The sequence below is a fragment of the Antechinus flavipes genome, chromosome 6, assembly GCF_016432865.1.
Source record: "Antechinus flavipes isolate AdamAnt ecotype Samford, QLD, Australia chromosome 6, AdamAnt_v2, whole genome shotgun sequence".
Taxonomy (NCBI): Eukaryota; Metazoa; Chordata; class Mammalia; order Dasyuromorphia; family Dasyuridae; genus Antechinus; species Antechinus flavipes.
The window spans coordinates 184,839,382-184,966,590 of record NC_067403.1 but is presented as its reverse complement, the minus strand read 5'-3'; the positions used below and the strand labels follow the sequence as shown (position 1 = coordinate 184,966,590).

Genomic DNA, 127,209 nt, shown 5'->3' with positions numbered 1-127,209 from the left:
GTTATTTTTACCTTCTGAATCCAATTCTCCCTGTGCAACAAGAGAACTGTTCGGTTCTGCAAACATATATTGTATCTAGGATATACTGCAACATATCTAACATATATAGGACTGCTTGCCATCTAGGGGAGGGGGTGGAGGGAGGGAGGGGAAAAATTCGAACAGAAGCGAGTGCAAGAGATAATGTAAAAAAATTACCCTGGCATGGGTTCTGTCAATAAAAAGTTATTATAAAATAAAATAAAATAAAATTATATATATATATATATATATATATATATATATAAAACTCATGATCTTTTCCCTAAAACCCTCCTTTCTTCTAAGCTTCACTGATTCTGTCAAGGGTTCCATTGGGCATCCAGCTTTCCAGGTACCTGCCCTCAATGTCACCCTCAATTTTGTAGTCTCCCTTACCCCACAAGTCCAATCAGTTTCCATATCTTGTCCTTTATCCCTCTACAAACTCTCCCAACCATCCTTCTTTCCCCACTGAGAGAGACTCACTTTAGTTCAGGCCCTTTCACCTGGACTATTCTAGGGCTCCCAAACCTCTTCTCACACGTCTTTGCACCCCAATCTACCTTCTAGTTGCCAAAGTAATCTTCCTTAAAGCAAATCTGACCACGTTGCTCCCATATACAATAAATTATAATGGCTCTCCATGTCCACTAGGAGCAAATGCAAACCTCTCTGTTTGGCTTTTAGAGCTCCTGACAACCTTGCCTCAAACCCATCTTTCCTGCTTCATCATATATTACTCTCTTTACAATGTCTAGTGTCTATCACATAGTAGGTACTTAATAAAAACTTGATTGAATAATTAATATATAACAATAACAACAACAATAATAATTTTACAATGTCTACTATGTGCTAGACACTATGCTAAAACTCTTTGCAAGCTTTTTGTAGTGGCAAGGAATTGAAAATTAGATGGATACCTATTAATTGGAGAATGGCTGAATAATTTATAGTATATGAATGTAATGGAATTTTATTGTTCTATAAGAAATGATGAGCAAGCTGATTTCAGAAAAGCCTGGGAAGACTTACCTGCACTGATATTGAGTGAAGTGAGCAGAGCTAAGAGAACATTGTTTTCAATAATAGCAAGATTATATAATGATCAACTGTGATAGACTTGGCTCTTCTCAGCAAGGAAGTAATTCAAAGACAATTTCAAAAGACTCAGATTGGAAAATGTCATCTGCATCCAAAGGGCCAACTATAGAGCCTGAATTTCGATGGAAGCACACTATTCTCAACTTTTTTTTGTGTTGGCTTTTTCCTTCTTGTGTTTTTCTCTTTTTGTTCTGATTTCGTTTCACAACATGACAAATATGGAAATGTGTTTAAAATGATTGTACATGTATAAACTGTATCAGATTGTTTGATGTTTTGGGGAGGGGCAAAAGCTGGAGGGAGGGAGAAAAAATTTAGAACTCAAATTTTAACAAAAATGAAAACTATATATATAATTGGAAAAATAAGATGCTTTACAAATATCATCTCAGATTACATTAGGTCTTTCATTTTAACAAGATGAGGTAGCTTGCCATTATACATTTGCATGTGTGACAGTTTCTAGATGATACTTTTTTTTAAATTGTATTTTATAATAACTTTTTATTGACAGAACCCATGCCAGGGTAATTTTTTTTACATTATCCCTTGCACTCGTTTCTGTTTCGATTTTTCCCCTCCCTCCCTCCACCCCCTCCCCCAGATGGCAAGCAGTCCTATATATGTTAAATATGTTGCAGTATTAGATGATACTTTCTTAGATCCTTCTGAGGAGAAAAGTTCTCTTGTGTGGACACCTCTGGGCATCTAATGGGCTTGGACTCTATAAGACTTTTTCTTATAAAGTCATATCAATCTGTCATAAATAGACCAAAATGTCATTCTTTGGATGATCTCAAGGCTGGCATTATGAATGCAACCCTTTTCGTTTTCTGAGTAACACTCAACGAACACTTTTATAAAGTTCTAAATGGACTAGAGCAATGGAGAGCATTTACATTTTTGAAGTTATTAAAACTTCATAAAACTGAACTAAGGCTTTAGGATACTCTGGAAATGCATTCACTTTATATTTATGCTGCATAAATATTCTTATACATAAGAATTGCTGTCTCCCCCCTTAGGATATTAGCTTCATATCCCCAGGGCCTATCATATATGAGGAATTTAATAAATAGTTGTTGATTGATGGATTCTCCCAATCGTCCAAGTTTGCTGCATTGGAGTCAGCCTTGATTCTCTCTAACCCTCTTTACTTTCAGGTCACCCTTTGTAGGGTGATGATTCTCAAATCTATCAATCTGTCTCCAACCTCTCTGCTAGTCTCTGATCCCACATCTCCAATCGGATGTCTGTCTTAAGCTAAACATGATCAAAACAGAATTATCTTTAACCACCTTTTCCTTTAAATACTCCTCCTGCTACTTCCTGGACAAATTACTTTCACTTCTGTCTGCCTCAGTTTCTTCAGCTATAAAATGGGGATCACATTAGCATCTACCTCATAGGCTTATAAGGATCAATGGAGAAAATATTTGCAACAGTACCTGGCATATAGGGAATACTTAATAAATGTTGATTCCCTTTTCTCACCTTCCACCTTCACTCCCACAAGTACTCTCCAATCCAGTGGTTCCAGCATCCTGACTGTTCCCCCACAAGACCCTCCAAATCTCATATCTTGTCATTTTCTCTGGCCGTCCTCCATGCTTGAAACACTTTCCCTCCTTGTCTTCTTCTGGCTCCCCTCAAATCCCAACTAAAAATCCCACCTTCTCTCTTCTCTCTCCAAATCCCTCCCATTCCTCATACAGGCAGGCATTCATTTCCACCAATGAAGAGAGTCTCATACCAATGCGCTGAGGTTACAGAATTAAGATACAAACAAATTTTTGTCCAAGAGCTGAATTTCCTAAGTGGTCTCTTGTCTTTTTTCTTTTTGGCTGAATCATTCCAATGTTATTTGAAAAAATAAATTAATATGAAGGAATGTTGATATTCAAGTGTGACAAAGATTCCCAGAGATGTCCTTTTTTGAAAGCTCACCTCTGGAACATTTAGAGGTAGTGCAGAGTGGGGAAGCAGAGAAAAAAGGAAGGAAAAAATGAAGGGAGGAGAGGGAAGAGGAAGGAAAAGAAAGAGGAAAATAAGGACAGAAAAAAGGAGGGTAGGAAAGATGAGAAAAGGAAAGAAAAAAAGAAGGGGAAGGATGATGAGGAGAGGGAAGGAGTCATTCTCAAATACTAATATTATGAGGCCCTTTTGCATATCAAGGATAATAGTAAGGATATAAAGAAGTAAAAGATACACTCCTCTGCTTTCATAGAATTTCTAGCCTAGTTGCGGAAATACAGAAGAGTAGGAAAGGAACTCAGTGGTCATTTAGTCCATCCCATTGACAAAGAAATCCTGTATAACATATGCAACAGACGATCTTTTTTAAAGCTTTTTCTTTTATTTTTTATTTTAATTTTAATTTTTTTATTTTTTATTAAAGCTTTTTATTTTTTAAAACACATGCATGGATAATTTTTCAACATTAGCCCTTGCAAAACCCTGTGTTCCAATCCCCCCTCCCCTTCCCCCATATCCTCCCCTAGATGGCAAGAAGTCCAAAATATGTTAAACATGGTAGAAAAATGTTAAATCCAATATATGCATACATATTTATACAATTATTGTGCAGCACAAGAAAAAGAAGAGAAGCAAAATAAAATGCAAGCAAACAAAAAGAGTGAGAATGTTATGTTGTGAACCACATTGAGTTCCCACAGCCCTCTCTCTGGATGCAGATGGCTCTCTCCATCCCAGGTTTATTGGAGCTGGCCTGAATCATGTCATTGTTGACGAGAGCCATGTCCATCAGAACTGAAAGCTTTTTATTTTCAAAACATAGGCATAGTTTTCAGCATTCACCCTTGCAAAACCCTATGACTCAAATTTTTTTCTGCCTCCCTTCCCCCAATTTTCTCCCCTAAAGGGCAAGCAAATATGTTAAACGTGCAATTCTTCCATACATATTTCCATAATTATCATGCTGCACAAGAAAAATCAGATCAAAAAGGGAAAAAAAAGTAAACAAAATGTAAGCAAACAACAAAAAAGTGAAAATGCTACGCTGTAATCTTCATTCAGTCCCATAGTCCTTTCTCCCTGGATACAGATGGCTCTCTCCTTGTCAAGTCTATTGGAATTGGCCTGAATCACCCCACTGTTGAAAAGAGCTACGTCCATCAGAATTGACCATCAAATAATCTTGTTGTTGCTGTGTACAATGTTCTCTTGGTTCTACTCACTTCACTTAGCATCAGTTCAAGTAAGTTTCTCCAGGTCTTCTGATGTGCAGTAACTTATAGAACAATGATATTCCAGTTTTCCCATATCCTTTCCAACATTCATCATCTTTTCCTGTCATCTTAGCCAATCTGAAAGGTATGTAGTGGTACCTCAGAGTTGTCTTAATTTGCATTTCTCTGGTAAAGTGATTTTGAGCATTTTTTCATATGGCTAGAAATGGTTTTAATTTCGCCCGAAATTGTATCCTTTGACCATTTATCAATTGGAAAATGGTTTGTATTCTTATAAATTAGAGTCAATTCTCTATATATTTTAGAAATGAGGCCTTTATCTAAATCCTTGGATGTACATTTTTTTCCCGGCATACTTTTTCCCTTCTACATGGGTTTTGTTTGTACAAAAACTTTTTAGCTTAATATAATCAAAATTATCCATTTTGCATTCAATAATGTACTCAAATTCTTTGGCCACAAATTCCTTCCTTCTTCACAGATCTGAGAGGTAAATGATCCTTTGTTCTTCTAATTTGCTTATAGTATCACTGCCTAAGTCATGAACCTGTGTTGACATTATCTTGATATAGGGTGTTGTGTGGGTCAATGCCTTGTTTCTGCCATACTAATTTCCAATTTTCCCAGCAATCTTTGTCAAATCATGAGTTCTTATCCCAGAAGCTAGGGTCTTTGAGTTTATTAAATACTAGATTACTATAGTCATTGATTATTGCAACAATCTCTGCTTGAACACCTGTAAAGGGCTGAAATTCTTGAGTTCATGCACTGAGGTCAGATAAAAGAGCACTTAAGGCTAACTACCGATTGGACAATACTCTATTAGCATATGCTTGGAAAATGGCCCCTCCCACTACTCTGTGCTGCCTCCATAATTGGCGTATCCAGAAAATTGTAGGAAGGACTAGGGGGTGGACTAAGACTAGCCAGAGTCACTTCTGGGCGGGAGAGGAAGAAGGAGGGTCGTGGAGATTCTGCGTCCATCCAATTCACTCCTACCTCTAAAGACCAAGGAATTTTGCTTATCCTGACTCCAGCTGATTCTAAAGTACCCAGGGTGTTAATGCGGCATCACAAACACCTCCAAGGAGAGTGAAATCTATCCCCTTCCCTAGACAACCCATCCCACTTTGAGAAAGTTCTCATGGTTAAGAACTATCTGAAGCCTCAATCTACCTCTTTGTCCCTTCCGGACTCTGAGTCCTGCCCTCTGGGGTTTAACAAAACAAATCTAGTCCCTCTACCACATGACAGCTTGTCCCTCTTTCCTCCTGTTCTTTTTCTTCACATTAAACATCTTCCACTTCTCCATCTGACCTCCACCTGTCATGGGCTCCCCACTTTCCATCTTGTGCTCTACTTGGACACTCCCCAGCTGATCAATGCCTTCTTAAACTCTGTCACCCAGTACTCCAGATGAAGTCTGATGAGGATAGAGTACAGTAGAAGAGTCACCTCCCTCTGCGGTAAGCTACGACCTTCTTAATACAGTCCAAGGCAATCGGCTTCTTGCTTTGCTGATAGGCCTCTGATTCTTTCTGCCTCCTGCAGCTCTCCATTTAAGATCTTATGCGTCCTTCTCTAAGCCATTCACCCAGAAGTTATGTACTATGAGTCTCTGGGGATGTTGGACTTTGGAGCCAAGAGCAGACAGAGAAGGAAGCTCATTTTAATAATGTCCTCCTTCCCAGCAGGAAGCTCCAAGATATCACTGTGGTGAGGAGGTGATTTCAGGACAGGTCAGAGAAGCCTGAGCCTGGGGCAGATCTTCTCAGGCTGGCAAGCCTTCAAGCTTGGGCATGATGACAGATTGAGTATCTCCTGTACAAAGACCAACAAGGATAGAAGCCGAGCTGCTTCTCACCAGAGGGGTGGCCATCAGGAGAGGGATTCTATTGGCCAGTGACAAAATGCTTATCTATGCAGGAGGGTGGGATTTCTCTCAGGAAGACTGGGAATTAGACTAAGAGAAATATTGAGAGGCACAGAAAGCCTAGCAAAGGTCCACAAGGAATACAATCCCAGGGGCAGGAGAGCACCTGACCAGCAGGTGTGGGCTTGTGTGGAGAGATGGAAGGAATAGCCAACTGGGTTTAGAGGGCTGAGGGAAGGAGAGGATTAAGCTTTGGAAGTTTCCAAACTTCCATTTATGCCACTAAAAAAGAAGGCCCCCAAAGGAAAAGCTGGAGGTCAGTGGCTAGACAGCAGTCAAATCTAGGTTTTCTTTGTCAAAATGCAATGCTGCTGTCACTCTTCCAAGCTCTGTCTTGTATGTCTTAAGAACAGCTGGGGAATGAATTAGAAAGGGATGAACTAAATTTAGGGTTAGTTGCCTGTTGAGGGAAGCAGGAAAGAGAACTGAAGCCTATGGAAGCCTGGAGGTAAAGACAATAAACTAGGCCTGGGATGCTGATAAGGGCCTGCAACTAGATGTGGGACAGAAAAAGGACTTAAGCATTTCTTTTTATAATTTTTCTTTTCACTTTATAGAATATTCTTTCCAATTACTATAGAATAGTTTTCAATATTCACTTTTGTAAGACTATGAATTCCAATTTTTTTCTTCCCTTCCTAAAATAACAAGTAATCTGACACAGATTATATATGTTCAATCATTTTAGATCCACTTCCATATTAGTTGACATAAGTATTTCATAAAATATTTACTGTTAAAATTTTTTTTTAAAGAACTTAACCCCAATTGCCTCAAAAAAAATATCTACTGTGTACAAGCACAATACAGAGTGCTTTATAAATATGATCTATGATCCTCACAACAGCCCTGTAGTAGGTGATGGTATCTCCATTCTGCAGGTGAGGCAAATAAGAGTTAAATGACTCGCCCAGAATCACTGTCAGTAAGTGCCTGAGATCCGATTTGAATTCAGGAACACTATAGACCCCATACTCTTATCCATTGAATCACACAGCTGCCCCTTTGCTGATTTGCCTTTCCCAGTAGATTAGACAGAGTATATCCAAATACTGTCTGACAGTCACCCATGCACCCAGTGGAATGTTGGTGAACTTGCTTTTGGTATGTTTTGTCAGTGGGACCTTTTCTTCCCTTCAGAGAAGATCCAAGCAGGGATGTGCTAGAGGCAACACCGATGAAAGCTCATTGTTCCATTTTTAGGGGGGCACATATACACCTTGGAATGGACAAATGCTACAAACAAGACTTGGTTTATCCTTTGTTGACTGATCCACTATTGATTTTTTAAAAATGATAAAATATTAACCATTCAAATTAAACTTTAAAATGTGTTTTCAATGTTAAACATTGAACAGCACACCCCTGGCTACAAGTATTCTATTTATTGAGAACACACTATGTAGTGATGAAAAAATTGGCTACCTATAGAGGTTTGAGTGAGTGTTCTTTAATTCTCTGCTTCCTGCAGTTTTTGAGTGAGGTAGAAGTCCTGGTACCTTTTGAGTCAAACATTGGCCCTGTCTCCTCTGAGGATTCTGAAAAACATGACTTTGCTGATTTGATTTTCTCCTGGTTTAACGTGAACATGTACTACTGAATTATAACCTCGAGAGCACTGAAAGGCTCAATTGACTGGAGTTGATACCAGAAACTGCCAGTAGCCACAGAAGCCAAATCCAGTGAGGGGCCAACCCAGAGGGCTTCGGCTTTGAGCCCGTTCTCCAGAGGGACTCTGTGTATGTGCAAGAAGGAAATGCTATTGTGGGGCACTCTGGTGAGGGTTGTAACGGTACTAGAAAAACTGACCCAAATACCCCTAAAAACTCTGACGGGGAGAAGCAGGCCGCAGCTCTTTGGTGACCCTCATGTGTCTGGGGAGGTTGGGAGAAGCCACCCAGCCTAGAGAATAACCGATGATGAGAAAGGCCATGGGACGGAAAGAACTGGGGACAACCAAGCATAACAAAAGCCACAGCATTTAAAGCATCTTAGGATGCCGGATTGCACTTAAAATGCAGGATTCAAAGTAAGAAAGGGCTTCAGAGATTTAGTGGATAAAGGGCTGTTTCACCGAAGAGGCCATCTGAGCTTCCTCAAGCGGAGAAGACCCCGGCACTTGGAGCCGCAGGCCCCCCTGGCTCCAGGTGTCTGGAGTCTCGGCGCAGCAAGGAGGACCTGGCTTGGGGGGGAAACGCACTTTCCGAGAGGGCAGAAGCTGCAGGCGGCCAATGCGGAGGAACAGAGCGTCCCTGAGGCTCTGGCCGCAAGGTGGAGGAGAGCCAGCAGCAGAAGCCCGCAGAGGGGCTGGGGGCACCCAGCAGCACTGGGATGGGATGAGAGGTAGGCGACGCCCGTCCAGGCTGCGCCCCGGGCTCGGGGAACCACCCAACCCCTCTTTTTCTGTAGCTCGGGGCGAGGGGGGTAGGGCGGGGAAGCCTTCTGTTTCTCTCGGTGGCCGAGAAGTCTGTGGATCTTCGCAGATTCCTTTTGTCTAACTTTGCTTTCCTCTATTAAAAACCAAGGGGAGCTGCTGAAGTGTGTGTGTGTGTGTGTGTGTGTGTGTGTGTGTGTGTGTGTGTGTGTGTGTGTGTGTGTGTGTGTGTGTGTGTGTGTGTGTGCAAAGGGAGCTGGCTAGTAATAACTTGGAAGTCAGGAGAGCTAAAGCCTAGGGCTTTCTTTTCCATCCATTCCCACTTCGTGCTGCCGGGGTGAGGCTTCCCACAGCGGGGCTCGAGGCAAAGCTTGAATGCATTTCCGCTGGCGTTTCCCCCTCTGGGCACCGAAGCAATCGCGGGGCACTGCGGCAAGCTACGCACTGGCCAGGAGTCAGGCACCGGCACCCGTACCCCCGGGCAGGGCGGGCTGTTAAGAGAAAAGATCGCACTTCAGTGATGGGAAGAGGAGAGGAAGAAATGGGGGCGGACGGGGTAGGGGAAAGGGGAGAGGGAGGCAGAGGGAATAAGAGGGGAAAAGAGTGAGGGGCAGCTCGACTCCGTTCTCTTACCCCCCCACCCCCCGTCCCCTGCAATGAGTCAGCACTCTCGATTTAGCCCGGGCTAAGTGCCCGCAGCTGCCCCGGGGAAAGGGGTAGGGAGGCAGGGACTCAGGATGGATTTCTCCTAGCTGTGGGGAGAACAGCCTCCTCTTACAAGCCCCGAGTGAAAGGGAAAGAGGCGCGAGGACTGGGGGGGGGGGGGAGGCCGGAGCGCGCCGGGCCCAAAGGCGTGCCCCCCTACTGTGAAGTGGGAGGGAGCGGAGGCGAAGGGTTGGGGTGCAGTGATCCCAAGTATCCTCCGCATCCAGGCGGGTGTAGAGGAGGCTGGGGTCGGAGATCGGAGGCGACCGACGAACGAGGTGAGGGGATTGGGGTGGGAGGTGGGGTGCCGTGCAAAATTTCTAGGGCTCAAGCACCCACAACTGCCAAGACCAAATTCCGGAGCCTTCACGCCGGAACAGAGATTTAGCTCGGTGACGTCAACGTCAACTCCGCACGGTCCCTCCTTTTGTATCCCTAAGAGGGAACCTTAAGGTTTGAAGCGTGTCAGCAATCGGCCTCTAATAAGCGGCGCACGCACGATTGGTGCTCTGGGACGTGTAGTTCTTTCCCATTTGGCGGACTCGACAATTCGTCTTGCGTCACGTTACGTCACATCATACGCTCTCTCCCCTGCGCCGGCGACGGCGCGTGCGTGCGTAGTGCGTGGGTTGCCGAGGCGACGGCGCAGACCCGGGCGCGCGCCCCCTCCCCTCCCCTCGCTTCCCCCCTTTCCCACCACAATGAGCTCTTAAGATGGCGGTTGGGCCGCAGGCGCCGAGGTAGAGAAGGAGGCCGAGGACTCCGGGTGGGAGGGGGCGCCAAGGCGAGGTGGAGGTGCGGGGGGGGGGACTTGGTTGGGGTGCGAGGGGGGGAACGGCCCGCGCGCTTGGGAGGGGACCCCGCGAGACCCTCACCCACCTCTCACAGAGGGGGTGGGGGGCGGTCACTGCTGATTGAGGGAGCGAGACACAGCAGGGCCTCAGTTTACCCCGCCACCGTCCGTCTGTCTGTCAGTCTTTGGGTGGGTGGGGTGGCGTCTGGGGGGCTGGGTCTGGACTTCGTTAAGGACAAGTCATGAATATGTAAATGATCTCTACGCCTGGAGGGGGCGTGGGTGTGGTGTGACCACCCCACCCCCACCTGGGGGGAGGGAAAGTGGAAGAGGAGGAGGAGAAGGAGGAAAGCTGCGGGGGCGTCCCGCTCTCCCGCCTCGACTCCCACCCCCATCGCTCCCGCTCCCGCCGCTGCTGCCGCCGCCGCCGCCTCTTTCCTGTACTAACCGCCTGCCTTCCTCCTCCTCCTCCTCCTCGGAGTGACATCCCCCCCCCCCCGGCCCGCCCTTTGTTACTTCCCGGGGACCCTCCCTCCCGGCGCTGCTTGTGCGTCTGGAGCGCCGGGTCCTGCTGACCACTCGGAGCTCTCCGGCCCCAGCGTCCGGGCCAGTGTGGGGTGGCCGGGCGCCGGAGAAAGGGGCGGCTCCGGGAGCCCTCCTAGCGGTGGAGACTGAGAGCAGCCGCCGCTACACTAAACGGCTACCTTTGTCGGTCCCCGCAGGGAAACGGAGGCGAGGTGCGCGCAGCCCGGGGCCTTTGGGCACGTGGGTCCGGTCAGCCGCCCTTCCGGGGGCAGGCTCGGCCCGCCGGGGGCTCCGGACTTCTCGGGACTCCTTTCTCCCGCTGGTGGAGACTGGAGCCGTCTTGTATCTGGTAGAGACTCGGTGGGCGGGGGGGAGGGGAGGAGGAGAGGAGGGCTTTTAAAGCTCCCCTTTCATTTGATCCAAGTTTGTTTGGGGGAGTTTCAGAGCTCCTGATCCAAGTTTTGTTTGGGAAGCTTTCAAAGCTCTACTTAGTCCAAGTTTGTCTGGAGGGGCTTTCAAAAGTCTACTTGATTCAGATTTGGGGGAGAGGGGAGCTGCATCTGAAGGGATGGGGCTTGCAGAAGCGTGACAGTTGAGGCAGGCAGGGTGGAGACGCCCACTCCTCTTGGATGGGGAGGAGGAGCACTGCTGGAATGGGCTCAGCAAGGCCTAGCTTCTCCAAATGGCTCCTCTGCCTACCTCATCAGGTTGGTTTTGTGTGACCGGGGTCTGAAACCCACCCGGTGGCCAGCTTTTGTCGCACAGCCCAGGAAAGCCTTGCTAGCCCAGGGTAGCCAGCCAGGAGGTCACGAAGGCAAATGGCATGAGGAGGGTCTGGTGTCCAGACTGGAAGCTCCTCCTCTCCCCCCACTTTTGTTAATACTTGTCTTTGTACCTTTGAATGTGCAAAGTTAATTTTTTAAAAATTTTAATTAGCAGCCTGGGTATGTAGGGAGAGATCGAGTTCCTGAAGAGATAGTAAGGAGAACCAAAATTTGGATTACCGGGAATAAGGAAATGAGAAGAGTAGAATACGAGGAGTTTATCTTAGAGCGTTTTGGAGAGATGTTTGGGTCTGGTAGATGGCCAAAGTGGAGGAGAAATGGTCTTTAATTGGTGAAATCATGAGGCCAGGAGTTAGAAAGTTCCTCAGCGCAGATGTGTGAATCACCGTGACCAGCTACCCCTGCCACAAGAGGAAAGCACATATCCTGAAAATCAGAGCAGAGGATTTCCAACAGGGCAGTGGGTTAGGTTCAGGGGGACAGAGGGAAAGAAGTAGGGAGTTAGCCCAATCTTCCTGGGAAGGGAGAACAGGAGCAACCTTCCTTTAGTGGCTGGTGAAGTGAAAGTAGGCAGAAGACTCCTTGAAAAGGAAGAATGTAGGTGAACTTGCTCCTAGTGGGTCCCCAGAGTCCAGGGGAGATGGCTGGGGAGGTAGAAACAGTCAAGTGACAAGGTTTTATTAAGCATCTGAAATAAATACACAATCATTTTAAGGAAGAAATACTAGAAGCAAGGGGTAGGGGAGATTAGGAAAAGCCTAATTTTAGAGGTGGCATTTAAGCTGAGCTTTGAAGGAAAGAGTCTTAAGAGACAAAGGTAAAAAAAAAGATTGCTTTCTAGATGAGAGGGAATAGGCATAGGAAGGGCCAGAAATGGGAGATAGATTGGTTGACCTGTGAAGGGCAGGAGCTGGTTCTCAGATCCTGGAAAAGGGGTAAAGGGTTCTGTAGGGCTCTGAATGCCAAATAGGAATTTTTGTTGGCTCCCACAGATAGCAGGGAACCTCTGCAAGTTTATTGAATGAGGTGATCAGAGCTGTGCTTTATGACTATCAGTCTGGCAGCTGTATGGAGGATGGAGATGGGAGAGACTTAGCATAGGGAGTTCAGTTATGAGGCTATGAAAATATTCTAGGCAGAAGTGAAGAGTTTGATCTATAGTGATGGCCAATTGAGAATATATAGGTATCATTGACATCCATGAGGAAGAGGGAATGATCAAGACTGTGGTGTCAAGGTGATGTACAAATGTGGGTACCTTAGAACAATGGAGCTTCCCATGATGAAAATAGGGAAGTTTGAAGGAAATATAATGAATTCTATTTCAGTGTTGATTTGAGATGCCTGAGGAGCATCCATTTAGTTTAAAAGCATTGATAGAGTTAGAAGACCTGGGTTCAAATCCTAGCTCAGATGTTTACTGTTAGTTGACCGTGGGTACCACTTCATTGACCTCTCTTGTCCTTTGTTTCCTCACTTGCAAAACGAAGGGGTTGGAGGTGCCCTGTAAAATACCTTCCAGCTTTAACTCTGATCTCCTGTCCCACACTATATATCTAGCTAGGATTATCTACCTGGAGCTGACAATTAAACTCATGATAGAAAATATAGCCCCCTTTTAGGGAGTCCCAAACCCTTTTCAGACTCATGTGTGTAAATGGTTCAAATATAAAGCATAGTAGAAAGGAAGTGTCATCAATTGTGCAGAAGAACAGTTGTCAGCACATTTTCCCAGAGCCTGGGTTAAGGACCCATAGTATAGAAGGATGGAGAAAAGAATAGTGCTTCTGTGGTCAGAAAAATTTAGTTCTTAACAAAACTTGTGATGGTAAAATGCTTCAGTTCAAGACTTTTCACCCCTGAGTTTGAGTTCCCCATTTGTAAAACAAAGTTGTGACATGGGGCTGGTAGGGTAGGTACCATAACCTGACTTCTAAGGGAGCTGGCAGTGAAGAAAGTGCTTATAAAGAATACATAATTATTGTCTTATTCTTAACCTCTTCTAAGCCACAGGAAAGTTGTCAAGGCTAGAAAGTATCAGCAAAGAAAATTTCTTCATCCAAAACATTGAGAAATCCTCTAGAATTCATCCTGATATGTTTAGAGGGGTTTAACTAGCCATTGATGCCTAGAGGGAAACTAGGGACAGTTCTTTGAGAGAAGCTGTAGCTGGTTCCTGTGTATTTTGCCTCCCAGGAAGGCTTGAACATTGGTTTTCTGTTTCCCAGTTCCCATTAGTAGCAGCCTCACCCTGTATGTTTGGTTACCAAACTGTCCTCAGTAAATACTGGATTGTTGTTAAGGACAGGAGTTACACAAACAGATAGTTTAATCTTTTGAGAATTCTCCCAGATAGGAAGACTGTTTGTCTCTAGGCAGATTAAGGTTTTATGTGCCACAAAATAAATACGTAGGAAAAAAGAGTTTGGTTTGTTTCCGATTGTTCCTTTATGTTTGGTTGAATGATTGTTCCTTTGAAAGCTGAACTTGCAGGATGCAGTTGGAGGCAAAAGACTTCAGAGGTAGCCAAGAGGAAAGAGTTGGAGTGGTCAGAGAAGTAGAAGGGTATCCAGCACCTGGGAGAGTTGCATTTAAAGTAGAAGGATAATCTCTGGCGTCTGCTGCTTCCACACATACTCTGGTCTAGTGGGATCTTGTGCTGAAGAGAACTGTGGGGAAAGATAACAGAATATTGTGGCAGCTTTGGATGGAGTCAGAGTGCAGTGTGTGCATGATTTAAGCTGCTGTCCTAGGTTGTGCAGGGCTGGGTAGATAGTTGGGCGCTGATGAGTTCCTCCTAGACCCTCCTGTAGAATCACAATTCAAGAACACATAATAATTATATATAATAACCATAATAATTGTTATCATATAATAATAATAACTCCAACCATAATAATTTGTGAATTTTTTAGAATTTGTTGTGCTGTTCTATCATCCTCTGTTTCTTGTCTATAAAATGAAGGTGCTGGATTCAATGACCTCTAATGTCCCTACTAGATGGTTACTGTTAATATGTAATCAATAGCTTTGACTAGTACATTGACATTGAATAGTGAAAAGCAATAAAAGACTGGGAATTTATTTTTAAAAAACTTATTTTAGATTGTTTTTCTATTTTTCTTTATCTCAGATGTTGATATCTGAGAACAGGCAGGTTTTTAATTAAAGAGCAGTTAGTAAACTCCAAATGGGAATCCCACATTGATGTGGGTTTCAACTTGTAGACTTCTGTTGGCTCGTGTGGAGTGAGAATGGAGTGGTACGGTGATCAGAGAAAAGGAGAAGGATTTGTATATTTGGGGGAGAAGGAAATGATATAAAGTAGAATTGATTGACAGGCGGGACAGCCTGCACTCTCTCTTCTTCTCTTCCTTTCTCCTCATGACCAAGAGCAGAAAAAGGAGATGATAAGGGAGTACTCTTAAGGTATTTAACTTACACCATCACCTGACTGGCTTTGATAGATGTAAGCTGTTAGCAAATCAAGTATCAGTAATGAGGAGGAGGTTTTGATAGGTTGAGAGAGGTTTGAAGTTAAATTACTTTGTGGCTGATCTAAGCTGAGAAAATAGCATTGTCTGCACTCCACCATTTAGCACTCTTGTTACTGATTGTTTTATTTGTTAGACTTAACCTTGTTTCCAGTTCAAACTGGATTTCTAAGCCCAGGACCTGGTTCTCTTCTCTAGTTACATCCCACAAATATTTCTTGAGTTCTTATTGTGGGCAGAGAACATAGCTCCCTCCTAGGGGAGACAAAGACAAAGAAAGCAGTCCCTGCCTCCTATTGAGGCATTGAGAATGTAGTACAGATTGCAAGATGAATGTGTGAGGGGAGTATATGGAGCCTGCCAGGGGGCAGTCTAAGGCAGGATGGTTAAGACAGCTTTCATAAAGAAAATGGCATCTGAGCTGGCTCTTGAACTGTGGGTATGATTCAGCCAGGAGAAGAAGAGGAGAGGGAGATGTGGGGAACAGAGTAGGCCCACAGAAGTGGAAAAAGGCAGAATGGAGAGTAGTAGTAGACGAAGGGAGGCTATAATTGTCAACTGGACAATATATATCACCAGGGTACGGTAATGATAAGATTAGGATTTACTAAATGCCATAGCAGATATAACTTTGGAGAGTCTAATTCTGTTGTAGCAGGATGGAAAGAAGAAGAAAAAAATTGTTGCTAATGATTAGCCTGGCCTGGGATGGAATGAGAGGGGTAGTACCAGGCAGTTACAGAGGCTTACTTTAAAAGGTGCATTTGTTTTGGGTCTTGAATCCAGGAATAGGACAAAAGACCCAGATACTTTGTATTGTACATGCAAAGCCTACTGAGTAGCTGGATTCAAGGTAGAGAGTGTCAGTGGGGAGAGGCATGAGGAAAGTCAGTTGTGACATTGTAGTAGGCCTTGAATGCCAGGCTAAGGAGTTTTTTGGTGCTTTTTATTCAGGTGCCAGTAAGAAATCATTAAAGGATTTTGAGCAGAGATGTGACACGATTAGATTCGTATATAAGAAAGATTAATTTGGCACTATTGTGAAAGAGGAGTTAAAAATTGGGAGACCAGTTAGGAAGCGATTGCTTTAGACCATTAGGGCTTGAATTAGGATGGTGTCAGTGGGAATAGAAAGAGGGGATGAATTAAAGTTGTGGCTCTAGAATAATGAAGACTTGGTGATTGTTGGTTTGGAGAGGGGGTCACACAGGAAAAGGCAAGTTTAAAAGAATCCCATCTTACTGAAACATGATTCCCAGTCAGTGGCTCTGACTATCGTGTGTGTGTGTGTGTGTGTGTGTGTGTGTGTGTGTGTGTGTGTGTGTGTGTGGTGTGGTTTGTGGCATAACATCCTTTTTGTTGAGCCTTCTTTTGATGGGAGGGAGTTGTTAAATGAGAAGAAAACTCTTTTCTTTTTTGTGTAGTAAAAAAGTATCTTATGGCTGGGTCTGTTTTTAGCTTCTCTTTGTTTTGCAGATAATTCTTGATTAATGGGACAATATGGCCACCGGAGGAGGTCCTTTTGAAGAAGGCAGGAATGGTCAAGATTTGCCAAGCTGGAGTAATGAGAGTGTGGATGACCGGCTGAACAATATGGTATGATTTTCCTAATAATCATAGTCATATCAGGGACAGTGTTTACTTATAGTCACTGTTCCCCAAAGGATCAGCCCAGCTTAGCCTGTGAAAACTTTGTTTTACAAATATGTTTTATTCTTTCAGGAAAGCAATATTAAGGGAGCTTAGTAATTGTTGAAATATAGAAATTCGGGTGGGAAGGGACTTAAGAGAATTTACAGATGAAGTGAACAAGAACTGAAGTCACCCAAGCAGAAAGGAAATGAACCAGAATTGAAACCAAGGTCTTAGATTCTTAATCAGAAGCATATTCCATAGGCAGGTATAGGTGTGCTCTAGGCTGGCTTAAATGAGTGAAAATCAGTAATTAGCTCAATTCGCTAATGAAAGGATCTTTTCCTGTTGGCTCATTGTCAGGTTCATTCATTGTACTAGGATGCCACTGATCTAAATTTTCTCAGGATTTATCATGGAATAATGAAAGGTCCTATGATTTCAACAGGTTTTCTTCCTATGCATGAAACATCTCTAGGATGCTGTATTTCACTTGAGGCATGGACAAAGGATTCAGTTGAAAAGCATTTAAGTGCTGTACACTTGCTGGAGATAAAAAGACAATGCTTAGCATATGCCTGGTGAAGGTTGTAAACTTTCAGAGAAAGACCCACTTCCAGAAGCATAGGGTATACAGTTTAGGATAAGCAGTTTCTCTCCTTCCTCCCTTCCTCCCTCCCTCCATTTTTTCCTTCTTTCTTTTTCTTTCTGTTTCTCTCTTTTTTATTAAAGCTTTTTATTTACAAAACACATGCATGGGTAATTTTTCAACATTGATCCATGCAAAATTTTCTGTTCCAAATTTTCCCTTTCTTCGCTCCTACTCCTTCTCCAGATGGCAGGTAATCCAATACATGTTAAATATGTTACAATATATGTTAAATCCAATATATGTATACATAGTTATATAGTAAATCAGATCATGAAGAAAAAAAAACTGAGAAAGAAAACAAAATCATCAACAGAAAAGGTGAAAATGCTATGTTGTGTTTCACACTCAGTTCCCATAGTCTGCTCTCTGGGTGTAGATGGCTCTCTTCATCACTGAACAAGTGGAACTGGTTTGAAACATCTCATTGTTGAAGAGAGCCACGCCCCTCAGAATTGATCATCAATATAGTCTTCTTATTGCCTTGTATGATGATCTGGTTTTGCTCACTTCACTTAGCATCAGTTCTTGTAAGTCTCTCCAGGCCTCTATGAAACCATCCTGCTGGTGGTTTCTTACAGAACAATAATGTTCTATAACCTTCATATACCATAACTTATTCAGTCATTCCCCCACCTGATGGGCATCCACTCAGTTTCCAGTTTCTTGCCACTACAAAAAGGGCTGCCACAAATATTTTTTGCACATTTGGGGTCTCTTTTCCTCCTTTAATATCTCTTTGGGATATAAGCCCACTGGAAACACTGCTGGGTCAAAGGGTATGTACAGTTTGATAACTTTTTGAGCATAGTTCCAAATTGGGATGAGCAGTTTCTAAAATTGGGCCAGTGAAAATTGTGTCATTCTATGAAACTATTTAATTGCCTGAAAACTGATATTATCTATTAGTGTTTTAAAGCTAAGCAAATTTTGTTTCTTAAATAGAATCTTATCTTTACTAAAGGACTAATTAACTCAATTGCTTTTTTTCCTTCTCCTTTTTAAGGATTGGAGTGGCCAACAAAAGAAAGCAAATAGATCAGCAGAGAAAAACAAGAAGAAATTTGGTGTAGAGAGTGAAAAAAGGGTAACAAATGACATTTCCCCCGAGTCGTCTCCGGGAGTTGGACGGAGAAGGACAAGGACTCCTCACACCTTTCCTCACAGTAGATATATGACACAGATGTCTGTTCCTGAGCAAGCAGAATTAGAGAAGCTGAAGCAGCGGATAAATTTCAGTGACTTAGATCAGGTTTGTGAATTGGTGGGGAGGAGATAACCTTACTAACATCTTGGGGGATGGGAGGAGTGAAGGATCTTTTCCCCCATTTTGGTGAATACTGAAGACTAGTGCTAACTGTGCGATGACTTGACAGCTGCTCCCCAGGCAGGTGCTTATCGCTGGCTCAAACAGTTAGATTTCAGAGGTCACAAAAATGCTGAATGTTGTACTCAGCTCCATGCTTTGTAATTGAGCACACACATAACATTTGTTTACAAGGGTGAATCCAAGATTTGTTTTTAGATGTCTATTCTATTTGTCAGTAGTCTTGGTTCAGAAGTGCTGGATTTGCTGACTCTACTAGAAATAGTTGAGTTTTAAAAAATTTTCCCAGCACACTTCTCAGCATCAGACCTCTCTTATACAAGGAGCATTACATACTGCATAAGATTGGCATTCTGGTAGATTTGAGCCCAGGGTGATGGAATCATTTAGCAGTTTGAACTGGCTTTTATAAACCAACTTCTTAGGTTGATGTGCCAGTAGACTTTGCTCCTGAGGCTTTAGCCTCCCAGAAATCCTGTGGGCAAGTTAAGTGTTGTGGCTGTAGTTCAGAGACATCAAACTGTCTCTGACCCAGGGTAGAGCCAGTTGGGAGCCATGTCTGAGTGATTTCGAGAATATTGTGAAGTAAATGAGAAGGCTGTGTAAGAGCTGCCTGGTCAGTACTTGAAAGGAAACATAATTTGGAACAACGTAAAATGACTTTGGATGTGTTTGAGCTTTTTCATGTTGGCGAGATTGGGTTTCTTTTCACTCTATAGAGGAGCATTGGAAGCGATTCTCAAGGCAGAGCAACAGCTGCTAACAACAAACGCCAGCTCGCAGAAAACAGAAAGCCATACAACTTTTTGTCAATGCAGATTAATACAAACAAAAGCAAGGATGTTGGCACAGGTCCTCAAACAAGGGAGACAAGTGGGTCATCTCAATGTAAAGAGTTATTTGCATCTGCTTTGAGTAAAGATCTTTTACAAAACTGTCAAGTCTCTGAAGAAGATGGTAGAGGAGAACCTGCAATGGATAGCAGCCAGGTAATGCTCTTATCACCTACATGTTCGTTCTGTGTTTACCCACATCATATCCCCTCCCCTCTCCCCCCCCAGTTGAGAGAGCCTTTAAAAAGAAATCTAACTTGAGTGGGAGTTAAATATATATGGTTAGTTCCACTGTAGTTTCTGGTTAGTTAATTTGGTTGTTTTCCCCCACTAGAGAAAAAAAAAAATTCTTATTATTCTTCCTAATGTATTAAAACAATATTAAGGTTTGCTAAGAACACTCCTGAAATTTAGAAATAATTGATATTCAAAAATTAGAGTAACAAAAGACACCAAAATGTCTAGAAAGTTTCTAGTCTTAAGTTCATTGTTCTTCCCTTCAGAAGTGCTCTGAGGACCTTGCAGTCACATTGGGAACACTGGCATTTGTAGTTGATAATAGAATGTTGGACCCAGTCCCACTTCCCTGATGGTTATAAGCAATCCCAGATTTTCCCCAAGCCTCAACTCCATCATCTGAAAAAAAGGGCTGCAGTCATACTTATTACACTTATTTTATAGGCTGTTGGAGAGGCTTAGATGAAAACATTTGGATAGATTTTTAAAAACATCACAGCTGCTCTACTGACCTTTGGGTTATCGTTGTGACCATTGATTACTGTTGGACATGTGTTAGATGCCATCCCCAGATACCCTTGCCATACCCATTGCCTGGCACATAACTGGTGGACAGACGAACGGAAGGACAGACAAGATGTAGAGGACTGAGGTGCATCATGATGGATACCTGCCAGAAGTTGCTTTTTGGACTCAGTCTCCCATATCAATCTTTTAGTTTTATAGTCATTTGGATTCTTTTTTGGACTTTAGTGTCTAATTGGAAGCAACTGCTTTTCCCCTCACAGTATCCTTGGGCTAATTTTAAAAAACAAATTTATGAGCTTAACTACTTTAAAAATTGTTCCTTCAAATGAATGATATTGCCACCATGAACACTGTGGTATGGGTACTTCTGATCCTGCTCCGTCTGTCATGTGAGTATGAGGCCTACAGTGGGGTGAAAGCTTCCAGGGTCAGTGACTTGTTAGTGTTCAGATCTTATACAAGTCTCCCTGTGATGCGAGCCTTAACTGATGGAATGTCCTCTCTGCAGATTGTGAGCAGGCTGGTTCAAATTCGGGACTATATTGCCAAGGCTAGTTCCATGCGGGATGATCTGGTAGAGAAAAATGAGAGATCTGCTAATGTTGAGCGCCTCACACACCTTATAGATCATCTTAAAGAACAAGAAAAGTCCTACCTGAAATTTCTGCAAAAGATGCTTGTGAGTTTTAGATCTTTTGAACATTGATCCAATTTCATTCCTGTGCAAGCAGGAATCATTACCTGATGTATATTCTAATGGTATCATGGGAGCGGTGTGTTATTTTCAAGACAAAAGTGCCATCCATTTTCATTTGCTGTTATCCCTTTTTAATAGTTGTATGATTTATACTACTACAATATTTCAGGCTAGAGAAAATGAGGAGGAGGATGTTCGGACTATAGATTCCGCTGTGGGATCTGGTTCTGTAGCTGAGAGCACATCGCTAAACATAGATGTGCAGTCTGGGGCTTCAGACACCACGGTAAGCTGCTTTTTAGTCGTTATGGTGCTGGGAATGAAGATGACAATTCTTGTTGCTCTCTTGTTTGATAGTATTTAAAAAGAAGTGTGACTTGGGTCAGAGCATGTCAACATGCCCAGATTTCAAGAGCTGTGTCATAGACCTTTTACAGTATGTATTACTCAAAATCTTTCTTTACAGAAAAAAAGTTGATTTTCATGGTTTGAGTGTTTTTGAGAGTGATTGGGCTTTACTTTAATTAGCAAAACTTAAGAGTTGCTGTTACAATATAGTTTCCTCATTGAGGAGTGTTTAACCACTTCTGAAAATAAGATGTGGAAAGAGATCACTGTAATCTCTTGCTGTTGTGAGAGATGTCAGTGTCTCTGGAGGCTTTCAGCTGGAGAGCTCCAGGTCAAAGTTGCTGAGACCCAAAGTCACATACCTTTTGAACCTCTCGTCTCTTCAGGGTTAACTCAAGCACTCACAGCCCAGTGATCTTAACCATGTAAGAAGACAAAGTTTTCTGTTCAAGCTGCTTTACCCTGCATTGAGGGAACTTGCTTGGGCACTGATAGATCAGAGGAGGAGATTTAACTAAAATCTTCTAGAAAAATCAGGAGCTACCAAACTTGACTATTCTATGGAAAGAGAAGGGATTTCCTGAAACTTTGGGCAGCGATTTGTAGAGTAGACTAATTAATTAGACTCATAAAAAGTGAGAATACCAGCCCTGGCCTTAATAATGGTCCTTCTATCTCATGGTGGCTGTGAGGACTTAGTGAGGTGATAGCTATACAATTTTCAGCAATGGACCTGGCCCACTGTATGTACTATAGATATGTCTGCTGATATTCTTACCCAGGAGCTCCTGTTTCTCTTTGCTTTTTAGTCAGACAGCTGTAGGTTTAAATAATTCAACTTCATTGGTGAAATGTCCCTAGTGAAAGAAGGGAGCTAATAGGCAGAATAGTTGTCTAAGGTTTCTGGGCAGTACAAAACTGGGGTTAGGGGTGGGGGAGTATTGAGGATGATGCAAAAGAATTATTGGCATTAGAAAATTGATATAATTTCCTTTAGGCATTCTTATTTGTCCCTCCCCCAGTTTCTTCCCTTGAGGAAACTAAAATGTTTTAATATTCATTTTGTTGTTATTTCTATAGCAGTTGCTATAGAACTGGCTGCTTTTGAGCAGATTGGGTGGAAGTGGGCTTCAGCAGAAAGGAATTTTATTCTTCCAGCTAGCAAAATTTGCCCCAAATCAACTTTACCCCCTTTTTTATTTTGCCAGTTGTGATCAGGGGTTGAAGGTGGAGTTATGTTCATAAAGATGATGGTACCTTTGACTTAGGTGGTGGAAAAGCAGTTGTGGAGAGGTGTTCTCAGTCAAAGGGTGAAGGAGAAAAAGTGTGAGGATGGCGAGGGGGATAGGCAGTCAGACATCACCTTGGCAGTAACACTTGGCTGCTGCTCAGAGCTCAGTCACAATTTCATTGACTGCCCCTGTTAATAAGCAGGTCCTCAGTGACTTGTCCTGGGAAGAGTAAGGTCGGGCTGGGTATGGGCAGGGCAGGGGAGGGCTGGTGAGTGGGTGGGCCTTATTTTTGAGGCTGCCTTTAAATATGTGTTAAAACAGGAGTGTGTATTAAGAGAATTAATGCGCTACACTATTTAATAAAGGAGGCATCTTGTAGTCTGAGAATTCGGCCGTGCATTGAGGACAAACTAGGGGATTCAGCTTCCCAAGAACAGGTTTCAGACATTGACGTCCCTACAAGTCCAAAAGGGAAAGGTGACAGACCTGCTCAGAATGACAGGGAAATATGGCCTAATAGGAAGTATAGCCAAGGACGTGGATTATCTGCAAAGGTACAGATGCTGCACCTCTCATGGCGGGGGGGCCTCTCCTGGAGAGCTTGGGGATTGGGGGGTGGGTTTTGGGAGTGTGGGGGTGGGTGGTGGGGCGGCCTCTCTTGTGTACCTGCTTTCTTGACTTTCTGTGATGATCGCTGTTTAAAACAGTCACTATTATTAACTTCCTGGATTTTTAAGAGTTGTTCACATTGCATGAATCTAAAGATTAACCACTTAAGCCATCCCCTATCTCTGTATGAAGGGTCAATATTTTCTAAGCCTTTCGTAGCTTAAAAAGAGTTGCTACTTGGATTTGTCTGATAATCTTAGTTTCCAAATTATGAACACATTGGGAGTTTCAGTTGTGAGGACTTTGCTAGCTTATCAGTTGATTCCTAGAGCTAACAGCATTTAAAATCCAGCAGATCCATTTTTTTTTTTTTTGTCTTGTCTTTTGCTGAAAGGAAATATTTTTAGTGTTTGCTTTTGCTTATTTATATGTTAGCGAAAAATTCTTTAAACTCATTACTCTGTAGACAGGTTACGTATTGGAATCATTTCCTCCAACATTTCTCACAAATGTTTTGTTTTAATGTGCCCTAAGTTGTCCTTAGAGCACATGTAGCTCTAAGTAAATAGTGTAAAGTAAATACTCATCTAAGTTAGCCCCATTGAAAATAATTTTATTTCTAAGATAGTACGTGTTTAAACTTGACAAGAAATGTTATTTTATAAGACTGACTTTCTTGAGGTAAAACTTTTTTTTTTTGCTGATATTTCCTTTTTATTTGTATGGGATAGGAATTGGATGTATGGTTTCATTATTATTGAAAATTCCAAAGTAAGGAAATGTCAAAGCAAGTCAGCATCTTTGCGACAGCTCACTTAAAGTCTAAGGCAGTTGCCTAGAACTCTGAGATAAGTTATTTGCTCAAGTTTCAGGACTTGACTTCAGATCTAGGCCAACTCTCTATACATAAAACCGGGTTGACCGCCTTTTATTCATATGGTTACTTTAAAATAGAGAAGAAACAATGCAACTTAGCCAGTGTTGTATTGGTGGCTTGACTGGACTCCTAGGGGAATTTGGAGTTGTTGGTGAAAGGACAGTTAGGGACTCTTTGTTCCATAGCCAAATAGAAAAGGGAGGACTGCAGGGTCTAGTGAAGCACTGATGTGAACGAAGGTACAGTGGTTGAGAGAACAGGTTCTTAGTTTGTGGGCCATACATGGATAGCTTTCAGAAGGCCTTTGAACTCAAATGGGAAAAAAATTGAATTTGACTTTTCACTACATTCTATGCACATACATACAACACTTATTACTCACTGACGCTCTTAAAAGCTGGTTAAGAATGCACTTGCCACTGCAACCACAAATTGTAGTTTATGAGCATTATTTGAAAATATGTCTGTAGGGCAGTGTGTTTAATTTAATGTTTTTATTTGATGCCTCACCAGATGCTGTTTGGTTAAAATATAAGCTAAATTTGTATTTGGGTCAAGTGATTTGATTGTTTTCTGTTTGCGGTTCTGTTATATAATTTTTCGAAATGATCTCCTGAGATGTAATGTGGTAGAACAGCTATAGTGAGCTAGCCTTGTTGGTAGGAAGATCTAGATTCAAAGTCTGCCCCAAAACAGCTCCCTGGGCAATAACTTAGCTTCTCTAGGTTCCCAAGCAACTTTTAAAGATCTGTTTAAATTCTTAGCTGTGTTCTGGTCTGCATGAGACAATGATGATGGCCTTTGGTACCCTGTACCAATGAAATCCCAGATAAACTATCTATTCTTAGATTTGCTTCAGTTTCACTCCAGTTTTCCAGTCTTAGCATTCCTAATGAATAATGCCTACTCGTTATTATACCACTGTCACATTAGTCAAAATGGCTTGTAATCCTTAGAAAAAATGACATCCTTAATGTTGAACTGAGCCTCATATCCATTTCTTTGCTCTGTAAAATGTCACTCATGTCTTTCCTCCTAGTGTCCCCTTCTCAAATGTTGTCGTGTTCTGGCATTAAAGAGAAGATACAAAAATCAAGATTCTATCAGAGAGCTAGAATTCTGTTTATCTTAATCAGTCATCAGGTTTAATTTATTGCACATAATGTAACATTCATTACATATAGAATGTTGTACCTGGAACACCTGGGTTCAAGTCTCACTTTGATACTACTTGGCCATGTGGTCCTGAGCAAGCCCCTTCTCTTCTCAACACTCTCTTAAGTATAGAATTGACAGAGAAGATGCTGACAAACAGGCTATTTTTCCTTATTATAACTTATAGGATTTAAATGGGGCTGAAATTGGGTGAGTTAACAAGGTGTTGGAGAATATTTATTCTCCTATCTCTTGGATCAGTTTCTTAACCTTTTTCAATGTGTATGACATGGTACATACAGTCCTGTAGCAGTAGGCCATCTCCTTTGGGGAAGTTTTGTATTCTAGAATTTTGTAGCTTTTCAGTTTGTCAATATCAGAATTCAGAGATCTTCATCTCCTCAATTTACCAATCAGTTCTCTCAAAGTCTTCTAGGCTCCCTGGAGATGGAAAGGGAAAAAAAACCATACATTTCTTGGAAGTGGATGCCTTAAACATCCTTTAAGGCATCTCTGATGAAATTGCCCAGACCTTAGAGTTCATTTTCAGCTCTTGTAATGACAGATTTGGTATAGGTTGGTTAGAGAAGTAAAGCTTCAGCTTAAGGATTACCTTTTTCCAATGTCTAGAATACCAGCCTTTATATTACCTTGGCCATAACAATTATTTTTTCTGTATAGAAAAGATTAACAACTGGTCTGTTTTTTTTTTTTTTAATTGGTCTTTGCATTGTTCTTCCAACTTGAAGAAAGAAGCCTTATAGCACTATTTTATTTTTTTATTATAACTTTTTATTGACAGTACATATGTGTGGGTAATTTTTTACAGTATTATCCCTTGCAATCACTTCTGTTCTGATTTTTCCCTTCCCTCTCTCCCCTAAATGGCAGGCAGTCTTATACATGTTAAATAAGTTATAGTATATCTTAGATAAAATTTTTGTGTGCAGAACCGAATAGTTCTCTTATTGCATACCTTATTGCATTATTGAATGAGCAGATACTCGCTACCTGAGAGGGCCCTTTGAGGGTTTTAGCTTCTTTTCAGACACTTTTATATATATTTGTCAGTTCTTGGTATGGCCTTTTAATTTCTAACCATATTTTCTTTTGTACTTGGGTATGACTTGATAACTGGTTAATTATGGACTTGAACAATTCTTAAAATGCTTGGCTTAATCTCTTAACAGTTATTGAAGTGTGCTCTTTGTGAGCTATACATTTTACATTTCCATGGAGTTGTATTCACTCTTAAAAAACACAGAAATAAAAACTCAAAATGAGATAATGATGAATCCATATATGTATGGCATGAAGTGTCTGACACTCCACAAACTAACCAAAGGGTTAACCAGTTCCATTTGGTTTCATTTGGGCATAATCAGCCATTGCTGCCACCTCGTGAAATCATGTCAATATTATTATTCACATATTACTCTCCATAGAAAATAATTAACTAATGATGTTCTGAATCTAAGGCTCTTTTTAAAGACATATTTCACTCCCACCTCATGAGTACTGTGCTTCTGATTAGTGACATTAAGAAAACTCATTCCCTTAAGTCTCATCTTCTTGAAACTTTACCTAACTACTTCAGTCCCCACTCATTTTTCCTTCTGAATTCCTGAAGCACTTGTAATTTGTGCTACCCAGTCTTGCTCTGAATTATATACTGTTTATTTATTCCTTCATTGTTTCTGTTAAGTGACTTTGAGCTCTCCAACTAGATTCTGCGTTCCTGGGGAGGGCTGACTTCTCTCCACTGGGACCGCTTTGACAACTAGCCAATGCTTTGCATACTGGAGGTGTACAATACGTATTTGGTCACATAGTACATGATTATTATCTATTGGGCTGAATGGGCTATCAGCCTGGAGGGTAGACCCAAGGCTTTTGATTTTGGGGATGCCATCTCTCTCTCTCTCTCTCCTTCATTCCCACCTATGTAAAAAGGATTTTTTATTCCCCTGCTGTGGTTTTGGGGAAGAGTCATTAGCCTCTCTAGTTTCTCTTAGCCTCTCAAGGGGAAGTTTATTCCTCTCTAAAATAAAATAAATTCTGAATTTTTCAGATTGCAAGATTGGAAGATCCCAACACGGGAGGGGTACATGTAGAGACTCAGCTTTCTATAGCTAAAGATTTCTCTTAGTTTTATTTTCATCTTGTGGCATGTAACCCTATGTCTGTTTGTACTGAACTTCTTATTAGAACTCTGAGGGTCCCGTTGATCTAGTCTGGGGGTCATTTTGTATACTTTGGCTCAAGGACAGGCTATGTCTAGTGAGAAGTACCCTTAGGGTTTTAGCAGATTGGGAATTCCTCTGAGATCAGTGTTCTCTCTCTGCAACATTGGAGAATACTGGTACTAAGAGGATGGGCTTTAGTTTGCAGTCAGCATGGGATGATCCTGAAGGTCATCCAGTATCTGTCTGCCATCCTCTAGAGGCTCAAGCCAGACTCTTAAATGGCTGCAGAGCTCTCCCAGGAGGCTCTGTCTTGCTCAGTGGCATTGGATGCCATTAGGGGCATGTGGAGGACCTCCCCATCTGGAGGGGAAGCACTCTTTGCCACAACCTCTGGGTCGGTTCTCCTTCACAGCCACCGGGGTGACAGCTTTGGTGAGTGTCCCTGCCTTTTGGAGGCCTTGCCTGGGCTTGTGAGCAGAGGGATGGTAATGTTTTAGCTTTCGTGATATCTTGGACACTGAGAATGGATGAAGAAAATGGCCCCATGTCGGATGAAAACCTGGAGGATGGTGCTTTTCTTTACCAAATCAGTTGTCATCACCATCGTCTTTTTTAAAATAATCAAAAAATAAGCACAGGGGGCCTTGTGTTTTCTGCATCTTCCATTCTGCTGTCACTTCCCCTCTGTTTGCCTCAGTTTCCTTCATGTACAATGGGGAGCATAATAGCACCTTCCTGGCAGGGTTGTTTTGAGAATCCATGAGATCATCTTTGTAAAAGTGCTCATCCTGGAGCTTGGTGCTGCTGGGGGTAGATTCTCTGTGAATGTTTATTACCTTCTCCCTTCTGCCTTCCTCTGTGGGTGATGGTAGATGTGTAGCTTAGTGTGGAGTCTGCTCCTGAACAGCCTACAAATACTTCATTAGGATGCCTTTGATACATAGGTGAGTAGATGTTTACTGCTAGAAATTAGGCACAGAGGTTGTTATAACTCTTTTTTTCCCTTATGTTAAACAAGGCCTGAGATTTGTTTCCCACCCCTTTGTATGTCCCTCTCTTTCTCCTAGCTTGTGGATCACTCCCTCAATGCCTTCACAGTTGTGGCCAACTTGATCTGGCCTGGCTGCTTTTCCTAGAGTGGTGGTCTCATGTGCCCCTTCTGCCTTCTCTCTATGTGAGAATCATAGGCTCACAAACTTGGACAATAGTTTGTTTTATGGATGGGCGGCTCAAGCACCAAAAGCAGAGTCACCAAAATAGGAGGTGATAGAACTAGGGTTCAAGCCCAGGATCTTTCACTCCCGAAACCCCGGAGCTCTTTTCTCTTGTACCACACAACCTCCACTTCCAAGACAATTGGACCTACTGACCTGATAGTGGTGAAAAGAGTTTGTTTTTATAACCTCTGCTAATCCCTTTTTTATTCTGTGGATTCCTTCTGTTTTCATCCTTATGTGGTATTATCATCATCATCAAGCACTTATTAAGCGCTTCCTTTATTATTATTGCTTCCAGGCAATGTGCTACGAGCTGGGGATTCAAAGAAAGGCACAGACAGGGTCCGTGCCCTCAAGGAGCTCTCCTGTCTCATGGGGGAGCCGGTGTGTGAATCATGATGTGAACTCAAGTTCATGCAGAGTAAGTGAGAGGCAATCCTCAAGGGAGGGAAGGCTCTGGCGGGAGCTTTGCTTCTTTCAGTCTCTCACCAGACTTTCTTTAAGCTAACTTCTCCTCTTCCTCTTCATCCTTTGTAATAGTAGACATTAGTGTGTCTGTTGCATTTCTTTCCTGGTGAACTTTTTGCAAGTACTTGGAATCATGGTGGTACAAGGTAATCCCATAGCTCATGAAAAGTTGTTTCTTGAAAAATCTTGGCATTCCATCTCTCTATTTCACTGCAACTTCCTTCTTAGTTTTTAGTGGTAGTCAGGCCACCCAGACTGAGATAGTTCCATTTCCTCCAGTAATACGTCCATCTACCTTTGTGTGGACCCCTACACAAGGACCTCACATTTAGTGTGCCAAGGGCCAAGTTTTTAGGCTGTATGAATAACTGATTTTATTTTAGGGAGAGTTCATCTCCCTGTCCTGAAGCAGGCTTCTGCTACAGGTGAGCCTCTCCCCAGCTTTGAAAGCAAGCTCCTTCTGATTCTCAGGTTTTCCAGGATAGTAGAACCTTTCTAGCTTATGCTCTATTGGCCTTTCATTCAGGAGCCCAGCATGATCCCCAAACCATGAGTGATCAGACAAAGATGAAACCTGAATGACACTTTTGCCAGTGATCTTGAAGAAGGAGTTTACAGCAGGAACACTGCAGGCTTCCAAGTGAGCCCAAGGTGGAGAAGAGTGACTTGACAGCTGATAGCCATAGACTTCGGAAAGCTTTTGTGAGCCAGACTCTGAATGAGTAGATGCTTCTTTGCTCCCCGAGTCACAGTGAGGGGAAATCTGAGGTGTACATCATTATCTAGTTATGCTTCTGGGGTACTGAACTCTTAATAGTTGATTACTCCCTAAGAAGAGGATCTAATGGTCGTTTTTAAAGGATTTCCTTGAGGCATACTATAGTCACCAAAAAAGGCTGATACAATATAATAATATACACATCTCTATAGGATCATGACTTCCACCAGTGTTGTTTTTTTTTTTTTTTTTTTTTTTTTTTTTTTTTTACTTTTTGTCTTCTGTTGAATCTCTCCTTTCTCCCTTACTCACTTCTGCTTTTTGTGTTCTTAATAAAAACTGAATGCTAGCCAGAAGTATAAGAAGGGAGTGGAAAAGCTCTTCCTTGGATCTTCAGTATAGAGGATGTGTCCAGCTGATACAGAGTTTCTCTCTCCATGTGAAGACAAGGTGGGACACTCCAGGCACTGAATACAAATGGGGTGACTGAATAGCCGGTGAGAAGGGACAAGATTTTCAGTGTAAAGCTCCAGTCAGTTTGTGAAGTCGAGTTATCGCTTCTCCAAGCAAGTTAGTCTATGGAGGCCTCACTAATTGACTTGGGGCTTCAGTTGCCTTTTCTTACTTTTTTTGACTCAGCTTTGATAGCATTACTATATAACATTCCTGCCCCAAATTCTTTTGACAAGGCAAGAATGTTCAGAGCTGACACATTTATCACTAACTGCTTCCAGGTCCCCTTTGTGTATACACAATACAATATAACAAGAAAATAAAATGGGTGGGTTTTTAAAAAATATATATTTCTTAACACTGCTTTTCTTAGAATGTCATTGTGGGACTCAAATAATTGTTGATTGCTTTTCACTGAGAGTCCTAGTAGAGAAGGAAAAAATCTCAGAGGCATGGGGGACTTCAGAGATCTCTTACTGGCCAAAAATTAATGAGGGGTTTACATTTTAAAAGACTGTAAATTATAGTTACTCTCACTCAGGATTTTATTTCTTCAGCTTCTGACAAGTATGTAAATAATTGTAAATGGGAATTGGTAGGGACAGTCACACAAAAGTGACTTTTCTTTTCTCCTTGATTTTTCCAGAGAATCAAAAAAATGTCTGTAAACTAGTTTAATGACGTTCTACTTCACAAAGAAAAGGTATATTAAATGAAAAACTTAGATTCTCTGTTGTAAACTTTAGGGAATCAATTTTAGAAAATCTTAACTCTATAAGGCTTTTTGGGGGGAGTAGAAATTTAAAGTTGACTAAATGTAAATTCAAATTTAGGGGAAAGTAATAAAAATGTTACGTATGAGGCATGTTATGTTCTATTTAAGATAGATACCTCATTGAAAGATATATCAAAAAGTCATTGATTTAAAATTTATGCCACCATTTTCTGACTTGCATATTAAGCTATTATATCTTTTGAGGGACCTTGTGCTTCAGTATGTGACTTTAACAAGAATTGTTTTTCCTATGGTAGGTTTGTCTTTTTTTTTTTAAAGTAAGAGTTTTTGGAATGAAGTTTATAATGTGCTCATTAGATTGAAGTAGTATGGGACGGTTGCATAGAAAGTTCTACCTTTGGGCAGGACTACATCTAGGTTAATCTTGTTGACACTGGTGAGAAACTAGATTCTCTCATTGTAGGGCATCAGAGTCAGTGATGTGATCCTCATTTGAGAAAAAAAACTTAAAATGAGATATTGCATATTTTAAAGCTATTTCTATAATCTGAGTATATCTACTATATATAAATTAATACTGAAATTGTATAATTTGAGTTTAAAAGTTAAGATCTAAAAGTATCAAACCTTTGTCTCTTTGGTTAGGTGTACCAGGAATGTTTCTAAAGAATTCGGGGAGGTTTTATTTTTGGTACTAGCTGTAGAGGAAGTATCCTAATCTGGCTTGTCTAAAAGATATAGTATTGGGGGCATTGCCCAAGTCTTTGCTTTTGTTGCCCTCTGCTGCATTTGTATCTCTCTTAATCATATTTGCCCTTTCTCTCATTCTCTGTCCCCCTAAATGTATCTGTTCTCTCTTCCTTGTCTCTTCCCTGTGTTTACTGCCTATGTGCTTCACCCTTCATAATGAGTATTCTGTTTCTGTAGCCCTTCAGATCTTATGCTCTTATTCCAGACATTAAATACTCCTTCTGGGGGGGGGGGTTATCTTTTTAATACTATTTGGAGATTTGGATATCTGGGGGTGCAAGTTGAACAATTTGACAACCAAGGATTAAGCCTAGTTTGATTTATTCCCCAGGCCAGAGAACCTCAGCAGGAGCCAAGGGAAGAGCTGGAAAACTTAAAGAAACAACATGATTTGTTAAAAAGAATGTTACAGCAACAGGAGCAATTGAGAGCTTTACAAGGACGGCAAGCTGCTCTCCTGGCCCTGCAGCATAAAGCTGAGCAAGCCATCGCTGTGATGGATGATTCCGGTAAGCTGGGGAGAACCAGTATTGGAGGCTGGCTGCTGTTGTCAGGCACTCGGCTTCTAATCTCAGGGCTGAGCCATAGACCTATGGCCCAGCTCATTGTGTCTTCTGTTTTTTTATGCCTAACCAGGAAAGGTGTCCCTAGCAGCATGGGACAGTCTGTGCTTGAAATAGTATGCCCTGATTTAAGGTAGGATCCTGAGTGCATGGGTGCTCATTTCTTGTCCTCAACTGAGGCAGAGAAAAAAAATTCCTTGGGACTGAATAAAGTAGCTATGGTCTGATGCCATAGATTTATTCTCAGGTGTTACATCATAATATCAAGCATTTCAATAAAAAAAAATTGAATTCTTCTCATTTTCTTAGGAACTCCCAAGTTAAGTGTTAATTTAAGTATGGTTAAATTAAATATGGTTAAGTATTCTGATTTCCCTTTCTTTGACAAAGAGCTTGCACTTGGGTGGTGATGGTTTCAGAGAAGAGGGTATGTTCTACAAAGAGGTAGAAATGAAAGGCTTTGGCAACCAGTCTGATTTAGGAGATGAGAGAATGAGGAATCATGGATAATGCCCAAGTTGTAAACCTGAGGGACTAGAAGTATGGGATAGTCTTCTACAATAGAACTTCTTAAACTTTTCCCACTAACTTCCCCTTTTTTACATGACTCTGGGTATATAGGGATATAAAATAGGTATACAAATCAAATATTTACTGATAATCATAATTTTGCAATCTCCTATGGGGTAATGACTCACAATTTAAGAAACTTTGTTTTACAGCAATAGGGAAGGGATTTGTTTAGGGGAGATGGGTTTAGGGAGAAAGATAGTAAATTCTGTTTTGAATGTGTTGAGTTTAAGGTGTCTACTGGACACCCAGTTTGAGTTACCTAATGGATGGTTGGACATAAGAAACCAAAGATCATCAGGGAGGTTAGGACTATATGAGTGCATTTGAGAAAGAGTATAAACATGATAATTGAATCCATGGGAGCTAATAAGATCACCAAGTGAAGCGGTATAGAGGGAAAAAAGAAGAGGGCCCAGGATGGATCCTTGGGAGACACCTATGGTGAGAAGCCTGATGTGGGGAAGCATCAACATAGGAGACAGAGAAAGAATGGTCAGAGAGGTGGGAGGAGAACCAGGAAAGATGATGTCCGGAAAGTCTGATGAGAAGATCATCACAAGGGTCAGAGGCTGCAGAGAGGTCAGGGGGAATGGGGACTGAGAAAAGACTTTGGTAACTAAGAGACGAAGAGTAACTTTAGTGAGAAGTGGAGTTAGTGGAATGAGGTGGAAGCCAAGCAAGAGGCACCCATTATTCTTCTTGCAGAGGTTAGCCATAAAAGGAGCAGAGAGAGTGGAAGGCTCAAGGGAGGATTTCTGAGAGTTAAGGAGACATGACATGTTCGGGGGGTGGGGGGGGGTGTTGGCTGGGAAATGAGTGAGAAGATAAGAAAGCCTGAATCTTGGTCAAATAATTGAATCTCTATTTAGTTCAGTTTCTTCTTCATGAAAAGTGAGATGAAGGGATTGAGTGATCTCTGGAGTCCTTTTCATGATTAACAAAACATTTAAAGAAGCTTGTCTCTGATTTTAAAAGTTAAGTAAAATTATGAAATGTACATTGTGTAATATGTATTTTTTATTATCATAAAAAGTTGTGGTAAATTTGAAAGCAAATTCTCCATGTGTCTTAGAAATAATCTTGGAGGCAATTTGTGAATAAAAACGATACATTATGTGTTACTATTGCTCATAAGGATAAAAATAATAAAATTTAGAAAACTTTCCTCCCATCCTCCAATCTTTTCAATGTCAGCATTCCCTTCCTTACTGCAAATCACAACGTTGTCTGTGTCCTCTCAACCCAGGTGGATACTCTCCCTTCCTTTTGGCACGGTTTCCCTGTGCCACTGCCCCTAAGGTGGCTCCTAAGCTGTTCCCTGCTCTGACTCCAGGACAGGCTCAGCTCCTTTGCTGACCAGACATTTCCTCAGGAGTAACTTTTAGTCCTTAGATCATCATTGGAACAAGACTGCATTCTATGGAACCTATTGCACACGCTCCTTCTTTTCTTTTACTTTTTTTTTTTTTTTGGTGGGGGGGGTATGACTTTGGGTCGTAGGGATTCCTCAGAGATTAAGGTTATGAATGACAAAGCAGCACTTCCATGCATCATCAGAAACACTATGTTGACATGAGAAGGGGGGTGGTGCTCCTGAGAGTAGTGTATCTTGGAATCTTCCAGTGCAGCCTAGCCTGGTGGGTTTTTTTTGTCCCACTATGGGCTACACTCCTCCATTCACTGGTCACAGTGCATGATCTTGATGTCCTCATTCTGTGGTCTAGTCATTCATCTGGATGCATGTTTTTCTGGGTAGGAGACATTTTCCATGCATTTTGTTCTTCCTTGATGGATTCATAGGCTGATGTATTTTGAGTCTCGGAGTTCTCATTGAGGAGGTCCTGCAGCATTTTAGTGTTTAATACAGTCAGCACACTTTCAGCCACAAAAAAAGGAATGTTTGACTGGGTCTTCAACACCCAAATGCCCTTTTCCATTTGGACTTTGCCCAAAACACCTCCAAAAATAGCGGTGTCAAACTCAAATAGAAATGGGTGCCTGTAGGCCTTCAAACACATATTTATGTTCTGTTGTGTTTTTTAATCTCTGAATTAATTTTTAATCTCTGGCAGCACTCAAGAATTTTTTAATCTGAAGCCTTAATTTATACACTCTGCTAGAGCAATGAATGGGAAAACATTGAGCAGTGCCGGATTTCCATGTTTAATGCTTCATTTACCATCAGTACCCAAAGGATTGTTGAACAAAGTTTTTTGATCATCTGGTTATATCAAGGAATCTCATATAGTCATAACAATACATAAGATTCCTTGCTGAGGGGAACCTCCTTGACCCAGTGAGAGGCCACTTTTGTCACTAGGAAACAATTAACACAATGCTCTGCCCTTTTTGGCCAGTCTTTTGACTGGCCACCGAGAGGGGGAAAAAAAATGAACTCTGCCTCGTGGAACTTTTGTGCTACTTGGGGGTAAAGACTATAGAGGAATAAATACAAAACTGCTTTAGGGAGGGTGAGTACATTAACAAGGAGCCTGATCAGGAAAAATTTTCACTTTGGCCACGCCTTCAAGGAAAAAGGTAGAGGAGTAGGATGTGAATTGTAGGCACTGGTATCGAGAGAGATGGGAGGTGTTTGGAGAAAATGACTAGACATCAGTTGGACAGACTAGGGTGTTGAGAGGGTGAGTTGCATAAAGTCTACAGAGGAAAGCAGAAATTAGGACATTGACTTGTCCAGGAGAAGCATTAATAATTCTTCCTAGAGGTACTAGGGGCCGTCAGAATGACTTGGGGAGATTTTGTCAAGGTTATTTTTGTGGATGTGGGAGAAGAAGCAGGGGGGCCATTCAGGTTGTTGCATGAAAGTCCTGCTGGAGGTGAGGAGGATGTGAACTAAGATGGGATCCATGTAAGATTATGGTGGGTATGAAAGGAACAAGACTTGTCACTGGATTGAACCTTGGGGTAAGGGAGAGGGAAGACTTGGTTGGGAATGACTCCAGAATTGGAAACCTGGGTAATTGGAAGGATGGCTGTATCACTAAAAAGCAGAGAATTTTAGAGTAGGGGTAGGTTTAAAAGAAGTCACAGAACTTTATTTTGGACATAGTCAATTTTGGAAATGCAATGGGATATCTGGGAAGAAATTCTAGCAGGTACTTGATCACTGTCTCCTGCTCTAGATTTCCTTCTCTCCCTCCTCTCCCCATCCATCTTCCACCCATCTTCCATCCAGCGTCTGTGGTGATTTTCTTTAAGTACTTAATCATGTCACTTCTCTATTTAGTAAACACCAGTGGCTTCCTATTAGCTATATAGTCTTGGGTAGCCTGGTGTCCTCCCAGGAGACTTAGTCTCCAGTCCAGCTATCCTGGCCTTCTTGGTTCTTCATGCATGCAGTGCCCTGTATCTGGGCCATGTCACAGGCCAACTTGTGGTTCAGAAACCCTGATTGAGTCGCTTTTGAAGGGGAACAAGGAAGAAAAGGCTACATGCAATCATCCTTGTAAAAACTCAAGCTTGCAGAGTGCAAAGGCTGCTGGGAGAAAGGTTGGGATCAGCTGCCCAAACAGGGGGAGCCAAAAAGATGGCTTTGCCACAGTGAGGCCCCAGTTGTGTCTGGACTACCTCAGTTTGTAATGGACTGCTCCACTGGTTTCAGTTTTGTCGGTAAGCATTTACTTAGGGCTGACTATGTGCCCGGCACAGTACCATGTGCAGGGGTTTCAAAGATGAAAAAGAAAAGGGTCCTTGTCTCCTCGGTTACAGGCCAATGGGGGAAAACATCATACAAAAGGAAGCTGGCCGTGGGGACACAACAGGAGGAGAGGAATGTGTTCCGATGGGTCCAAGCCTGCTCCTTGAGGGGCACTTTGTATTCAGGAAGGCAGAGGGAGTCTCGTGGAATGGTGGGCATCCTTGACCCCTCAGCTGCTCTTAGACAGTCATTGAGCCTTTTGGACCTTTGAGTACCCCAGACTAAGTTTTGAGAGCAAGGCCTCTCGCACACCTTAGCCTTGTACCTCAGCCCCAGAAAAAGGCTTAATGGTGTTTGAATGTTGACGTAATGTCTTAAGGAGAGCACTCTGACTTAAATGCCATCATGCCATGCAACAGAAGGAATGTCTCCGAAGGTAGGCATGATCCATAGGCATTCGTTAAGCTCCTGCCTTGTACCTGACACTGTGCTGGGGGCTGATGGCCGTCTCTGCTCTGCCCCAGCCTGAGAGTCACTAACACTTCATCATCCCTTTGCTCATCTGTAAACGGGAATTGTGACCGTTATCCTGTCTTCTGGTTGTAGGTCAAGTGAGATCACAAAGTTAGTGCACTCACACACTAGTCACAGCCGAGGGTGTTGGTGTTCTTCCCATTGTGAAGCTTCTCTTGGGTCTGCCCAAGGACCCAAGGACAGGAAAGAAGGGAGGCCCTCTTAGGTAATGCTCTTTTTCACATATCTATAGCAATGAAATGAGCTTCATTGTTTGCTTTCTAGTTGTAACGGAAACCACAGGCAGCATATCTGGCATAAGTATAACATCGGAGCTCAATGAAGAACTGAATGACTTAATCCAGCGTTTTCATAATCAGCTGCATGATTCTCAGGTACCCTTCCATTTTAAACAGTACATGATATAGAAATCTAGCTTTATTAGAATAGTATTCCTTTGATCTTTAAGGGTAAAATAATTTTCTTTTGTGCACATACATGTATTTGGTGTTGTTTTTAAATAATGGTGATTTTTTTTCATCAATATCCTTATGTTGCCATTTGGGGAGAATTTTTGTTATCATTTGTTTCTTTTTAGTTTTGTACATCGATCTTTTATAAAGATCTTTAGGGGATATATAACCTTATATATATTGAGCCTTTTGTATATAACCTTAGCCTATTTAGGAGAAAGTGGTGAAGTGAGGCACAGATGAAGTTGTGGCTGGGTGATTATCGGCAGGTAGGAAAAGATGGGGGGGGGGGGGCCGCAGTCCAGGGATGGAGGGAAATGAGAAGAAGAGAAGGAGAGGCGTATGAGATTATTCTCTGGAGCTCTTTAGAAGGGGATATAGAATTACCAGTCCCTGCTCTAGGTTCCCAAGTTTTCTGGGTGGCCAGGACTGGTACTTCTAACATAACACAAGAAGGTTTTAATGTGTCTAGTTCCTGGATAATAGTAGTGTGTCATTCAACTTAGTAGTAGCCTTTGGCTCCTTGGTAAGATGGACAGCACATGATTTATTTTATAGGGGTAACTAATCCTTTAGTTCAATTTACAGAGCTAACTAGTCCCCTCTAGAGCCTGTGATCTGCATGCTTATAATGTAAGAAAACAAGCAAGCCAGAAAATAAACCTTATTTTTCTCAAAATAATTTATGCTCATTTTAACATGTAAACATATATCTGGATAAATATTCTTTTTTTTTTTTCCTTTTTAAGGCCCCACCTGTTCCAGATAATAGGAGACAAGCAGAAAGTCTTTCATTAACCAGAGAAGTTTCCCAAAGCAGGAATTCATCTGTCTCAGAACAATTGGCTGATGAGAAAGTTCAACTTTTTAGCAAAATGCGAGTGTTACAAGAAAAGAAACAGAAAATGGACAAATTGCTTGGAGAACTTCACACATTGCGTGATCAGCACCTAAATAACTCTGCTTGTAAGTACATCTAGGTTAGCCCCACGACTTCTATAGGATCATAAGACTTGGTCTCGGCTGTCTTTAGGGGCTAACAAGGTAGTAGGGAGGGATAAGACATATTCCTAGATCAAGGAACATCTGTGTAGAAGAATCTATTGGACCTGGGTCTATTCAGTCAGCAAGCATGCATTTATTTGCTTATTTTGGGATTCTGTTTGTTTTGAGAGAAAACAAATCTACTTCATTCTTGTCCTCTGAGTTTATCATTTTTCTTTCTGGAGGTGAATAGTAGTATTTTTCATCATGGATCCTTTGGAATTGTCTTAGATAATTGTTTTGACCAGAATGACCAAGTCATTTGCAGTTGTACAATATTGTTACTGTGTACAATGGTTTCCTGGTTCTGTTCATTTCACTTTGCATTAATTCATATAAGTCTTCCAAGACTTTTCTAAAGCTATCCCCTTATCATTTCTTATAGGACAACAATATTCTGTCACAATCATATACCACAATTTGTTCAGCCATTCCTCAGTTAACGGGCATCCCTGCAGTATCCAATTCTTTGCCACTACAAAAAGAGCTGCGATATTTTTGTACAAATAGGTCCTTTCTTTTTTTTTTTTTTATTTCTATGTAATATTGACCTAGCAGTAGTATTGTTAGATCAAAGGATGTGCACAGTTTTATAGCCCTTTGAGCATAGTTCCGTATCGTTGTCCAGAATGCTTGGATCATTTCACAACTCAACACAGTGCAGTAGGCATTAATTAAACTCCTACTCTGAACCAGGTCTCATGTTCTCCTCCTGATTTTTTCATTGTCAAATGGACCTTCAGAAAGTTCTTTTGTCTCTCAGGACCTCTGCATTTTGATAAATAAAATGGCCTTGGAATAAGGTGGGAATGTGCATCACACATTCCTTTTGTCCTCCTGATGATGGGAACGGCAGTGACTTACAACTTGGAGCCAAGGCCAGGATTTGCAGGATCTTAGACCTGGAGTTGCACAGCCAACTAGTTCATCCCATCATTTTGTAGTTGGAACCTGGGGTTCAAGGAGTTAGGGGCTCACCTGGATCACAACTGTAGAATCTTAACAGAGCTGGGATATGAGTTTGGCGCTCATTGTTTCTTTTACACAAGAGACACAGAAAGGAAAATAAAATGGGCAAGGGGAAATAAGAAATTAGGGTACATATCAAAGTTTGGAATTTGGAAAAACCAGGTAAGAGAAAGGTTATTGATGCTTAAACTGTTTACTTTGTTTTAACTGAAAAAGCAGGAAAATGATGCAGTAGATAGGGAATTGAACTTGGAGTCAGGAATTCCTGAGTTCAAATCCTTTTTTGGGTATTTAGTGTCAGCCTCTCCCCGTCTATAAAATAAAGGCATAGGATGCCATGGCCCCTAAGGTCCCTTCTAGCTCTGATCTATGGCTCTTAGGCTATGATTCTGTGACACCGGATACATTTCTGAGAGAGTTGGAGAAGAGATCTGCTCGTCTTCGCCCCCTACCTCCTTCCCTGGGCTTACCTTGGATACCTTGGCTACACTGTTGCTGAGGAGATGTAGGCCACTTTCTTCCATATCTTGTAGCAACTCCAGCTCAAATCATCCCTTTGGGATTGTCCACCATTGCCGAGTTGCTTTGGGAAAATTGAGGCAACTAGGAGTGTGCAAAGGAGCCTTAGAATGAGATTTGAACCCATTGAGTCTTTGGGAAGAGGCCAGAGCCAGCTGAGAATTCTGGCGTGTTTCAGTGGGGGTGGGAGAGAGGACTGGCTGGGGTGGATGACTTGCATCCCTGAGTGCAGTCACACTTGGGTTCCAACTGATGTGGTTTTTCCCAGTTGCAGTTGTGCCCTCACCTTCCCCTCAGAGGAGTGTGGATCAAAGGAGCACGGGCTCTGCAGCTTCTGCCCAGGTGGGCCTGGTCCCAGCTGCCAATGGAGAGTCTTCCAGTCACGCCCCCTCGGCTGCTTATGCTCCTGACATGATGGCTTCTCATAATGAGAGTGAGAATGAAGAGCATCTAAATCCAACAGAAAAGCTCCAGTAAGGACATGATGGCCCCTGTGGGGAGACCCTGTGCAAGGGAGGAGGGCAGTTAGAGAGGCTGGTTTGTTTTTACCACCAACAAAAAAGCCACCTGGGAACTAGGTTGTGCAACTGTTAAAGGTTCCTGAATGTTCCTGTAGAGAGAGGAAAACTGTTTATGGTTCAAGTCCTGCCAGAGAAATGCAAGTCATGAAATGGAAGGTAGTATTGTCTTCAGTAGACTTGCTGCTTCTCTTCACCTAATTATTATATTCAGGGCAGGATTCTCCTCTTGTTCCCTTTGAATCAGGATTCTATATGGAGTTATTTTTGGTTGTGCTGGCTCTGATTGGGGAATTTTTATAGATTGTAAGCTGAAGGAGCAACTCCTCTAAATAAATGGTTGAGAAAAGCCTAAATACTGCTCATCACAGTTATCACTTAAACCTTTTTATGTTGTCTAAGGATGAGACTGATTCTTCTTGCCATGTGGAGACACTGGTTTAATTATGTTCCCAGTTCCATCTCTACTCATTTAATTGAAGTATGGCTGGGACTGACCCACTGTGACTTTGGGGCTGTATTGTGGGCACGTACTCAGTTTAGGTTATAGTAAATTTTGACCCGTTCTCTGCCAGTGGATCATTGGGAAAAAAGCATCTGTTTTCTGTGGGAATTTTGCTAAAATAAAACAACTAGACATGAGGCAGCTAAGTGCAGCGGTGGAAAGAGCACTAGGGTCCAGAAGACCTGAGTTCAGATCTAGCCATATACACTTCACAGCAAGTAGCCATTTAACCTCTGTCTGCCTCAATTTCTTTATCTGTAAGATTTGTTATAGTACTTACCTCAAGGTAAGAATTATTCAGATGACTTAATATATGTAAATCACTTGGTGAATCTTTAAAGTATTCTCTCAATGCTAGCTGTTACTATGTGTTATATGGAGCATAATAATCTCTGTCCTGTAGAAAATTGAATGAAGTTCGGAAGAGATTGAATGAATTAAGGGAATTAGTTCATTATTATGAACAGACATCAGATATGATGACTGATGCTGTGAATGAGAACACCAAAGATGAAGAAGAGACAGAAGATTCAGAATATGACTCTGACCATGAGAACCCTGGACCTGTTACCAACATCCGGTGAGAAGCGGGTTTCTGGCTCCTTTCTCCCTCTCCTGGGCTGGGGTTCTGTGCCCCTCTCTGATGTTTGTGCTGTCTCTGTAAGTCAGGCTTGCTAAAGCAGAGGGCTTCAGGAAGCTTTATCTCATGGCCATGTGTTCATAAACATGAACAGATAAGAAAAAATGGCTTCAGGGGTGATGAAGCTCAGAATCAGAGGACCCAGTGAATGAATATCTCTGTCCCCCAAACTTGGGGAAGAAAGACCTCGCCCTCTCTAGCTCTGGCCTTCAGGTGATCCATGCAGGGCAGAGGAGTCTTAGCACCTATGAGTCAATGAGTAGAGGCATTTATGTGCTCCTGTGTGCCAAGCACCAGGCTCAGCACTGAGGAGTGCAGCACTGAGAAAGGAAGTAGGGTCTGCCCTCCAAGGGAGGGCATCCAGAGGGGGGTGGGGCAGCTCTGGGATCTGCAGCTGAAGCCTGCCGTGTGAGACTTGGCTTTCCTCATTTCTCTGTGTAATTCCTTCTCACTGACACTGCACTTCCAAAGGAACACGAGACAAAGGGATTTATGGGCAGTGAGAGTAGGTGGTTCCGTGGTGGGATGAATGGGCCAACACAAATTCAGTCAGGAGTTCATTGAAAAACAGGAAGCAAATGGGAGCCTTATGAAGAAACTCAGTGACTCTGGTCCCCTTTAGAAACCCCCAAGGTGCTGCGGCTTGGGCTGAAGTGAACAGTAATACGAATGCACAGTGCATCACCAACAATAGGGATGGGAGAACCCTCAATACAAACTGTGAGATAAACAACAGATCTGCTGCAAACTTGCGCACCTTGAACATGGCCTCTCTCGGTAAGCTGGCATTGGGGCACCTTCTTCTGGGGTAGGCCTATTCAAAGCCTGTTTTGTTTTGTTTTGTTTTGTTTTGTTTTACCAGTCCCCTCTGGCTCTGAATGTAAGTTCTCTCTGTTTTCCAGAGTTGTCTCTCTCTGTCTCGGCTGTCTGTCTCTCTCTTTCTCTGACACACACACACACACACACACACACACACACACACACACACACACACACACACACACACACACACACACACACACACACCCCACCCTCTACTCAGTAAATTCCACTGACTATCTGTCATCTCCAGGATCAAATACAAAATTCTCTAAAGTCATTCAGCACTCTACACTCTCCTACTTGTCCAGTCTTTTTTACATCTCACTTGCTCAGAAATATTCTTCAATCTAGTGACAGTAGCCTTCTGGCTTCTTCTAAGTTCCAACTAGAATCCTATATATTTTTTAAAAAATTTTAATTGTTATGTTATTTTTCCAACTACAAGGAAAAGTGGTTTTCAACATGCATTTTTATAAGATTTTGAGTTCCAATTTATTTCTCCCTCCCTTCTTTAACCCCCCCCAAGACAGAAAGCAATCTGATATTGGTTATATTACACAATTTTTAATATATTTCCATATGACTCATGTTGGGAAAGAAAAATCAGAACACAAGAGAAAAACCATGAGAAAACAAGAATGCAACAGAGATGATAATATTATATGCTTTGTTCCACATTCAGTCTCCATAGTTCTTTCTCTGGATGCAGATGGCATTTTCCCTTCCAAGTCCATTGGATTTGCCTTGGATCTCTATTCACTGAGAAGAGCCAAGTCCATTGTAGTTGATCATCACACAGTCTTGCTCTCACCATGTACAGTGTTTTCCCGGTTCTGCTCACTTCACTCAGCATCATCTCTAGGCCTTTTGAAATCAGCTTGATGATTGTTTCTCATAGAACAATAGAATTTCATTGCATTCATATACCATAACTTATTCAGTTATTCCTTAGTTATTCTCTCTCAATTTCCAGTTCCTTGCCACTACATATAGAGCTGCTTCAAACATTTTTGCACATGTGAGTTCTTTTCTCTCTTTTATGATTTCCTTTGGATACAGGTCCAGTAGTAACACTGCTAAATCAAAGAGTATGCACAGATTGCTAGCCCTTTGGGCATAGTTCCAAGTTGCTCTCTAGAATGGCTGGATCACGTCACAATTCTACCAACAATGCATTAGTGTTCCAGTTTTCTCATGTTCCTCCCAGAATTTATCATCTTTTCCTGTTACCTTAGCCAATCTAAGAGGTAGGAAGTGCTACCTCAAGAGTTGTAACATCCTATCTTCTACAGATAGCCTTCCCCAACATCTCTTCAATCCAGTGCCTTCTCTGTTTTAATTATTTCCTATTTATCTTCTATCTTGTTTGTACATATTTGTGTGCTTGTTGTTCTCTCCTTTAGATTGTGAGTTCCTTGAGGGAAGGTATATTTTTTGTCTCTTTGTATTCCCCATGCCTAAAATATAGCAGGTACCTCAATGCTTTTCCACTGATTAATTGATTTTCTATGTAGAATGTCGGTATAATAGAGAAGGAGAACAAGATATTGATGGAGGACAAGGTGAAGATGAGGAAGAAGAGGAAGAAGCAGAAGAGGATGGAGGCAGTGAAGCATCGTTATCCAGTCACAGAAGCAGTTTGGGGGACAATGCACCTGAGGATGCTGAATTTGAACAAAAGATCAGCAGATTGATGGCTGCCAAGCAGAAACTGAGACAGTTACAGGATCTGGTTGCTATGGTGCAGGTGAGGCTAAAGGGTTAAATGTACTTTTTCATATAATCATAACTTGTCTTTTCCTACAGGAGGTGACCCTAGTGTGAAGGATAAAATGTCATCCACTTGAAAAATAAATTCAAATGTGGCAATTGACAGGGCCAAGCACAGCTTCTGAACTTATGGCATTTGATGATTTATCCATATATTACTCTTCTTGCTCCCGTTCTTTATAGACTTAAAAAATCACTGAAATCTGTTCTTTTGCTCTTACTGAAGTCCATGAGGATTCTACCTATCTGATTTATAACAAAACTTTATTTTAAAATGTAAAAACCATTCTTAGCTTGGGGGCCATACAGAAACCCTCAGTGGATCAAATTTTTGGCTGACCCCTGCATACTAGGTAAGAGCAGCTTAAATCCTCAATAATTCAAGAATTTCTCTCTTCACTGGGGTCTTGTTTTCCACTTCAGAAATATTGGATTAAGTATCTATTCTCAAATCATTGTCACCTTAATGATTTCAAAATTCTATTCTGACATAGCTCTGTTGGTGTTACAAGAATTATACAAAAAGACTGTTGAGTTGTTGGTATGATTGACACACTGAGTGAAAAATCCTTTCTGGATTTCAAGATCCCATTGATGGAGCTGGTTGCTTTTGGGATGGTTCTGTTATAGGATGATGATGGCGAGCCTGGAGCAATCTCAGCCAGCACGGCTAACCTGGGGGCCTTCTTCCCAGTGGAGGAACCAGAAACCAAGCAGCACTCTAATAACACGAGAGCCAACACCAATAAAATACAGAAGGAGGCTGGGCTCAATGAGAAGGCAAGGTATGATCCGTCAACCCCTGGCTCTGACATGGCCATCTTGGATGCCTCGTCAGGGAACAAATATGTCACCTCCCTCTTATTACAGAGAGAAATTCTATGAAGCTAAATTGCAACAGCAGCAGAGAGAGCTCAAACAGCTGCAAGAAGAAAGAAAGAAGCTGATTGAGATTCAGGAAAAAATCCAAGCCCTACAGAAGGCGTGTCCTGACCTTCAGGTAGCTCTGGCACAGGGATCACCTTAGCCTTGACCTGGCAACATGCCCCTCCTAGGCCAGCCTCAGGCAGGTGTCCTATATGAGGTTTTTTCAGGTTGGTGATGGGGGGAGAAGGGGGAAGAGATACGGGATTTCAAAGAGACTTAACCTCGGTATCCTCATCTGTCCAGTTAAAAGGGCCTTTTAGACCATTTGTGATCTTGATGTTCAGGACTTGTGTGATTGCTTGTACCTTGGCTCCCTTTGGGGGGATGGGGTATGATAACTGCAGACTGCCATAAGTCACAATACCCCTGTAAAATATGGAATGACATTCACTGACGGAAGGCAAACAGTCTAACTCCCTTTTTAGCTTTCTGCTGCAAATGTGAGTAACAGCTCCTCTAAGAAGTATGCACAGGTAATGACCTCAACGCCAACTATGAATGAGAATGAGAACACCCCCACAAACAAAGCAGGATTTGTGACAGAAGAACCCACCGGGGCAGTGGCAGCAGATAATGAAGTAGGTGGGGAGGGGGAGTGTGTGCTGTGTCCTTCTCTTGGCTCATTCCATTTCTGTTTTGGAAAGGGTTAGTCTGGAGAGAGTCAAGGCTTTGCATCTGCTCAAAGCAGCCTGGCGGGTGGTGCACTCTACCTATAAGCAAGATGCAAATTTAGATTTAAAACAAAGAGAACTCTTGGAAATCTAAGAGATACTATTTCAGGCCCAACCTGAGCTTTAAAAAGTTATAAACTTGTGTCTGAGACAAGTTAGGTCCATTTCATAATGATTTCAAGATATTTTTGGTCTTCTTCATAAGATTATACATTTCAAGTGAGAAACTTTTTAATAGAGAATTGTTTATATGAATTTGTTTTATAAAGAGGATACGGTCTTTTAGAAAAAAGTGTGTGGGAAATACTTGTCTGTTATTTGTTTTTAATGAATGTCCAAAACATTTAGTATTGAAATGTCATCTTGACCTTCATTGTATATCTTTTGTTTGTTTAAGCAAAATAGTAAACTCTTGTCTGCATATCTGTGACACTTATTGTCCACTATGTGCCTGCCAGGTACTATGCTAAGTAAACATGGTTAACAAAACTACCAAATAAATTAACATAAAGGAAATTTTATTTGAAGTTGTTATTTTCATCCACTATTTTCAGCTCTTGTGAAACTGCTGTTTTTAAAAGGTAGATCAAGAAAGAAGTAGTGACACCATATATTTGTTCCAAGTGTTTTGTTGGAGGTGACTCTAATTTCCTTTTTTAAACAGTTGTGGTCAGAAATGCGAAGGCATGAGATTTTAAGAGAAGAATTGCGACAAAGAAGGAAGCAGCTTGAAGCACTCATGGCTGAGCACCAGCGGAGGCGGGATTTAACAGAGACAGCATCCACAGCCGCTGTGTCAGTCAGAAGTGACGGCTCTGAGAATCCCTGCACTCCACAGCAGAGCAGAACAGAGAAGTAAGATCCTCCCCCCACCCCCCTGCCTACGCTGCTTGTTCTGGAACCATCCTTCTCTCTGGACAGCCTATCCCACTTTCCCTGGCCCTTTCTAACCTTGGTGCCCAGCTCTAGAATAGTCAGGCACGCGCTCTTGCTGTCCCTGTCTCTGTTTCTCCCTCTCTTCCCCTTCCTTCCCTGTGCCCTGCTGGGTCTCTCTACCTCAGCTCCCAGAGCCCTGGGATTGATGGGAGCGGCCCTGTGAGGTCCCAAAGATGCAGGACCGAGTGCTTCACTTGTTAGCTTTTGCCCCTTGATTGCCTTCACCGCTGACGTGCAGAGGGCAGCCCTAACTGCCTGCTCCAGAGGAGAGCCCTCGCTGGCCCTTTGCGCGCATTGTGAAAGGGGAGCCTGTCGCCTGGGTCTCTCAGTCGTTGCTGTCTTACGCCTTTCCTCCCAGGGAGATCGGGACCCCTGAGGGCCATCGGGTCCTTTAGTTTTTGTTCTTTAATTTCTTCCATTGTTAGAAGGCTCTGGTGTTCTTAACAGTCACTGTTGTATTTAAACCTTGTGATGTATATAGCAGCCGTTATGTCTCTAGTGTTGGAATGCTCCTGGCACTATTCTTTCAAGTCCTGGCCCCATGTTTCTCTTTATCCTGAGGATCCTTAGGCAACTAGTGGAGCCATGGTACTCAGAGCACTAGGCCTGGAGCTGGGTTCAAATCCAGCCTCAGACCCTTCCCAGTTGTCTGAAGTGGGGCAAGTCACTTCATCCTGACTGCCTCAGATGTAAAACAGGGAGAGTAGCACCTTGCTCCTGGGGAGGTGAGGATCCAGTGAGGTCATTGTTACAAAGTTTTTAGCACAATGCTTGCTGTAGAGTAGGTGCTATGTTGATATAGCTCCTAAAAGAGCTTGCTCTCTTTGGGCTGAGAGAATAGCCATGATTGGCTTTCTCCCACCAGCGTCAGCGTTGACATCGCTGTGCTGCACTTCCATTTCACGTGATGCTCTGGCAGGCTCACAGTCACCTCCCCGAACTCCATTTCCTCCATCCTCCTGGCCTGTGTGCTATACAGTGAGGCCCCTCCTGCCCTTCTGGAACAGGCCTTCTTCCCTTTCTCCTCCTCAAGCTCAACTCACTGTGGCATCTTGCAAGGCTTCAGGTGCTTAGCGCACTGACATGAATCCTGCTCATCCCATCTCCAGATCCCAGGTGTGTCTGCCACTACCACCCCCCATCCTGGAGGCTTTCCCCCCATCTCTACAACCTCACAGAGTAGGGAAAAGGATCAGGGGAGATAATGGCTAAGGGTGCTCTTGACAATTTTCATTAATGCTGCATTTATGTAAAGAGAGATTTCAGGGCACATCTTTTGGTGACTTTTGTCTTCATTAACATAAGGTTTGCAAAGCACAGTTTAGAGAGTGCTGGACCTACTTCACAAGGTTGTTGTGAGACATCTGTAAAATGCACATGGTAGAAGCTCATAAATGCTTCCCTCCACAACAGTCTTGGAATGTGTAAGTGCCATAATTATCTCCAGTTTTCACTTGAGGAAACTGAGGCATCAGAACTGAAGGGACTCATCCAGTGTTACATATTTAGTGTCTAAGATTGGATTTAATAATAATAATAGTTGACTTGGATAGTTGATTTTCTAGAGCACTTACACTGAGTGTTTTACAATCATCAACCCTGAGAGCAGGTGCTATTGTGAGACCCCCATTTTACAGATAAGGAAACTGAAGCAGGCAGAGATGATATGATTTGCCCAGATTGGACAGCTAATGAATGAATGAGGCTGGATTTGAACTCAACTCTAATCAAGTCCAGAACCAGCACTTTGTGCACTGTGGGTGGTCCCATACTGTTTTCAATGACTTTCTAGCCTCCTCTATTACTTTATTTTTTCTCCTTGGTGATCTTAATTGGTGGATTTACATCCATTTTCATTTAACGTCCTGCTGATTAGAATTCTGAGTCTCTGGAGAAATATATTTTCACCAGCCTTTTTTAGAGGCATTCCTTCCCTGGCCAGGAGCCCATCTTGACTGTTTATTCACTCCCCAAGATGCAACTTCTTCTCCTGATGTGCTAGCCAGTAATGGTAGCGTCACCTGAGCTCTTGTGGCCTTCAGTTTCTTTTCCATGAAGCACCTAACAGCCCAGGACCGGTGAGGAGAGAATAACTGTTCTAGACCCAGAATTTGAGAGTTCCGGGTAGCAGCCTGGGCACCATTCTGTTTGCTCGTTTGCCTTTGGCAGCAGCTGAAGGAAATTGATAGCTAGCTACAGGGAATGGAGCAACGCTACAAAAACTAGTCTGGGGGAACAGGGACAGCATCTCTCCAGCTGTGGCATTAGCCATCTCATTTTTGTAACAGGAATTATTACTGAAGATATTTGGCATGTGTGCAAAATTGATTGTATTTTATGTCATAATCATTAGAACAATGGCAACATGGGGAGGTTCTACCCAGTGTGCCCTGGATGAAGAAGAAGGCGATGAAGACGGGTACCTTTCTGATGGAGTTGTTCGAGCAGAAGAGGAGGAGGAAGAGGAAGAACAGGATGCCAGCTCAAATGATCACTTTCCCATGTATCCTCCTAACAGCATGCCTCATAATCCCTATGGTGTAAAGGAAAACAAGGATAGGTTAGTTTGGGGTCTTTTCTCTGGAGGGACAGGGTAGAGAGGAAAGACTGCTGAACAGGGAGTCAGGAAGTCTGGGTTCCCTTTCTGGGCCTCACCAGTGCCCTTATTTGCAAAAAAGTCTGGAAAGAAGGAATTTGAACTGCACTGCATGGACTGTAAGGTCCTGTTCACAAGATCTAGGAGGCTTAAAAATGTCAAAAAAACAACCTAGAAGATGGGAGTACTTACAGGGAGTCCGACTCACTGAGCTTGTCTCCATCCTGGCAATTTCCTTTCTTGACATGAGCTGAATTGGAGAGTCCAAAAGAAACAGGCTGAGAAATGTTTGTGATGGGATAAATGGTTCACTTTGGGTTGTTTTTGTTTTGTTTTTTCTTTTTCTTGTGATCCTTGTTTTAAGGAGTAATACTTAGTTTCGTAGTCTTTCCTAAGTCCTGAGCTTGTTTTAGCATGTGTTAGAATTTAATTAAGTTACTGTGAAATCGTGACATTTAGGAATGTTATTATGGCCTCTTTATAAGCGGGAAAGTGTTCTGCAGTCATTTATTTGAAAACAAAAAATCTTGACTTCCTTACTTTTTTTTTTCAACTTTCAGTCAATGATTCTGTACCTTAATTTTCCCTAAAATGTAAAATGTTGCCAAGTTATTTATAGCAGTGAGGAGTCTTCGGCAACATTCCCATTTTGAAATACTTGTCATCAGCCAAAGGGTCTAATTTATACAAATGATTATCCTTTAGGATGGAGCTACTGTGAATTTCAGTCAACAGGATTGTGCCTGCTTATTATCTGTTGTTCCTTTGGACCCAAATAAGAGCAGCATGCCCTTTCCCATCCATGGCTGGAGTGTACTTTAGCTTGTCATTGTCATTGTTCATAGTCTTTTTTGAGGAGGCTATAGTAGCTTCTTCAATGCCTCTTTTGGAAAAGCTTCTTATCTGCAACTAAAACTGCTATTATAATTGCCTGAGGATTCCAAAATCTCTGGTTCCATACTTCTGTTCCCGAGGTGTGTGTCCTTTTTCCTGAATCAGTTGTATAAAAGACTGAATGCATTTTCCCATAGAATAGGAAGGTGAAGTGGACCTGTGATTTCATTGGCATCATGAAATCCTGGTGAGGAAACTCTCTCCATACTGGTGCAGCTCAGTCCCTTTTCTGGCATCTGGGAGCATTGCCTAGAGCAGTGGTGTCCAGCTTAGAGAGACAGAGGACACAGCCATATGGGAGGATTCCCCATATTAATCTAGAACATTGTCAATGTGGTGTTGTATTTTCATTTGTTAAACATTTCCTAATTACATTTTCATATATAATATGTGTATATATATGTATGTGTATATATATATTTATTTATTTATTATTGGCCTGCCATATTTGACCCTGTGGCCCAGAGCATTGAATGTTTTAAAGCCACGTCTTCCTGGCTTCCAATCTAGTTTTCTATGCCATGCTGCTTCCCTTCTTAGAGAAAGAATGATATAAATGAGTTTTCTCATCCATCTTCTTTCCAGAATACTTGTCTGGTTCTCAGTTAAAAAAAAAAAATGTTGCCCCCGGCAAAAGCAACTAATTAAAAAAGGAATGGAATGTCTCAGGAAATCTTTCCTCTCTGGAATTATCAAGTTGGGTTTTTAGCATTTTGGTGTTCAGGTGAAAGAGAGAGGTCCAAGTGGGGAGATTTCCCTAATCCAATTCTTTAATCTTTGGGAGGAAAGAGAATAGATACCACATTCCCCCCAGGGTTCTGCACGGAGAGAGAAACAACCAGGCTTTTCCTTTAATTAAGAGATCCCTCTGGTTCTTTTTTGGCCCTCCCAGTGAAAGTTGACATATTAAAAGGATTCTCCAGATTCTCATTCACATGAAAATCCTGGCTCTCTGACTTGTGGTTATGTCTCTCAGAGTACCAAGTACTCCTTTACGTTTTGGGTGATCAGGGTTCACTTTCCCTTTGGGACCCAAAGAGCAGGTGGGTAGTAGCCTACACTTCAGAAAGAACGAGCTGCCTCGTGAGCTCCGGCACATATCTCAATAAAGTGAGCTACCATATTATTGACCCCAAATAGATCCTGTGGGACTGTCTGAAGAGAGTGTGTCTGATTCCTCAGTGCATTCTTTGAACCCAGGCTAAGACCAGGGGTTGATACCTCTACTGTGACTTTGGCCTGGCTTCCAGCTCTCATCTCTGTGACCTGGAACCGGCCCTGAAGGGCCGGGATCCCCCTGAGTTTGAGTCTGTCAAGGATAGGCTTTGTTCAGTTTCACACAGCCAGGGTCCTGGGAGAGTGCTGGCCTTCTGGCCTTCCCGGGCCCCACCCTTTGAGGTGGCACTTAGGGGTATGTATCACCAATTACCCCACAGGTGGAAGGCCGGCCGCCCTCTCTCTGCAGATGGAAATTACCGGCCTCTCGCCAAGACGAGGCAGCAGAATATCAGTATGCGGCGGCAAGAGAACCTTCGCTGGGTGTCGGAGCTGTCTTATGTGGAAGAGAAAGAACAGTGGCAAGAGCAGATCAACCAGCTCAAGAAGCAGCTGGACTTCAGTGTCAGCATTTGCCAAACTCTGATGCAAGATCAGCAGGTGGATTGGCTGGCCTGGGCCCACAGGTGGAGGGCTAGGAACCCAGGGGAGCAAGATGGCAGTGGGGAGGGGGAGTTCTATCATGTTAGTAATGGGGTGTTTCTGTTCCTGCCCATTTTTTCTCTCCAGACCCTCTCGTGTTTGCTGCAGACTCTGCTCACGGGGCCGTACAGTGTCATGCCTAGTAATGTAGCATCCCCCCAAGTCCATCTGATCATGCACCAATTAAACCAGTGCTACACTCAGTTAACGTGGCAGCAGAATAACGTTCAGAGGTAGGAACCAGCTCTTCTTTCTTGTTGAGATGGAGTCATCAATGCAGTAGGACTGGGCTCTCCTGTCCCTTGGCTCTGTGAGCCTGGTCAAGGGCTGCTGATTTTATCAGTACCACAGAGCAAATGCTCCTCCCCTCTGTTGCTAGTGGGGTACTAATAAAGTGTCAGATCCAGAGGGGAAAAGCTGTGAGGCTATCTAACTTTGGGCTCTCTAGTGTTTTTGGACTTTTTAACCCTGAGAGATATGGGACTCATGACAACTAATTTTAATTTCTGCCCTAACAAGTGGTATGACCGAGCCAGTAATTTTATGTGGTCTGTGTGGTATAGGTATCCTGATAAAAGGGACCATAAAACATCCTGGTGAGGTATCCTAGGTATTGTATCAAATGGCTGGTCACATTTTGGAGCTGAGGCTGCCCATTTCCCCAGTTTCAGTTTTGAAATTGCTATTCAAGAAGCTAAACTGGGTTCTTCCATCACTCTAATGGAGCTATTGAAGAGAGAGAGGCTTGGATGCAGTGTCTGGTTCAGGGCTACTACTGCTGTGCAGCCCTCTGAGATGGACACACACCCAGCAGCTCTGGGACTGTGCCCACATCCCCTGGAGCACTTCCCATCATTTCTTAGTGCCCATCTTTCTGGAGTAGTTCCAGAAACAGACTCAGATAAGGTCATTTAAAAAACACTCACGGTTGTTTCTTTCTAGGCTGAGACAGATGTTGAGTGAACTGATGCGTCAGCATGAGCACCGACCTGAGAAGGCAGGAAGGAAGGAGCGAGGCAGCAGCGCGCCACCACCACCTTCTCCAACTTTGTTCTGTCCCTTCAGCTTCCCTGCCCAGCCCATGAGTCTGTTTAATCTCCCAGGATTTTCCCATTTTTCTTCATTTGCACCAGGTACATTTTGAGAGCATAAAGGGAATACAAATAAATGGCACACTGTTGAGAATATTGTGTCTTTACCAACTGTGAATTTTTTTAAAGGCCGTTGTTCAATGGGATTATGTGTTTTCAAAGACTTATAGTAGTATTTTCATTCTATACAAAGTGAATATTCCAAATTGTTCTTCTTGTCTCCTAGGCTTATTTGAGAACTTGATTTAATTGGGAAATATATTTTGTTGGAACTGCTTTTTCTCCTTTGAGGGTCCCTGAACTGTTTGTTTTCATGAAATGGCATCTTTAACCTGTTTCTCAAATTGAGAACAGGTTTCTTCTTGTACGCTTTACCCAGGAATTTGTCTCTTCTCCACAGCAGGCTTTTTGAAGCCCATCCCTGGTGTCTCCTTGTAGCAGGGAAACAACCTGGAGTTCTCACTCAAAGACTTTGTTGGCAAAGTGTTTTTTTCTCCTGCAAGGGCCCACTTGGTACTGTGGGGAACAAAACTCAACAGTTCCAACTTGGAATCTGAATTTTGCCTTCAACCGCACCTCTGCCCTGTATTAGCATCTGGGTGAAAGTGGGAAGTTGGCTTAAACCCTCTTGGGCTGCTGCTTCTGTCTGATGGCAACATATCATTGAAAACAGCCTGTCTTTGACACTAGCTGTTCCAAAACTGAAGGCTCAGGATAAGGTCCTAAAAGTCCTCATTTCACAAAGAGCAGATTGAATCACAAGTCTTGACAAATTCTTTTTCAGCAGCATTCTTCTTACCCTCTCCTAAGAGATACATTGAGAAAGGCTATGGTGCTTACTTCTGGAAAGGGGAGGGGGAGATATCCAGACTGTCAGTGAGCACTGTCTACTCCTGTAGGCCAGCCAAGTAGAGAAGAACAGGGCCATGATTTGAATCTAGGCCCTCACTCCTTTCATTGTCTAGTCTAGGAGCTCCTGAGAAGCAGGGACTGCCTTTTGTCTTGCTTTGTATCCCCAGCACTTAGCACTATAACTGGCAAATAGGAGGGGCAAATACTGTGCTGACTGACTGCACAAGGTGACTGATATCTTCTCATAGCATCACATTTTCTGGAGGATCCCAAGCTGTGGGAGGCCTCGAGTCCAATCCTGACAGTAGCACATGTTTGTTCTCAGAACCTTGCAGTTCCACTTCGGGGGCTATAAAGGCTGGAGTGCCTTAATTTGCCCTAATGACTCCAGAGAAAAACATAAAAGAGTTGTTTCGTATTAAACATGACCACCTTCAACTTCTACAGGGCTTGGGGTCAGAGGATGTTAACAAGTACAACTTGTAGGCCTTCCAGAACTCATTTTTAACATGGAATTCTATTGGTGAGAACCTTACTGAGGGCCAGTATTGATAGACCACCGACCCACATGTTAAAAGAATAGAAGCAAGTGTAAACTGGAGAGGCCATCAAGGAACATTTATTTCATCAGTCATGTTCATTACTGTTTCCCATGCAAATTTAATGGATGTAAAGAATTTCTAGGAGGAAAGTACTCTCAGAGCCTAGGAATTACAGCTGGACAACAGTTGACTTCCTTGCCAAGCAAAGGAGGAAGAAACAACCGTGGAGAAAGTTGAGTAATCTTTAGAACACAAATTCTTCTATCTAAAAAGTTCCATAGAAGGAGATAGCTGAAGATTGTGAGTGGTTTCACCTGACAGATCTACAAAAAGTAGTGGAGGGTAACAAGCAAACTTAGAGTGAGACCCAGATAACCAGATCCATTCCAAGGGAATTTATAGTTGACATTGGAGGTAGAGCACCTGCTTCAAATACTTCCTTGGATCTTTAAGATGTCATTGATGCTGGTGTTTAATGAAGCAGAAGGCATCAAAGGTGAGTGAGTTCCCATCTATTTCTTGTTGCTTGACCAATTCCTTTGGCAGGGATAGGAAATATTTTGTTGATATTTTCTTAGGTTCTTTTTTTTTTCCTCCTATATTAAGTGCCAAGAATCTTCTTGTACTTTTGGAAGATTTGGTGAATTGTACCCTCATTACTTCTAGTACAGGTCATCTCTGTGAGTACTGATGGATTCATCTGTCCATAGGGGACTGTGATGTCAAGAGTCCAAGGATGGAGGCTCTGCTGCTCTGGATAGCAAAAAGTCCTTTTTCATCTTTTCCTATTTTTTTTTTTGTTAATGTTTTCCACTTAACATTTTCTCATAGAATGCCTTGGGATGACTTGACTGTTCTCAGGCTTTCAAATTTATTGGTGTTTCCCTTTCTTCCTCCTCTTTATTTTTTTGATTCAGTGTCCCATGGTCTTCCATCATCATTCTCCTCAAGGTTGCCCAAGCCTGTTTATATTCTAAATTGGGGTTTCTCTTGGGGACCTTTTCTCTCTGGCAAATAGGTTAAGGGTTTGCTGACCAAGCTTTTTTAGTCTATTGGAGCAACTGATTTGCCTCTGTTAAACTGCTATATAAAAATTATATAATCTGTATGTGTCTTGCTTTTTTATCCAGAGGAACTGGTACAAATATCTCAAGAAGGAGTTATCTTTAATTCTTGTTGTAACTTCTTCCCTCCCCCATTTTCATTTTAATTTTGTGCAGATTTTTATCTGAACAAGCTAATGGTTTTGGTTACATACAGATGTTTGATTTAGGAATTACTTTTACATCACAAATAAGTTTCTTCCTATCTGTTTTAAATATAAACACTTTGAGTTTTTCTGATTTTATTTAGTGCTTTACATGTTTGGTGCTTTCAAGTTCTTTTCTTTAAAAAAATGATTTTTGATGTATAGGTGAGAGGCTTCTGTTTAGTCTACAAATGTCATTTCTTATTCTTGATCCAATTTCTCACCTCTTCCTACCTATGTATTGAAGACATCAGAGATCAATACACACGGATTTCATTTGAGCAAGTACTTTGTAGAAGAACAATTCATTCTCCACAACAGGTGTTGGAGCTTAAGTTGCAAGTTATATGATGGTGGTTTTTATGCAGCAGGATCCCTGTTATACAAGTTGACCAAGTATCCTGTATATCATCTTTCCTCTTGCCTTGGGATATAAAATGAGACCAGATCCATCCATCAATTTCTTTATGCATTTTCCCAAAGAGAATCTTTGATCCTTCTTTCTGTTTGGCTGTACCCCCTCCTGTTTTCTGGCGTTTATGGCTAGAATGACTCTTAAGATTGATAGGAATCATATACCTTTGCTTCTTAGCCATTGTGGGCGTTGGTCTACATTTAGGTTGCCAGTTTTAAAGTTAGGCTCTATTGACTATCTTAATGCTATAGGAGTCTTAGCTCTCTGTACTCCCTTTCTGTCAATCTGCCCCATTCTTACACAATCAGAAGGGAGCTGAGGGAGGGGAGTAAAGGAAGAGCATTGTGTGTTTTTGTCAACAAGGTTCAAGGCCCCTAAGGTCCCCTAGTCCAGGTGCCTGGCTTTGAGACCCCTGGGTAGCAATCATTTAATAAGTGCTTTGGGTGTAGCACTTGCTGCATTTGCATAATAGTCAAATAAAGAGTTATCCCTTTTGTCAGGAAGCTTCTCTTCTCATGGGCAGAGTAGGGAATGGGTCTCATGGATTACCTCAGCCGTAGTAATCAGTCAGCTTCCTGGTCTCCAGGGAGTCTTCTCCTTAGGTTGGCTATTCCTCAGGTGATGTAGCTTTGGAGAAAAAGCATTTCTTTTATGGCAGAGTTTGATGATCATAGCTGGGCATTCTAGCTTTACAGTCTTAAAAGTCACTTTTAATTTTCCTAGCAAATGCAGGTCCATGTTCTAGGATCTACCCCCACAGATGATGAGAGAGTCCTTTAAAAATGCTGCCAGAGAATTGACTTCCCTCCCATAAAAGAAATTTTTTTACTAGAGCCAATAATTTTGAGAGCATCAAAAGTTCAGTTTTCAGTATATCAATCTGAAAGAGCATGATATTTGAGTGGGGGAAAAAATAACATGCTAGTAGTGAAAGAAGGTGGTGCAGACAGCCTCAGGAATTGCCAATTCACGTGCTAGGTTTGTGGGTTTTTTTTGTTTTGTTTTGTTTTTTTTTTTTTTTTTTAGTTCTGTGCAGTTTTTGAGAATGAACCTCACACTTAACCAGGAAAATCAGTAACTAAATTGGATTCGATCACATGCTATGTCTTAGTACAGAGCTAGTCCGGTTCTACATTCACTCAGTGATCCCATTGTGTCTACTTTGGGCAGAGTACAAATAAGAGCAAAGTTCCCTGTCATTCACGAGGTCCCTCTGCACTATACTGCTTTTGCTGGCAAAGACTCAGATCTCTCTAAAGGCTATACATCTCCACAAGATCCATGATCCCTGAAAAGTGATCAGCCTTGCCACAAACACAGTAGCAACCAAAACTAAAAGTACCTTTTCCACAACTGTTCACTTGCATGCAATGTCATAGATAGGGCAGCTCATGGATTTTGAGGTATCCATGGAAGGTCAGCCAATGTAGATTGGCTTCCAGGCTGAGATTAGTGAGGGGTAGTGATGGTAAGGGAGGATTTCCTCCTTTCCTAGGACCATGTGGGCAAGAAGAATGACCACAGTGCACACTGGTGAGATCCTGGGCTACAAAGAATATTTCATGAAGTGGACTTGAATGTGATGTCATTCAGCTTTTGAATGACATGAAGCATTTAAAAGATTTGTCATAAGCTTAGAATAACCTTATTTTTAAAAATTGCATTCATTGGTAAAACGCTTCCTAATGTGTTGTTACATCTGTGACTTTACTTTGACAGGTATGAATTTTAACCCATTATTTACATCTAATTTTGGAGATTTTGCACAAAATATCCCCACACCCAGTGATCAACAGCAACCAGCAGATCAAAGTATTCCAGGAAAAACTGAGTATGTGGCATTTCCAAAACCCTTCGAAAGCAATTCCTCTATTGGAGCTGAAAAGCAAAGGTATTAATTTGTAAAGAGCATTTGTTATGTGTGCATGCATGTATATATTTGTATGTGCAGGTACTTTTTGAAAGTATAATTGTGAAGGACATTCACACGTTAGCAGAGGAGGGAAGTTGTGACCTTGAAATAAGGGTGACTCAGGCCATGGACCTACTGGTAGCCTCAGGGACTGCTTTGAGATCCTTTGATAAAGTGGTTGAAATGGACCTTGGCATGCTTGGGTCTAGGGAGATCATGCTATAAAGTGGCTTCCTGTCCTAGGAACCTCCTTGGGACACTGCTGTCCTTTGCCCATTTGTGGGCATCCATGCACACACACATCCACAGGGTCTGAGACCGCTGAGTGAAAGAGATATACCCTGGGGTGGCATCACAGCAGGAGGGAATCCAAACAGATTTTTTGAAGAGACTACTCCCGAGACTTGATCTATGGGAGTATTCCTGGATCCGTGCTTCAGGGCAGCTTGGATAGTACTGGCCTCAGAGCCATTCGGGAAGGGTAATCTAGGGCAGGGACAAATGCCCCCAAATCCTCTTCGTACAGTTCTGTTTGGTTTCCCCTTCCTGAATTCCCAGATAAAACAATTCCATTGAATATTATAGCTAGATGCTTTGAAATTCAGGTTTGGGAGGCATTGTAAAACAAAAATAAAAAGGGCAAGGTGTGTATCAGGCAGGAGGAATAAAATGGCCTGTTGGACAGAGCAAGTCTGTGCCATAGAACCAGAAAACAGACAAGAAATAAACCCAAACAGTTGTGTGTTGCTGTTTTTTCCTGGACTATAATGATAAATCTTCCACACAGACCTCATCTTTTGTGCACATGTATAGAGAAGTAGCCTAGCTCTTGCTTCATTTATATTCCTTTCTGGTGGGGTTTTTTCCTCCTCAGCTCCTAGAATCAGCCAGCTAAGTTTTGTGAATAGTTCTCAGGCTTTGGTCATTTGTTTTGCAGACAAATATTAGGATCTCCTTTCAACCCTCCCTGTCTCTGAAGCTGTACTGGGAGTACATAAGACTCTTCTTGAAACTGAATGTCCTGTTTGATTTGGCATCTATGGGCAGTGTTAGGGTCCTGATTTCCTTGGGCAGGATCTAGGACCATCTAAATTTAAACAGATTCAACATGATACTGAGCTGTCCCAAACTTTTTCCCACCTTGTGGGTTTGTACCTTCAAGGCTCAGCACAGGCCTAGAACAGCCATCTGGATGGCGTGGGGCTCTAGATGAGCAGAGGAGTTTATGGGCCTTCACAAACTTTGGTCCTATTTGTACTAGCTTGCCCTCAGTGACCATCCTTCTTCTCTACCTCTAAGTCCATTTTCCTTCTGGGAATATCTGTTGTATTGTCTGCTCTTTGCTCACAGAGAAAGGTCTTGTGCTTCACAGAGCTACCACAGCCTGGTTTATAGCTTCACTTAGGTAACATTCACCTAGATTACAGTGCAGAATTTTTTGTCTGGCCTTCAGGTAATCCTATATCCGATTTCCTCTCCCAAGTCTAATTATTGGTGTAAGATATAAGAAATTGCCTCTGGATAATGGGGAGAATGGAGAAATATGTCAAAGTAAAAAAAAAATTTTTTTTTTCTGGTAAGAAATCAAAAGCAACCTGAAGAGGAGGTGGAAAACAGTAGACCAGCATGGCTGTTTGAGCAAGAAGGTGGTCTTGAGAAACCATTTGTCAAGACTGGATTTGCAGTGTCCGTCCAGAAAACTGCCAGTAATCACCGCCCAAATCAGCTCGATGGCAGTCGGAGAAGACGGCAGTTTGATGAGGAGTCCCTCGAGAGTTTCAGCAGCATGCCTGACCCTGTAGACCCAACTACGGTAACAAAAACATTCAAAACCCGGAAAGCATCTGCACAGGCCAGCCTAGCCTCCAAAGACAAGACTCCCAAGTCAAAGACCAAGAAGAAGACTTCTACACAGCTGAAAGTGAGGGCTAAAAGCACCGGTAAGCACTAGAAAGCAGGACCTTGCTGTTTTATCAGCCATAGACAGAGTGGGGAACAGCTGCCAGCCCAGCCCATGATAGCCTGGTCATCCTGTGAGGTGTCTGAAGTGTTCATGAGGTGCAGGCCCTGCAACTTTTAAGTTTATAAATGAGGGAACTGAGGCTTCAGGAGATTAATAACCAGGAATGAGTGAGTGTCCAGGAGGAATTTCAAACCCAGGTCTCCACTTTGCTCTTGCTAATTCTAAATTATTTGACATAGACATAATTTAAAAAAATAAATTCAATAAGCTAAATTTAAGAAGATGAAGAAATTTAATTTATTTATTATTATTTTAATTTAATACCACTTTTATGTACTCCGTGACAAATCAATTATGTAAATTTTCTAACTGTTCCATTTTTCCGGTGGGACATGCAAAAGTACTCTACTCCTCAGTGTGCTGCTGTCCTAGTCCCACCATTTTAAGGTCAAGCCACATAACCGTTCTGCCTTCTACAAAATGTTTGTATTCTGATTACTCCTCCCTCTCCCTGCGCCACTCCAGCCTGATTAACAATTCTCCTGCTCTCTTGCAATGGGCCCTCCAATCTTTTATGAATACTTATACCCTGCTATCTCCAGAATAGCCCTTCTCTCTCATCTCTTCCCTCTGAGCCACCCCCCTTTAAGATCCATGACACACAGTCATGCTATTCCCTCACCACTCATTGTGTCACCTCTGGACCCACAGAAGTCACTGTTGCGGCTTTTTGGTTATGGTACCAAGCTCAGTCTTACTCTCCATCTGATTCTCTCTCCTCTGGACCAGAAGTAAATGGTGCTTACCATCAATTCCCCATTCCTTTTCATCTCAAACAGCCTCTTATACTTCCCATGAGCCTTACACTTGAGTGGTCATTCTGTGTCTTTCAGGAAGTACCTTCAGGTGTCTGTGCCCATCATTCTTTCTTCCCTATTCTGTGTCTTTCAGAAAGAATCTTCAGTTTCTGTGCCCATCACTCTTCTTTCTTCCCTTTCCTTATTAACTTGATGCTCTTCAATTCCATTATTTGGTGTGCTACTACTATTCACAATCTCTTGCTTTTCTGCACCAACAACCTTGGGGTATCCCTGGTGACTGTCACTGAAGAAATCTAGGGAGGCTCACAGGCTTCATCCTTTAGAAAGTCATGGCACCAGGAGTCTCAGCAGGGCCCTGAGGAGATACTTTTCTCTTACTTATTGCTTGTGGAGTTCCTCACAACACTTCTGCCAAAGGGGCTCTGGCACCCAACTCACACACCTTCTTGATAACCCTTGTCTCCCCTTTCTTCCTTTACCATAGAGTATTTTATTTTCTATCTTTCTGGTGCACTTAGCGTATAATGTTCTGTATTAATACTATATGTGTTTGGGTCTTATTCCCCTGTGAGCCCTGTCAGGTGAGAGAATGTTTTATAGAAATTATTCCATTTGCAAATGAGCAATAATTATTTATTATTTATAGCAATGATAAATTAATGCTGTTCATATTCCATAGTGCACAATGCAGTTCTTTGCACATACAGAAAGCTGAATGACTAAGGTGACTTTATTGGTTTTTTAAAGAAGAATAACAAGCTTTAATTTTATCTTATTAAGCACCTATTATGCCAAAATGTTAAATGATACATCTGCCTAAAAAGAGATTATATAGTCAAATGGAGACTTTGTCATGTAAACAAATAAGGCAGAATGTAAGAGAGTCCTCTATGGGTCAGAAAAGGCTTTCTGGGGCCATTATAGCACAGAGGTGGGCACTGAAAGAAGAGAAGAGGCAAGGCAAAGAGGAGGAAATGGTACTTTTTCAGACAAGGGCTATGGTTCCCATGATCTCAGTCTAGGGGGAAGAGATAGCTCATCTCCTGTTTTGGTTAAGAGCTGGTAATTTCACTTGACTGCACTGTGGCATCCATGAATATCAGCACCATGGACTATCATTAGAAAGGGAGATTGGAGGGTGCTTTCAGAGAAAACAAAGCTTTTGAGTAGAGGAGTAACATGCTCAGGGAGATTTTTTAGGAAGATTATTTTGGCATTTATGGGAAAAATTGAGTAGCAAAGGAAAGAGACTGGAAGGGTTGAATTTAGGTAGAAGACAATTAGAATAATCTAGTTGAGAGGCAAAAGGAGTCCAAAAATGGAAATACCATGTATCTATTCTAGAGTAGGAGGAAGATTGTGGAGATCAGATAAACAAAACTTCAGAACATGATAATCAGGACATCAGTAATCCAAATTTAAAGTCACAAAGGCTGTGAGATGAACACTTAAGAACAACTCTTATTTTGATGGTTTTTCTTTAACTGTACACATTAGTTTTCACTCATTTGATTTGCATTTTATTATCGACAGGATTAAGATCATAGACTAAACTTTCCTACTGAATCTAAGTCAAGAATACAGCTAAAGTTATACGCTATGATAGTTTCCAAGAATCCTAATTAAATCTCTTCCATCATAATGCCTCACCTGCAGTCTTCTTACTAAACAGACACCTGAAAGATTCCTTGGGTGTGAGTGCTAATTTATCACCCTCCACATTTCTTTTGATCTCATCTGCTTAACCCTTGGGGCCCCAATCCTTCGTTTTAAGATGGCACTGACTGTCAAAATGACTATAAGCATGATTTCGATTTCAATGAGCCAGTCATACCTGATGACAACACTTGTCCCTTTTTTCACTTAAGGGTATGAAAGTGCCAGTATGTCTAGTACGTGTGAGCCTTGCAAGAGTAGGAACAGGCATGCAGCCCAGACCGAGGAGCCTGTTCCAGCAAAAGTATTCAGCAGAAAGAATCATGAGCAGCTGGAAAAAATTATAAAATATAGCCGATCAACAGAGATGTCCTCAGGTAAGGGGGTGGGAAGAAGCCCCTGCTATGTTTGGCTGGCACAGGTGGGTCCAGTTGAGGTTCACAACTGCCTTTGTGTTTTCAGAAGCATCCTTTACTTTCTCTTCACTTTGTACCGGTCCGGGGGAAAAAAAGGCTCAGAAAGTCCTGCTTACCTAGTAGGCAAGAAATCTTTAGTAGAATAATTAGAAATAAAGCATGTGCTCTGCAAGCCAAACTCTGCCCCTGATTCTTTGTATTCACTGACCATTAGTATCTCCACATCAAGTCCCAAAGGACGTTCTTGACCAAATCTCAGCCTTCCGCCTCATGCCTTCAGCTGATCTCTTCCCCCCTTCCCCAAAAGTGCTAACAAGTGAGACTGGAAGAGGTATACTTAGAGATGGTGCTGTTTTACAGCAGGAATCTGTGTCATCTCAGACCTCACGAGTCATCTAGTTCAGACTGATTTTGCAGATGAGGAAATTGAGGCAATCCAAACCTCCAGCTGCAGATTCAGCAGTCGTAGAATTGAAAAGTCTCCTGAGCAGCAATCCTGTCCAAAAAGGATGTTATACCCAATAAATCGTCCTCCCTTGTTGCTCTTCAGAGAGAACCAGGACATCAGGAAGGTGCTGCCATGATGTACAAGTAAATTGGAATGAAGTGAGGGAGGACTGGGCAAAGTCACCTGCCTTACTGTGTGTCCTCCAGAGCCCTTTGGGTCCAGTGGTCAGATATAGATTTGGACGACTGGATATAGTGGGAGACCTTGGCCTTTTTAAGCTTTTAATAGGTCTTTTAACATGTTTCCGTTCGACTGAGGCAACACCCATTTGGTGATTTAAGGCTGGATAAGAAATGAAGCCAAAAAATGGCCTCTGTTATTTAGCAAAATCAGTCTGGAAGGGGAAGACTCTGGGTTTCTGGCCACAACAGAAACAATTGCTGTTTACACTTACTTTGAATCTTTCATAGCCCAAACAATGATTGAGTGAGACTTGGGCTGGGACTTGTTGTTGACCAATCAGTGAGAGCCAGAGTGATGTGTTTGAGGCATGGTCCTTAAAAAAGAAATCTACATTGTAATCTTCAAGATACTTTGTGAGGTCTCAAGGATCATGTATGTTCTTTTGGGCAAATCATTGGCAGGTAAGGGTATCATTCCCTCTGTGGACAGTTGTCATCCATCACCCTCTTGGAACCTTTCAGTGACAAGGAACTCCTTTTGGAGCAGCCTGTGCTTCTTTTGGATGATTCTTATTGTTGAGAAATTGAAATTTGCACCAGCACAAGTATCTTGCACGTGACAACCCTTCGTATATTTGAAAAGTTATCCTTAAAGGATATAATAATATCCTTTATTATCCTTACCCAGACTCCCAATCTTCTCTTCTCCAGGCTGGCATCTCTATTTCCATTGCCTTATCCTCATAGGGCATAGCCCTGGGGCCCTTTACTCTCCTGACTGCAAGTTTGTAGAGACCCTCTTTAGTTTAATGAAGTCTTGTCCAAACTGCGGTGCTCGGAACTAGACACAGTCCTCCTACTGGGTTCTGGCTGAGAGACGTTCATTTCCTTATTCCTAAGCAGTCTGAGAGCCCCTTCACTTTTTTGCTGTTGACACCTATTGAACTTTTAATACTACTCTTTTAAGTCCCAAGTCCTGAGCTCCATGTCAAGCCAGTGCACACCACTACATCTTCCACTTGTGAAAGCCACTTTGGAACTCCCCTTCTCCTACACTTCATCTCTATTAAACATAATCTTAAAAGATGTAACTCAGGACTCTGGCCTACTGAGATCCCCTTGGTTCCTCACTTGTTTTCAGTATGTTGGCTGTCCTGATCCTGGCAATCTTCTCAGCTTTGTGCAACCACACCTTGATTGGCTGACCTGTTACTTTTGCCCTGAACCAAGTCATGAGGGGAAACTTAGACTACACTAACCTGGCTCTTTTCTTTCAAGCCTGTACTTCCAACCTATCTTAACTGTGTTATCACCCAACCCCCATCTAGCTGTCTGCAATACTTTCTTGATTACTTTGCTAGTCTTAAGTCTTATCTTAAGTAAGATTTCCCCTATCAAATGGTTTAGTGACCTATCCAGAAAGAAAAAGATATATGGGCTGGCACAACCTATTGCTGACATTGTCTAACAACCACTGCTTCCTTTTCTGAACTGTAACCAAACCCTCAAATGATTAAAGTATTCTCAAAACTCAAAATATAGCACATTAACCAAGTTTTCTAGTAAATCTCATGCTCAGAGATGTACAGTGGTTTGTAAAGTCAGAGGCTGCTAAATGTACAGTATTCTGAACTTGGAGTCAGGAAGACCTGAGTTCAAATTTGACAGTCAATGCCTACTGACTCTGTGACCTGGGGCAAATCAGTTTAGCTTTCTCAGCCTTGGTCTTCTTGACTATAAAGTGGGAATCGTAGTAGCACCTTCTCACCAGAGTTGTTCTGAAAATCAAATGAGATCCTGTTTGCAAAGCACTTTGCGAATCTTGGTGAACTTTAGCAATGCTAGTTATTTTTATTAGTTGTCATTGAAGTAGTTAAAAAGAAGAAATACAGAGTCAAGTGTTGGATGGGATCTCAGAGACCAGCTAGCTCAGCCTGCACTTGAGCACACCTCCTACTTAACAGGTCTTGATTTTCAGGACAGGGTGTTCACCCCATGTAGCCCATCTACTTCGGGGCAGCTCAGATCAAGAAGAAGGAAGAAAAACTCAAGTTTCACCTGGCTTTTTGGTTTTTACATCCCCTCTTAACTGTTTCAGCTGTTTATCTCCTGGATACCCTCCAACAAGGCAATAACCTTATAAAATGTGCCACTGAGGAGATCACACAATTGCTCGCTTCCCCAGATCAAGACACTTCTCATGTTTTCAGCCTAAAATCAGATTGATTGGTTAACTGCTGGGTCACACTGACTCTGCCACACCATGGTTTCATGTTGAACCCCCAGATCATTTTCATATTAATTGCTTCCTTTTGCTATGCCTTCAGCATCTTGTATATCTGACATTGATGTTTTTAACGAAAGTGTCAGAATTTACATTTATCCAGATTAGATTTAAACTGCCTCTCTCTCCTCTCCACTAGAATGTTAACTCCTTGTGGGCAGTTATTCTTTGATTTTTGTCTTTGTGTCTCTTTCCTGGCACAAAGTAGGATGAATGAAAGGGAGGTTGGTATAAGTTGGGGCTCTAAATCTTTTTTCTGCCGGATTGCTTTTTAATTTTTTTAAAGTGTTTATCAGACTCAGAATCTTCACAGTATTTTTTATTTTTTTAGACTTATTGAACACTGGGCTAACATGCTCTATTCTTTTTAGGTGTTGATAATTTAATCCTTTCCCCTTATACTCTTTTTTAAAAAAATTTAGATCAACTTGTTTTGATACATATTACATCATATAATTTAGTTTTAGATCTGGTAATGTTAGGCCTCCTTAATGCCAGGCTTCCTTTATTTCTGCCTTTTTTCCCCTTCCATTTTTCTCCAAAGATTTTGAATTATTTTGTTTCTCTGAATGAAATTTTATATTTAGTTGCTTAGTTCTATAAAATAACATTTGGTTGATTGATATATCTCTAAATTAGTGTGGGTAGAAATGAATGAATGAATCATTTATTAAGTACTTGTTTTATGCAAAGAATCATGTATCATCATTTTATTTATTTGCTGAGGCTATTGGGGTGGTTAAGTAATTTGTCCAGAATCACATAGCTAGAAAGTGTTAAGTATTTGAGACCAGATTTGAACTCAGGTCCTCCTGACTTCAGGGCTGGTGCTCTATCTATTGCACCAACTAGCTGTTTTTTGTCATCATTTTCATTATATTGGCATGGCTCAAATCTGATTAATGGGCTTCTTTTAATTCTGTAGACATGTTTTATAGTTAAGTCCTGAGTCTGTCTTGATAGAATAATCCCAAAATATTTTATGGATTTTGTAATTACTTTAAACATAGTATCATTAATTCTCTGGGGTTTTCTGAGTAAACTATCATATTATCTGCAAACAGATAATTTTGCCTTTTCTTTGCTATACCTTTAACTTTTCTATAATTTCATTTCTATAATCAGCATTTCTAGTATTCTTGTCAAATAAGTGGGGAGAATATGCACCTCTGCATTTTTTGGCAAAAGCATTCAAGCCATCCCCTTAGCAAGCATTTACTAAGTGCCTACTGTGTGCTGAGCATGAGTTAAGCAGAAAAGCTTAGCAGGTCCTTTCTCAAAGAGTTCACAATCTTAAGAGAAGAGACTATTATAAAGAATGCTAGTTCCTACTTTGGGATAAATACCTCTGATCACACTAAAGGAGTCTGGACTTTGTGATTTCTCATATTTTCTGTTTCTCTTATCTGCAGCTGTACTTTATCTGGTCCCAGGAACTTGAACTCATCAAGGGCAGCTAACAGCTCTTTTTTCTTCTCCTGATTTCTGGTATCAGCCCTGTGTGGGCTCCTTTTGTCATATCCTTTCCAGTTAGAGAAAAAAAGAAGCAAAATGAATAGAGGAGCTCTTGAATCTGTAATCCCCAGTATCAGTCTTCTTCCTTTTTGGATTCTTCTTTTTTCCCTCCACAATGTGAGGGATTTCTTTAATATAGGGAATATTCGGGGAGAAAAATTCTCTTTACCTGTGTAGGTTAGCAACTTTTCTGTACCTTACAACCTTAGAGATTTGCTTTGGGTTCCCAATATGTTATGTATTACTTGCTCTAAGTCACATAGCCAGCATGGAGCAGAGGCAAGATCCTCCTATCTTTTCCCTGAATTATTTTAAATCTGCTTTCCTACATTTAGGAAATTTTAAGTCTCTGTGTGTGAGCCTATGTCTAGCTTTCCAGTGCTGGGATATGGAGCAATCACTTTCCTCCCAAGATTTCTACCACTTTGGTCTCAGCAGCCAGTTCCTTCTTGTTGGTAAGAATCAGGTCAAGAAAGGGATTTCCTTATTTCTTTGGAAGGTTGAAGAAAGTCATGACATGATTTGCTCTTCTACTTTATTCAACAAAGAGCTCTGGCAGATGTCCAGCTAAAGGAGTCCTCCCATCACTAAGAGAGTGCTTTTTCTAAGCCAGGATGATAATAGTGTTTCTCAGACTCCTTATGTATTTCATGTTTTTTGTTTAAGCAGTCCATAATATAGTCCTCTTGCCACCAGCTTTCAATGTTCCATTAAATTGTTTTAAATAAATTTTTATTGATTTTTTTTTGTTTCTTATATCACCATAGTGTCCCATAATCCCTTCCCTTCTCCTCCCAGAGAGCCCACCCATATGTCACCTAGTGTTTTTAGAGATCATTAAAAAAAAAAAAGTCAGTGCCACAGATCAGTTCATCGAAAAAATTTGAAAATGTACAAAATAGAGCACATGTAGGCCTTCCCTCTCCACAAAATGGGGTAGCTGCCTCAGTTAAAATTCATTTATTATGATAGGTTATTGCTCTTTTCTGCAAGAGTTATAAAGTTGTAAAAATGGTCCATGTTTTATATACGAAGCATAGAATTGACAAGAAATACAAGGTAGGAAAAAAGTGGCTAGAACAAGCATACATCTGGAAAAACACCTGGGGACATGAGTGTACTGTGAGCTGTGTAGATATCTTTACGGGGATGTGTCCATCAGGAAAACTGATGCAGGCCTAGCTGCATGGGGTGAGGCACGGAGCCCAGGACAAAGGAGGTGGTGGTCCTGTCCCCTGTAGAGCTGTCAGACCCTTAGATGGAGGGTCATGTTCTGTCCCGGGGACCACATAAAGGTGGATATTGGTGAAAAAACCCCAAGATCACTCCTTGGAGTGTGGCCAAATCAGAGATGCTCATTGGGAAGAAGAGGAAAAAAAATTGTGGGGACATAAAAGCTATCTTCAAGTATTTAAAGAGCTTTCCCGCATTAATGGGATTAGATTGTTCTTCTTGATCCCAGAGAACAGAACTAAGAGTAAAGGGGGTGATTTGTAAAAAGTTCAGAGTTAGGGAACACTTCCAAACCCTTAGAACTGTCTAGAAGGGGCAGTGAGCTCCCCAAAGGAAGGAGGGAGTGGCTTCTTTCTTCTGAAAAACCTTCAAGCAGAGACGGAGTAATTAATTCCTATGTAGCTGGGGCTTAAACTAGAGATCCTTCCAAGTCTTGTCCAGCTCTAAGATTCCATGCTATTCCTCCCCTTGAATGGATCTGGTCCTTCCATTCTGTGTTTGATTGCCAAAAAAAAAAAAAAAAAAAATGCATCAAGAGGCTAGCAAGACTTGGTAGCTAGGGACTTCCAGAGGCAATTGGGCAAGTCTTACCTCTTGAAGGCCAACCAAAGCAGAAGGTTTGGGGTGAACAGAGGGAAGGTTTCCTCTTCCTTTGGCCTAGGAAAAGGATACCTCGCGCCTCCCCCTGAAAAAGAAAAAGGTAGAGTCACACTCGTGGTGCTTGTTTTAGATAAGGCCTCATTTTCTTTGATGGATCTTTTAGGGCTTTATGATGGGATGATTGCCTTTATCTGGTGAAAGAATTTTAAATAAGTGAAATTATTTTAAAAACAACAACCACAACTTCTCCTTTGGTCCCCAAAACAACTTTAAAGTGTTTTGTTTTGTTTTTTTAATTTCAGTGATTCATAGATAAACCCTGTGTTTACTGCTCATACACATTTTGTGTTCATCATTGTATCTGTCCCTTCCCCCTTTCCCTACAGCACATGCTAGGAGAATACTTCAGCAGTCTAACAGAAATGCATGCAATGCAGCACCAGGTAATTCATCAACTGCTTAGTTTCAATTTCTGAAGAAAAAAAATCTCTGTTCTAAATTCTCATCTCAAACTCATTGCTATAATTTCACTTTCTGTTTTAGGTGCAATTTATTGTCTCTGTGGACTAGTATTTAGCTAAAAATAGATATTTTTTTTAAACAAACAGACAAAAAAAACCAAAACAAAGCACTCTTTCAGGAATCTGATAATTTCTAATATCAGTTACTATTCATGTTTCCATTTTTACTTGGTAGATAGTGTGAGTGTGTGTTTACATATATGGGAGTGCATTATGGGTGTCTGTATGTGTACGTATACAAGTATGTAACTTTCAGCATTTTAAGCAGGTAGTGTTTGACTTTCTGAATTATTTAGCTTATATTTACAAAATATTTAAAGCACTGTTTTCCAGAAATTAGAATTTTGAGTTTTCCCTGATCCCCTATTATTTACATTGGAGTGTACTGTTCTTTGGAGGTACAAAAATCCTAGATATTGCTATGTTTTTAATCAGTAATATCTCCCATGGAAGTCAACACCAAACTGGTTATACAGACTTTCAGATCATACAAACTTTCAGAAAGCTTTCTGAAGTGGCATTCTTGTACTTAAACTGGAGTTTTACTGTCTTTTAATATTTTGTAGTTCTATGGCAATATTCAGTGAGGAAGAAACAGGAGGGTTGTTTAACATTTAAGAATCAAGAGAAGCTAGGGATTGAACATATTGGGGATACTTTCAAGAAAAGAGCATCTACAGCTATGAGAAATTGGTCTTTAGGAAGCAGCAGACTGCATTTCTTACCCATCTTGACTCCCAAAATTCCGAGTCTAAGCTATACAAGCTCTAACACACACACACACTCTCATCCCCATTGAACATGAACATTAGTATAAGAAGTAATTATTTTTTGAAATGAAAAAGTAAAGATAATTGTCATTAATGGAAAAGATATGAGCCATTTATTTTGTGTTGTGTGCATGTGCATGTGTGTAGAGAGACAGAAAAAGTGCAATAAAGAAATCTTGACTTTTTGTTCAACTAAATTTTCTAGTGTGTATTTCAGAAGAGCTCATTATGGGACTTTGGTCAAGTCACTTAGTTCCCACTAATATAAAAGGGAGGTGGTCTAACTCAAAAATTCCATGACTCCGGGGATGATTTTGATGTGTATGTAATTCCATCATCATCACAAAAAGAAATTATTTCTGTTGGGATGATCTCTCTGGACAGACCTGTAGAAAACTTGTATATTTCATCTCATTGATATACTGATTAAGTTTCCCTTAAATTTTGTTAGAAAATAGATAAAAATTTGTGGGAAAGTGAGGGGTAGACCCATTTTCTGTATATTGTAAATAGTTTGTGAGGCTGTATTGCAGGTTTGCAACACCATGGTGAACACTAAGACACTCTTTTGTCATTTCAGTTCTCTCTTATCCTGCAAACTTCCCATACTCAGTACACTCGCTATGCTTTGAAGAACAAGTACCACCTGAAAGCTGCTGTTAAAAGCTAATTCTGTCACTGTCACTAGTAGGAAGCATCAAACAGTTCATCCATTTTGATTGTCTGATCTTTTCTGTCTTCCAGAAACTGGAAGTGATTTTTCTATGTTTGAAGCTTTGAGAGATACTATTTATTCTGAAGTAGCAACGTTGATTTCTCAAAATGAATCCCGTCCTCATTTTCTCATTGAACTTTTCCATGAACTCCAACTGCTTAACACAGACTATTTGAGACAGAGGGCACTGTATGCACTGCAGGTAAAGAAGGGCCTCCAACTCTAATTGGCCTGGGCCCTTATTTCTCTCTGTGTCTGCATGGGGAGCCTGTTTCTACACTGAGACATACCTGTGGAACAATATTCTTCTTTTTCTTTTCCTCTGTACTTTGTGGCCACTTTATTACTTCTGTACTGCTTTTTGTCTATTTTGAGTAATGTGCTATAGCTGAACATCTTGACCCTTAGTCTAAATTCTTTTCTGAAAAGATAACTTTATATCTTATATTACCTCAGTTGTCTCCTTTTTTAAAAGGACTAGTACATTTAAATGTGATGTACTAAAAACATTATTTATTTTTAAATTGTTTATTAATAATAGATTATCATTATTATCTAAGTAACTAACTGCATTATTTCTTTGTCTAGGACATAGTCAACAGGCATATTTCTGAGACTAATGAAAAAGAAGGTGAAAATGTCAAATCAGTGAATTCTGCTACTTGGATAGCCTCGAACTCAGAACTTACTCCCAGTGAAAGCCTTGCCACTACTGATGATGTAAGCTATTAATGTTTAGTGTATAGGTGTAATTTTCATTCTATAGCAAATTGGTAGCAACCGGCTTTACTTCTTTTTGTGAACACATTCAAATTATGTTTTTTTTCTGTTAAGTGTAATTAGACTCTGGAAAGTACATTTCCCCTTTTAGCTTAAATTTGGAGTCTCTTATTGATTTGCAGTCATTCGCTTGTCAGAAAGGGACTTTTCAACAATTAACAAATTGAAATTATTTCTGGAGATTATGTCTATTGATCCAGTAGAATTGGTGGGGTAGACATACTAGATGTAAGCCAGTGGCATCTCCAAACCAGACAAACTCATGTGGAATTTTTCAGTGATGGAGACTGTTGTCAAGGACACTGGTTCAAACCCCTCAGATAAAGAACTGAGTAGGGATGGATCGTCTGTGAGCCTGGATGCCAGCCAGATCAGTTATCTTTACCCAGTATCACAAGTACACAGTGTATAAATTAGACAAAGTAAACCAGAAGCATAGGGAAAAACCCAGAAAGCCAGTCTCACACTGATATTTTTCAGTGGTAATTCTCAAGGGTGGATCATGTGGATTATTTAAAAGCAGGTCATCAGCAAGCATGATAAAACATATTGGCCTTTTGGGGTCCAAAGGCAAATATAAATATCCCTGCCCTCAGATCCTATCTCTTCTGATAGGGAGACTAAACATACATCTATAGGTTTACACAAAAAGAACCCAAGATGAATTTCAGGAAGGAGGACCTCTGTGGCAGGGAGACATGTAGAAGATTATGCTTGAGAGGCAGAAGTGAGGAGGAAAAGCATTGTACACATGAGGAATAGCTAGTGCAAAGCCACAGAGACAAGAGGTTATTTTGGAGGAACAACAAGAAGGCCAGTGGAACAGGTTTCCTTTTTCTATCAATCAGTATTTCAGCTAAAAGTTTTGATAGAACATTGTTCTTCATACAGTATATGTAAGACTTTAAAGTATTTCTATCTAATCTTTTTTACCTTCTCCTCTTTCTTCTTCTGTGCAATCTGATTCATCCCATTGGTAGACTTAATTTGCTTACACATAGTTTGCTTACGCCTCGTATATATGATGACCCATCCCTGCTTAGGAATCTTCCCTCCCTCTCTTGTCCACTGAATTAAAATTGTACTTCTTCATTGATATTTAGGATCTGTTAACCAGTTGCCTTTTCTCTCCTCTAAGGTTTCTTCATTACAGCCAATTTGGGTGGCTCTCTGTCCCAGAACAGTTATATTCTTGTGCCCCAACTTTTCATTTCTGCTTTTTCATATCCTAATTAAGTTCTTAGTCTGTTATTTGTAGTCAAAGTGGCATGTCCTCCAGGAAGCCTGCCCTTTTCCCCCTCCCCATGAAGGAAAAAAAATTAGAATGCTCTTCTCCTCCCGCTTCCTCTATATTTCTACTCAACAAATTCAACCCAAGCTCATCATGGAGACAATTTGCATAAGCCTCCAGAAGCCTGGATTTTGTTAGGGCACCTTTACATAAAATCTGCCCTCTGTACTTATAACTGTCTTAAATAGCCTCTTCCCCATGACACAAGGAAAGAATCCCATCTCCGGGCATCTAGTCTGACCACATAAACAGCACCAGGGAGCCACTTCTGTGTTTGCTCTTCTTTTTCATAGAATTGAGATGCCTTACTTCACGGTTCTGGCTCCTACAACTCAAAAGCTTGGCCCAGGTTCTTGGTTTATTCCAGAAATTCCTTGTAGGTCAGGAACGCTGCCATTGCTTTTTGGCTGCCAGGTTAGCATTTCTCGATTTCCAAGCATGGACTCAGAAATGCTGAACTAGCTCTGTCTCCCTCTTTGGGGTAATGAGATTCCCTGAAAAGGACTTCTTGGTAACATCTCTCTTAAGCTAACAAGTCTGTGTCTGTCTGTCCTCTCTTAAAAACCAAGCCCAAAGGCATTGCTTAGAGCTAGGAATGTCATCATCACCATGGCAGCATCATTGGGGGAGCAGTATCTGAGTGAGGAGGAGTTCATATCTTCTCCAAGATTTTGCTTTGTCTAGGAAATTTCATATCTTTTTTCAGAAGACAGTAGGAGGAAAGAGAATGGTTGGTCCTGGGGCACCCCATCTAGATTTCTGTTTGTGTCATTTCTCACTACTCTACTATTTACCCTATGGAAGCAGGAACCACGTCTTCTGTATCTCCCTCAATGTTTAACACAACATTCTATGCACAGCCTTATAATAAATATGAATTGAGTGTCTAGTAGTTGATATTTTCAACAAATTTATTTACTTTTCATTATATCATGCCATATGATAATATGGCATAAATGGTAAAGAGGCACATAATTAGTAGACTTGAATTAGGGAGACAAGAGGGGAAAACTAGTCCAGTAATCCAGGTAAGAATAGTGAAGGGCCTGGACCAAGGTAATGGCTGTGAACAGAGCTTAGGAGAAAGATGGAAGAGAGCTGAAATTGAAAGAATCCATTAGCCCTCCCAGTTAATTGGCTATGGTAGGTGTGCGGAGAGTGATTCTAAGGTTGCAAGTATTGATTCTTAGGACAGAAGTAGTGAGGTAGAAGAGGAGAAATAGAATGTTTCACTAATGCTGATGAGTTCTGGTATGAAGATGAGTACCTGTGGAAGAGCCACTTAGCAATAACCGATAGGCCATTGGTCTCATGAGAGTAAACTTCAGGAGAGGGACTAGGATCATTTGGAGGAACCTGGAAATCATCTGCAAAAGAGGGTGTGTACCTAATAGAAATGAGGAGAAAGACTGGAATCTGGAAAAAAGAATGTTCGAGAGGGAAGGAGTGTCAGCATCCTTTGTGTTAGAGAGGTCAGGAAAGGGGATTATGGAAAAGATCCCGAGACTTGGCAAATAAAAGGTAATTGATTGTATGGAGAGGCTAGTCCCAGCTGAGTGATGGTCCTATAAATCAGCTCACTTCCAGGAGTTGAGGAGTGAGTCAGAAATCAGAAAGTGAGGACAAGTATAAATGGCACTCTTTCCCCTCTGGGAGTTTGGCTGTGAAAGGAAGGAGAGTTAAAAGATGCTGTCTTGGCGAGATAAAATGAAGGTCTTTTTTTTTTTTTCAAGGGGATAGCATCTTAATGTTCTGTGACAATATCTGTTTAAGAAAATGAAGAGCTTGCGAAATTTATGAAAACTGGCCAGATCTTCCAAACAAAGGCACCACAGACGTTTGGAACTTGATGCCTTCCATCAAAGGAGAGAAGTAGAGAACATACAGTTCAAAGCCTGTCTATACAGTCCCCTGATGACAAAAAGATGGGCATTTTCACCATGATTGCCATTCTCTGTTTAACATTTAATAGATGTAAAGCTGTCAACAGAAAGGAACCTCAGACTAATTAATACTTGATCTCCTCATCCAGCAGAGAAACATGGAAAGACTCATTTCTATTCTAATCTCATTTGTAAACCATTTTGGAGAGAAGTATGACAGATGACAAGCACAGTAATGTCACCTCAGAAAGCACCAAAAAGTGGTGGAAGTAAAATCAGGATTGCTGAAAGGTTGACCAAAGACCTATGTGAGCTACAGCCTTCACGCCACGAGAAAAGTCCTCCTCTGGCAGCACAGCATGGGCACAGGCTGGGGCAAAACACTCTGTGCTTCTAAACAGTTTGTTTTCTTCATCAGTGATGGCACACCCTAAAACCTTAGTCTGAAATGGCCAGTTAGGCAGAGATCTACAGGAATCTCCATGGCTAACCTTTCTATTATGATTCCACAATTGTTTGAAAGGTTCTATTCAATTTATAGTTTGTGGATTCCCAAAAAAAATTTGATTCAGTCATGCAGTCTTACAGGCCTTCTCTTGCTGCCAGAAGATAGCAGATTCCAATATAGTGGTGGTGTCCATAGGACTCAGTAGCTAAAGTATATGTATTTTGGGGGGTTGTTTTTTGAACCCCCTTTGCCAATTTAGCTAATTTAACTCTGCTGAAATGCATACACTCCTTTTCAAAGACAGAGTAGCTAGCCATAAAGATTTGCCTTTAACAAGTCATCTCACATAACCATATGAGGTTCTTTGGTAACAGTTGCCTGTAGAATTCTCTTTAGTGATCTTAATCATCAACCTCAAGTAAGGTCTCACCAAATGCACTTGTACTCCTGATCAGTGTTGAGGTCCTCTAGACATTCCCAGCTATGAATACCATTATATTGAGCTTTTTTAAATCCCTTAGATCATCAGTGAAGAAGTGTTTATTAAGTGCCTACTTATTTTGTGGCAAGTACCAGGCTAGGCATATCTGGGATATCTGTATAGAGATAGGAGCAGCCTGTACTTGTACACAGTATCCATTCTAAGGTAGGGAGACAGCAAGGAAATGTCTGCATCAGTAGGAACAAGCACAGATGTTATATCATAATTTATTACAGGGTAGTTTGGAAGGAAAAGTATGAGCATTTAGGGAAGAATAGGAATAGATTGCAGAAAATGTTACTTAAACTACATCTTCAAGGAAGAGCATAATCCTATGAGATAAAAAATGGACGCAATCTAGGTCGGTCTAGGGGTCAGCTAGTGCAAAATCAGAGAGGAGATAGATCATCAGGGCTGGTGCAGGAGAAACAAAGAGACCAGTTTGGCTTGATCTTTCAATGCAGGAAGGGCAATGACCATCAGGTGGTCTAAAATGTCCAAAAAATATGCCATTGATTAGGTAGTTCTGAAGCCCATAGGCAAGGCTCAGGCTAAGGAGAACCATCTGTAGTTCATTCTAGAGACTATAATGGAATCCATGGGAGCTGATAAAGTGACCGAGAGATTGTAGAGAAATCTATAATACCTTTTTAAAAAATCACCATAACCATCCATCAAGAAAAACCTAAATACCTAGAATTCAGCCTCAGATACAGTTATAGGCCCATCCACTAAGAGTGTGCATTTGTCTCTGGAATAGGCCCTGAGGATTAGTGAATTTCAGAGCCAAAGTAAAGGAGAATGTGCTAGATGATATCATTTGAGAAGTGCTTTCAATAGGCCCACAGAGTTCTCCAGCAGAAAAATCCATCATCTTAATATGAATATTTCCCAGGTTAGCCCCTGTAGAAATGGAGAAGAAGCAATAAGTTGTCAAGAATTTCTGATGATGATGTCCTATGTTACAAGAAGTATCTACTTCATTGAAATCGCAGACAAATATTGTTTCTTTTTTTGGCCCATGCCCATGAATTCATCAGCTTAAGTAACTTCAGGCAGGATATTTTGAGATTTGATGAGATAGCATGGAATAAGGCCATTAAACCCAAGGAGTCATATAGCTACAGATAATGTCAGAGGCAGATTTTAAACCTCGTTGTTGTTGACTTCAAGCCTGACTGCATCTAAAACAACAAAAGGGCTCTCAAAATACTAGTTAGTATTATTATTCCTAAAACCATCATTCTGTCTTCAAAGGCAGCTGCCCTGTGTCTTTGATTATAGGTTACATGCTCTTTAATCTTGTTGATCCCACTTCTTCTCAACCCTTTGTGGTCTGGTTTCCACCTCACTGCTCATCCTACATTATTATGTACAAGATCACCAATGGTTTCTTTTTTTAAAGTAGATTTTGTTGATAGATTTTGTTTTCGCTTTTCTGAGATTTCCCCCTGTATCTGAATAATCTCTTAATCACTAAATCTGATCTTTTTTTCTTCTTCTTAACCTCTGCTACATTTTACATTCTCCATTAATTCCCTGCATATTCTTCCTTTTCGCAGTTGTCATTACATTGTTTTCTCTAAGTTCTTCTACCTGCCTGACCTTTCCTCCGTCTCTTGCTGGCTCATTCATACTGTACTCTGCACCTGCAGATGTTTCTCAGGGTTCTATCCCAAAGTGCTCCCTTTATACACTCTATAAGTTTCCATTCAGAAGATTCAGTCCCATTACAGACAGTTCCACTGCTTATCTTGAACTCCTTGCTCTTTGTTCTCTCAGATGTTCAGTCATTTACCAAATACTGCCCATTTATACCTTCAGTGTCTCTCACATCTGGCCCCTTCTCTCTACCTCCCACGGCTGCCTGACCCTAATCAACTCTCACTCAGATAGTTGTAGCAGCCTTCTCATTGACCTTTCTGACTCAGGCCATTTCTTTTATCCTTCACACTTCTGCCAAAGGAATTAAATATGTATGGTTTTTTTAAAAAAAATTATACTTGCATTTCAGTACACTTGTTTCCCTTGTATTCCTGTGTGTTGTATACATTTAAAAACATGACTTTGAGAATGGGTATTTCTCCAGACTGTTAGAGGGACCCACATCACAAAAAGATAAGTCATGCTCTAGGAACAAATTCAAGCTCCTGTGTTTAGCTTGTAGAGCCCCACACAGCCATCCCCAATCTACTTCTTCAGCTTTCAGTCTAGCCAAATAGGCTTTTTCTGAGTTTCCCATACACAGGCTTTGGTCGCCCATCTCTCGGCACTAGAATGCCATTCCTCCTTGTTGCCACTTCAGAGGGCAGTGCCCAGGTGGTCTGTCCTGCCCTGTTTCTGTCAATCCTACTCACTCATCTTTCATCTTTCCCTGTTTACTTCTGCCTACAAACATGTCCACAGCTCCTCCATTGTCCAAAACCTTGCGTGACCCCGTCCATCCTTTTTAGTTCATGGGTCCTTCCTTCTGTGACTGGATTCCCTGAGAAGATCAGTACAGTCAGTGCCTCTGCTTCCTCTTCTTCTGCTCTCTTCTTACTCCAAGCTTCTTCTCCCCAGAGTTACAGCATTCTCTTAGCTGTCAAACCCAGTGCTTTTTCCTCAGTCCTCATGGAGAGCCTCTCCTCTATCCAGAACCTCCTGGCTCTCCTTGGCTCTGACTTCTCTTCCTCAGGCCACTCCTGCTAACCATAGCTGTACCACGGAGTTCAAGCTCTCCTCTCTCCACACTGCTTTACCATCTGTCCAGGCCTCTCATCTCCAGCTGTCATCAGTCGCTAAGTGTCCTCCTCAATATGGGAACAGTCTTGCACTTTTCCCCATAAGATACTCCACAGGCCTCTCCCATTCCTGCAGTGCCCTCTCACTTCTACTTTCTGGCTTCCTTCAACTCTCAGCTCAATTCTGACTTTCCATAGAAAATCTTCCCAGTCCCCATCCATTCTCCAATTTGTCCTGTTTTCCCCCATTAAACTGGGAGTTTGTTGGGAGCAGGGACCCTGTTTTTGCCTCACTTTGCATCTCCTCTGTTAGCACTCTGCCCTGACGCACAGTAGGTGTTCAACATAGTGCCTGGTATGTAGTAGGTGCTTAATAAGTGCTTGTTGCTTTGATTTATTTATTCTAGTGCTATCCCTCTTCAGGTACTTTAAAGCTATTACGGCATGTTTTCTTTTGAGGCCTTCCTTAGAGAGTGTATGATTTCTGGAGCAAGGCAGAAATAGCTTATTGTAGCCTTGAAGTCCTTTTTGTAGGAAATAGTCTTTCTGTCCCACACTCATGAAATGCTTAAAAGTTTCATGTATCCCAGCAGAATTTAAAGGCAGCAGTGGAGAAGTAAAAACCATTGAGTTACTGGATTATCAAGAAGTTAAAGCTTAAGGACTTGTTCTAGAAATGCTAAGTTCTGCCTGGATACTTAACATTAACTGTTATGTTCCTCTGGAAATCAGAATATTGCAATTTTCTTTGATTTTTATTGTAGGAAACTTTTGAGAAGAATTTTGAAAGAGAAACCTGTAAAATCAGTGAGCCAAATGATGCTGATAATGCCAGTACCTTGTCTACATCTTCTAATTTTGAGCCCTTTGCAACTGATGATCTTGGTAAGTAACCCCATTAATATTTCCTGTACTTGGGCCGTCTTGTGTCTCCCCTCATTTTTCAAGCAAGGCAGATGAAGCCTGGGGAGGCTTTTTAATTGCAGGGATGTCAGCCAGGTTACAGTTGCAAATGGGAACAGACGAAGACCCTGTGCTCCCCGAGCCCTCAGTTGCTCTTTGCACTATCATGTGCCATTGCTAAAAGAACCTGAAGTCCAGAGTTTGAGGCACTGGGACAAGATCCTGTGGTCAGGAAGTTGCTGGGTCACTCCTAGACTTCCTTTCTGTGGAGAGGAAGGCCATAGTTCTTAGAGAGGAATGAGCCCCTCAGGGATAATCCACCTTTATTTCCAGAATACAAATCAGGGAAAGCTAGTAGGGTTTTTACAGTTGCCTCAAATCTGACCACTTCCCAGAACTGAATGTTTTGGCTTTCCTAGAGAGAATTTGAAAAAAAAGAGACTTTTTGCATCCATAGGGTTTTGGTGTCCAACCTCAGGTCCAGAACCAAACTGGCTTCTTCTATTGTAGTTTCAGAGTTCTTATTAGAGAACAAGAAATCAGCAAACGCTAATCAGTTAGTCAATCATCCTGCATTGATGCTTGTCAAGCACTGACTGACTCTGTGCCTGTGATTTGGGCAAGGTGCTTGGGATATAGACACAAACAAAACACTCTCTGCCCATGAACTTCCATTCCATCAAAGGAAGCAAGTAAATGAGGAAATAGATATAAAATATATGAGGTAATTGGAGAGGGGGAAGGACAGGGATCATTAGCTACCTTCTCTGCCCTGTTCCCTTCCCCCCACCCCCTTTTGAACTGAGCTTTGCAAGAAGCAAGGAATCCTAAGAGGCAGAGGTGAGGAAAGGGGCAGGTAGCCTGTACCAAGGTAAGAACAGGCCACAGGTAGTGTGGTTGGACTGAAACTTAGAAGGTATAAAGGAGACAGATCTGATGCAGGAAAGGCTCAAGGGCCCAGCCCAGGAGTGTGTGTCTTAAAGGCCAGACCTTCCCTGAAGGACAATCCCTGTGGCCACTTCAGGACAAACTTAAGAGATGGAGAGACTAGGGGCAGGGAGACCGCGGTGCTGCAGGCTCTTGTTTAGGACTCGGGCCGGGACATCCCAGTTGTGATGCTAGAGGCAGCTGGCCAGTGTGGACGTCCAGGGCTCTGCATTCTGCAGATTTGTCATGAAGCTTCACTTTATAGTTTGCTGCTTTTGTTCATCTGAGGGGGAGTGGGAGGCAGAGGAAATTAATGCATGTAAACGGTGCAGATTTGGAACTGAAGAGCTGCTGAGAAGCTGAACCCCTGAGGGTGGGGGAAGGCAACGGCTGCAGGAACCGTGTGGAGGCAGAACTGAACAGCCTGGCGAATACTTCATAAATGCGGGGAGATGGGGAGGGGGGGTAGTGCCCAGACCCCTAGTGCATCACTGGTTTTGAAGGGGACTGGTACCAAAAAACCGTGCTGAATTGGGCCTAGGATCTGAAAGGCCGTGGTTGGCTCCTGTGCTTGCTTCAGAAATGCAGAGACTCATCCTTCCATTGGGCTTCTCTTATCGAGGTAGGTGGTAGCAGGCCCCTTGTAAATGGGGCCAGGAAGAGCAACCGTAGACACTTAACTGTCTGGCTGGCCCTGGACAAATCATTTAAACCTTTTCCCCTCAATTTCCTTGTCTATGAGTCAGAGATCATAATAGTACTCAGTGGATTCTCAGGGTTGTTAGAGGATCAAATGAGGTGCTATTTGTAACTGCATTGCAGCCCAATGGCTGGCACATGATAGATGCCGTGTAAATGCCAGCCGATGGTGATGGTAGTGATGAGGACGCCTAGACCTGCTAAGAGATACTTGTGTGCTTAGAAATAGGATTTGCTGGGTGACGAATCTTTGGGAAAGTGAGGCCAAGATCCAGGGGGTGATAAGGGGCTTGTGGGCAGGAAGCCTAGATGTCATAGAGATAGCAGGGAGACAGTGTGACCAAGGAGGAAACCCAGAGCCCAGTGATTCAGTCACTAGTTCACAAAAATGAAACAAGGACATTTTTCTTTTTCTCAAGCCTCCCTCCCTCCAGCAATTTGACCTTGCACTCACTACCAAGGTGTTCATCCTTTGCCAGCAATGGTACCAACCAGGCACTGAGCACTCTCCATCAGCAAACCCTACTTTCTGCTGAGTTCCCCTCCCATTTCCCACATAAGCGTTGGGTCTTACTGTTCATCTGCTTTACATTGCCCCATAGTTATTCTTTAGGGTCCTTGTGGTCACTGTGAGTGCACACTGAGGCCAGGTCCCATTTCCAGAAGCAATATGGCAAGGGCACTAGAGGCCTGGACTGGGACTCAGGAAGACCTGGGTTGAATTCTGTCTGTGTGACCCTGGTCAAATCACTTCCCCATTCTGATCTATAAAGTGGGGATGCTAAAAGTGCCTGCTGCATAAGCTGCTTGTCCTGCAGGTCCAGGGTCATCAGGCATAGGTGGGGGCCACTGTGGTCATGATCTCTTTCCATGTTACCTTTACCATAAAGGAACCCATTATTTCACTGGTGTTGGGAACTTCCTGAGAGTGCATCCTCCACCAGGGAGCTTAATAATTACCAGGTGGAAGGAGTGAGCTGCCTGTCATACAGAGAGGCTCCGGACTGCTCCTTTGCCATCTTTTAATTCATTGTTCTCCTTTCATTCATAACTTTGTTTCCTTTGAGGAATATCACTTTATTTCAATAAACTCAGGCAACATTTTTATCCATGCATTTTTAAAAGTGGTATAGAAAAAAAAAAAAAAAAAAAGCAGCCTTTTTAAACGTGTGTCTGTTCCCAATGCAGGCAACACCGTGATCCACTTGGACCAAGCATTGGCTAGGATGAGAGAGTATGAGCGAATGAAAATTGAGGCTGAAAGCAACCTGAGTGCAGAGGGCGCTGGGGCCGCCGCCGCCGCCACCACCTCTGCCACCACTGCTTCCACCTTAGAAGGTCAGGTCTTGGGTGGGCAGGGGCACAATGCCTTCCCGTCATTAAAAGCACAAAAGGGACAATAGATGAGCCTCAGAAAGAGGCATCAGGACAAGTCTGAGAAAGAAAGCAAGGGAAAGTGCTAGCAGAGGAGAGGGGAGAGTCCTGCTTTGCATAGGCCATGGTGGTGTATTTACACTGATGCTGGGTCATAGAAGCAGTCATGCATTCAGCTTGGAAATTCCTGGCTCTCTGATTGCATCCTGTTTGCTGGACCAACCTGTTGAATGACTTTATTAGCAAGACTATTGAACTATTGAGTTAAACCTCATATACAGCTAATAGAAACTGATAGAACCAGGAACCCAGCCACAGTCGTAGTCATGAAAAAAACTGACCCTAAAATGCAGGAAATCTATAAAAAGATGTATTAAGTGATTTTGATAGAAATAAAGCTGTAAGTAAGTCAAGACTATGAAACAATCCATAATTTGAAAATGACTATAAATTCATTGCAATACATTTGTTGCATCTGTAATCTCAACAATGTGTAACTCCTTCCAACAATACAGATTGCATCCCATCCATCCCACTCACCCCATCCTTTCACCTTCCTCATCCTTAAAAGGTACTCACTTCACCAACCATCCTTTCAAGTTACTGTCCTATATCTCTCCTTCCTTTTATAGCCATATAGCTACTCTTAGAGAAAACTGCATACATTCTAGGGCCTCCATTTCTTCTCACTCATTTCACCCCTTGGAAAAATGACTTCCAACCTCATCACTCAAAGCTATACTCTCCAAAGTTACCACACAGGAGGAAACCGATGGGCAAACTTTGTCTATTGTACAGTCTGTGATAGCTGAATAAATTATAAATCTAGAACAGTCAATTGAGATAGAAAACGAACCACACTAGACAAGAGGAGAATGAATGAATGAATGACAAATGTACTTATTGTGCTAACTGCTGGAGAGCCAAATACAAGCGAGGAAGTTCCTATCCTAAAGGTGCTTACATTCTCAAGGGGGAAGATAATACATAAAAGGCAACTGGAAAGAAAGTGGGAGTGTGGGGAGGGAATTGAAGAGCCTTTGAGATCTGTTCCTAGAAAGGTAACCAGGAGCTCCAGAGCCAGCTTCCAGGTTTTGGTGCCAGAGTGCAGTCATCCTTTGGGAAATAGGAACTCATTTTAAGTCTGTGGACCTTGTTAAAAAGGAAAGAAAAAGACCTCCTGATATAAGAATATTCATAGCTTGTAGTGTAAAAAACATACCTGTAATTAGTATGTAGCTCCAGTTAGTCAATTCAGCCACATGTATTAAGCAGGTGTTGTTTACAAGGCAGTGTGTGCTCATGTACTAGAGAATAGGAAGAGAGAAATTCTCCACAGGAGAGAATACTGACAAACGAGAGGATTAGGAAAGACTAGCACAGGAGGCAGCAACTGAGTTGAGCCTTGAAGGTAGAATAAGGTTTTCAGAGAAAGAAATAAGGGAATGCCATGGGCACCAGTCTCTGCCTAGTCCTAAAGACAGACCTAGAAAGTCGAGTGAGGGGAGAAGCCAGCAGCCCAGCGTGAGGAGCAGAAGAGTGGGAGCTGGTGTCCAGGAAAGGCCAGGCCCAGCCTGCTCAGGCGCAACCGACTACGGCCAGAGACTGGTCAGAGAACTCTGAGGGTGGCCATGGGCTAAGGCTTAGGCGGGAGGCTGGCATTGCAAGGGTGAAATCAGAGCGCTGGTCCACAAAGAGCCCCACCATCTTATTGAGAGCAATTTCTGTTTTGTTTTGTTTTTCAAATAGAATCTGCAAAGAATGAGAATCGCAGCGCACAGCCAACCCTGGGGGAAGTTGCTACTGTTCCCTGTCCTCGGATTGACACGCAGCAGCTTGACCGGCAAATAAAAGCAATTATGAAAGAGGTCATTCCTTTCTTGAAGGTGAGGAGACCAGCGACACTGGTCGTATTTAACAATGTAACACAATTTCCTCCATTTATCATTTGGAGCCTATGCTTTAAAATCTTTGCTTTGAGAGAAAGACGGAAGAAAATGGGTGGTTGGGTGAGAGACATGAGTATTTACATGAGCGACATCACTGTTCATTCACCTTTGAACCATGGGTGATTTTGTATTCCATTCTGCTCTTTTCTAGGAGCACATGGATGAGGTGTGCTCTTCACAGCTTCTAACCTCAGTGAGACGCATGGTTCTGACCCTTACACAACAAAATGATGAGAGCAAAGAATTTGTGCATTTCTTTCACAAGCAGCTGGGAAGCATACTGCAGGTAAGAGATCTGGCAGCATCACACTGCTTAGTGTCTCATCTCCCTTCCTTCCTCCCACTCAGTGAGGAAGATGAGGATGGACAGGCTTCTGCTGCATTGTGTTTTATCATGGGGGCAGACACCATGGGCCTGAGACTGGCCATCATTGGTTTAGTAAAATGCTGTGGAGTACCGGAGTTCCACACTCCTTCACCATAACCCTCATCAAATGCAGTGGCAAGAAATGGGGGCCCTTCCTTGTTTTGTCATCATTGGTTTTTAATAAATTGTATTATAACCCTGTAAAACCAGTTAAACTTGCTATGCAACTATTTACCTTGGAGTAAACGTTCATAACAGATAGCCATTTCCCCTGCCACAATCTCCATGACTTTTCCTTGTTTAATCGTTTGTTACCATTCTGTTCTTTTATGTGTTTATAATTAGAGATAGGGCCTGGACTGTTGTTTTCATTAATATAAGGAAGTCACCAGTCAGGACATATCTACTGCAGTGCAGATTATTAGTACTTTGTCTACAACCAAAGAATCTTATCCAGGTACTTGAGCTTTCATAGGTCCAGTGGTTTGTATTAGGGCTATCCAGAGATGAGACTTAAACCCAGACTCTTTGTCCTCTTCCTCTCATGGCCCTGTGAACTAGCTGCTGAATTCTCTAGGCTCTTCTCCCATCCTTAGTGATTATTCATCTCAACTACAGCATCACAAGCCATGGAATTAGAACTTGAAAGAGCCACATGCCACAATAATTTAGCCACTTTCTTGGTTTTAGACAGTCATCTGGTTTTCTACATTTTGCAACTTGAAATATTTTGATTCTTTGGACCTGTGGTTTCCTCAATTTGGTTTCTCCCTTCTCCAGCTCCTGCCCTCATACGAGGGGACTTCAACATACATATTGATGTTCTTTCAAATATCCTAAACCTCCACCCCACCTAAGCCATAAAAATAAAATTATAAAATATTTAAATAATTAAAACATTAAAATGATCATACCATATCTTGTATCTTGCCATCACCCACAAATTCATCTCCATATTCAGGAATTCTGAAATTTCCTCATCTGGTCACAATCTATTGACATTCTACCTCTCCCTTTTCCTTGCATCCCAGGTTTTGTTCTTGGTTCACCTCAACCTATGGGATCCCTCTATCCTTTAATTCTCTCCCAGGCCATTACCCTTGTACTAGCTAGATATACCTTCCTCCCTTTCTCATCATGACCTCTTAGGGAGCCAAGTGAGCTCTACAGTAACTTTTCATTAGTTCCTTGTCCTGTTTATCCTTCTGAAGATCTTGCCCTGCCAATGCTTTAACTTTTGATCATTCCCAGCATCCACTGCCTTTGATCTTATTCATGTGCTGCTGAATGAAACTGGAGAAAACACTGAAACATGATGATAGTGACCTCTACAAATTTGTTATAAAATTTCTATTGGGCCCTCACTGCTGCCCGGCAATCCTACTCTACCCTCCCCTTATCAGCTCACTCTCTCACTCTGCCTGCATCTCTTCCAAATCTTTTATTCAGTATATTCAACAAATTCAATATATCCAAAAATGAACTCATTGCTTTGCCCCCGAGCCTCTTCCACTTCCCGATCCTCCTTTTTGGGGCTGGTTACCACAATCCTTACAGTCACTCCAGCTTGCAGCTAGGTTGTCATCCTCAGCTTTTTATTCTCAGCCACCTCCTGTATCCAGTCAGTTGCCAAATCTTGTCATTTCTACCTTGGTGACATTTCCTAAGTATGTTTCCCTCTCTCTTCAACCAGTGTACTTCCATCCTGGCCCATACCCTTATCATCTCAAACTCGGACCTTGCCAACAGTGCCCAGTAGGTCAGCCTGCTTCAAGTCTCTCTATTGCAGTCCATCCTGCATTCAGCCATCAAAGTGGTTTTCCTAAAGCACAAATCTAATCGTGTCACAAATATAGTCAACTCCAATAGTTCCCTATTATCTCCAGGATCACATACAAAACATTTTTTTGTGTGTGGGTGTTTTTTTTTTTTTGTTTGTTTGTTTTGTTTTGTTTTGTTTTGCCTTCAAAACCCTTCGTCATCTGTCCCCTCCTACCGTCCCAATTTTTTCACTTTCTTATTCCCCGACATGTATTCTCCAGCCCGATGACACCAGCCTTCTGGGCCATTTCGCCAGCAAGATCCTTGGTCTCTCAGTTCTGGGCATTTTCTCTGACCGTCCCCAAGCCTGAAAGGCTTTCCTCCCTCCGCTCCAACTGCCGTCTTCTCTGGTTATCCTTTCAGTTCCAACTAAAATCCCACTTTCTAAAGGAAGCCTTCCCCAACTCCTGTAATTCCAGTGTCTTCCCTTTGTTAATATTTCATGTTTATCCTCGCCATAGCTTTATGTGTGTTTGCTTGTTTTTTGTCTCCTGTTGGACTGTAAGATCCTTAAGGGCAGAGACTTTCTTTTGCCTTTTTTTTTTAATCCCACTGAGCACAATGCCTGGCTTCTTGACTGGACCAAAAGAGGGCAGTTTGGTCAGGATGCAGTTTATTTGAAAAAGGTGTAAGGCTTTTGCTGAGCTGCGGACTCCGTGTGATTCGGCAGTGTGTTGTGGCAGCTGAAGAAGCTTGGCCACATGGAGAGGCCAAACTTCGTAGAAATAGGGGATACATCCCCTGATAGATTTTGTTCTGATCATGTTTTCTCTGGTATACTGGATTCAGTTCTTGAATCTGAGTCCCAAATGGAGAGAGGGAGAGGGATGCTCAGACTGAGCAGGTTTATGATGGCCTGCCTGCAGAAGAGGGATTACTCATTCTGGACTCGGAAAGTTTAATGAGAATCCAGAGGTAGATATTGTAAAGAGGTGCATTTGGATAGGCTGGATGCAAGGAATAACCTTGATTCTAATTTCAGCTGTCCTTTAAACATGGGCTGCCTTAGAAGGCCAAAACTGCTTCTCTTTCTCTTCTTCCTAACTTTACATTTCTTCTTCCTTTGACAAGAGATGGGCCAGTTATTGTTATTGTGCATATCCTTTTCTTTACCTTTGCTTTGTTTTTGCCAGATCAATGGTAGAAAGTTGTTCCTTGGGGAAAGGATGTGGGATTTGGAGTTAGATGATCTCTAGTCAGGATAAAGTGTGTGATCCTGCTGGACAACTTTCCCAACTACTATTAATCACAAATTTATTTGATTTTTATTTAAAAAAATTTTTTTATCTAAATATAGATCAGACTAGCCCCAGTCTTTTGAATGTGTTTGGGTCAGTGTCAGAGATTTCTCTTCCATTAACTCTCCAATTTTTTTGCTTCATACAATTTTGGATGTCATACTTTAGATCCATTTACTCTGTGGCTTAGTGAATAGAAGGCTAGAATAGTGCCAAGACCTGGATTTAGGTCCTATCTCTGGCACATACTGACTGGGTTGCCCCCAGGGTAATTATTTACCTCTCAGTGCACCACCAAACTCTAGAAGACTAAGAGTTACGAGACAAGCTAATCTTAACTGGTGAAAGAAGTTTACACACTGAGAATTCTAGGCACCCCTAATGTCATCTATCTAGACCTCTCTCCCCACTAAAAAAAAAAGTGTATGCTTTCAAGTGTAGAAGAGTGCATATGTTCACATTTATACAGAAGACAAACTTTTAATATATATTTCAGGGGAGATTTTTATAATTTTGTAAAGAAAATCAGTGCTATTTAGATTGGTATTGCATGTAGTGTCTGTAAATTAACTTTGATTAACATAATGATTTTTATTCTATTCAATTGCCTTCTCCATGAACAATTATTAAGCTTTCTTTCATTTTTGCCATTAGTTTTAGAGATACCTTGACATTTTCATGGAATCATAAGTGATAAGATCTTCCCCCAACAGTTAATGGGTTTTTTTTTGTTGTTGCGCTCCATGGAATTTTTAAGGTGATACTCGTGCTTTTCATTGTTATAAATGGGATATTTTAAAAAGATGTTTTTGTTAATACATAAAAATTTGTGTTGTTGAGATAACTAGATGGGGCAGTGAATAGAGTACTGGCTCTGAAGGGAGGAGGATCTGAGTTTAAATCCAGCTTCAGATAAACACTTATTAGCTGTGTGATCTTGGACAAATCATTTAACCCCAGTTGCTTCACCCCCCCAAAAAAATTTTTTTTTGTACTGTTTTTAATAGCTTAATCTTGTATCTGGCAACCTTGTAGAATTTCTTATCTCTTTAAGTTTTAGGTTTAAATGATTGGGTCATTTAGATCTTCCGTTGTGAGCCGTGTAAATAGTAATGACAGTTTGAATCCTCCTCTTCTCTTTTTCCTGACTTCATGTAGTTGTTCCTGTTCAAAGCAGTGTCCATTAGGAATCCTCGTTTCACCCCCATTTCTTAGAGAATTGCACCTTGGTGTCAGGCGGACACTTCATTGTGTTGAGAAGCACTGCCTCTGTTAAAAGTGAATGTTGTGCTGTGCATACCCTTTGATCCATCAGTGCTACTACTGGGCTTATACCCCAAAGAGATACTAAAGAAGGGAAAGGGACCTGTATGTGCCAAAATGTTTGTAGCAGCCCTGTTTGAAGTGGCTAGAAGCTGGAAAATGAATGGATGCCCATCAATTGGAGAATGGCTGAGTAAATTGTGGTATATGAATGTTATGGAATATTATTGTTCTGTAAGGAATGACCAGCAGGATGAATACAGAGAGGACTGGTGAGACTTACATGAACTGATGCTAAGTGAAATGAGCAGAACCAGGAGATCATTATACACTTCGACAATGATATTGTATGAGGATGTATTCTGATGGGAGTGGATTTCTTTGACAAAGAGACAATTGAAACCTATCAGTTTCAATTGATAAATGATGGACAGAAGCAGCTACATCCAAAGAAAGAACACTGGGAAATGAATGTAAACTATTTGCATTTTTGTTTTTCTTCCCGGGTTATTTTTACCTTCTGAATCCAATTCTCCCTGTGCAACAAGAGAACTGTTCGGTTCTGCAAACATCTATTGTATCTAGGATATACTGCAACATATCCAACATATATAGGACTGCTTGCCATCTAGGGGAGGGGGTGGAGGGAGGGAGGGGAAAAATCAGAACAGAAGCGAGTGCAAGGGATAATGTTGTAAAAAAAAAATTACCCTGGCATGGATTTTGTCAATATAAAGTTATTATTAAATTAAATTGAATTAAATTTTAAAAAAAAGAGTGAATGTTGTGTTATCAAAGACTGTGGATCTCTCAGCATCATCTGGTTTCTCTTGTTTCTCAGGATTATGGGATAGTTTAGCTGCTATGTCAACTAGCATAAATAGTGCAAAATCACAAGGAGAGATTTATTAATGTCGTGCTGGGGTGTGTCACTGAAGGAGGGAGACAGGCAGACAGTGTGGTGCATAGAGGCGGCCACAAAACTGGAGTAATAATTTTTGACATTGCCTTTCTGTATGGGGGAAGCGGGAGAGAGGAATAATGAGAATCGTGTTGGGAAGACTTTGATGGCCTCTCTCAAAGTCCATTATTATTAAGGAACAAATTCCAGGGAGTAACAACTGTCTGCTTTTACTACTATTCTAGAAGACGGACTTTGCCTTACCCCATGATAATTAGTCTGATTGATTAATTTGATCATTGTCTCATCAATTGTGACTTGAGTATTACTTTTCTTTTAACAGGATTCACTGGCAAAATTTGCCGGTAGAAAACTGAAGGACTGTGGCGAGGACCTTCTAGTTGAAATATCTGAAGTTTTGTTTAATGAATTGGCTTTCTTCAAGCTTATGCAAGATCTGGACAACAATAGTATCTCTGTAAAACAAAGATGCAAAAGGAAAATGGAAGCTGCTGGAGTGATACAGAATTATGCAAAAGAGGTGAATAATCTTGACTTTGCTTTTATAGAAAGCTTTAAGAAAATAGAAACATTTTCCATGATCATCTAAATGAATAAATGAATGAATGAATTAACATTTACTCAGTACTTAATACATGCTAAGCAATGCTCGATGTCAAGGGTACACAAACTAAATGAGAATGGTCTCTTGTCTTTTGGGAACTCATATCCTAGCTTCCTAAGGGGAGACAAAGTAGACATGGCAAAGAAAGGAGTTTTTGTTTCAGAAATCACCAAGATGATGGAATAGAGACTGGAATCTTGGAGGCAGTCCCTTATCATACCCAGAATCCTGGTGATTTGATTATTGTTCCCAGGGCGGACGGTAGAAGGAGCTGGGGAAGAAGGGATTCACACATGGGAGGACAGGCCAGGGGAATTGGTGTAAGAGGCTAGCTAGAGACAGTGTGGTAGGCCTTGGATTAGGACAGCTTTCACAGAGCAGTTTGGTGAGATGGGATGAGGTGGGGTCTCCGGAGGCAGGGACATTCCAGCTGTGGGGAGGGGCTGCTGGCACATTCCTGGGACTCGCTGGCTAATGTGCAAAGAGCTGTGCTGTCTTTTGTGAAGAACCTGAGAGACCAGGGATATGAAGCACTCTGCAAACCTTTCAATGCTCCTGGAATCCTCACACAGAGCTCTTAGGAAGGCGGATGAATGAGCTGCAGACACTTGGCAGAATTCAGAGGGGCCTGTGCAAGGGCTTCTAGGCGGCTTTCTGAAGGAGGTTAGGGCCCTAAGGATGGACAGGATGTCCATCTTGAAGCAGTGTCTGGGGTCCTCATGGTCCCTGAGAACTTCGAACATTGTTAGAAGCTGCAGCCTATGCCACTTAGGGAGCAGGGGGTTGGGAGGGGTCGGGGGAAGCAGGCCTGAGAGCCTCGCTGCCTGTGACAAGTCCTGCAGAGGCCATTTCGCCTGTTAAGGGTGCAGATTAGCACACGCAGGGCCAGCAAGACAGACTTGATTGGGGGGGGAGGGCAGGGAGCGGGGGGATTCAGAAGCAATACCCTGGGAGAGGGAGGTGTGCGTTTCTAAAACTGCTAGTTCTTTTTAGTTGATGGAGAGGCAATAACAGTAACTCCTTTTTATCCAGTTGCTTGTCAGTCTCAGGATTTATTAAGTTCCTCCCTGCCAGGCTTTGGGAGGACAGAAAGAGACAAAGTCTTTTCCCTTTTCAGTGCCCTTTGCCAGCAAGGTTCCGTGGGGAGCTGGAGCAGAGAGGCTTTGTTGACTCTGAGTCCAGGGTCGTTACGCTCCATCAGGCTGCTTCTTGGACATCCTTCACCCTTGATTCTTCTGTGAGGGAAATTGTGACCTCAGGGTGCAAGTGTGTACTCATGGAGTCAAAAAGACTAGTTTGATGATGCTCCTGGTGAGGTGTGGGGAGGTTCTGGGGCTCATCACTTCTCCCTTGTGTGTCCCAGTTTCGGCATGGCTCCTGGTGCTCTGCATCGCAGACAATCCTAACTCTGAAATGTTCCCTTCTGGGGCACGCAGCATCTAGGAGGGAGAAAGGGCTGGTGTTAGCCTGCTTTACAGAGGAAGAAGTGACCTGCCAGCTCGGAAGTGTCTGGGACAGGTTGGAACCTAGTTCTTGCTGATTTCAGTGCCATTCCAGACTGAATCTTTCCCACTGAAGTCTAGGGAAAATCTACATGAGCTCTTCAGCCTGTGAAGTGACAACAGTTGTACTTAAATAAACCTTACAAAATGTTCTATTGCAGCTTTATGAATCAATCAATAGGAAGATCACTATCTCCATTTTACAGATAAGGAAACGACAGCTAGCACATGTTAGAATCCAGCATTTGTCCATGTTGATGCCTAGAAACATTTCGATTGGCTTATTGCTAAGTAGTTTCTTCTCAATTCACTTCCTTCCCATATTGTCTGAAAAGAATTGAAAACATTAATTGGTTTTCTTATAGGCAAAAAGAATTCTTGAGGGAGATCTTGGCTCACCTGCTGGAGAAATTGATGATGAAGATAAAGTATGTTGTTAAAACTTTAATTTATTTTAGCCAGTTCAGTATTAAGTAAATTATCGCCCACCACTGCTTAGATAGTATTGCATTGGTGTTTTGGCTTAATTGTTTTCCTTGAGAATGGAATCCCTTCTCAGCTGATGAGCCCTTTCTGATGGCTCCCTTCTTTCCAGTCAGGAAAGATCTTTAGCGCTGTGTAAAAATAATTCTATTGTATCCTCTCCGGTCCTTTTGGTGATCTTTTTTGTCCCCAGTTTCTCTCTGTTCCAAGAGCGAACTTGTCAAAGGGGTGCTGGTGCTGACCCTTCCCTTGTGTTTGTGGCTAGGACAAGGACGAGACCGAGACGGTGAAGCAGGCGCTGCCGCCGCCGCCCGAGGCCTACAGTGGTGGCGAGGCTCCCAAGAACGCGAGGTCGGATGTGTCGGATCAGGAGGAAGACGAAGAGAGCGAAGGATGCCCCGTGTCCATCAGTAAGTTGGTCTGCTGGGAGCGCGCAGCTGCCTTCGATGGCTGCCCCCGAGAGATGCTTTCTCAGGATCCGGGAGGGAGGGGGAGGCTCGGACTGCGGAGAGCGCGCATGTGCCAGTGGTTGTGGGGCTGTCTGCCACTTTCTAAAGACGGTGGGAGGTACAAGGGGTGCCTCAGCCCACAGCCTGCACGTACCGGGGCCTCAGCCGGGGACTTTGACTTGGTTTCTCCGCTAAATTCTAGAACACAGAACGTTAAAGAACAGTTAGTAAACATCCAGAAAGGGGAGTTTGTCGTCACGACAAGCCTGGGTGGCTTCATCAGGGAGCAGCCCCAGGGTCTGTTGTTGCTTAACCGAACTGCGGGGGGTCTTCTGGCCGCAGCATTTGGCCTGAATTTATAGGGTCCTTCGACAGGAAGAGTGGTATATCTGTCAGGGAGTGAGGTGATGGCTCTGAGCTGCAGGTGTGTCCCAGGCAGACCAGTGCAAGCGAGGGAAGCCCCAATGCCCAGCTGGTGAGAGGCCTGCGTTCAGAGTCTGTCCTGGGCTTAGAAAGGCTGGGAAAGCACCCCAGCTTTGGGGTTAGACAGACAGGTTCGGATCTCACCTCACACCTGCCCCTTCCCCACCTCTGTAAAATGGAGACTCTGAATTCTAGGACGAGGCTTCTCAGGCCCTTCCAGGTCCAGAAGTGTAGGGTTCTACCAAGAACAACTGAGAGCTTTCCCAGAGGGGAATGCCTAGGCTGCCAGGCCTAGGCTGCAGATAATACCCAGTCAGGGTCTATCCACCAGACAGACCACATTGAATGAGATCAGGAACTGTTGTGGGACTCGCCCCATGAGATGTACCTGAAAAATCAGATTCCTTCTCATCCAGGGCTAGTCCTGAGACAGGATATTCCTCAATTTAGGTTTGTCCAAAGCCGAAACACAGGCTCTGACAAATTACGGGAGTGGAGAAGATGAGAATGAGGACGAAGAGATTGAGGATTTTGAAGAAGGGCCTGTGGATGTCCAGACGTCCCTTCAGGCTAACAACGAAGCAACGGAGGAGAACGAACAGGACCAGGTATTAGAGCGCAGGAGGGGGTGCGACGGAAAGGCCATCATGTGTGGTGACTGGAAACTCCAAGCTTGGCGGCGTTCCTCTCCCTCCCCCTCACATTAAACTGCCCTCTGTAGCCATTTACGTAAAGAGGACCCCCGAGGTCAGCAGGGAATAGGGACTATGGTTCATGTCCCCTGTTAAGATTAAGGTCTGGGACCCTTTGCCGGCACTTAGAAAGTGTCCTGTGCTGGGAGAGACACATGGAGGAGGCCCAGCTGTGGGCTTTGGGGCTTCCCCTCTAGGGTCAGACAACATAAGACACGCACGTAGTTTGTGCTTTACAAGCAGTGCTTGAGGGAGACAAAAAACAGACCCTGTCCTCCTTCCACAGGAGCTTGGGCACCCATACTGCTCTTGCTAAGGAGAGCTACAGAGAGTGCACTCTCCGGGACTGGGGCCTCCAGGAAGGGGCTGCAAGCTTGTCCTGAGCGGGCGGGGGAGGTCGGCTCCAAAAAGCTGCTGGGTCAGAGGACGCCCAGATTCCTTATGTTCTGCCTCTCAGAGTGTGGCGAGGTCTCGGCCCCTGGAACCTGAGCGTGCGGGGTATCCCGAGAAGGCTCCCCTTTTTGTTTGGGCGAGCTGTCCATTTGACCTGAGTGGAGCTCCCTGGGCAAGGGCATCTGGTAGCTGCCCCTTTGGTAGCATAGAAAGGAATTGGCCTGATTTTGAGGCCAGTTCTTATCCACTGCCTATGGCGGCTCTACCCTTGCCCGCCTTCTTCACTGCATCTGTCACAATGGAGAACACTTGCCCAGAAGACTTGATTTGTGTGATAGAAAGCAAGGGTAAGCACGAGTCCTTCCCCAACCCAGCCCCCCAAAACCCAGCAGCATCAGCACAGTGACCGTCTGTTGTCCCTTTTAGGTTCTACAAAGTGAATTTGAGAAGCCTGTGGAGAAAGAAAATATCCCATCTGAGCGGGAACCTCCTAATGGCCAAAGTAGTCATAAAGGTAAGCGTCTCCCCAGCTAGGTAAGCCTCCTGCCCAGGCTGGGAGCCCCTGCTGGTTGGAGCAAGTAAAAGAGGCTTCTTCCTGTGTTATCGGTGGTCCGTGGGCACGTTCCCAGAGGAACAGAGCCTCACTGCGTTTCAAATGAATAATGTTTTTTAATTAAAGTAAATCTTGAGCATGACTTTCCATCTGATTTTGGTTGTTATTGATCTTTGGTTAAAATTTTTGGTGAATAAACACAACTGAGTTTGTACAGGCATCCCTGAAGAAAGGCCATGTGTAACCTTATAGAAAAAGAAAGCGTCAAAGAGAAAAGTGTGGCTGGCACACACCCATAGCCCCTGCTGCACCCGGGTAAGGTGATGCTCAGGTGGTCCAAGCCGTGGTTGGGCTATCCGCTGCCGCTGGGGGCCGGCCCTCGGGTGGTGAGCTCCCTCCCCTCCATCAGGAGATCCAGGTCCCATCCAGAGACTTCCGTGTGTGCAGCTCCTGCCATGCAAGTCTAACAGCCGCCTTTTCTCTCAAAAATCCCACGGGGTGTGAGCGTTCCTTCTCCAGGCTGTCTCACCGAGCAAGCCCAGTGCAGGGTTGGGGGTGACTTTATATTGATCATTTGGTGACAGGTGACCAGGATGACTCTCCTGCCATGCCTTGCTACCTTAATGTCTTGGACAAGGAGCCACCCCTCGGCAGCCTGCCCCCTCTGGAGGCCACAGTGACCGCCACGGGGCCTCCGGAAGAACCGAAGCCTTCTTTACCCATCGCCGAGGGGGACGCCTCCGTTCCCGGAAGCACCCAAGTAAAATCGGCTTCAGAAACCCCCGAGAGCTCTGTGGCTGGAAGTCCTGACACCGAGTCGCCGGTGCTGGTGAACGATTACGTAGGTTTCTCCCGTGCCCAGTCTGCTGGGGGCCTGTGTCTCACATACATTGGGCAATGCCAAGTGGTATCTAGGCCGGCGATGCCATGGGAGGGTTGTCAGTGACCCTGGCATTGAGGAAGGCTGTCGGGGCGCGGGGGCAGTCGCTGCTGTGGGTCTGCCTTGCCGTGCTCTCCTTGTCAGCCGCTCCCAGGTTCTTTCTGTAGCTTGGGCTAGGTTAGTGTCGGTGCCGATTTCCCTGGCTGCTCCATTCAAGGCCCTGTGGTAGGAGGGCACGGGGACGGTGGCTGTCCTTGAACTGAGCAGAAGAATTAAAAGTGAAACCATTTAAGTCTGGGAATGAAGGACACGTGGGAGATCAGAGCGGGGAGACTGGTCAGGGATTGGGGAAGGCCTGAGCCTAGGAAGGGGGGAGGTGGATAGCCAGAGGGGTCTCAGGGAGGAGAGGTGTAAGGCCAGTTCAGCCGCCAAGATGTCAGTGGGGGGTGGGGAGGGGGTAGTTGGCTGGGTTTAAGGCATATACTGTTTCTCCTAAGCAGGAAGCAGGATCTGGCCATTTAAGCCAAAAGTCTGATGAAGAGGATTTTGTGAAAGTGGAGGACTTGCCCCTTAAGCTGACCATCTATTCTGAGGTATTTGGCTTTCTGCTTTCTTACAAACCAGCCTTTGGGGAGGGGGTGGGGGGGAAGAGGGGGAGATTGGGCTGCTGTCCCTGCCTGCTCTGAGCCTGGGGTTCCATCACTGAGAGCTCTCACCTTTTTCTCCCTCCAAAGGCAGATCTAATGAAGAAAATGGCAGCAGAAGAACAGAGTAACCATTTATCTGAGGAAATACTAGCCGTGACTCACACTGAAGAATTGGCTGGAGACCCTCAGACCCTGAAAGAACCTGGTGAGGGAGGGAGTCACCAGACCTGCCCAGCCCCCTCCGTGACAGGGTTGCCCAAGGGGGCAGCGGTCTGAAAGCTGCTGGGGCCCGGCTTCTGCCTCGCGCCCTCGGCCCCAGAGCCTTCCCTCCCGGGGCTCTGAGCCGGCCCTGGCCACTCACCTGAGGCATCCTCCTTCTGTTTTTCAGAGACCGTTGCAGCCCGAAGTGTGTGAGAGCTCTCCGGCCGCCTGCCTTCCCCTGCCACTCCACCAATTGCATATCTTCCATGGGCACTAAATAAACTTATTTCCATCTGTATAAAAATGTAAATTAGTTTTTGACCCACTGCCTTTTAGAATAGCTAACGCTCACTTCTTCTGCTCAGGCAGGTCACACGTCGGAGACGGGATCCTCCCTAGATTCGAGGCTTGCTGCACTGTTTTTTTATTTTTTCATTGTGATTTGTTTAGTAACTTTAAACTTAAAATGTAGTTTTAAATAAAGTTTGGACTTGTCTGTAACGGATCTTTGCAGAGCCTTATGTTGCACGCACCAGTACAAGTTGTTCCCGCGTTGCCGAGACACCGGCAGTCACCAGCCCCGAGTGTGCGTCGGAAGGGCCCCTCACAGTTGGCTTCTCCTGCCAAGGTCCTCGGGGCGTTGTGTCCCCCGGGAGCACTGCCTCTGGCCTCCAGCCCTAATGGCCCTTAGAGGAGAGAAGGGGGCTGGCTGTTTGGGCCTCTCAAAGCCGGGGGACGGTTGGGGACCCTCGAGGCCAGGAACCATCCCCTGGGGTCGTTCTGGGAGGGCAGCATGAACTAGGGCTTCTCTCCTGCAGAAAGAAGGTGGGGGCCGGGGGCTGTTTCTCAGCCCTGATGTCACCGGCCGGCTCAGAGTAACGGCCGCGAGGGTTGCCGGGGGTGCTTGGCCTATCCAGGCGGGGCGGTCCCAGGAGCCTCAGAAGCCGGACACCCGTAGGCCATGAAGGACAAAACCAGCTTCAGATTCCCCATATCGGAAGTGATCCGACCTGCCCCTCGCAGGCGCCTCCCGCGTCAGACGGGGACGGCGCAGAACTTCGGTGAGTCCGCGGTTCGTGCTCTGACAGTGTCCTAGGACTGGCCCGTGACAGATTGCGGTCCTCCCACGTGGGAACAAGGGGCGGGGCTGTGGCCGCCCCTGGGAGGCCGCCCCATGCTGCTGGGCAGCCTCCGCTCCCGCCCGCCCGCAGCTTTGCCCCCAGGTGTGAGCAGGCCCGAGGGTCTCGCTGGCCCTCCCTGGGGCCTCCCAGGCACAGTCCCTGCGCTCTCCGCCTTCCAGGAGCCGCCAGCTCGAGGGGCTCAAAAGCTGCTTTCCTATTGCGGAGGAGGGATTGCACAGACCGGGAGGGGCCGCACTGTGGAGACCCTCCCATCTGCTCTCCCATTGCCAGCCCTTTCAGCGTCTCCAACCGGATGTCCCGCCGTCCAAGCAGAGCTCCGCTTTCCTCTCAGACGCTGGCGCTTCCGATGTCCCCGTTACTGCCAAATGTGACATCCTCGCCACTGCCAAGGCCGCCAGCTTCCCAGGCCCCTCTTCTTTGCCGGCGCCGCCCCCTCCCCCGGACCCCCGTGTGCTCGTGCGGCCCGTCCTCGGTCCCGTCACTTCTCCCAGAGCTGTCCCAGCCGAGAAGGGCCGAGAGCAGCTGCGCGCAGAGGGCGTCCTCCCCAGCCCCTGTGAGGGGCTCCTACAGCTGAGCCCCGGACGCCGGCTCTGAGGCAAGCCCGGTTAGCGCCGGTGCCGAAGCTGCTCTCTCCGCACACGTCCCCCAAGGCTTCTCAGAGAAATTCCGTCCGGAGAGAAAAAGCAGCACCAGCTAGTGAGGAAGCGGAGCACGGGGCCCAGCCCCCAGCAGCCTTCAACAAGCCCCGCTTGCCTTCCCAAGGTCACGTATCCTTTTCTTAACCCGCCTTCCAGCAAGGTTCCTGTCTTTGGCGAGCATGCCGGGCTTACCGAGGCAAGCTTACGGAGGCGAGCGTGCCGGGGTGAGCGTAACGAGGCGAGCTTACGGAGGCGAGCGTGCCAGGCTTACCGAGGGCAAGGGTGCCGGGGCGAGCTTACCGAGGCGAGCTTGCCGGGGCGAGCGTACCGGGGCGAGCTTACCGAGGCGAGCTTGCCGGGGCGAGCTTACCGAGGGCGAGCTTGCCGAGGGCGAGCTTACCGAGGGCGAGCGTACCGAGGCCGAGCTTACCGAGGCGAGCTTACCGAGGCGAGCTTACCGAGGCCGAGCTTACCGAGGGCGAGCTTACCGAGGCGAGCTTACCGAGGCCGAGCTTACCGAGGCGAGCTTACCGAGGCGAGCTTACCGGGGCGAGCTTACCGGGGCGAGCTTACCGGGGCCGAGCTTACCGGGGCCGAGCTTACCGAGGCGAGCTTACCGAGGCCGAGCTTACCGAGGCGAGCTTACCGAGGCGAGCTTACCGAGGCCGAGCTTACCGGGGCGAGCTTACCGGGGCGAGCGTACCGAGGGCGAGCGTGCCGGGCCGAGCTTACCGAGGGCGAGCTTACCGGGGCGAGCTTACCGGGGCGAGCTTACCGGGGCGAGCTTACCGAGGGCGAGCGTACCGAGGCCGAGCGTGCCAGGGCGAGCTTACCGAGGCGAGCTTACCGAGGCGAGCTTACCGAGGGCGAGCGTGCCGGGGCGAGCGTACCGGGGCGAGCTTACCGAGGCGAGCTTACCGAGGCCGAGCTTACCGAGGGCGAGCGTACCGAGGCCGAGCTTACCGAGGCCGAGCTTACCGAGGCCGAGCTTACCGAGGCCGAGCTTACCGGGGCGAGCTTACCGAGGGCGAGCGTACCGAGGCCGAGCGTGCCAGGGCGAGCTTACCGAGGCCGAGCTTACCGAGGCGAGCTTACCGGGGCGAGCTTACCGGGGCGAGCTTACCGGGGCCGAGCTTACCGGGGCCGAGCTTACCGAGGGCGAGCGTACCGAGGCCGAGCTTACCGAGGCGAGCTTACCGAGGCGAGCTTACCGAGGCCGAGCTTACCGGGGCGAGCTTACCGGGGCGAGCTTACCGGGGCCGAGCTTACCGGGGCCGAGCTTACCGAGGCGAGCTTACCGAGGCCGAGCTTACCGAGGCGAGCTTACCGAGGCGAGCGTACCGAGGGCGAGCTTACCGAGGCCGAGCTTACCGAGGCCGAGCGTACCGAGGGCGAGCGTGCCGGGGCAAGCTTACCAAGGGTGAGCAGAACCAGGAGATCATTGTACACAATAATAAGAAATTATGTGATGATCAACTGTAACAGTCTTCTCAACAATTCAGTGATTCAAGGCAATTCCAATAGATTTGGGATGGGATGGAAAAATGCCATCCACATCCAGAGAGAAAATATGGAGATCGAATGTGAATCAAAGCATAGTATTTTCTTTTTTTTTGTCTTAATGACTTTTGTTTATTTTTTATTCTTTTCCTGAGGCAATTGGGGTTAAGTGACTTGCCCAGGGTCACACAGCCAGGAAGTGTTAAGTGTCTGAGACTGGATTTGAACTCGGGTCCTCCTGATTTTAGAGCCAGTTCTCTATCCACTGAGCCACCTAGCTGCCCCTATTTTTTATTATCAAAGCTTTTTATTTTCAAGACATATGCATGGATACTTTTTCAGCATTGACACTTGGGAAAACCTTGTGTTCCAAATTTTCCCCTCCTCCCCACTCCCTTCCCCTAGATTGGAAGCAAATACATGTTAAACATGTTTTTAATATATATTAAATCCAATATATGTAAACACATTTATACAATAATCTTGATGCACGAGAAAAATCAGATCAAAAAGGAACAAAACGAGAAAGAAAACAAAATGTAAGCAAAAACAACAAAAACAGTGACTATGCAAAGCATAGTATTTTTCACCTTTTTTTATTGTTTGTTCTTTTCTTTCTCATGGCTTTTCCACTTCAGGCCTGATTTTTCTTGCACAGCATGGCAAATATGGAGATATGTTTAGGGGAATTGAACATATTTAATCTATATCATATTGCTTGTTGTCTTGGGAAAGGGGAGATAAAGAAAGGAGAGAAAAATTTGGAATACAAAGTTCTATAAAAATGAATGAATGTTGAAAACTATCATTACATATATTTATAAAAATTAAATACTATTGAAAAGGTTTTTTTTTTTTTTTTAATTAAAAAAATTTTTTTTAAAGAGGTGGCTCTTGGGAAGGCCAAAAACCCTTCCAGATTTAAAATACTGACATGGGATTTAAATAAGAAGCCTCCTCATCAGGCAACAATATACATTTCTTTTTATTTGTTGGCTTATTTTTAGCAATCTTTTAAAAAATTTTTCTCTCTTCCGCCTTCCTACATTGATTCAGAGGGCAAGCTATATGACACATGGTATAAATTTCAAGTGTGTTTCTTTAAAAAAATGGTTCTTAGAGACAGCCAGTTGTTGCAGTGGATAGAGCATCAGCCCTGAAGTCAGGAGGACCCGAGTTCAAATGTGACCTCAGACACTTAACACTTCCTAGCTGTGTGACCCTGGGCAAGTCACTTACCCCAATTGTCTTAGCCAAAAAAAAAAAAAAAAAAGTTTTTAGCTTTCTCTGTCCTCCTCCTGGACCTTTCTGCAACCACTGACATCATGGATCCCTCCATTCTCCTTGACATTCCCTTCTCTCTGAGTTTCGGGGACTCCTCTTCTGCCTCCTCCTTCTCTGACCATTCCTCTGCCTCCCTTACTCCACTGCCCAGATCCTGCCTCTAGCCATAAGCATCTCTCAGGGCTCTCTTTGAGGACCTTTTTCTCTCCCTCTAGACTATTTCACTTATGAGCCCATCAAACTCCCAAAACTCAATGATCCCATTTATGATGATGATTCTCACACCTATTCATCCCCCAAAACCTCTCTGATAATCAACCACTGGATGTCCAGCAGACAGAACTCAACTCCACGCATCCAAAACAAAATTTGGGGTCTTCGTTCTCCGGTCATCCCTACTCTAATGAATGTTCCCACGACCATCAGACCTCTAGCCCTCACCCCGGTTACATGTGGCCCTCTTCTGGGTCATGTATGGCCCACACCAGTCACGTATGGCCCTCACCCTGGTCACGTATGACCGCCTTCTGGGTCACTTATGACCCTCACCCCGGTCACGTATGGCCCTCTTCTGGGTCACTTATGACCCTCACCCCGGTCACGTATGGCCCTCATCCAGGCTCGGGACTCAGCGTGACTGTAGTGAATTTTCTAATTGACTGTTTCTATCACTGAAGTCCCTTTCAGGGCCAGCTTTTGAGATCCTGAAAGGGGATGTATTCCCAGAAGTATTCTCATCTTTGAGGAAGAGGCGGTGGGGATGGGGGCGACGGAAGAGTCGTGAGTATTAAAGGTAAAATTCAAGCGGGCGATAGATTGCAGCCCAGGCCCAGAACCCCAAGATGGACACAAACCGTTTGTGGGCACAAATGGTGGAGACAATTCCTTCTCTTTCCTTCGCCCTCAAGTGGTCATTGGTATCAGTCATAGTAGGAGAAATGGAGTCCTGCCTTCTTCAAGTGTCCCCTGTGGTCTCCTGAACCCCAAGTTTCTGTATGCACCCCCAAAGCCTCACCATGGATCAGATGGGCTCATGAGATCTGTGCCCCCCAGAGCTGCTATCACTCACACAGGCCGTGGCCCTCTCCCCACACAGGGCCAAAGGCAAAGAAATCCCTGCCCCTTGGACCCTCCTCAAACCCAGAAGCCTCACAGGCTACATGAAATCCAGATTCCTTTTCCACCTGGGCGTCTCTGTCTGCCGAGATCTAAGCATCTCCTACGAGTTTCTCAGAGAAGTACGAAGGATTCCCCTTGCTTCCTCAGTCTCGCCAAGAGAAAGCGGCATCCCACCTGGGAATGGCAGAGAGACCCTTCACCTCAGCAGCCCAAAATGTGCCCCCAAAGCATGCTGGGAAATTCCCCCTGAGGAAAAGTTGTCAACTCAGAGTTAATATAACCAAAAAATAAAACAACAAGTCCACAAGACTCTCAGATCACAAATCATGGAGACAGATATGTGCTGATTTTAAATCTAAAAAAGGGAAAAGTCTAAGGCACCAAACTTTCCAATATAATGATTTAATTAGCAATTTACTGTCACTAAAATTGGTCAATAATTCCTCAGTGATTAGAGACAATTGACAAGTGAGTTTTTTTGGTTTTTGATTTTGGGTTTTATTTTTTACTTAATAGTATTTTTTTCCCAACTATGTGTAAAAGAGCATTTTTGACATTCATCTTCGTAAGATTTTTTTTTTAATTTTTATTTAATAATTACTTTATATTGACAGAACCCATGCCAGGGTAATTTTTTTTTTACAACATTATCCCTTGCACTCGTTTCTGTTCCGATTTTTCCCCTCCCTCCCTCCACCCCCCTCCCCTAGATGGCAAGCAGTCCTATATATGTTGGATATGTTGCAGTATATCCTAGATACAATATATGTTTGCAGAACCGAACAGTTCTCTTGTTGCACAGGGAGAATTGGATTCAGAAGGTATAAATAATCCGGGAAGAAAAACAAAAATGCAGATAGTTCACATTCGTTTCCCAGTGTTCTTTCTTTGGGTGTAGCTGCTTCTGTCCGTCATTTATCAATTGAAACTCAGTTAGGTCTCTTTGTCAAAGAAATCCACTTCCATCAAAATATGTCCTCATACAATATCGTTGTCAAAGTATATAATGATCTCCTGGTTCTGCTCATTTCACTTACCATTAGTCCATGTAAGTCTCTCCAAGCCTCTCTGTATTCATCCTGCTGGTCGTTCCTTACAGAACAATAATATTCCATAACATTCATATACCACAATTTACCCAGCCATTCTCCAATTGATGGGCATCCATTCATTTTCCAGTTTCTAGCCACTACAAACAGGGCCGCCACAAACATTTTGGCACATACAGGTCCCTTTCCCTTCTTTAGTATTTCTTTGGGATATAAGCCCAATAGAAACACTGCTGGATCAAAGGGTATGCACAATTTGGTAACTTTTGGGGCATAATTCCAGATTGCTCTCCAGAATGGTTGGATTCGTTCACAACTCCACCAACAATGCATCAGTGTCCCAGTTTTCCCACATCCCCTCCAACATTCATCATTATTTTTTCCTGTCATCTTAGCCAATCTGACAGGTGTGTAGTGGTATCTCAGAGTTGTCTTAATTTGCATTTCTCTGATCAATAATGATTTGGAACACTCTTTCATATGAGTGGTAATAGTTTCAATTTCATCCTCTGAAAATTGTCTGTTCATATCCTTTGACCATTTATCAATTGGAGAATGGCTTGATTTCTTATAAATTTGAGTCAGTTCTCTATATATTTTGGAAATGAGGCCTTTATCATAACCTTTAACTGTGAAGATGTTTTCCCAGTTTGTTGCTTCCCTTCTAATCTTGTTTGCATTAGTTTTGTTTGTACAAAGGCTTTTTAATTTGATGTAATCAAAATTTTCTATTTTGTGATCAGTAATAGTCTCTAGTTCATCTTTGGTCACAAATTTCTTTCTCCTCCACAAGTCTGAGAGATAAACTATCCTATGTTCCTCTAATTTATTTATAATCTCGTTCTTTATGCCTAGGTCATGGACCCATTTTGATCTTATCTTGGTATATGGTGTTAAGTGTGGGTCCATGCCTAATTTCTGCCATACTAATTTCCAATTACCCAGCAGTTTTTATCAAATAATGAATTCTTTTCCCAGAAGTTAGGGGCTTTGGGTTTGTCATCTTTGTAAGATTTTGAGCTCCAATTTTTCTCCCTACCTTCTCTGCCCTTCTCCCCAAGACAGCAAGCAATCTGACATATCTATACATGTACAATCACATTAAGCACATTTCCACATTAGTCCTGTTGTTGGGAAAGAAGATTCAGAACAAAAGGGAAAAACAATGAGGAAGGGGGAAAATGAAAGTCTCCATGTTCAGATTTCATGGTTCTTTCTCTGGAGGCGGATGGCATTTTCCATCCCAAAAATGTTGGAATTGTCTTAGATCACTACTTTGCTGAGAAGGGCTAAATCTGTCACAGCGCTGCCGCTGTATACAATGTTCTCCTGGCTCTGCTCGTTTCACTCAGCGTCAGTTCTTGTGAGTTTTTCCAGGATTTTCTGAGATCGGCCTGCTCATCATCCTTTATAGAACAATAATATTTCATATACCACTTGTTCAGCCATTCCCCAACTGACGGTCTCTTCTCAATTTCCAATTTGCTGTCATAAAAAGAGCTGCTATAGATATTTTTGCACCTATGGGTCCTTTTCCCTTTTTTAATGATCTCTTTAGGATACAGGTCTAGTAAAGGTGATAATTGATGGATTTACAGAACTTATTTTTTTAATAGTAAAAGAAGAAGAATCATATTTACGAAGCTATTCAGAATACCAATAGTTATTCATAAGAGTAACACAGTAATAGGGAAGTGTTGGAAGAATAGAGAAATAGGTCAGTTTGCACTATCTGACTGTTATGCAAGTTGGGATATTTAGGGAAGTTTCCAGGGTGAGATAATTGCTATATTTAATACTGGATTGGATTAAGCGTCATTTCTATCATTCTGTGAACTTTTAGGGGAAGTATCTTATTGTGTTCTCTCTCTCAATGACTCACTAAAAAGAGGAATTTAGAATCAGTAGGCTAGAAGTCAGTATCCTACCCTCCATATCAGAAAAGGGAACGCGACTTTCAATCAAGAGTCCTAAAATATCAAATTTTATGGTTATTTTATTCCAACAAAGATAATTTCCTATTCTAATTTAATCTGCTATCAAATTTTATTAATCCATCATCTATTCCCTAAATATCAAGGGAATATTTAGGCAGCCTGGCTTTAAAGTTAACCCTTCCTAAGGAAGGGAAACAATAAAATTAAAATAAATCAAAGTAATCTCTATCAATATAGAGGTCATCCATTTCAGATGCAAACGTAATGAGTATTTATGCTGAAACTATCCTAAACCGCTCTTCCTTAGCGCTTTCTTCTTTCTCTCTACTCGGTTACCATTGCTCCTACTGGTAAGAAGGCTAGACTCGAAGGAGAGCTTTTAGCAGTCTCTGGCTCACTGGAGACACTTAAGTATTTCTCGATTGAAATAGAAACAGCAAGATATAGCAACAAACAGCTTGGACGTGTGGGATGGAGGAGATGGGAATTTTCTGCATAGAGACAAATGCATAGTAACTGAGGATGGAGAGCAAGAATAAAGGAGGCTTTGGGGGATTCACTCAATTAGAAGATGTCATGTGGATGATAAGCCAGCAGGGAGAATGGGGATAGGGAGAGACAGTGTGCCCAGATGCCATGATAACATGGCATCAGAGGCTACAGAGGAGTCAAGGAGGATGAGGATGGAGAGATTTGGCCATGAAGAACCAGGGGGTGACTTAGGAGAGAGCAGTTTCTGTCAGATGATGCAAGGAAGAAATGGGGACAAGAAGTGGAAGAAACAAGACTAGATTACTTTGTTCTAGGTGCTAAACTCTGAAAGGAAGGGGGGATTTAAGATGGCAGCTAGTAAGAACTGCAGGACCAGGGAGGAATGATTGAAATAATTAAAGAAAGTGGGGTAGCTGAGAGGGCAATATCCTGGCGAGGATGGGAGGTGATGGGATGAAGAGAAAGACCATATCTTCATCTTCCACTGAAGCAAACAGGAGAGAAGCAAGGGCAAGGTTAAGAAATTGTGAGACCTACGGTAGTGGAAACCCGGGGTAAACCGTCCTACTGATTTACTAAAATAAGAATCAGGGTTGTCAATAATAGTAGGAGGCTCCATGGAGCACTTGGAATACAAAATTTCAGAAAGCACAAAGTTATGACTTACCCAGAAAAACTAGGTATATAATGCTACAAGGAGAAAAATGAATGTTTAGTGAAATAGAGGACTTCCAAGTATTTTTGATGAAAAGAACAGAACTGGAGCCAAACTTTGACACTCAAACACAGAAGTGAAGCATAAAAAGTTAACCATGAGTTAAATAGGATAAAGAATTAAACAAATAAACTACTTATTGAAATATGGGGAGATAATAAATCTCTGAATTCTATCATCAGAATTCATAGAGAGAGGTCAAATAGACATGGTCCAGAGGACTTCTGTTATGGCTTGATGATCTTAAGAAAAGAATGGAAAGAGGGAAAAAGAAGAATGAGGAGAGGGAAAGGAAGGAAAGTTAGAAAAAATTATCTTATGATAAGGGTGCTTATCTAAATCGCAAGGCAGGCTGGGAGGTAGGGGACAGAGACTGACATTTGAACTTTACCCTATGGGAACTGATTAAAAGACATACAGTTGGATAGAGAAATATATTTCACTAAATAGGGAACTAGGAAGAAAAAGGGAGAAGGGAGATTAGAGGGAGAACATATATAACTTTTCTGTGATAGCAAAGAATTAGAAACTGAGAGGACATCCATCATTTAGGAAATTAATGAACAGATTGCAGTATATAAATATGACAAAATATTGTGTTATAAGAAATTATGGAAGAAAACCTATATGAAGTGATGCAAAGGAAAGTGAGCAGAACCAGGACAATTTGCAGAGTAACCTTAATATTGCAAAGATAATCTACTCAGAGGGACTTGGTAACTCTAATCAACCCAATGACCCACACAAGTCCAAAGCATTTATGTTGAAAAACATTACTCACCTCCATTTGGAGAATTGATGGACTCAGAGGGCGGCCTATTTTCTGATCTTCTTTTCCATTTTTTTCTTCCTTTTTTCCTTTTTTTGAACATGGCTAATGTAAAGATTTATTTTCCATGACTAAAAATATTTGTAATTTTGCTTTTTCTTTTCTTTTTCAGTAGATGAGGGAGGACAGAGAAACTTCAAAACCAAAAATAAAATAAAATCAGATTTTAAAAAGGAAAGGGAAGTTGGATCATTAATGTAAGATCCCCAACAAAATACTGCCTATGTAGCCCAAACATATCTCCCTGTTATCTCATCTTCTCATTTCTTAGAATTCTTGGTGTTCTTTTATCAAGTTAAAATGTGCCTGCCATTGCCCCTCTGCCAGTATGAACAAGCCAGAGGAAAAACAGGTACTTTCCTCAAGATACTTATATTCTAATAGAAAAAGAGAAGAGGAAATACAATATACATACAAAATAAATACAGTGATGGGGTAAGGGGACATGGATGACTAGAGAAATCATGAGTGACCTCTTAAAAGAGCCACTCCTGGAGCTGAGCTTTGAAGGAAGCCAGGATTTTAGGAGACAGAGATGAGGAAGGAGAGTGCTGGGGGGGAAAGGGGAAAGAGACAGCCTGGGAAAAAACAGGCCATGAGAAATGGAATACTGGGTAAAAGTTGAAGAAAGTTAGAGGTGTGTATGTAAAACATAAACAGAGACACAGAGAAGCAACCTGTGTGTGTAGGGTCAGGGTGAGAGAGAAGAAAGACATGGGTAATAAAGCTAGAATTCTAAATGCCAAACAAAAGAATGTGTCTTTTAACCTAAAAGCAAAGTGGGGAGATGACATAATCAGACCTACCTTTAGGATATTACTGGCAGCTGGGTGATGGAGGGACTGGAGAGGGACTGACCAAGGGTAGGGAAGCCAAGTAGGGCATTATGTCATAATGCAGCTGATGTGATGGATGGAGAGAAGGGAAGGAGGGGACGGATGAGAAAGTGTGTGAATGGAGAGAAGGGGAAGGAGGGGACGGATGAGAAAGTGTGTGAATGGAGAGAAGGAAAGGAGGGGACGGATGAGAAAGTGTGTGAATGGAGAGAAGGGGAGGAGGGGACGGATGAGAAAGTGTGTGAATGGAGATAAGGGGACGGATGAGAAAGTGGGCCTTGTAGTGGTGCTGGCAGAATATTGAGGAGGCAACACAAAAAGGGAAGTCAGATAAGAAGGAACTTGGCCTGCCTTCTGTGACCCACCAGCTATGAATCTGGGGTCTGGCACAGACTGGGGGGGGGTTCTGAGCACCTTTGTCCTAGAGGCATCTGATTGCTTCTTTGTGGATTTCATTTGTTTCCTAATGTCTCTGTGGGCTTTTAGCTCCAAAGACTCAAGAACAGTTAATCCCTGCTATGAACCCTGCCAGCTTCCTGCCTGCCAGATGTGCCATCCCCGTAGATGCTCATCAGCATTGGCAGCAGAGGCCAGTGTGGGCTGGCCCCCACAGACACAGCGTAGTCTTGCCCACTTTCCTCCTACACCAGAGAGTCCTTGGCCAATCTTTCTGGCTGTTGTAAACAACTCTTGGCACAGGAGGGAGCTCAGCCATCTGGGGAAGGTTTTTGTGGCAAAGCCGGCTTGAAAGGACTCATCTTTGCCCCTGGCAGCCTCCTCCTTCTGATCACACCTTGTGATCCTCTAATCTCCCAAAGCCATAGTCATTGAGGTGGTCCCTGATGCCTTCTTTGCCCTTGCCCCCTGCTGCCCTCCTAGTCTAAACCCTTCATTACGACCAGCAGCTTTGGCCCACTCTCTAGGGCTGTTACGGAGGGCAGAACTGATTATTGGCTAAATGGACGCCAGCAAAAGACTACGTGCCTGGTAGCAGCCCAATATCTGAGTGAGTCCCCGTGGGGAGGAAGCTGACCTTGTAGCATTATCTTGTACAGTTGGAGCTACCCTGTCCTGATGCCCAGTTGTCTTATACAATCTGGAGGTGAAGCTATAGATGTGAACTCCCAAGGCCATCTTGTGAGAACAGGACGGCATGGACACCGGCTGATTTACTGATGCACACAGTTAGCATAGTTCGCACACCTTGCTCTGGGTCCTTTCCATAAAAGTCCTACCTCTCCCCTCATTAACTGCAAGTTCATTAGGAACTTTGCCCATTTGCTAAGCACTATAATAAACTTTTATCCCTTGATCTGGCAATGATTTGATTCTTTTCTTGACTGTTCTGTTCCTCATCTTTGTAACTTGTTGGACCTCATCAGAATGACTATAAGGGCAAGACAAAAAGCCCAGTTTGGGATTATCAGGGAAAAGTGGTATGGGGATTTAAAAATTCTGATTTAAGCAAATACTCTGATATTTTAACACCAACATCACTGGAGAAATCAGAGAGGTCAGCCGGGGGGCTTCTGCCACCTTCCGAGGCAACCCACTCCACTGTGGGGCAGCTCTTGTGGCTGGAAGGCTTTCCTGACATCAAGCCCAAACTGACCTCTTTGTGACTACTCCTGGTTCTGTCCTCTGGAACCAAGCATTGCAAGGTTGATCCCTTTCCAGCCAGCCTTTCAGATGATTCCACATTATTATTGTTATGCATAATCCCTTCAACTAATCCTCCTTTAACATAGGGGTATATATACCTAATCCTTTCAACTAATCTAATAATAACATGGACTCAAGGTCTTTCACAAACCTGGCTGTTCTCCTCTGGCTACTCTTCAAATTATCAATGTCCTTCTTAAGCAACAGGTCTCAGAACTGAACTTAATCCTCCAGTTTCCCTAAGGTGCTCGGCTGGAGACCTCCTGCCTCGTTGACATGAAGCCATTAATAACTACTCCTTGAATCCAGTCATCCAACCAGTCCTGAATCCATCTGAGTATATTAATTATCTTCTCCAAAATAATATTCTCCACAACAATAATATCTAACTTTTATCTAGTGCTTTAAGGTTTCCAAAATATTTCATATACACATATATGTGTGTGTTCCCACACACGTACACACACATATGTATTTATACACATGTATATGTAGCCACACATACTTGCACGTGTGTTTATACAATATACATGTATTGTGTTTACATGTGCATACATATATGTGTGTTATATACATACATGTATATGTATTGTGTGCATGCATGTTGGCAATTGATGTTAAGTGACTTGCCTAGGGTCACAAAGCTAGTAAATATTAAGATCTAATATCTAAGATCAGACTTGAACCCAGGTCCCTCCTGACTTCAGGGCCAGTGCTCTTATCCACCATCTAGCTGCCCCAACATTTTATAAATATTATTTTATTTGATCCTCACAAAAATTCTGAAGAGGAGAGATATTATTATTCCCTGCATTTTACAGTTGAGGAAATTTAGACTTGCCCAAGATATCTGAAACTGGATTTGAACTCATGTCTCCTCCTGGCTCCTCACTGTACCACCTGACTGCTTCTATTCCACCTAGCTGCCTCCAGGAGAACAGTATAAGATATTTTACAAAATGCTTTGATAAAATCTAGGTGATTTCTATCCGCAGGTCCCTTTATCTACTAGTTTAGCAGTCCTGTCAAAAAGGAAATAAAGCTTAATCTGACAAAGCCTGTGCTTGCTGATACCAGGTAGGCTCTTTGCAATCATTGCTTTCCTTCTTACATGATCATTGACCACGGTTTTATTGATCTGTTCCAGAAGTTTTCCAGGAATCAAAAGCATGTTCAAGACCCTGTTTTCTGGATGAATACAGAGAGGACTGGCGAGACTTACATGAACTGATGCTAAGTGAAATGAGCAGAACCAGGAGATCATTATACACTTCGACAACGATATTGTATGAGGACATATTTTGATGGAAGTGGATTTCTTTGACAAAGAGACCTGAGTTTCAATTGATAAATGACGGACAAAAGCAGCTACACCCAAAGAAAGAACACTGGGAAACGAATGTAAACTATCTGCATTTTTGTTTTTCTTCCCGGATTATTTATACCTTCTGAATCCAATTCTCCCTACGCAACAAGAGAACTGTTCGGTTCTGCAAACATATATTGTATCTAGGATATACTGCAACATATCCAACATATAAAGGTCTGCTTGCCATCTAGGGGAGGGGGTGGAGGGAGGGAGGGGGAAAAAAAATCGGAACAGAAACGAGTGTCAATATAATGTAATTATTAAATAAAAAATTTAAAAAAAAAAAAAAAGACCCTGTTTTCTTTCAAAGTTCAGGTTTGGATTTAAGCACCTGGGTCTGGGGGAGGAAAATTTAGGAAGCTGCTATGATAGCAGTTTATGGCTAACTCCTACAAGGGCTGCTCTCACATCTGGAGCCTTGTAATCCTGTAATCCTAGGATTACAGAGGAGGCAAGAGGAAAATAAAGATAGAGAGAAGGGTGAAGAGAAGATAAATAAGAGCTATTCCCTGGCAAAAACAGAGAATCATTACAATGAGAACTGACTGTGATCTTGAAGATCCTTGAGTCCAACCCTTCAGCCCATTTGGCAGATGAGGAAACTGAAGCTCAGGAAGGGGCAGGCAAGGATCTGAACACAAATCCTCTGATTCCAGTGCTTTTTACACTCCCCTATTTTATGTTGTTGAGCATAATAATGTGTCTCCCACTACAAAGAAGAGAAGAAGGAGAGGTCCTAGGAAGAGAGGAAGAAGGCCAGACACATCTTCAGGGGTGGTGTAGTTTTGCTTAATTGTTTTTCTTTATCACTAGAGGTGGCAGGAGAACACAAAAAAGGAAGGAAAATAGGTCTAACCAGATGTCTAGACAACAGATGGATGCCCTCACCACTTTCTCAAGGTCTGTTAAGAATTTTAGAATCGTTTGTATGACATGGGAAACACTGGAAAAGGACTACCCAGCATGGCGTGCCCTCATCAGGGAGAATGCTCATAGAGTATACTCTGTGAGCAAAGCAGGATTGAATTAGCCCAAAAGAAATGCAGGAAAAGTTAAGGAAGCCACCCTAAATGTTCATAGGGACCATTTATGTCTGACCAATGGCAGAGCATTCTGAGCTTATATTAGTCTGACCAGCCACAAGTAGACATACAGAAACTCAACTCTAATGTAGTGATATCATTTTGATCCTCTTCCAGAACAAAGGACAACAACCAACTTACCACCATCACTAAATTGAAGTTTTGTGCTGGGTTTTGTGAATAATTCCCCAACTTCATCTAGTTCTCATTTTTGTCTTGCATAATGGTATCCAAAGTAGGGGAATGGCTTGACCCTACTGGAATCAGGATGGCCTGATCCCCCCTTCTTGGAATTTTTGTGAGGATCAAATGAGGTAATATTTATGAAATGTTGGCACCAGTGATGGTACCGATGGATAAGAGCACAGGCCCTGAAGTCAAGAGGACCCGAGTTCAAATCTGATCTTAGACACTTCACATTTACTACAGGACCAGTGTCCTTCAAAACTCCCTCATTGGATGCTCTCCAATCCTTGGCCTCTCATATGGCTTGAGAGTGGATCCCTCTTTTGGAACCCAACCTAACTCAGGAAAGCACAACCCTGAGAAAAGTGCCCTGCCCCTATCATCTCTCTCATGAATCTCTTTTCCTTTGTTCATACAGACATCACCCCCATTCAGGCCCTTATCACTTCTTATCTGAAATACAGAAAGAGTCTCATACCTGGTCTCCCCTCTCCCTTCCACAGCCAAAGACCTTCCTACATCAAGTCTAACTATACAGTTTCCTTTTATCTCCAAGATACAACACGTCTGACATTTAAAGCTCATCCCAATTCGACCCCTTCCTGCCTTTCTAGCCTCCTTACATCTCAGTCCCCTCCATGTACTCCATGACTCAGCCTTACAGAGCTACGGGCTATTCCTTAAATCTATTGGAAGGAACCTGAGTCATTGAGTCCAACTCCCATAGTTTGTGAATGAGGAAACTGAGGGCCACAGTAGTGATCAAACTTGCCTAGTACCTGAAGCTGGATTTAAACTCAGTTGACCCAGAGAGATTGCCTCATTCTTATACAGTCACGCAGCCATGAAGGGGAGAAGTGAATATTTGAATCCAAGGCCTTCGATGGTGTAAAGCAGAATTTTTTTTGTTATATCAGTCCTTAGCACTCCCAAGTCCAGCCCTAGCCTGACTCTTGACCCCTACCAAGAGAGTTATTCAGGGATAAGGGTCCACACCCATTAGGGTGCCTAATGATTTACTCCTTTCACCAGGGTCAACTCCCAAACAGGAGCCAGGCAGCCCCAAAAGGAGGCAGCCCACTTTCATTCCCAAAAGCCAAAGGCCACAGTCAAGATACTGTCAATCCATTTATAATTCCCAGCTCCCCTACTCTGCCAAGGGAAGAACGAATCCCTGGCTGCCTGTTGGCAGCCTTGGGATGGGAAGCCTTCGGCACTCCAGCTGTAGCTCCTGCAGAAAGTGAAGGAAATACTGTCCTGGGCCAGACTGAGCAGCTCTGGAGACCCCTAGATTACTCCCCTCTTTCTGCTCTCCAGGCTCTGGGCAAAGTAACCACAGGCTTCCTCTTGGTACCTTAGTGAGCAATCAGCCCAGCAGCTGGGAAAGCTGGAGGAAAGGGCTCAGGCAAGATGGGCAAAGGGTCAGCAAGTGAATCTCGAAGAGAAGGGTCATCCCTTTCACAGCTGGGAGCTTTAAGGCTCTCGAGGCCTCCTATTGTCTGGTCTTTTCCAACTACAGCCACTGACGCGCTTTCTTCCCAATAAGCCGGGAAAGTCCTCTATAGATATTGATCCTTTTTTGGCAGAGGGAGAAACTGAGGCACAGAGACTCCTCCAAGGTCACTTCTAGATCAGGAGCAGACCCACAATGAGGAAGCTTATCTTAGGGCCCCCCCCCATCTCTGCCAAACACCAAGATTCCTCTCTGTTCTCTCTTAGGTTTCCTGGTCAGAGAGGGAGGGTCCAATGGGGGAAGCTGAGGGAAGCAGCTTGAAATTCTTGAAAAGAAGGGCTAATAGTGCTTGTCTCCATGGAGATGAGGAGGCTGACCAAGAAAATCCTTTCCTTGTACGATCCTGGGAGGAAGGCAGTCTAAATATGATGATTATAATTGTTCACAGAGGAGGAAACTGAGGTCCAAAGATGTCCTAATAAAGGGCAGAGCCAGGTCTTGGGACCAGGGGCTGGGTGTTTAGGTTCCAAATCCAGCAATCTCTAGACTGTGGCAGTGACTCAGTCACCTTTATGAAGTGCCTACTGTGTGCCGGGCACTGGGCAGAGGGAGCTCACAGGCCAGCCGGGGAGACAACGTGGGCACATAGATGAGACAGATAACGTGATATTTTGGGGAGGAAATAGGAAAGGCCTCCTGGACAAAGGGGTGCTGGAGCTGAGCTTTGAAGACCCTAGGGACTCTGAGAGGTCTCTGTGAGGAGGAAGGATCAGAGAGGGAATAATTCCCAGGGTTAATCCCAGAGAGTGATTAAAAATAAAGAGGAAGAGATTAAGGTCTGGGCTTCTTAAAGAGAGAAAGGGCAAATCATGTAGGTTACAAATTGATGTTGTTGATGTTGATGAGATCCCTTCTCTTTCTTTATCATCTTCTTTGTAAAGAGCAGCAGAAACCCAACTTTTTTGGAGTCAGGAATTCAAATCTGAGCTCAGATGCTTGCGGCTAAATGACTCTAAGTAATTTAATGTCTTTTCCCTCAGTTTTTTTTTTTCATTTATAAAATAGGGATAATAATAGCACCTCCCTCACAATATTGTTGTGAGGAGTAAATATGATGATATTTGTAAATTCTAGAAAAAGAGAGAGAAAAATTGAAGAACCTAAGAAGAATTTTTAAAGCTTTTTATTATCAAAATATATGCATAGTTTTCAACATTCACACTTGCAAACTGAAAATAATTTTTAGAAATGCTAGATATGATTAATCTCCATAGTTACTGAATAAGAATAGAAAAGAACATACAGAAAGATTTACATGAATCAATGCTGAGCGAGCAAAGCAGAATCAGAAACACATTGTACACAGTAACAGCAAGATTGTGTGATGATCAACCATGATAGATTTGGTTCTTTTCAGCGGTTCAATGATCCAAGGCAATCCCAATAAACTTTGGTTAGAAAACACCATCTGCATCCAGAGAGAAAACTATGGAGATCGAATGTAGATCAATCCTTTATGTTCATTTTTTTCTTTTTCTTTTGTTTTGCTTTTCTCTCATGGTTTTTCCTTTTGTTCTGATTTTTCTTTCCCAACATGATTTATAAATATGTATTTTAAAAATGTGCATGTGTAACAAAAAACTGTAAATGGTTTTGATTTCTTTAAAAAAAAAAAAAGAATGTGCATAATCTCAGCTATATATGACACTTTTACAAAAATTGACTATGTCTTAAGGTGTAAGAACCTCATAAAGAAGTCCAGAAAAGTAAAAATATTAACATACTGTTTGTTGACTATAGTATGACAAAATTATAATCAATAAAGGACATTTGAAGAAAGGATTCAAATTTAAACAGAGACTAAAGTTAGTCCTAAAGAATAAGTGGGTCTATGCAAAAATGTTTCGAGTAGCCCTTTTTGTACAGGCAAGGAACTGGAAATAGAGTGGATGCCTATCAGTTGTAGCAGATCAGTGTGATGGACCTGATTCTTTTCAACAATGATGTGATTCAAGGCAATTCCAATAAACTTGTGATAGAGAGAGCCCTCCACATCCAGAGAGAGAACTACCGAAACTGAATGTAGATCAAAGCACGCCATGTTCACCTTTTGTTGTTGTTTGATTGTTTTTTTTCTTATGTTTTTTCCCTTTTGACCTGATTTTTTTTGTACAGTATGACAAATATGGAAATACATTTAAAAGAATTGCCCGTTTAATCTATATTGGATAGCTGAATAAGTTATGGTATATGAATACAATGGCATGTTATTGTTTTATAAGAAATGATGAGTATGCTGATTACAGAAAAGCCTGGAAAAACAACATAAACTGATGCTGAGTAAAGTGAGCAGAACCAGGAAAACAACTGTTTTCCTGGACAGTTTTGTACAACTGTGATGAACTTGGCTCTTCTCAACAATGAGGTGATTCAAGGCAATTCCAATAGACTTGGGATGGAAAATGCCATCCTCAATCAAAGAAGAACTATGGAGACTGAATGTGGATCAAAGAATAGTGAATGTTGAAAACTATCTGCATTTATTTGAAAAAATAAAAAAAAAACTATTATTAAAAAAAAAATGAGTGGGTCAAAGAAAAAGCCACAGAAATCTGATCTAGGGCTAGAGGTTGGCAACAGCTTCAGAACCAAACCCTACAGAAATCTGCAGCTTCAGACTGTCTTCTGAGGTTTAGCCAAGTTGTACCTGTACCTGTTATGTACCTTTTCTATTTCTGTATACCATCACTCACTGATGCAGCACCTTGGGAGATGATCTCCTGGTGTGTACCCAGATCATCGGGCTCACTGATTCTGACCTGGTTTCTTTGCCTGGCACCTACCAGGGTAGGGGGGACTCTGACCATCCCCTACTGCCCACACCATCATGTTCTTCTCCTTCAGGAACAATCTCTTTGTATCATCCCTTATGTCAAATAGAAATGGATACCTGCTAACTTAGAAAATCACAAATTAATATTATCTTTATTGTATTGTATTTTTATTTATTTTGTTAAACATTTTCCAGTTAAATTTTAATCTGGTTTCTACCCCTGGGGAGTTTTGAGGGCCTCATTTGCCAATAAAGATGACAGAGGAAGTCAATGGGGCTTTTCATTAGTTCTATTGTTAGAGGCAGCTAGGGATAAACGATCTGACCTGGATTCAAAAAGAACTGAGTTCAAATCCAGCGCCGACTCTTAACTCCTCAATCTCAGTTTCCTCATTTGTAAAATGGGGAAAATAAACCTATTTCCTAGGATTATTGTGAGAATAAAATGTGACAATTTTTATAAAGTACTTTGCAAACCTCAGTCTACCTTCCTCATTGATAGGCTTTTTTTTTTTTTTTAAGTAACTTTTTATTGACAGAACCCATGCCTGGGTAATTTTTTTTACAACATCATCCCTTGCACTCACTTCTGTTCCGATTTTTCCCCTTCCTCCCTCCACCCCCTCCCCCAGATGGCAAGCAGTCCTTTACATGTTAAATATGTCATTGTATATCCTAGATACAATATATGTGTGCAGAACCGAACAGTTCTCTTGTTGCATAGGGAGAATTGGATTCAGAAGGTATAAATAACCCGGGAAGAAAAACAAAAATGCAGATAGTTCACATTCGTTTCCCAGTGTTCTTTCTTTGGGTGTAGCTGCTTCTGTCCATCATTGATCAATTGAAACTGAGTTAGATCTTCTCTTTGTCGAAGAGATCCACTTCCATCAGAATACATCCTCAAACAGTATCGTTGTTGAGGAATATAATGATCTCCTGGTTCTACTCATTTCATTTAGCATCATTGTTAGGCTTTTATCAGGGGAGCTAGGTTTGACTATAATGTTTCAGGTCATCATTTTAACCAGAAATCAATGTTTTTCAGTAGGCCCAGAGCTCAATCAATATTTATTAAGTGCCAGACGCTGTATTAAGTCTTTAGGATTGAAAAAGAGGAAACAAGACAGTCCCTGTTCTCAAAGAGGGATCCAAGGCTGAGTCTTGGCAGGGAACAGTTGGTGAAATAATGGGAGAATTGGGGAAGAGAGTATGAGCTGAACTGATTCACCAAAGGTGAAGATGAGGAAAGGATAGAGTGTCTGGAGCAAGAGAAATAGCCTGAAGGAGAATAGAGGGATCAGAGGATTGGAGGTCATTGTGAGAATGAAGAATAAGGCAAGGCAGAAGGGAGAGGTAAAAGCCAAGAAATTAAGCCAAGAGATTAAGCCAAGAGATTATTGTTGGGATTTCAGAATTCTTCAACAAGCAGATGGTGCATCTATGGGTGATGGCAAGGTATGATCATCTTTGTGTGTCCTTCTCATGGGAAGTGAGTAGGTTGAGGAACTGATTAATTAAACGATTTGAGGGGGAGACAATGTGTATATGGAAGGCAGGAGTTGGGGAAAATTGTGAGCCAAGTACTGAGCTTATAGAGGAAGGAAGAATGATTTGGGGGTCCACACAGACAGCAACTATCAGATTTTATTCAGGTAGGAGAGATGAACAGCATGAACCTCCAAGGAGGATCCGTTAGAGAATGATGGAGAAAGGGAGAGAACCTGGAAGTGAGGACATCCTAACTCCCCTCCCCTAGTGAGTGGAAAAGAGTCAATGAAGATGTGGCCAGTATGGGGAAAGGTAGACAGAATGCTATCAAAGGCTCATCGACTGGAGCTGGGAGACCATCTACCCCACTCATTGACAAACTGAGGCTCAGAAATGTGGCTTCCCCAAAATCACTCGGCTAATTTATGTCTGGATTCGATTCCAGGTCTTTGTCTCACCTGTATATCTCTATACCTTGCTCTCCTTGGTTGAGAGAAAGCCAGACACTGGGTCTGCATTTAGATGGTTCATGATTTCCCTACCATATATATTCATGGTCCGTTTTTATCCTAGGAAATATGGGACTCCATATTATATATATATCTATATATCTATATCAATATCTCTATATGTATATATATATATAAATTTAAAGATATTTATTTATTTATATTTATAGAGATATATATTTATTTATATATATTTATAAAGATAATATATATTTATTTGTATATATTTATAAATATATATAGAGAGAGAGAAAGAGAGAGAGAGACACTCATTATTGGGCTCATTCTTTCTGGAATGGGGGATAAATGGGTGACCTCATTGGCACGGCTACTTGGAGCTCAGGTGACATTTTATCACGCAGTGGCCAGCTCTCCTCAGGCATTTGGAGCCATCACGGCCTGCCCAGGCTGTTTTTTTGAGATCAGATTGGTTTCGTGAAAGCAGGAGTCAGTGTGATGACAGGTGAAAGGTGGTGGGGAGACTCAGGTGCAGGAACAACCAAAGCCGGAGAAGCCACGTGTGGTGAGAGCTGCCCTCCAGACAGCGTGGGCAGCTGCTGGCCCACTGCATCGATAAGGACTCAGGTGCCTCGTGGAAATGTGTGATAAGGACTCAGGTGCTTCTTGGAAATGCCTGGGTCCTTCCTGGCCTGTGCCCTAATGGAAAGAGTAGGAGGAAGCAGATGGAGGGAACAATTCAGAGAAAGAGAAGGTGATGTTCCAGCCTGCTTCTGGGCTGGCCACAGGGGCAAGTCCAGCTGTGAGAACCTAAGTCCATTGTCCAAAGCGAGGCAGCAGGTAGCTGAGGTTTGAACCCAGGGGCTCTGGGTTTATAAGGAGGGAGCTTTGCTCCCCACAACATACTGCTCCTCTTTTTGTTGCCATTTTCTTTTCTTTCTCATTTTTTTCCTTTTCCATTCAATTTTTCTTGCATAAATATGTATGCACATATTGGATTTAACATATTTCTACCATGTTTAAAAACAGAAACAAACAAAAAACAACCGACTGCTAAAATATAATAGAGATGAGACTGTTTTCTGACTCAACCCCATGTAGAGAACATCACTGACTGACTTTGACCAGATGGAGCGATGGCCACGGAGTCAGGAATGGCTCCAGGCAAGACTCAAGTGCAGAGAAGGCGCCAACCAGAGTCTGCAGAAGGAGCTTTCTCATTCAGGATTTCCTTAAGTGAGTAAAAGCAAATTTCTAGATGAAATTTCTGAATCTCCTCTAAAGTTCTCTCCTCGATATGTCAGTTAACTTTATAATCCCAATTAAATTCCTTCAAATACCATAACTTATTCAGCCATTCCCCACTTGATGGGCATCCACTCCGTTTCCAGTTCCTTGCCACTACAAAAAGGGCTGCCGCAAACATTTTTGCACACTTTGTCACTTTCAAAGCTGTATTACTTTTCTGTCTTCTTCTAACTTCCTTCTGTTCTCTTCTGTGCATTAAAAAATATTTTGATTCCTCTCTTTTATTTTTTCCTTCTTTTTGTCTACCCTATTGCTATTACACTCACCCATCTGTCCCCCTCACCTACATCCTTAGACAAGCAAAACAAATCCACATATTTGCTCTGCACAAGAAAGTGTACTCCTCAACATTTTAGGAGGAACACAGCCGGCCCCACCATCAGTCTTCTGGAATTGCATTGTCTTTCCCATCTGACTTTCTTTCTGATGTCCTTACTGGATCAGTGATTCTCCTAGTTCTACTCATTTCCTTCTGCATCCGTTCATCCACATCTTCCCAAGTTACTCTGAGATCATCCCTGTCAAAGTTTCTTATTATGCTACGTAGACCAAACTCTGAACTTTAATTCCAGAATGAGACCGGCTATACCAGTGTGCTCCCCCCCACCTACACAAAGAGGACATGATCACTTGAGAATTATTAAGTCAGCCAGTTTTAAGTAGCTTTTAGAAAAGGGTAATTACTATAATGGTAAAATAACAAGAGATGATATAATTGCTTCACTCCTCCCCACCCTCTCCCACATTCATAGAGAATCCAAGAGAGAGAAATCTTGAGTTTAAAGAGTAGACACAGCTTTTTTGGGGTAACACTTCTGGAATTCCTTTTCTTCCATTTGTGGGGTGCTCAAGAAATTCCCCTTAAACGCAGTGAACCTGCCAATCCATAGATCCTGGGCCTTTGAACCGGGGTCATTGCTAGGATATCAGTGAGAGGATGGGATCCTCCAGATCCTTCCCAGTTCACAGGGTTCTGTTTGGGGAGTGTCTTGGAAAGAAACCCAGCTAAAACCTGTCCTTCTTACCCCAAGCAACTCTTGAAAGTTGTCTTGGAAAGTAACCTCTGTTCTAATTGCAGTTAATCTATCCCTTCTCAGTTTGCCTGATAACTGATAGATAATCTCTGGGGGACGAACAAGTTTCTTTGGCCTCTTCAAACATGTTGAAACTTCATTCCTCTAGTACCACAGTGTTAAATGATTAAATTTATGATTAGCCTACGATTGAATTGGTTTAGATAGTTTGTTATTGACTCTAGGTAGAGTATACTTGCATAAATCCAACCACTCAACCCTTATGTTCCCATAATTTGATGAGAATCTTTTTTGTTTCCTCTTCTTTGCTGTAACAAAAAGAGTTGCTACAGATATTTTTCTATATATAGGATTTTAATCTCTCTCTTTTAAAAATTTCTTTGGGCATATAAATCTACTATATATCATAACTTTGTGACTAGGGGAAAAGGGGTAGCACGACACAGCTCCAAATTGCTTTTAAAAATGAAAGGATTAGGGAAGCCAGGTGGTGCAGTGGATAACGTGCTGGCCCTGAAGTCAGGAGGACTTGAGTTCAAATTTGACCTCACAGACTTAATACATCCTAGATTGTGACCCTGGGAAAAAAGCGTCACAACTCCAATTGCCTCAGCAAAAAAGAAAGAAAGAAAGAAAGAAAGAAAGAAAGAAGAAAGAAAGAAAGAAAGAAAGAAAGAAAGAAAGAAAGAAAGAAAGGGAGGGAGGGAGGGAGGGAGGGAGGGAGGGAGGGAGGAAGGAAGGAAGGAAGGAAGGAAGGAAGGAAGAAAGAAAGGAAGAAAGAAAGAAAAGAAAAGAAAAGATTAAGTTCACGCCCAAAGAAAAGATAGAGATTCAGAGGAAGTAAAATGAGTAATTTTGATTACATAAATTTAAAATTTTTGTTCTAACAAAATGAATGCAACCAAGATCAGAAGAAAATCAGGAACTAAGGGGAAAAAATCTTTGTAGCAAGTTCTCTGATAAAGATCTCATTTTTCAAATATATAGAGAACTGAGCCAAATTTTAAAAAATGGGAACCACTTGCCAAGCAAAAAAAATGGTCAAAGGATGTAAATAGGCAGTTTTCAGAGAAAGAAATCAAAGTTATCAATAATCATATATTTAAGAAAAAACCTAAATCACTAATAATTAAAGAAATGAAATTAAAACAACTCTGAGGTACCATCTTACATCTTTCAGATGTGACTGAGATGACAAAAAAAAAAAGGAAAATTACAAATTCTGGAGGGAATGAGAAAAATAAGAATATTAATATATTGTTAGTGAAGTTATGAATTGATCCAATCATTCTAAAGAATAACATGAAGCTTTATGCCTAAAGAATCAAAAAACTATGTATGCCTGTTGACCCAGCAACACTACTACTAAGTTTATTCCCAAAAAAGATGAAAGGAAAAGGACCTGAAAATGGCTGAAAAGATGTGGTGTATGAATGTGGTAGAATATTGGGATTTTTAAAAAATCTTAAATAAGATGATTTTATTTTTTCTCAATTGCATGTAAAAATTTTATTTAAAAAAATTTTGAGTTTGAATTTTTTTCTCTTCCTCTTTCACCTCACCCTTCCCTGGGATGGTAATCTTCTGTGATTAAAGGTTGTCCACACCCAGAATGTTGCCTCACCCCAGTAACTAAGAAAGCTGGAGAAAGCTAGAAGGTATTTTTGGGTCCCCCAGGTCTTGGATCCACCCAAAACATTCCCGTTTTGGGTTACACATTCAAGACTTGTGATGGATCCACCCAAGCTTATGTTTTGGCTTTTGAGAATCCTTGTCTAAATCCTATTCAATGTAAACCTTTGGGAAGAAGCCACAAGTCCTTTCTGAATTGCTTTTCTTCTACCAAATGATCTAATGAATTTCTTTCTAAAACCATTTCAGAATTTGGGGTATTTTCTCATGAACAATATCTACCACCCTCTCCTACTATTAGATCAACTATTCTACACCGACGTGCCGTTGAAAAGCCTGGGCCATACTCATTCATTTTTTCCTAGCAATTTCTAGCAAATTTTCTAGCAATTTACTAAATTTTACAGAGAAGGTGATGGAGAATTATGAGCACTATTGCCTTATAGAAAAAGAGAAGCAGTGAAGGATAAAACAGATTTAAAGAAAATGTAGCTATAAGAGGCCCAGTCAGGACCAAAATTGATTCCCTAGAGATGTTGAAGTCCTCCAGATCCTCCTGTCTGCAGATGACATTATGTTAGTTCCAAGTCCTGGGATGGCACAGAACCTCCTAGACATGATCTATGACCATTCCAAAGAATATGGTTTAGCTATCCACATATGAAAAAATAAAGTGAATGAAAAGCACCTATTTCCAGATTTCGTATGTCCTTAGATAATGTAATTCCAGAGAAACTGAGGCAAAATAGAGATTAGAGAGTATTTAATAATTTATTTAAAGGGAGAGATTTACTGGGACCAAATGGATTCATGGTTTGGTCCCAGGGTTGAATAAGACTATCGTCTCCAAGAATCCAGATACAATGTGAGTTCTCAATGACATATATACACATGGCTCAGACTCAGGGGGTAGACTGAGGCAGGGGCGGAGTTAGGGGGCTGAGAGCAGGAATGGAACTGTGACAGAATGGGGTGAGCCTCAGGAGAAGAGAATGACATAATGGGAGGAGGCACACTGGAGAAGGGAAGAGGCATCTTAATAAGATGGTATCTGACATTCTGATACCCTGGGATGGGGAGAGGCATTCTGATATTCTAAAACATAAGATCTTTTATGCTTATCAAATATTCTGATTAAGAGGAAGGGGTGGTTTTGCAGGACAATTATAAACTGAGGCAGAACGCTTAGGGAAACTGAGACAGGACTGGGTCAGGATAATTAGGGAAACTGAGTCAGGACAATAAACGAGAACTGTGGCATAACAATACCCAATCTATAATGGTTGTCCATCGATGTATATATCTTTTTTTTTAAAGAGTTTTATTTTTATTTTTTTAATTAAAAGTTTTTTATTTACAAAATATATGCATGGGTAATTTTTCAACATTGACCTTTGCAAAACCTTGTGTTCCAAATTTTCCCTTCCTCTAGATGACAGGTCATCCATTACATGTTAAATATGTTAAAATATATGTTAAATCTAATATATGTATACATATTTATACAATTTTGATGTATATATTTTAGACAATGGATAAGGAACTAGGTGCAAAACTAAAGAGAAGGGACAAAGCGGATAATTGCCTTTGGGAATTGCAAAGCTCTTTTTATAAAGACTAGTACAGAAGGTCTTTATGTAATTTTAATCACGTAGAATTAGAAATAACAGCCCCTCTTCCCTCCCCACCAAAAAGATGTCAAATTTCATTGTAAGGGATTGGAATCCTCAAGTAGGAGATCAAAAAATAACTGGAATAACAGGCAAGTTTAGTCTTGGAATAGAAAATGAAGCAGGGTAGAAATTAATAGAGCTTTGTCAAGATAAAAAACTCACTGGTCATTTATGACCAGTTTGGTCATAAACACATACTCCTTTTCAACTATCCAAAAGGTGATTCTACAATGGACATCACCTGATAGTCGATATTGAAATCAGATTGATGATATATACTTTGCAGTCAAAGGTTGAAAAGGTCTCTACAGTCTGTTAAAACAACACCTAGAGCTGTCTGTGGCTCAAATGATGAACTTGTTATTCCAGAATTCATATTTAAATAGGAGAAAAAGGGAAAACCATCAAATTGTACCGGTATGATCTAAATAACATCTCTGATGAATATGAAGTAAAGGGAATAAATAAATTTAAAGGATTAGAGTTGGGAGACAAAATGTCTGGAGAACTATGGACAGAGTTTCGATAAGATTACACAGGAAGCGGCAACAAAAAAGAATTCCAAAACAAAAAGAATAAGAAAGCAAAATGCTGTCTGATGAGGCTTTAAGGAGAAAAGATATACCCAAATGAATGCAGAATTCCAGAGAACAGCAAACAAAGATAAAAAGGTTTTCTTACATGAACAAAGCAAAAAATAGAAGAAAAGAATAGAATGGAAAAGATAAGAAATCTCTTCTTGAAGAGTTTTCTTAAAATCAGAGATAGAATGGAGATCAAAGCATGCTTTTAAAAGAAAAAACTTTATTTTCCTTTTTTTGGGGGGGAGGTCAATGTTTTCTTTCAGAATATGACTATTATGGAAATGTTTTGTATGACTACTCATATATAACCTTTATTGAATTGCTTGCATTCTCAATCGGAGGGAGAGTAGAAAAGGAAGAAGGGAAAGAATCTGGAACTCAAAATTTTAAAAACAAATGTTAAAAATTGTTTTTACATGTAACTGGGAAAAAATGAAACTTAAAAATTAAATAAAGAAAAGAAAAAAATCAGAAATAGTAAGGGAAGGTTTCATGCAAAAATGCATGACAAAAGACCAAAATGATAAGAATTTAACAGAAAGCAGAAGAGATTAAGAAGAGGTAGCAAGAAAAAAAAAAAAAACTATACAAGGAAGATCTTAATATCACTGATAACCCAGGATGGTATGTTTATTGATCTAGAGTTGGAGAATGAAATCAAGTGGGCCTTAGGAAGCATTGTTAATAATGTCTAGTGGAAATAATGGAATTCCTAAAAATCCTAAAAGATGATGCTGTTGAAGTGCTGTGGACAAAATGCCAGGAAATTTGGAAAACTCAACAGTGGCCACTGGATTAGAAAAGATTGGTTTACCTCCCAATTCTTAAGAGGGGCAATGTCAATGAATGTCCAATTTTCTGAATAAATGTATTCATTTTACACATCAGTGAGTTATGCAAGATAAGCTTCAGCAATATGTAAAATGAGAATTGCTGGTTTTTGAAGAGGCAGAGAACTGGAGAGCAAATTGCCAACATCCATTGGATCATGAGAAAGTGAAGAAGTTTCCAAAAAATATCTATTTTTGCTTCATTTACTCCATTAAAGCCTTTGACTGTGTGGATCACAACAAAACATGGCATCTTACTTGTCTCCTGAAGAACCTGAAGCAGTTGTTAGAACTAAACATGGAACATCTGATTGGTTTAAGATTAGAAAAGGCATAAAACAAGGATGTATACTGTCACCTTATTTATTTAGCCTATATAGAGAGTATATCATACAAAAGACCAGGTTGGATGAACTAAAAGGTGGAATTAAAGTTGCTGGAAAAAATATTAACAATCTCATATTACAGATACCACTCTGAGCGCAGAAAGTAAAAAGAAATTAGGAAGCCTGTTGATGAGAATGAAAAAGGAGGATGTAAAAGTTGGTTTGAAGTTTCACATTAAAAAAAAAAAAAAAAAAGATCTTGGCAATTGATTCCATTATTTCCTGGCAAACAGAGAGAATTTTTATCTCAGAGGCTTTACAAAAACAAGTAGCAGCAAGAACTGGCCTGGGCTTGGAGTTTGCAAACCTCAGGTCTCTCTAGACTCCTGAATTTGTTGCCTTGCCTAACAGATATTAGTGCCATGTTAACTCTTTGACTAAAAGTCTTTTGGCCCTAAATTGCTTAGAAACCTTGGACTAGGGTGCACGTCTTGCTGCCTTGAGCAGGGAGCAATGGAGATCACACATCTATGTTAATCTCTTGGTATTTGTCCTTCCATAACTATAATACATTTGTAGTTGTTTTGCTCTTCAGAAATGCCTCTTTCCGTCTGCAAAATGCTACAAAGTCATAATATACAATCTTAGAAACCATGTAGCCTCTTTACTAATATTTTATTTAATTCTTTGTGTCAACATTTATTAAAGGTTTGAGTCTATAGCTTTCTTTCATTGATTTGTCTCTTCCTGGTTTAAATATCAAGACCCTCTTT

At 42.4% G+C, this 127,209-nt stretch overlaps 1 protein-coding gene and 1 long non-coding RNA gene across 18 annotated transcripts; one reads left to right on the top strand and one right to left on the bottom strand.

The window, feature by feature from the left end:
- Window positions 1-7,686: 7,686 nt before the first annotated feature.
- PCM1 (pericentriolar material 1) lies at window positions 7,687-97,466 on the top strand. 17 transcript variants are annotated; one of them, XM_051965698.1, is made up of 41 exons: window positions 7,687-8,610; window positions 16,420-16,539; window positions 18,231-18,476; window positions 19,271-19,540; window positions 20,658-20,828; window positions 21,016-21,132; window positions 22,792-22,980; window positions 31,927-32,104; window positions 37,188-37,297; window positions 38,125-38,341; window positions 40,176-40,380; window positions 41,334-41,510; window positions 42,193-42,347; window positions 43,907-44,139; window positions 44,793-44,947; window positions 45,033-45,162; window positions 45,515-45,667; window positions 46,425-46,615; window positions 49,050-49,256; window positions 51,623-51,842; window positions 51,972-52,117; window positions 52,827-53,017; window positions 57,753-57,924; window positions 59,527-59,885; window positions 62,598-62,762; window positions 69,450-69,506; window positions 71,099-71,271; window positions 71,658-71,789; window positions 79,440-79,560; window positions 82,393-82,542; window positions 84,328-84,464; window positions 84,679-84,813; window positions 90,461-90,658; window positions 92,610-92,672; window positions 92,993-93,137; window positions 94,050-94,207; window positions 95,111-95,198; window positions 95,822-96,078; window positions 96,618-96,710; window positions 96,852-96,969; window positions 97,153-97,466. In XM_051965698.1, exons 2-41 carry the CDS (start codon window positions 16,444-16,446, stop codon window positions 97,176-97,178), a joined length of 6,504 nt encoding a protein of 2,167 aa, XP_051821658.1. In that variant the 5' UTR covers window positions 7,687-8,610; window positions 16,420-16,443; the 3' UTR covers window positions 97,179-97,466. The 17 variants fall into 17 exon arrangements, with proteins under 17 accessions (XP_051821658.1, XP_051821671.1, XP_051821673.1 ...); XM_051965702.1 differs by lacking the exons at window positions 7,687-8,610; window positions 22,792-22,980 and adding exons at window positions 9,973-10,086; window positions 28,769-28,891; XM_051965697.1 differs by lacking the exon at window positions 7,687-8,610 and adding an exon at window positions 9,973-10,086.
- Window positions 90,666-108,829, bottom strand: LOC127540828 (uncharacterized). The gene is made up of 3 exons (XR_007948294.1): window positions 108,477-108,829; window positions 107,623-107,804; window positions 90,666-92,181 (listed from the first exon to the last, which is right to left on the bottom strand). It is a non-coding gene; the product is annotated as an uncharacterized LOC127540828 (long non-coding RNA).
- Between the last annotated feature and the right edge of the window lie 18,380 nt (window positions 108,830-127,209).

Bases quoted from the DNA above. Each gene is read 5' to 3' on its own strand.
- PCM1 (XM_051965698.1), top strand. From the start codon at position 16,444: ATGGCCACCGGAGGAGGTCCTTTTGAAGAAGGCAGGAATGGTCAAGAT. The intron at 20,829-21,015 runs GTGAGTTTTAGA...ACAATATTTCAG, and splicing joins AATTTCTGCAAAAGATGCTT to GCTAGAGAAAATGAGGAGGA. The intron at 71,790-79,439 runs GTAAGCTATTAA...TTTTTATTGTAG, and splicing joins GCCTTGCCACTACTGATGAT to GAAACTTTTGAGAAGAATTT.